Source organism: Martes martes, assembly GCF_963455335.1.
Source record: "Martes martes genome assembly, chromosome: 2".
In the NCBI taxonomy this organism is placed as follows: domain Eukaryota; kingdom Metazoa; phylum Chordata; class Mammalia; order Carnivora; family Mustelidae; genus Martes; species Martes martes.
In genome coordinates, this window is record NC_137889.1 from 62,580,135 (window position 1) to 62,724,313 (window position 144,179).

At 40.2% G+C, this 144,179-nt stretch overlaps 2 protein-coding genes across 2 annotated transcripts in view; both read left to right on the plus strand.

Annotated features, from left to right (window-relative positions):
• Nucleotides 1-16,583: 16,583 nt before the first annotated feature.
• SMAD1 (SMAD family member 1) lies at nt 16,584-90,327 on the plus strand. Its single transcript, XM_080797734.1, has 7 exons — nt 16,584-16,883; nt 46,827-47,409; nt 73,971-74,228; nt 76,674-76,790; nt 79,798-80,019; nt 85,292-85,548; nt 88,972-90,327. Exons 2-7 carry the CDS (start codon nt 47,010-47,012, stop codon nt 89,113-89,115), a joined length of 1,398 nt encoding a protein of 465 aa, XP_080653860.1. The 5' UTR covers nt 16,584-16,883; nt 46,827-47,009; the 3' UTR covers nt 89,116-90,327.
• Nucleotides 90,328-139,614: 49,287 nt separating this feature from the next.
• Nucleotides 139,615-144,179, plus strand: part of MMAA (metabolism of cobalamin associated A) — a 23,581-nt gene continuing 19,016 nt past the window's right edge. The window contains exon 1 of the mRNA XM_080797188.1: nt 139,615-139,641. The gene's annotated coding sequence lies outside the window, so the exon portion shown is untranslated. The remainder of the gene's footprint in view (nt 139,642-144,179) is intronic.

Genomic DNA, 144,179 nt, shown 5'->3' on the forward strand with positions numbered 1-144,179 from the left:
ACACCTTAAGACCTATCCCAAACTGTGTATTTCCCTCCCTCTGAGGGTTAGCCAGCGTTGAATCATGTGTGTCCGGGAAGTAATAGAGGATGTGGGGAAAGAAGTTTCTTTCTCTATAATTTGAGGAGCCACAGGGTCAGGGAGGCTTGAGGTCTAAGGCTGACGGCAGTGCCCAGACTCAGTGAGAAGAACTGAGAAGACGATAAGACATACCTTACCCAAGAATTCTTGTGGCTGAGCAAGTACTCATAATAGTTGATTTCCCCGAGCAGTCATGGAAAGGGTCAGGGTAGCCTCTACTTCCCAGGAAAGAAGAATGTGTTATCTTTGATGAAAATCTGGTTACACTGTCAGAAAACTCCATTGCTGCTTTTTTCTGGGACTTCGTACAATATTTTTTTCCTTTAGGCTAATATTGAGAATGACCTAGAAAATCAACCGTATCTTGCTGCTTTTGGTTTGGGAAGAGTTTCACGAGGTAGAATATTGCAAAGGCACAGGATCTCTCTGGCCTGAAAAGCTTATACCTATTCAGATCTGCAGAATTGGAATGGCAAAGCATAGGACTTGGAAAGACCGGAAGAACAACGGGCTTCAGAAAACTTGAGCAGAGAAAACAAACACATTTCGGGCTTATGCAGGCTGGATTCTCACTACTGTGAAAGTAGGGGTAAAACTCAGCAGCCAATAACCTTTTATCATTTATACATATTTCCTTGTTGGGAAAAGGACCATTTAAATGTGTGAAAGCAATTTTGTCAAAAGAATAACATGGTAGTGAGATTGTTCCACACAATTACCATTACTGACGTTTAAAAAACCTATGTGGAGTAAAGTCAAGTAAATTATAAGACGTATTTGTCATACTTTTCAGATTTGATTCAGTGTACTGCTCTATTAATAAATGTTTCACCATAAACAATATAATGTTCACTTAACAACAGAGACTGAAACAGAACCCACTCATTGAGTCTTCTATCTGAATTGAAATGAACATCTGGGAAATTAACTCATTTACAAATATGAGTTGAGCACCTGTTTTGTGGCAGAGCCTAAGCTAGGTGTTTTGAACACATTGCTGAATAACACCCAGGCACTTGCCCTCAAGAGTTCATAAACTAGTGAGGAGATGCACACACAAAGATAATTCATGGGGCGCCTGGGGTGGCTCAGTTGGTTAAGCGACTGATTCTTGATTTTGCTCAGGTCATGATCTCAGGGTCGTGGGATCGAGCCCCACATAGGGCTCCACACTCAACACAAGTCTCCTTGGGAGTCTCTCTCTCCTTCGCCCTCTGCCCCTCCCCCCACTTGCCTATGCTGCCTCTCTGTCAAAATAAATAAATAAAATCTTTAAATCTTTAAAAAAAAAAAAGAATTTAAAGGTAATTTATAAAAATAGGTAGCACAGAGCTCTTACCGAGTGCCAGTCAGCATACACATAATTCTCACAATCTTAAGATTTAGGGCCTATTAATCCGTTTTGTAGATGAAGAAGTGAAGACCATGAGTTTCTTGCCCAAACTCACACTACTTATCTGGTTCCAGAATCCTGGACACATTCTTCTGCTTATATGTGCTATATACAATGATGGCCAAAGATGCAGGATTATAAACACAGACAAGAAGGGCTTTTGACTGGGTGGGAGATAACAACGAGGGAAATCTTAGAGGAAGTCAGGCCAGAATTAAGCCCAAAAAGAAGAGGGTGTGTTTAGTTGATGGTTGTTGAGATGGGGCAGGCTGGAGCCAATCATGAAGAGCCCTGTGTACCTTTCCACGGAGTTTGGGCTCTTTCCTGCATTCAGCACAATTCTTCTGCAAGGTTTTAAATGGGAGACAGCATGGCCAGACTTGCATTCTAGACAAATCTCTCTGATGGTTTTGTAGGGCAGTGGATTTCAAATGTTAGCATGTGCGTCAGGATCACCCTAAGGGCCTTTAAAACAGATTTCTGGGCCCCACTCCCTGAGTTTCTCACTCAGGAGGACTGGTATGAGACCAGAGGATTTGCATTCCTAGCAAGTTCCAGGAGCTCTTCTGTGGCTGCAGGAACCACATTTTGAGAACCACTATTGTGTAGGATGTTCCTGAAAGAGCCTAGGCTGGACACTACTTAGGAGGCTGTATCACTAATTTAGGAAAGAGAAAAGGAACATCTAAAGTCAAATCTAGAACTAAAATATAAACTCTGTGAGAGCAGGGATTTTGTCTGTTTTATTTAATTTTATATTTCCAACACCTAGACTAGTACCTGGCACGTGATAGGGCTCAATAAACCCTCACTGAATAAACAAATGAGTAATAGACTCAGGAAATACGCAGGAGAGAAAATCAACAGTGCCTGATGATATGGGAGATAAGATAGAAAGCACAAGACCGACGCCCAGGTTTCTAGTTTGGGTGACTCTGAGTGGTGCCATTGACAGTGGCAGATACTCTAGAGTCAAGGGCACATTTGGGGTGAGGACGGTGATCAGTTTGAGATATGTCGTATGTAAAAGATATGCGAGATTTCCAGGAGAGTATAAGCATTAGATGGATGGATGTGAGAATTGGAAAATCAGAGAGAGCTCTGGGCCAGAGATACCGGTCTGGAACCCCTCTGGTAACTAGATAGGTAGTAGTCAAAGCCATGAGATTCCTGAATGAAATCGCTCAAGGGGAGTAGATAGGGAGGGTCAGAAGAGCAACGAGCTGAAAATGAAACCCCAAATTTTATGGGACGGGCAAAGAAGGAGCATGCAAAAGAGGGAAAAGGAAATGGTCAGAGAGGTAGAAGAGAACTGGTGAGTTCAGTGCTTCGGGAGCCAAGGGTTTTTATTCACTTGTTTTGCTTTTTATTATATAAAACTTAAAACACAAGGAGTAGAAAGAATAGTACAATGATTTCCCATAGAGCCATCGGCAATGGTCAACTCATGACCAGTCATTTTACTTATTTTTTTCAATATTATTATACTTATATCTCTGCCCACTCCCTCCTGCCAACTAAACTGTATTATTTTTGAAACAAAGTAGGTGTCATACTGATTCATTAGCAAATATTTCAGTAGACGTCTCTAGAAGATAAGAGCTCTTTTGAAAAAATATCATTAACGATATCACTATCTCAGCAAAAAAAGGTAACAATTCATAATATCATTAAAATTTTAGTTAGTATCCAAATTTTCCTAATTGTCTCATAATTTTTGGGGTTTTACAATTTTTTTTTTTTTGGTTGAAGAAGGAGCTGGAGAAGATCTGCACAATGCAGTTAGTTAATGTATCTCTTAGATCTCTTTTAACTGACAGCCCCCCATCCCACCCCAACCTTCTGCTTTTCTTGGCTAGTTATTTATTGAAGAAACTGGGTCCTGTAGAATTTCCCACATTCTGGGCTTTGCTGAACATCTCCATGTGTCACTGAATATATTCTTGTATCTACTGCACTTCCTGTGTATTGGTAATTTAGATCTAGAGGCAGGGCTTGACCAATTTACGTTCCATTTTTTGGCAAGAATACCTTCACAGGAGGTACCGTGCACTTCCGGTATCTTTGCTTGGTGATAGAGCGGCCGCTGAACGGTTATCATCTGGATCCATTATTTGATTGGAAATTACAATATAGTAGTATTAGGATTCCATCATTCTTTTTCATGCATCCCTTTTTCACTTGTTAATGGGATTACTTTTTTTTTTTTTAAGATTTTATTTATTTGACAGAGATCACAAGTAGGCAGAGAGGCAGGCAGAGAGAGAGAGAGAGGAAGGGAAACAGGCTCCCCGCTGAGCAGAGAGCCCGATGCGGGGCTCGATCCCAGGACCCTGAGACCATGACCTGAGCCAAAGGCAGAGGCTTTAACCCACTGAGCCACCCAGGCGCCCCGTTAATGAGATTACTTTTATAAAAGAAACTTTCCCATATCATCTATTTGGTTGCTTGAAGGAATAGTCATATAAGAAAGGCAGGATAAATGCATCACTCTTTCTTTTTATTTAGCGGGTTTCAACATAAGTTGGTTCCCTAGTATCTAATGTGATCAAATAAGAGGTGATTTCAAAGTATTGTCATAAAGTCATTGATTTAAGTATTTTTGTGTATTTCAATGTATTGCAAATATTTTATTGATGTACAAATCATCCCATCTTTGGCTCATAGGAACTTCTTTAAATCCATCCTCGAGCTTTCTGAAATAACTGCAGGAGCAATTGCTAGCTTCCTTGCTTTCTGGTATGACAAGATGACTCCCCGTCTATCTTACACCTTTCTTACTCCAGATCTGGAATCAGTTATTTCTCAAAAAAGTTTGAGTTTCTTTAATGGGACATGGTAACCAGAGACTACAGTTTGGGAGCCAAAGGTGCTCATTGCTATTACAGTGCTAATTATTTCTAGAATTTTTTCCTCCAAAGAGCCAAGCAATATGTATTGTTAGATAAAATATTTCATAAGTTCATACCAATGTTCCCAATTCAAAAATAAGATCAAAGCACTTGTAGTTAAGTTGTTTGAATATGTATTTGTATCGATTTTGTCTTATGCTGAAAGTCTTGGTTTGCAACAGTGTTAAAATAATTATTTTTATTATATATTTTTATTATAATTTCAAAATAAAAATGCCAAATATCATCACTAACAATTATGACTTCTGAAAATATTTCTGTTTTTTTCTTTAGTTCTTTTTGTCTTTAGATTATATCTCGCTAAGTATTTACACCAGATTACTGTATTTGTTGTCATTTGAAATATTCCTTCTCTTTATGCCACTGGCTTGATTCACAGTTAGGCTCATTTGTTCATTTTGATTTTAGGTTTTTTTTAACTGTTTCTTTTTAAAAATTATCTTTGCTTTATAATTAGGCAAAACACTTCCATGGTTCCAAAGTCAAATCTAAAAACATGGTGTATTCAGTGAAACTAGTTTCTCTCCCCAATGTATAAACTTTTTTTGAAGTTTTGGTTTGTCTTTTCATTTTTGTTTTGTTATTAGCAAATATATAGAGATATACATTCATATCCCTCCATTTTCTTTTTTTTTTTACTTTTTTTTAAAAAAATTAACATATAATGTATTTTTAGCCCAAAGGGTTCAGGTCTGTGAATCACCAGGTTTACACACTTCACAGCACTCATCATAGCACATACCTTCCCCAATGTCCGTAACCCAGCCACCCTCTCCCTAAACCCCCCTCCATTTTCTTAAAACAGATGATAACATACTACGTAGATGAAAACTGTACATACTTTACTCCCCCTTACTTTGGTCACTTAAAATACACCCTGCAGATACATTCATGGAGCATATAGAAAACAATCCTAATTCCTTATTATAGTTCCAAAGGACTCCAGTATGTTAATTCAACTAGTTCTCTAGGAATGGATATCAGCATGGTGGCCAGCTTTCACAAAGCCAGAGCTTTTGAGAGGGAACAAACAAATGATGTGTCCAGTGAATCTGAAGCATCCAGCAGAAGACAGACGAACAGTCATTGCATTTGGCAGTATGAAGGTCAAGGAATTCTTAACCAGGGCTAGGTTGTATGTACACAACTTACCAGCAGTATGCAGCGGCTCTAGTTTAGCAAGAACAGTTTCAATGCCCTGGTGCAACCTGAAATCAGGTTATAGCGAGTCAAAGGGTGAATGGGATCTAAGAAAACAGAGATGCCAGGAAGTATAAACCGCTCTCTCAGAAAGTTTGGATGAGAAGGGACACAGAATAGATAGAGAAATAAATAGAAAAATATTTGGCGACAAGAGGGGTTTTATTTTAGTAGCTCTTTTTTATACGTTTGTGAATGTTTGTTTAGATGTGTTTCTAGGAAGGAAGATATTAGAGCACATTTATTGTTTGGGGGAAGGGCCCATAAAGAGGAAAAGTTAACACAAGAGGGGAATAAAAAGGAGTTGCTGGTGGAGAAATTCTATAATTCTTTATTTTTGAAGAGAAGACGTGAGGTTGTTTAGAGTATGGTTGGAAAATAAAAATGTGTGACAAGCAATATCTATATCTATCTATATCTATATATTTATATGTATGTATCTCTAGCTAGCAGCTAGCTAGCTATATATCCTGAAATTTACAGGAACTCAAGTCATCATGAAAGGATAACTCTCCCTGACCCAATCTTTGGTCTCTTGAAGTTTATAGTAAAATAAGTGTTTATCTTCACTTAAGCATTCTCCCCTCTTTGGTCCATCACCATCATTAATCCCTAGTCCAACCTACCATTTTCTCTTGTGACTACTGCAGCAGCTTCCTTCCTGGTCTACCTGATTTCACTTTTGATTTTTCTGTTGTTTGCACTTTTCTATAGAGAAGTCGGGAAAACATAACACAAATCCTGTGTCTCTCCTGCTTAAAACTATTCAACAACTTCCCGTTGCACTTTGAATAAAACCCAGAGTCCTTATGAGGGGCTCCAAAGGACCTGTACTTCTTCAGAGGACCTATAACTTCTTCAGCTTCCTTCTCGTTGTCCACACCTCAGCTCAAAGTTCTCCCCTCAGGTAGCCCCTCTCTGGCCACCCCATCTAAAGCAGAACCCTGGGACGCTTAGGTGACTCAGTCAGTTAAGCGTCTGCCTTCGTCTCAGGTCATGATGCCAAAGCCCTGGGATCTAGTCCCGGAACAGGGTCCTTGATCAGCGGGGAGCCTGCTTCTCCCTCTGCCTGCCCTGTTTTAGGTCCTCACAGCTTAAATGGCCACATCTTAATTTACCTAGTCTTCCCCTGTTCATCATGTGTCTCCCCAATTAAAATAAGTGCCAAACAAGAATAAAAGCTGCTGTTCTCCAGAGTAACTCTAATGTCTGAAACTGTACTGAACAAACATTGCCCGACTGAATTAATATTATTCTTTGGCTTTGGCCAGGACCCTCTAAAGTCATCTTCCCGTGTTTTACCTATTATTTTCTCTCCCTAGATTGTGCACAAGGCATTTTAACTCAGCAGTTATAGCTTTGGAGGTCCATCCAACTGCGAAAACTTTGAAATGAATAAAATCTGAGTTCGAACTCCTTAAAAATAAAATGTAAACTTTAGGGGACTTTGGGCTAAGTGGAGTGTTTCTGTTAACTGGAAAAAAAAAAAAAAACAAAGAAGCAAACAAAAAACCCCCAAAAACCTGATCACCTTGTCTCAGGTGGAAAAGGGCAACATTTGGCTTTCTTTGAAGGATGAGCTATCTGGGTAAAAAGAATCCTCTAAGAGTCTAGAAGAAGAGCATTCTGTGAGGGAATGACCTTTCTGATCCACAGCTGTGCAAGTAAATTGCAGCCCGTGGGCTGTTCCACTCTGCGAATGCCTGAGGCTTTCCAATTTGGAGGTAAAATATTAGCAAGCCAATTTGGCCACAGATCCCTGGCTAAATGTTGCAATACACTTTATAATTAATAAAGATCATATTTCGAGTTCCATCTGTCTGACTTCTGGGTTTGGTTCTGGTTTGTCTCCATACTCAGGACAGGAAGCAGGTGTTATTTATTGAGCGACCTCCAAAAGATCCTGGACAGAGCTCAAATGTGGTTGGTTCAGTTGGCTACCCGAGCCTTCTAGATTGATCATTATTAATCAGTGTTTTTATTTTCCAATAAGGATCTTCCTCGCAACTGCGGCAGTTGGATAACATTAGCTCCGACAAATCCTACAAAGCAAGATTTTTAAGGAAAAACCTTTTAAACAACAACAACAACAACAACAACAACAAAAAATAACCCTTACTACCTTCAATTATATAAGAGACTTTAAAGGTGACAAAACAACATTAAAATTTTTTGGCCTAAAATATAGTATCCAAAGAAATAAAAACTTAAGGGAAACTTCAATGCAAAATCTCAAAGGCTTCTTCTCGTCCATTTATCACAGTAATAGAAAAAGAAAAATCTAAGGTACATTTTGCAACTCTAATTCATATGTGACTTTGTTACTGGTGCTTATTTCTAAATAACCTAAATTCTATTTTAGAGACAAGACCCCAAGGGTAAGGTCATGTTCACAAACCCTTGCCTTGAGATTCTCCGCTCCTTTTTGGCTCCGCTCCGGAAACCATTCTTCTTATTGCCTTCTTCAAGCCGAAGGGAAGGCAGTCTTTGTCCCTATCAGTGCTGTGTTTTTAAGTGCCTGTTTGTGTTCAAAAGAAAAGCAAAAAAGACCTACCTGGGGATTTTCCTCCTTAAGAGTGAGAAACTACTGATTCCTCCTCATAACCAGCAGGAGAAAATGTTCCACTTTACTCTTTTCTCAAGAACACATTGTAGAAGAAGAAATTATTTTAAAGGATTTTTTAATACCTCAGTGAAGTTATATCTTAGCTTAGCAAGGTATAACTGTCTTAGGCAGGCCCTAATAGAAAAATTGCTTCAAATCCAGAAAGGCTGTTTCAGTTACCAGAACATGCTATTTTTTTAAAAAGATTTTTATTTATTTATTTGATATAGAGAGAGACAGCAAGAGAGGGAACACAAGCAGGGGAAGTGGGAGAAACAGGCTTTCCAGCAGAGCAGGGAGCCCTATGTGGGGCTCGATCCCAAGATCCTGGGATCATGACCTGAGCCGAAAGCAGATGCTTAACAACTGTGCCACCCAGGTGCCCCAAGAACAGACTATTTTTAACGCAAAACCTTTTCGAGTTCCTGAATAGACATTTACAATATTTTCATGACATCCCTGACTGACTACCAAAGAATAACTTGTATGTTCTCTGAGGAAATACCAAGACACAATGTCAGTGCCTATGCCTAACATTTCTATGGAATAAAGAGAGGGCGATTATTAATATACCAAGAACTTCAAAAGATTGCCTGCCTAAGTGTTCACGAGTCTTAGCCATTCTAGTTGGAAATAAATGACAAATATAATAAAGCAAAATAAAAAACTTTCTGGGACTCCTAGTCACCTATCCAATATTTAGAGGTGTGCTGGTAAATGTTTGACAACTGGCTTTTTTTTTTTTTTTGAAGGCCTTAATTTGTGGTGTTCACCAATTTTTGTGGTGTGAAGACTCCCACTGTGACCAATTTCAGGCTACTGAGGTGTTTAACAACCGGTTGTAAAAAAACCTGAAAATTTAACCATTGGCTCTCATAAGCCAGTATGAACCATGTGGAGCACATCACTGCATTCATCCTTCTCCTTCTTCATCACTAGCAGAAATACCATCTGTTGTGGCAATTTTCTAGGATTAAACAAAAAATGACATTTTCCAGTCATCTTTGCAAGTAGGGGAGGCCGTATGACAATATTTACTAATGAGAAGTAGGCAGATGTCATGGTAGTAGTGATGGCTTACCCCAGGTGGTGGTGATAGCATGTGTTCCTTAAACAGGCTCCAGACTCAGTTTACCCCTTTTGTCCTTGTCCTTTTTTTTTTTTTCTCCAGCCTGGAATGCAGACATGATGACTAGAGCTACAGCAGCCGTTTAATAATCAACAACGAGGGCGGGGACAAGGAAATCACAGAGATCTCAGCCCTGACATCTTTGAGTTGCCTCACCACCCCCGGAATTCCTATTTCTGATCTCTTTTTTGGAAGAGATAACGTAAATGTCTTTATTGCTTAAGCTACAGTCATTTAGTTTTTGTGTTAAAGGCAGCCAAAACTCGTCTTTGAACTTGGGCAAACTTGCCAGCGGTTGCAGGTTTAGAGAAGAGAAATTGCTACCAGAGGCAAAGTTATTCAGATTTTTTTTTTTTTTTTTAACATCAGGTAGTCGTTAAAACTTAAAAAACTAACCAGTCTACTAAATATTTTGCTGGTACGAGTCTACCTAAAACACTTGACTTCAGAGGCAGAGATGTGTCCAGCACATGGTAGGGGCTAAGAACATTCAGTGAAAAGAGAACTGACTACTTTAATTGAACAGGTACAATATATGAGATACCATGCCCATTAAATGCTGTGTGACCTTAGGCAAGTTGCTTCACATCCCGGTGCTTCGTTTTCTTCATCTGTAAAATGGAGATGATGCAATAACTATATCATCAGGTTGTTTTGAAGGATAAAGGACTTAATAACATATATGTAAGGTGCTTGAAACAATGCCTAGAAAATTGTAAACACAAAATCCGTATTAGCTATTACCGTTATCACTAGTGTTCCCCACACACCGTCTTCAGTAGGCGCTGAGACTACCAGAGAATGAGGAGGGTGGGGTCTATCTCATAGGGAGGTTCTCAGACTGTAAGATGATGCCTCTCAGGTGTTTACATTGTTCCAGGTAAATGCCCAGTAAACTCTAGCTATTACGAATTTGATATATAACAGCAATGGAATGTGACCCTTTTCATGAGATTTGTGTCAAAATATTGTGTCAGTGAAGAAAAAAAAACCTAGCTCTTTGTGGGAGAAAAGGCTAGTCATTATTCATCCATCTCTACAATGTACCTGTGGGGCCTCATGATACGTAGTTAATGAGTCAAAGGATGAGTGATATATGACATGTGACACACAGTGACAGAGAACATGGGGCACAGCACGAGGAAGGGAGCAGAAGAGGCCTTAGGGATGAAGCTTTGGTAAGGAGAAGAGATGACTCTGGATTAGGAGGCTCAGAATTGGATTCTGCCGTTTACTAGTTTTTTGACCTTGGGCAAATTATAGAACTTCATTAGACTTCATCTCCTTCATTGGTTAAAATTAGGATTTTGATTTTGAGCTCAATAAACCCATCCATCCCAGGTTTAGGAAGTATTTTTGTTCGTTTCTTTAATGGCTAGGAGATGATGTTGGACCTTAAAGAACAGGTAGAATTTTGAAAACTGGAGATGCTGGGATCATGTGGAAGTATGAACAAAAATATCATATTTAAGTGCTTTGGAGTGCACTGTCAATATGCCCATTTTGTGTGGGAGGATGAAGGAGATTAGGCAGGAAAATGTGGGTCCAGGTCATACTTCAAGGGACTTTGGGTACCAGGCCTCACAGTTAGAAGTCTAATGGGAGGCACTGCTGACCCATTGAACTTTTGGGTCAGGGGAATGACTTGGACAAACAACTCCTTGTGGGAGATTATTCAGCAATTAGAATGATACAAGGGTCACTGGAAGCAAGGAGGACAGCCCAAGGGCCACCACAGAGGTCTAGGCACGAGATCCATGCACTGGGGGCAATGGGAAAGGAAGAACGTGAGAGCGTTTGGAGAAAGACATGAACATCTTAGGAAAGGAATGAACCCATGGAAACTTCTCCCGTGTGATTTAACTGGCAGGGAGTAGATGTGACAAGTCAGCAGTTTAGTGTGGGGGCACGGACTTAGGTTTGAACATTTGTTAGAAACAACAGTTTGAACAACAGGTAGTAAATTCATAAAATTAGGGTAAGTCTTTGTTAATAATGGTCAAATTAATAGAGGACAGATAAGCAGAAATGCTGTCGCTGTATTATATTTTAGGAGTTCAGTAGCATTAACATTCACCGGGAGGCTTTGGGGAATAACAACATTCAAGTTCTGTGTGGCAGGCAAATGGAGGAAGAAATAGTCTTCCAAGGCCTGTGTCTAGACGCTGTAAACACTCTCCTGCCTGACCCCTGCCTGGAAATGAGGTCCCAGAGAACAATTCTGCTAGGCAAAGATTATAGAGTGCCCCACAAACTTCAGAAACTGGGGGGAATTCCGATAAAATTCTGTCATGATGATAATTACCGTAAAATGTTCACACAGAACTTGTAGTGTTACAGACTGTTAAGAAATCCCTAGAAAAGGGGCTAACAACTTTTTGGGTAAATTCCTAGCATTTATAATTAGAAATTTTAAATCAGAAGTTTAAATACATTTCAATAAATGATAAATTAGAAATTCAGACTTCAGAGTGAAAGAAATCACGAGAAAGAATGCTTTCTGTGAAGTATGCCCCACTTTAAGAAAGACACCGATTGGAAATTTCACCACGGTTCAATTAGCTATTTATTCGTTCAGCAAATATTTGAGTGTTTCCTGTGATGGGTCCGTGTAAACGTTGGGCATGCAGCAGGGAAACAACCAGATACGGTTCTCACCCTCATATTCCTTAGAAGGCCGGTAGGGTCTTCCCATGGAGATACAAAACAGCATGCCTAAACACATTCCTGATCACAAGCAGCCAAAAACTCTCTGGAGAAAAAGGTGCGATGAGAGAACAGAGGTATTTCAACATCAAAAATTCATAATTTGCTCTTTTCCCCCAACTTTAGTTATCACGGGAACATTCCTGTTTAATGTGTGGAGTACCACACCAGTGATCCTTGGTGGGCTCATTCCAGGGTAATTGATTCATTTAAATTCAGTTAAGGAGCTGCTGGGGCTCCTGGGTGGCTCAGTGGGTTAAAGCCTCTGCCTTCAGCCCGGGTCATGATCCCAGGGTCCTGGGATCGAGCCCCACATCGGGCTCTCTGCCCAGCGGTGAGCCTGCTTCCTCCTCTCTCTCTCTGCCTGCCTCTCTGCCTGCTTGTGATCTCTGTCTGTCAAATAAATAAATTAAAAAAAAAATTCAGTTAAGGAGCTGCTACACAAATCCTACATTACATATATTTTTCTGTTGAGTAGAGCCATCTCTTAAAGAAATGTCTGGGTTCATATTTTGCATACTTAATATTTGCAGCCTCTTTTAAGGGCTCACCTTATTATACATTAGTGGTTATGTTTTGTTGTTTTTTTTTTTTTTTTAAAGCAAGCTAGCTCAATAACATAATTAGTTTGCCTTCAGTTCCTTGATACCTCCTCCTCTTTGAGGAGCTTGCCCTTCTCCCTGCCTTAGCCACCCACTTTCTCTGGTCACACCGCTAGATTTTGGCATTTCCCCCACCTGCCCCAGCTCCACAATTCCAAGCATCCCATTCTCAGACTGTTCCCAGCATTTGGGAGTGGGTCCCAACTCAAGCAATTATTAGACTCCACTAGGACCTTCAATCCACTGATCCTACACCTTTCCTTTGTCCTCTACTCCTTTATGTCCTCCCTTCCCTCCTTCCCATAGCCCGCCACAGTTACTCTGCTGCCCACACCCTCTGCTCTCTGACCCTCTTTCCCTCCATCACACCCACCTGCAAAACCCTAGCACCATCCCCTTAGGCCCACAGGGCTGGAGAAAACTCCATAGCCCTGCTGACTGGTCTTGCTTTAAATTCATGACCACTAACCTCAAATGGGCACTTAGCAGCACTGCCCGGCAATCCTACCACATTTGCGTAGTTCATTTGCTCTCAAACTCTCCCAGAAGATAACTCTTTCATCTCTGCTTCTCTCCTTCCCAACCTCCATAGTCTCTCCCACCCTCACCACTCTTAAGAAGTAGGGTCTGTGGCTATTTCACTAAGAGAAGAGAAGCAGTAGAAGAGAACTTCCCTATGTTCCCGCCCTGCAGCCACCAGCCGGGTGCATCTGGGCCCACACACTGTCTTCCCTCCTGTGTCTAGCTTCTCCGTGCATCAGTGCTCTGGCCTCCCAGCTCTTCCCCGAATGGGTGAAGTAGACGCAGGTTCAGGGGCTTTGCACTTGCTCTTTACTCTGCTTGGGAGTTTGGAGACCCTCCCCCTAGATCAATGGCATGCCCCTCTCTTCCTCCAAGACTTCTTATTAGGAAGCTTTACCCTAACCCTATAGAAATAGCAACCTCCCCCATTCCCAGTCCCTTCTAACTGGCCTCTTCCATCCCATGTACCACCCACCACCTAGCATATTTGTGTATTTATTCTTCTTTGATGAGAGCAGGGATTTTTATCGGTGAAGTTTGCCGTTATATGCCGCCCAGTAATTAGAACAGTACTCCACTCATTCATTCATTCATTCATTCATTCAACAGGTGTTTAATAAGCTCCCACAGAGTGCTAGATACTACTCTAGGCTCTGAGGGAATAGCAATGAACAGAACAGAACCAAAGTCCTGCTCTTCTGGCCAAGTAAGTAGTTAGGTAGTGATAGGCAAAGAGGATTACAAGATACGTGTGTTTGGGAGGGGTGGGTAGAATTTTAGATAGAGTGGCCACGGTGGGCCTCACTGAGAGCGGAACACTTGGATGAAGACCTGAGTGCGGAGAAGGGGAAGACACAGCTAGTGTGAAGGCCCTGAGGTGGGACTGTGCCCAGGCTGCTCCGGGACTTGTTGAAAGGCCAGGATGACTTGAGGAAGTAGGCTAGGAAGAGAGTAGGAGACCAGGTGAGAATGGGAAAGGAAGAGTCAGGAGGGCATGTAAGTGAGAGTTTTGTGCATTGTAAGAACTCTTATTTTGAATATGAAATGGGGAGACAAGGGAAGATTTTTTTCATACAATGATATTAATACACATGCCACATTCAAGCTTTGACAATTATCCCAATACTGTCCTTTAAAAGAAAGTATCCAAGGTTGTTTTTTTTTTTTTTTTTTAAGATTCTATTTATTTGACAGAGAGAGAGAGAGAGAGAGAGAGACCGAGAGAGGAAATACAAGCAGTTGAAGTGGGAGAGGGAAAAGCCAGCTTTCAGCCAAGCAGGAAGCCTGATGCGGGGCTTGATCCCAGGACCCTGAGATCATGACCTGAGCCAAAGGCAGACACTTAATGACTGAGCCACCCAGGCACCCCAAAAAGTATCCAAGTTTTTATTACCATTTAAAGAAATAACTTGCACAAAGGGCAAAATAAAATTGCAAAGCATGTGTAGTGTTCATAATTATCATTTGTGGCTACTAGGATTGCACTCTGAAAGGTCATGTGTAGGTTAAAATGTAATAATTTTGTAATTTTTATAACATAAAAAGTAAGGGCTATCATGTCATTTTATAGCTTCCCGGGCAATCCTGGATCCAATCAAGGATCACACACTGGGTTTAGCTGTCATGTCTTTTTTAAACAGCTTTATTGAAACAAAATTCACAGACTATATAATTTACCATTTAAAGCATACGATTCAATGGCTTTTAGGATATCCACAGAGTTATGTAAGTACCATCACAGACTAATTTTAGAACAATTTTTTTAACCCCCCCCAAAAGAAACTCTGTAACCCTTAGCTACCACTCCTCCCCAATTTCCCTACTCCCCCAAACATAGATAACCACCATTCTACTTTCTGGCTCCAGAGACAGGCCTATTCTGGAAATTCATAGAAATGGAAGCATCCAATACATGGTCTTTGTTCAAGGTTCATTCATGCAGCCTGTGCCAGTATTTCATTCTTTTTAATGACTGAATAATGTTCCATTGTGCATATAGCACATTCTAGTTACCAGGGAAGGGTTTTGAGCAGAGGAGTGACCTGATCTAAGTGGCATTTCACAAGGCTCACTCCAGCTGTTATTCCAAGGAGCAGAGAATGAAGAACTATGTCAAATGCTGCTTTAGGGAAAATAAGATGAGGTCCAGGATTTGACCAGGAAGTGCTCAAATAGTTTAACAGAGAAATTAACTGAAATATTCCAACCTATAATTTACGAATGGTATTTTATCTGTTTTATGGGATTTGTTGTATTTCCTTTGAATCATTTAATATGGAATGCAGAAATATTAAGAAATAAGAATTGGGGCACCTGGGTGGCTCAGTGGGTTAAAGCCTCTACCTTTGGCTCAGGCAATGAACCGGGGGGTCATGATCCCAGGCTCCTGGGATCCAGCCCCATATCTGGCTCTCTGCTCAATGGAGAGCCTGCTTCCTCCTCTCTCTCTCTGCCTGCCTCTCTGCCTACTTGTGATCTCTGTCTGTCAAATAAATAAACAAAATCTTAAAAAAAAAAAAAGGAAATAAGAATTTAAAATAGAATGTGGACATGTAAAGGTCCATGAACAATTGGAGAGTGCTATTAACTTACCTCAGTGTTCGATATTTTCTTTATACGGATGGTAATGATTCTTTGGGTTCATGAGAAATTTATTCCTCAGAGTAATTATTCCTCTCTAAACATAACTCAACATTATGGTAATTATCCAAGATTTCATGCCAGCTTCCAGATAGCTAGCCAAGGGAAAAATTAATTCTTACCAAAAGATATGTTCAATGTCTATGCAGATTAGGTTAGATGAGAGCCAGTTTGTTTTTATTTTCGGGGGTTGGTGTCATATAAAAGATTGTAGAAATGGGATAAAAAATTGAGTTCTGTTGTGGCATCTGTCATTATTTGGAAGAACTAGGTTACCTACTTGAATCATTAGATACTTAACTGACACAAAACATATAATATTGATTCGGGTTTTGGTATAAGCACATGCAATAGTACTAAACTCTCCAATTCTGGGTCCGTGCAACTTCTGGGGCTCGCAAAACATCAGAAAGTTAGTGAAGGGCAACGGAAACTACGCATAGAAAGGAGAACCTCGAAAGATAATTGTCAAAAACGCACTCCGCGTTTAACGATCCGGTTCGGAGGGCGCGGTAGACGGGTGATGAGCAGTTCGGAACATAGATACTGCACCCCGAACTTCATTTGAGGATAATGCACCAAGCCCGCTCCAGCGGGACTAAAGGAAGCAGGGGAGGAAAGCTGTTTTTTTCTCCCCGGAATAAATGGGGCGTGGGGCCGAGGCGGGGGGGAGGTGGCTGGCCCGGGCCCCGCGCTCGCTCGCGCAAGCCGGCCGGGAATTTGGAGAGGATCCCTGGTCGCGCGGCGGCGGCGGCGGCGGCGGCGGCGGCGGCGGCGGCGGCGGCGGCGGCGCGCGGGTGCGCGTGTGAGCGAGCTAGTGAGCGTGCGGGCGGGCGAGTGCGCCGGGTATTGGCAGCCGAGGAGTGGAGGCTGGGCGGCTCCGACTCCCTGACGCCAGCGCGACCAGATCAATCCAGGCTCCGGGAGCGAGCGGGCGGGCGGGAGGAGGAAGGAGAGGCCGAGCGGCTCAGCTCGGGCCGAGGCGCGGGGAGGCACTCTGCGAGCGCAGCGCCCCGCCGGCCGGACCGGGGCCGCGGGACCCCGCTCGTCCGGCCACTCGTGCGCCCGCGCGGACGGGCGCGCCGCCAACCCGGTAAAACGAAACGGACCCGAACCCAACTTTCTCCTTTGCCGCGTCCCCGCCCTCCCTCGGCGCCCAGGGCTTCCCAGCGCCGCCGCCGCCTCTTGTGGGGCAAGCGCGGGCCCGCGGGGCTGCCGCGGTTGTGCGGGGCCGGTGACGCGGGCCTCGGTGGGGAGGGAGCTTTTCCCCGCGTGGGGCGGACCGGGGGACCCCCCCCATGATGGCGCCTCCCTGCCGCTCCGAGGAGCGAACCTGCCACCTCGTCCTGCTCTGGCGCCCAGCCGGCCCGGCAGGTTTCGGCCGGGGTTCCCCTCGCGTCTTTGTTGGGTCTGCGGCGGGGAAGCCGCGCTCCTCGGCCCCGAGCCTCGCCCCCGGCCCTGGCTGCGGCGGGACCTCCCCTCCCTCCGTCCCTCCCCCTCCGCCCGTTCCCCGTTTCTCTTTCCCTTTCCGCAGCCGGGCCGAGGCCCGTCCGCGCTGCCCGCCCGCCCATTGTGTCCCGCGCCGGCCCGGGCGACCCTTGCGAGAGTTGGAGGACAGCGGCGGGCGCTGCCCTCTACGCGGTCGGCGCCTCGCGGAGCGGGTCTGGCACGAGGGGGACACCGGTGCCCTGCGCCCCTCCGCATCCCAGACGGGGTCCTTTCTCGGCCCCCCACGAGCCTCTTGGGGGTCGAGGTCAAGGAAAGTTCGGCACCGAAATTCCCTCTAATTTATTCAAAGGCTTGGCGGCGGCGGCGCGTAATTTTTTTTTCTCTCTTCCGCCTACACCCCGTGCGTCTCTCAAGTGTCGTCTCATTCCTTTCCCTTTACCGGATTCGATTGCCTCACTGCATGTGTATTTGTGAGTTCGCTGTTGAACAACTGTTCATTTACTCCGCTGTCTTTGTTAGTGCTTCTCGGGCTGGTTGCCGCAGGAAGGTGGGGGGAGTGGGTGTGAGAGACAGACGTGGGCTTGTTTTTCTAGTTGCTTAATATACATGTAGGCTGGAAGGGAGGACGTTTCCTTGATGTGCTTGGGAAGGGAGGAGGAACGAATGCCTGCCGGATCTCACAACTACAGTAGCTGCGGCTTTTGTTTATTCCGAGGCGCTTACGATTTTTCAGTCTGCGGTGCAAGGTAGTGAGACGCTTCCCTTCTGGACATCGAAGTGCGTCTCAGCACCATCTCCTTGAGAAAGCATCGGTTTCGTGAGTGCTGGGGCAACCGGCCTTTTCCTTTTTCCTCCTGTTCTCTTCTTTCCAGTGCATCTCAAGTTCCAAAGTATGTACAGTGGTACAGAAGTTGCATGATTTCGGTATGTCATCCTGTTGCTGGAACTCTTGGCACCTAAATCACAGAATGCCTTCATTTCAGAACATTTCTTGCTCTAATAGCCTGTGGTGGGTAACATGCCTACTTTCAGTAACACAATGAGAAAACTGTTCTCTGCCCATGTTGACTTTTCATCTTGTTTATAATTACCACTTTACGTTTTATGGGAGGTAGCTGAGCTGTATTGGAACCACTATTTCAAAAAAAAAAAAAAAAATCAAGGCAGGACCCATGTCCAGGGCCCTAGCATTTTCAAGTAGTAGAAATATTTTACATCATTGTTATTCTGATGTAGGTGCCAGGCCTAAGTACGCTGGACTGCTTAAGGTGTTTGTGCTCCTCCCTCCCTCCCTTTCCCATTTGCAGTTATTTGATATTTCCCTGCAGGTGGTGTACATTTGTGTGATACTGCAATTCTTAAGAAATTGTAACCAGGGTCATGAGAGATGATTTTCTAGAGGTGGGTGATGCGCGAGCCTCTAGAGAACACAGGCAGGATCGGGTTTCTTCTGAGGGTAGGGATTTGTCCTTGATTTAGTTCTGACCCCTCCAACCATAGGTGTGTAACTAAATACATTTTTCCTTTTTGCAGCGTCCATTGGTTTTATACCCTTGAAGAACTGATGACCTTTGCATTTTAGAGAAATGACCATTTTTTAGGCAATTAAAAATGTTAACCTCTTACTTAACCAATTTAAGTAATTTTTTCCTACTAAGTTCATTAAAGATTAAGTTAATCATTTAACAATAAATGTTAAAAACTAAATTTCACTTTGTGATTTTGATTTATAGTAATTCTGGGTTAGAGATAAAATTTAATGTCTCGGTTAGATAGGAAAAAGAAGAAACTGAGGTGTAATTAGATGACTATATTTAAGCTGTAGTCGCCTACATAATCAAGGCCAAGTTGTGTGTGTATAAAAGATCTCATTTGTGTAGTCTTACAAGGCTAATGGAGGCATCATTGAGGCTTTATAAATAATGTAAGTTGTGTATAATGTAGAGTCTCCAGAGACAGCAGAGAAAGCATCATTACCAGCCTTTTCAACCTGCTTGAGATCTTAAATTGATTTACAGCACTGAACTGGTGCAAAATGATACATCAGGATGACATGGGGTCAGCCTGTAAAAGTCTATGATGTCAGCCTATTAGTTCAGTCATCATAATTAAACCATATTACAGGGGCAGCTAAGCAGGAGTCTGGCGTTATACTTCAGATATGGGTGGTACATGGATTTTGTTTATAGTGGAAAGGCAGAGCTGCCCAGGAACGCTAGTGTTTCTGAAAGAGGGAAAGGCTTACAGAACTCTGAATTTCTGAAGAAACTGAAGATAAATGAAAGTGTTCAATCTGCATTGTCTAAGGAACTTTCTATTTGGCAGTGGAGAGACAGATGCATTGGGGGTCTGATAAGGACCTTTACAGCTCTGATCCCATGTACTGAATCAGGCTGCATGTGAGCTTGAATTTAACGTGGCCTTAGGGACCTTCTAGAATATCAGAGGACCACATGCTTCTTATCTCTGATCCTTTCATTAGCACTGAGTTGCACTGTATTGATGGATCAGCTGGCATTTTATTTCTTTAACTAGTCCCAGTTACTAGGTCTCCACTGAAAGCAAAGAAATTTGAATTGAATGTATGATCAGCTTTGGAAAAGAAGACTCTTGTTTTTTGCTGAAATTTCTGCAATCTTTATTCAGTTTATGGGTCGTCTCGGGAGGTACTGTCCAATAAGGTAGCTATAGATACATAGGGGGATTTTAATGTGAGTGAAACTGACATTCATCTTCTCAGTAGCGCTAGCCACATGGGGCTTGGGGCTACCATGTTGGACAGTGTATATTTCCATTATCACAGAAGGATGTGCTAGGCAGTGCTACTCTAGGACCTTTACTTCTGCTTTTCCTTTCTACTCTTTCAGCTACTTCTCTGCTTACCACTTCTTTTTTTTTTTTTTTTAAGATTTTATTTATTTATTTGACAGATCACAAGTAGGCAGAGAGGCAGGCAGAGAGAGAAGGGAGGAAGCAGGCTCCCTGCTGAGCAGAGAGCCCGATGTGGGGCTTGGTCGCTGGGATCGTGACCCGAGGTAGAGGCTTTAACCCACTGAGCCACCCAGGCGCCCCTCTGCTTACCACTTCTAATGACTTTGTGGGGTCAGGAAAAGAAAGGGATGTTTCATTTTTTTTTTTTTTCCACCTACAGGTTGCTCTTGATAAAATAAAAAACAGTTTGGAAGTGATAATTGGAAGTACTAGATCAAATGAGATTGATTCTTCTCTGGATCATATTTATCATAGACCCTAATTTGATTTAGAATGTAGTTAATATTTTTCTGGATTTTGTTTATATGCTTATTTTTAATACTCATATCTTATTTAAGCCCCAAAACTTACCTAAGTACTGTTGTTATCACATTTTACAGGCAAAGAAACTTGAGTTCAGAGTGATTCAGTGTCTTGCCTCAGGCTACATAACTAGTAAGTGATTATGATTTATAATCTCAGCTGGGATATGAACAGGCAATCTGACTCTAGCACCTTTTAACTATATATATATAAAAATATATATGTATGTAAACATACATAACTATGTATATATAGGTTAATTTATATGTAAACTTTTTCTGTGGAGAATATTCAAATAAGCATTGTTCTGCTGGGTTTTACTATTCCAGTATGGACACGACGACTTACTTTTTAGGCTTTTAGACAGATTTGCCCTCTGTTGTGCTTTTTTGGGCTGTCTTCTGGTGCTGTCTTCTTTTGAGTGCTTTAGAAGAAACATAATGTTTACATTATACATATTTAAGCAGAATATGATTGAGAGAGTAAATCTGACAAAAAAATAATGCATTTCAGTGCTGAATGATTTTCATCTCTGCTTTTCTGGATAATCCCTGCTACTTTCGCCTTGTGTTTTTCTTGTACTATCACAGGCTGATGGTAGCAAAGAGAAAAGTTCTAGCAGTTCAGTTTATCTTGTCAATATTAGTCTTCGCTTAGTTGTTAGATACTATGCTTTGAGACAAAAATAGTTCAGGGCAAATCTTGGAAATTTTTTTCCACATTTAATGTCTACTTTTGTGTAGTCTTGCAGTTATCCTAAACCCCTTTTTAAAAATTAATTTATTTATTTATTGGGTCAGGCCGTTTAAGAATCTGAAGGAACCATGGATCCAATATCAGCTCATTCCCATCCTCCAATCCAAACATCCTCCAATCCAAAAATGTTTATATGCCCTGGTGAGCTTGTATACGCAAGTACCCAAATTGCATGATATTTCAGGTAAAGGACATCCATGGGACAGCCTTGCCAAGTGCGTTCATAAACATTAAGATGTGTAATTTCCTTTGTAGAGAATAGAGATATTTAGTGTTAAAAGCTGTTTTGAAGATTTTCTGATCCCATTGGTTCATATCAAACTATGTGGTCTGAGGCCAGAGATAGTCAACTTGCCTAGAGTCACCCACCAAAGTGACTAGAAGAGGGAAAGCCAGAACCTGGAGCACTCTTAGAGTTGTTGAGTTCTCATTTGTTTATCCTTTCCTGCTATGTTCATTGTGTTCCTAAGGTTTTGCTCTGAGCATATCCAGTGTAATTTGGGGAGGGGAGGAAAGGATAATTTTTGGCATGGCCTCAACTTTTTTGTACCTAACATTGAGCTGAATAGGAATCAAGTCTGATAACCTCAGAGAGATGTTTTTTACAGATTGAAATTGATTTTTTTTTTTTTTTAAGTCTTAGAGATGGAAAAGAAAAGCTCTGTGTCTCATTTAATCAATGGGACCTTGGTAGAAAATGGAAGATCCAAGACTGTATCAAGATCAAATTAAATCAGGCAATTCTGCTATACAAATTTTCTCTCCTGACTCAAAAGCAAATCATATTCTTTTTTTTTTTTTTTAAAGGATTTTATTTATTTGGCAGATAGAGGTCACAAGTAGGCGGAGAGGCAGGCAGAGAGAGAGAGTGCTCGATCCCAGGACCCTGAGATCATGACCCAAGCCGAAGGCAGAGGCTTAACCCACTGAGCCACCCAGGTGCCCCAAAGCAAATCATATTCTTAACCGAAAGCTAAAGTTTGGAGTATTTAAGGAAGGAGCTAGGGGGTATTAGGGAGAGAATTGGAAAGGTCTGAGGACAAGAAGGATAATTTACCTACAAAGAGGTAGAGGAATTTGATATTAAGTCACAAAATGAGGCTGATGAGGTACTCTCTGTAATGCTACTTCTGTATGTGGTTTTACTGTTCATTCTTTCTTTCTCTCCTCCTCTCTTTCTATACCAGACTGCCAGTTTCTTATAAAGGATTCAGCTCAGGAATAGCAGAAAGCAGAAGTGCATGGGGGAAGGAGTGCCGAGCTTCCACTTCCTTTCCAGGTTTGCCACTCTCCTAGCACATCGATGTGTTCTAACAACTTGGAAGCTCTGGTTTTACTTTTTCTGCCAAGATTAGCAGGGGATACTTTGATAACAAATAAGGGTATTGCCTTTTTCTTCCAAACTGAAATTTCTTGGCTCTTTATATTCCTTTTTTGCTATTACCTGGTAGTGCAGATAGTGGTGATCTGTCCTCTGATTTGCAGCAAAAATACCTGAAGAATTTTAGCACTTACTCTGGAGTAACTTCCAAAAAAAAAAAGGCAGAGCTATTAGCATGAATGTAATTACTTAAAATCTAAATTAAAATCTTTATTTTGGGATGCATTATTAAGATGGAGTCAATTTTAGAGATGTACAACAAGTCCTATCACGTAAAAAAGTAACATTTTACAACTACTGCTGCCTGATTTGCAGAAAGGAAAAGGCTCTGTAGAACATTCATTTATGTAAGAGAGGCTGTTTTTCAGAAAAAATCCAAGACTTTCATAAATAGTTCAACTCCAGTGATCACATCAGAGTTTTGGGAAGATACTAGGAACTGCAGTGTTTGAGTGGTTTTACGTCTTTATAGTTTTTGTTATAAGCTCCATTCAGAACTCAAATCAAGACTCCCTCTTGAAAATAAAACATCCAGCTTTTGAAGGTTTGAGGGAATCCATACCTGGCCATTTCCCCCAAATCTCTGCTCAGTTCTAATATTCAGATAAGGAGCCTTGTTCCTTCATTAAGAACCCAGATCTAAGGTGTGGTGGATTGGTTTCTTAACTAATTTTCTTGAGACATACCCTTGAATTAAAGAAAGAATACATACACACATGGCAGTTAGTTATGCATCTAGATGCTGTTGAGCTCAGAATATAAATAAATATTTATTATGTCACATTTGCAAAGAGGAGGATAGAGGGGTCTAGCTATTGATTCAAAAATATATTTATATACATAATTTTTAAATGCTCTATTTGTAGTTTCTCCTTAATTTTAGGGTAGCCGTACTATAGATATTTTTTGCTATAATCTCAGATGGTTAGGGTATGGTTACTCAAACTGTTCATTCATTTTCCTTTCCTTGTCTATCTTTTGTGGTTTCTTTGCGGTGTGCTTATGCAAAGTGGAAGTATTTCAGACCTTTAAGGTTTTTTTTCTTTCAGTTACAAACACCACAAGAAAAAAAAGGGAACTAATTATCTTTCAAGTATTATAATTAGGCATTAAATTAAGTCGTTTAGTTAGGTAAATACGTGATCTTCTGTTTGTTTAGATTGAAAGAAAACGTGTCTTTTTAAAGGAAGAGGGATATTACGTATACCGTTAATTTGATAATTTTGATGCAGTATTATAGTGAGTATACGCTTCATTTATTACCTTGAATACTTATTAGTTCCAAGTGGTCCAATAATTAGAAGACACATAAAAATGAAAAATTAAATAGAACAACATTGCAAGAATTGTTACAAGATCATATAGGAGGAAGTTGCACAGACAGCTCACATGAGGACGGCTGTGGCATGGAAGGATGTGTGGATTTGCATAGGGAGAAGGGAGAAACATGCTAGGCACAGTAGTGGTATGGAAGACCAGGGAGCTTAAGCATGGTATTGAGGATCTCTACAGCAGCACTATCCCAACAGAACTTTCTGCGGTGATGGAGATGTCTGATATCTACACTGTCCCATATAATAGCCACTAGCCCTAGTGACACTTAAAATGTGGCCAGCGCAACAGAAGGGAGTTGCATTTTTTAATTTTAATTATGTTATATTTAAACATAACTGTGTTTATCCTGTGGCTCTCATATTGGATATGATCCAATATGATCCAGATTTAGAGGCTAAGTGAGAAGCCCTGCCTCACCACAGTGGGTATTCCCAGTGGGGCTCAGTGTGGTAAGGGGGAGGACATGCTCAGAAAGGTTAAGTTGGGGTGAGAGTTTGAGTACCTTACAGTGCCAGAATAAGGAAGCATTGGGAAGTCACTGAAGGTGAATATGCAGTGTAGATTGGAGAAGGTAAAGCCTGGATGCAAAGACATAAACAGGAAAGCTATTTGAGTTACCTATGTGACTATGGGATGGGTTTTGTGAGCAAATAAACAGTTGGTGGTTGTTTGGCTGTAGAGTAATGGGAGAGAGGAGTCAGGGAGTATTCTTGTTTCCAACCTGAGTGGCTGGAAAATTAATCAAGTCTTAAGAATAGGGAAGAACTGGTTGTAGAAGGAATAAAGATTGAATTGACATGTTGAATTAAGGTGGAGTATCTAAGTAGAAGTATCCTACTGGCAAGTTGGAGATACATAACTAAAGCCTAGGGAATGGCTCCGAGCTTCACAAACAGATTCTTAGGAGTCATCTCCAGGAAATGATGGTTGAACTTCCAAGAGTGGATAGGTTTTCTGAGAGGACCACGGAGAGGAAAGAGCTGGTGGGCTGAGTCTTCCATTGAAGTCCACAACTGGAAATTAGTAGAAGGAAGAGGCATATTTAAAGTGGATGGAAGAAGAAATTGGAAGAAAGATGTGGGGTCAGGGGAGAAGTGAAACCAGAAATCATGGGGAAGAGAGATTCCAGAAGTAGGTTCAGAGTGGGAAAATGTTGGATGATGAAGGAGAAAAGATTGGGGTAATCAGGTGAATACAGATGTGAAGAGACACAGAGCATATTAAGAAATAAGAACTAGATTCTCAGGTGTCCTTGAGTGGCTTATATTTCAAAGGTAGGTGCGAGCTCTTTGATTCCAAAGGTTGAAGGAAAGAAGTTAATGGACAGAGAGCAATTAAAGATAATGGAGTTAGTGACCTAGAGCACAGGTGACAAAATATTAACCTTGAAAAAGAGGGAGAGTTGTCCAAGAGAGAAGCAGAATGGGGTCCAAGTTAGAAGAAAGGAGATGGCAGAACTTGTGCCAGCTTGCGCTGCCTTTCCCATTAGTGTGGGAGACGAGTCCCTTACTGGGATAGTGACGTGGGTGACTCGGCAAATGGTAGGAAGTTTAAGAACAGTGAAGAAGTTTTGAAAGAACCATTGTTGGTAGTGACAATATGGAGAATTCAGAGTCTAACCAGCAAGGGCAAAGCCTGGTGGGAAGTTTGATGTGGCTGTGGATTAGGTAATTGTTACTTTCTGGGATAGCTTCATGGCCTGATAGTAAGATTGGAGAGAAATGTTGTTGGTAAAGATGATTCTGGCCTAGGCATAGAAATCAGTTAAGAGATGAGGCTCTAGAGTCAGATTGCCTGGGTTGAAGTCTAAGCCCCATCTCTTACTTGCTTTTTATAACTTTGGGGGAAGCTACCCTTCACTTTGGTATCTCACTTTTCCTTGTCTGAAAAATAGAGATAATAGTATTAGCCTCAGGACTGATAGTAAGATGAAATGAGTTTTCTTTCATATTTCATCTAATTAAGATGCTGCTGATTATTTCCGTGCACTATTTCATGTGCTACTTGAGGGAAAAAAAAAACATCAATTAGATAGGACTTACCACCGATTGTAAAGTTCCTGGTTTCAGAGGTGTTAAAGTCCGGGAGAGGCGAGATGCATTTTATTGCATTTTATGCTCAGTATAGGATTTGGTGCATAGTAAACATGCAGAAAACGCTAGCTGTTTATAAAAATCAATGTGATTGTAGAGTCTAGAATGTTAATGAGAGCAGTATTGAATCTAATCTAGATAAGGGGTCATAGGTTATAAGAAGTCTAATGGACTTAAATGAATTGAGAACAGTTAAGCAATGGGAATCCTGGTAATGAAATTGTGAAATATCAAGTTTGGGAATTTGTAGATGGAGCATTTCTCTGACAATTGTAGATAAAGGTTTTTGAGAAAAATATAGTAATTGAACTAAGAAGGATGCCCTTTAGTGATTTAAAGAAGTTACTTAAATTGTCCAGAGCTTTTAAAGATAAGTATTCAAATTTATCTGTGGCTTTTTTTATAGCATTCATTAGTGTTACTTTTTTTTTTTTTTCCAGTGGAGTAATACACACTCAGTGTAGAAAGATTCTGGCATGGATTCTTGTCATAGTGTCAGAAGGAAAGGGGAAGATTGATTTGTGCCATTTCATCAAGAGATAGGAGGGGGTAATTAATAGTCAGCTGTAGAGCTCTTTTAAGTGTGGAAGGCAGAAACCATAAAGGAAAATTTTATAGATTTGACAGCATTTATGTGGCCAAATGCACACAAATAGCTAAACATGGACTTGCAAGTAAAGACCTTTTTGGTAACATCTTTGCAGCAAGTTATTTTTCTATGTGAGAAACTTCTAAAATCAATAGGAAAATAGCACCCCTGAAAAACAAGATTGGTAAAGGACGTGAACAGACAATTAAAAAATACATGAAATGCTAGCTACTAATAAAAAATGTTCTCCTGTGTCCTGGTCAGATTCCTCACTGGAATAGGGATGATGTCTTTTACTTTATTGTGTTAAGCTAGGTTTTTGTCACTGAAGCTAGAATTTCCCAGCTGTGCCTAAGCAAAGCCAGAGTTATTGGGAGGTACATGGTATATATAAGCCAGAGTCACAAGAGATAGGGCTTCTCCATCTTATTTCCTTGATCATACTCTGCTCCTCTCCATGACATGATTTTGGGGTCAGAGTCTGGGAAGAAGGTGAGGTGTTCCCAGCCCGTTAGGGGTTATCATTTATATGCAGTTTCTCAGTCAACTGACATGATTGATGAACCTGAGAGGCACCAGTACTTCATAGAGTATGACGAAATGGGCCTCTTTCTCTCCTGCCTGGGTTGCAGCATTCGATTCTGTTTACAGTGGCATTTTCTTATTCATAGGAGACACGGTGGTGGTCTTGGAATATGGTTTTGATTATTGAAATGGAATAGTTTGTAAGGTATCAAAGTGAGAAAAGTCCTCTCGTGTAGTAGAAATTCTTAGAAAATGAAAATAATTTAAAAAGGCATTAGCATTTACTTTCCCAGATTTTCTCTTAAGGATAACAATGATCATGGGTGTAAAAAAAGCCTTCTCATGTGCTGTCCATAAGGGAGGCATCTGCTGCTTGTGGCTGAGGTCCATACCTGACTGAAGCATACTCAGTCTTACCTCGGCATTAAGGGAGTTCTTACTGAGCTGCTAGACAGAGTAAAATTATTTGTCACCATTTTCTGCTTCACCATCTCCTTTCTTTTAGGTTTTTTATTCTTTTAAGTCATCTCTACATCCAGTGTGGGGCTCGAACTCACAATCCCAATATTAAGAATCTCATGCTCTACGACTGAGCTGGCCAGGCCCACCCTTTAGATGATCTGTGAACATTTCAGAGTCGGTGGGGGAAGACTTTGAAATGTCACTTACAGATACCACTTGGCCCGGTACCCATTCCCTCGTTTTTCTGAGTGAGTGACTGTGAGTAGGAACCCTGAGCTGATGTGTCTTGGTCAGCCTCAGATTCTCTAAAAGCTGAGTGGGAGAGGGAAGGTGACTGCTCCCTGCTGGAAAATGGGTCTTAATTTTATCGGAGACTGTAGATTTTCGTGAAGGGGAATAATAAGGCAGCACATGTTGCGTTAGCATTTAGCCCCTGCTGGAACCCAGGATGGCAGATTGTATATGGCCTGCCGTCTCATCTGTTACAGCTTCCTGTTTTGCTGCTTGTCCGTTGCTGGCTTTGCAGTCTGGCATGATTAATAACACTGTCTTTATTTTCCTTGTGTTCTTGTTTGTGTGCTCAGGATTTCCATTTAGTCTGTTCGAGCTTGAGGGAATGTTTGATCGGTTTTAAATGTTTTCCTGTTAACTGTGAACAAAATTAACTTGATTAACATTCAAATGATTGGCACACATACTGTATTTGTAGCATTTATTTGCATCTAAACACTGAAGAGTTTTGTCAAATTGTGCAGGCTGAGATGTTGATTTGTATTTTGGGAAGGGCTCCTTTAAGAAGGTACATCCTCACTGTGGGGTTCTGCCTTGTGTTAAGCCCGAATGAATCATTTCAGCTAGTGACTTGTACACCCCTGCTGGGTGTCTGCTGTATCTGGGGGAGGGACAGAGAAATGTATACTTCAGTTTCTGCCTCAAAGAAGCAATCTTATCAGTAAGAGGAGAACACAGTAAGAAAAGTTAAATAACAAGCCAGCATTACTAATGTTACGTATTCCTAGTTTGAAGGTGTTTCTCTTATAACTGGGATAGCCTTTAAAATTGAGGGATTGAGAAAGAAAGCTGATGCAGTTGGTAGAGCTCTTGCTTCCTGCCCTTCTGTGGTTTTGAAGTGTGTTTACTTCATAAGGCATGTCGCGTACAGTTGACAAGATTGAACCAGTGGCCGTAAATGTTAGACTTGCACTAAAAATCTTGTTAACTTTGATGATCAGTACAAATCAGCTTGTCTAGTCTAGCTTTTGTTTTAATAGCCTTTATTATGGTTATCTTATTACCCCTTTAGACCAAGTTATTTGGGGTTAAGGGGCAGCGTCTTTATGATTGCACGATTGTCCTCCCCGGCCTGTCCATCAAAATCCCTTGAACAACCACTGCAGAAATCAATGGGCCTGCAGCTAGGGGATTCTATTCAAGGGTTATGGTGGACAGCTTTTATACAATTATTACAGGCAAGTTTAACGTCCACCAGCATTAAGAACTTCTGGCCTGACACACAGTAGGTACTTGAGTGAATTTTTTCATTTTGATTAAAGTTCGTTGTGGGTATGAACTATGTCTTTTATGCCTAGCAGCACTTGGCCCTGTATGATACCTGTCGTAGGTGCTCAAGCCATACTGGTTAATTCTGATAATTGATTGTTTTGTTCCTGCCCTTTTTTTTTTTTTTAAGATATATTTATTTATATTAGAGTGTGCGTGCACAAGTGGGGACAGGGGCAGAGGGAGAGAGAGAATCTCAAGGAGACTCCCTGCTGAACACGGCCATGGCTCAATCCCAGGACCCTGAGATTACAACCCAAGCTGAAATCAAGGGTCAGACACTCCACCAGTTGAGCCACCCAGGCTCTCCTGTTTCTGCTTTTTTTTGTTTGAGGAGAAGAGGAGAGGAAAAAAGGATATGTGTGCTTGACTTCTTTTCTTGTCCGTCTTTGAAGAGATCAGCAATTCCTTGTGTCCTAGTGTCTAGAAGTAGAGCTAAAAAGAGGTGTTGAGGCCTGAAGCACTTAGACTACAAGGAGAAAAGGGGAGGAAAGTGTAGAGGAGTAGAGCAGCAGTTCATCTGCCAAGGTCTGGAGAAATTCTGGGTTGTCACAAGAAGGGGAGGCAGGACAAGAGTGATTCAACCAGCATCCAGTAGGTAGAGGGCATCGATCCTGTTGACAGTCCATGATGCTAAGACTGAGAGAGCCTGCCGAAGAGCATGAAGAGGGAGGTTAGAAGGCAGGTGAAGTTTGAAGCCGTGGTACCCCCAGCCGATGTTTCTGCCATACCAGTACACGGTTTGCTTTATCTTCCTCCTGCTGCTCATTCCCTCACCCACTGAACCCAAAGTTCAGACTATTACTTTTTGTCGTTATGTGTAGATAACATTGTGACTGTCAGCTGTGTGTTAACCATTAAAAGGAATATTTTAATGTTTTACAGATACTTAAAATTTTCTCCATCTCTACATTTGCTTGAGTGGAAAAGTATTACCTTAAAAAAATAAGCCAGTAATTTTGTTTTGACCTGTTTATGTTTTTGGTGAAGAACCCTAAGAATAATCAGTGGGAATATAAAGAAAAGGCATTTCTTAAAAGGAGCTTAATTTTAGTGTTCCACAGACTTAAAAGAAAAGAATATTAAGAGTTGAACACATACATGGTCTGTTGGTGTGAAGCCGTGGTGCAATTTCCTTATGTCTTGTTATAGCTTATGACTTCTTGTCCTTATTTTGGCCTCTTTGAACTTAATTTTGTCATTGCTGCCCTGATAAAATTCTTGGTTTTTCCCATATTCTAGGAAAGTGGGAAGTTATCAAGAAGGAAAGAACAACGAAAATAAAAATAAGTTGGGAAGGGAAGGATTGGAGGGATTAAAATAAAATTATGAACAAATCCCTGCTTACCTGTCCTTCTGCTTTATGCATGAGACCCAGGAGGAGGTTATTTAGGAGGGGCAGGGTGGTGGACTGGTTGCCTTGGCAAACTCCTTAGCCTTTCTATACCTCTGCTTCATCATCTCTGAAATAGTCCTTTCAGGATTCTTGTAAGGATTACAGGAGTTAATAGGTATAAGGTGTCAGAACAGCAGTTGGTGTTTCACTGCGAGTGGTGGTGGTGATGGTGGTGGTGGTATATCATGAGGATGATTTTTTATTCTTTTTGAATACCTGAGCTCTGCTGAAAATTGGTGGAGACCATAGATGTGCTTCTGTGATGGCACCCATTGAACCACGTGTGTGACAACTCCCTGTCTTTGAAGTTGGTCGTGATGGTGATGAGAGTTTGTTGAGTCTTCAAATTGGTGTGTTTCAGATGTTCAATGAAGGCTGTTTCTTGTCTACAGTAAGAATTTCAAGAGGAGGAGAGATTTATATGATAAAATTTGTTTGCTTTTGTAAGTGTTTATAATATAACAAAACCATTCTAGTTAACTGACTGCATCATCCACTTAGAGATTTTCCACAGCAGTATTTGAATCTTGAACAGGCATGTGTTGAGAATTTGCTGTGTTCTCAGGGTATAAAATACTAGTGTAAACAATATCAGTATTTAATATTGTAAACAAACTGATACGGACATAAAATCTTTCTTTGAAAGAGCATCATACATTCCAAAAACAGGTTAATTTTTTAAAAATTCATTGCGATATAATTGATGTACAATATTATGTTAGCTTCAGGTATACAACATAGTGATTTGACATTTGTATACATTGTGAATGATCACCACAATAAGCCTGGTTACCATCTGTCACCTTACAAAGTTAATACTATATTATTGACTGTATCTGTCATGCTGTATATTACATCCTCATGATTTATTTGTTTTGTAAGTGGAAGTCTGGACTTCTTAGAGCCTTTTACCCATTTTGCCCCCTTCCCCCAACCTTTCTCCCTTTTGGCAACTACCAGTCTATTCTGTATGTCTGAGAGTCTGGGTTTTGTTTGCTTGTTTTTTTTTAGAATTCTGCACATAAGTGACATCTTGCGGTATTTGTCTTTCTCCAGCTGGCTTATTTCACTTGGGATGATGCCCTGAAGGGCTATCTGTGTTGTCACAAATGGCAAGATTTCATTCTTTTCTAATGGCTGTGTAGTATTTCTGTGTGTGTTTGCATGTGCGTGTGCATGTGTGTATGTGTGTACCACATCCTCTTTCCATTCATCTGTAATTGGACACAGGTTGCTTCCATATCTCGGCTATTGTAAATTATGCTTCAGTGTATGTAGGGATGCATATATCTTTTTGAATTAGTGTCTTCATTTTCTTCGCGTAGGTACTCTGTAATAGAATTGCTGGAACACATGGTATTTTTATTTTTAATTTTTTGAGGAAACTCCATGCTCTTTTCCATAGGGGCTACACCAATTTACATTCCCATCAACAGTGCACAAGCATTCCTTTTTCTCCATATCCTCACCAAAATCTTGCCGTCTTGACAATTTTTTGATAAAAGCCATTCTAACTGGTGTTAGGTGATATCTCATTGTGGTTTGATTTGCATTTCCCTGATGCTTAGTGATGTTGAGCATCTTTTCATGTGCCCGTTGGCCATCTGTATGTCTTCTTTGGAAAACTGTCTACAGAGGTTAGTTTCTATTAAGGCTGCTTTGAATTATCCATTTTATTGTTCCTACTGATGTGACTGCTTGACAGTCAGTTGAACTCAATTTGTATTTTTATTGCATAGTAGGTAACAAAGCCCAGGATGCGTGCGAGATGTAGTCGTGGCAAGGAAAACAGCATACATTTGTTGGCCATTCTCCCTGTATGTATATTGCCCCTTAGATAAATGTTGTGTGGCTCTTATCACAGTCATCCTTGTAGGATGTTTCTCCCTTCTCTCACTGACATACTTCCTAACTCTAAGCTTGGTGGTGGTGGGAAGTGTACCATACTCATTTTCTTTCTACTGCAGGTTTATGTTGGTGGTAAGCGCTTAAAGAATTTATTCAATTAAGTTGTGAATTAGTGAAAACTAAAGTTCTCTTAGTAGTTGAATGTCTAAATGAGGAGAATTTGGGTTCTGAAGCCTTCTGAGAACTTCACTAGGTGTTTCCATTCTGACTAGTAACTAAGTCCCTGTGGAAAAGTTCACGGATAGGACCAGACTGAACATGGGACTGAGGCAGAGAAAGCTGCACGTACGGTACAGCGCTCATCTATTTCTGTAGGTTATGCTTGCTTATATCTAAAGCATTTTCCCTCTAACCCAGTGGGAGATGTTGCATTTGCTTCTTTTAGCTCTTAGCAGGAGGGAGCTTGTCCTATTCTGGAAGAGGGCTGCTACTGTTTTGTTCGTTTTTTTCTCCAAGGTGACCAAGCCGACTTTCTAAGTCCAGTCTAGTTTTTGGCAGATCAAAAACAGGCTGTCACTGATTGTCATGTGGAGGAGAGTGAAATCTGGCTAATGTCAATGTTTGTTTCAGTGATTGTGTAAACTTTGATTTTTATAAATTATTTCATTCTTATGTACTGGAAAGCTGACAGGACCAAATTGCTTTTGAAGATATTTGAGTAATACAAAATTTGGGGGGGGGGAATTCATGCATTGAAAAGTTTGAAGGATATTTGAATTATTAATGGAAAGGGGACTTAAGGGACTAGAATGGGAAGAAAAATTATTTTTTGTTATAATATGCATTTTGTAAAATTGAATTTTTTGATCATATGGCTGAATTGCTTAATAAAAATGTGCATTCCCATCCATATCCTATTTACCTGGACTTAAGTCATATATTCCAACTCTGTATACAGGAATAGATTTCTCTTAAAAATCCCAGTGCAATGATATTTCCACTCTGTGCAGAAACACTTTCAATTATGTTTTCCTTTATTAAAAGATATATCTTGCCACCTCTTGGTCATAATACTGTCTTACAGAGCAATGTAGAATAATGTTACCCTCTTTAGTTTTTATTTATTTTTATTATTGGGGTTTTAAAATTGAAAACATTATAATTAGTTATAAGTAAAAATGTTCTGCACTCCGCTCCTTCCAGCTCAGTCCTAGAGGGAACCACTTACTTGGTTTTATGCATTTCCTTCCAGCCTTTAAAAATATACCCATGTTATACCTGTACAGTTTTTGTTTCTATTTGTGTTTTTGAAATGGAACCATACTGTATATATTGGTCTGCAACTTTTTTCTAACTGAACAGTTAACGGTATGGTTTTTCTTTCTGGAACTGTTAGACATGGAAGTCTGTCTTTTTCTTTTTTAACAGTTAACGTCATTGTCAGATGTATCATAATTTATTTAATTATTCCATTATTGTTAGACATCTGGGTTTTTTAGAACAGGAATATGTTTGTGTATGTTCATCTGAGGATGTTGCTTCCCTTGCAGCTGTCTCAAGGCGTGGCTGTTCTCTCTCCCAGCCTTCGTACCATGGTGCCTGGAAGGGGGGCCCTGTTCATTGCCACCACCACACTGTTCTTCCGTCCTCCATAGAAACACCCAGCTTTGGGGCGCCTGGATGGCTCAGTGGGTTGGGCCTCTGCCTTCGGCTCGGGTCATGATCTCAGGGTCCTGGGATTGAGCCCCGCATTGGGCTCTTTGCTCAGCAGGAGCCTGCTTCCCCCTCTGTCTCTGCCTGCTGCTCTGTCTACTTGTGACCTCTCTCTCTGTGTCAAATGAATAAATAAAATCTTAAAAAAAAAAAAAAAGAAAAAAGAAATAAACGCCCAGCTTTGAATATCATGTCAGATTGCACCTCTTACTTTCCTTCCTTATTAATGCTTTACTGCCCCGGTCCCCATCATTTACCTTCATTCCCTAGAGATTTTAATTTCCAGTCGTTACTCCCTCCCTACTGTTCCTGTGATAGTTCTTGGACTGTTTCTCCAGTGACCTTTGACCCCACCTCAGACACTCCTCCTTCCATAATATGGGATTTTGCATGTCTAAAAATTAAACCGATTTCTACAATTTTATGGTTGTTTTCTTTGTTTACTTTAGCAATAAACTGTATTTGTTCATGGCCATACCTTCAGAATATATCCAGGATCTGTTCTGCCACACTGATCCAAACCTTTGACCCTCTCAAACCACAATTGCCGTAGCTTCCTAATTGGCCCCCCTCGTTCTTGCTGGTGCCACTACTACAACCATCACCACTCCTGCTACTTCCAGGTTCCATTCTTTCAGGGGGCGACCCATGGTCATCCTGTCAAGCTCTGCTCACATCTCCCCCGTGGTCCCCAGCTCTGTTCACAGTGCAGGCTGGGACGTCCCTGGATTGGCTCCCCGTGTGGGCTCCATGTGTGTCTGCTCCCGTTACCTGGTCCACTTCCGCTCTCACGCTTGCCCCTTGCCTCCGTCCCCTTGCACAGTGAGCTGCCTCACTTGTCCCCGTGACTCAGCCCATCACCTTTCTAGGCCTCTCTTCAGATGTCACCCTCTTCGTGTGGCCTTCCCTGACCACTGGAGGTGGGTCTCATGAAGGTACAGACTTTTAAAAATATGTCTTTTGTCTCTTTTGTTCAGTGCCATGTCCCTAGTGCTTTTCTCTCCCTGCTCCCTCCCTCCCTCTCTCTCTCTTTCTTATAAAGTTAGAACTTGATGGAACAGACAAAACTAGGGCAGAAACTTCGGGGTTTTTTGTATGTACAGAGTATTCAAATTAAGTTCCTTATTTGTGAAACTGTTGTATTAATAAAATATATTACATTTTTCAGCATGTTGTAATTTTCAAATCAGTTTTGCATGTTCATATTTGCGCCTCATAACACCCCAGCAGAATAGGTGGTGGAATCAGAATTTTGTGGAAAAGCACACTGAAGCTTAGAGAGGTGTTTTTTTCAGAGTACAGCTTCTAAGTGTGAGCTGCCGTTCCAGCCTACCTCTTTTCGCTCCAAGTGAAAGGCTCTTGTTTTCTCATTTAGAAACCTCTTATGGTGACAGAAAAATTGTAGGGGTTTTATTTAAAAGTGTGGGACATGTGCCCTGATTTCTTATTTTGGACTTAGTCTGCCTTTTGTTTCTATTTTGAAAGTACATAGAATAAATAGTTAACTTTAAAATTCCTGACAATGACAGATCAACAAGTTTTATTTCTCTCACCTGTGGAGGAAGTGGCCTCCACCCAGTTTTACTGAATTAGGAGGGAAGTGATTTTTTCAAGTGATAAAAAGAAATAAAATTCCATGCTCTTCCCAGAGGAGGAGTTCAACAATTGGGAGAATGGCGTGAGACCATATGTTGGTTTGTAAAAGGATATAACTTGTAAAGATGTTTCCTTTGATGCCTGTGATGAATATGGATGTTTCCCTTCTAGAGGGTCCTGATTAAATTATTCAATTAAGAGCTGAGCAGAAGGATCTAAATATAGGGAGAGGGTTCAGGCTGTCCTTCTTGTGTATGTCAGCTCACCCCTACAGATGTGTGTGTTGTCATAAACAGCACCTGTGAGATCAGTGGGGAAGGAGAAATATGTTCCAAAAAATGAAATACAGCAGGATTTTTTTTTTTTAAACAGGGCAGTTTTTTCCTCTCTAGCCTTCTCCATTTTTATCTGTGAAGTTGGCACTTGAATTACTTTTTTTTAAAACCTGAATTAATGGACTCTAGCACCTGTTCTGCGTAGTTATCTGTTTAAAATGTAGATCTGCCACTTACTAGAATATGGTGTTGAGAAAGTTACTTCTGATTCTCAGGCTTATTAGTAAAGTTGAGGTAATGCTATATAGCTTAAAGGATTGCTGTAGAAATCAAGATTTTTATAAAAAAAAAACTCAGTATAATGTTTCCATAAGGTAATAATGCAATTAGAATAATTTTGTTCATTTGTTAGTGATGAATCATGCATAACTGACCACTTGTGGGAATTTACCACATTTAGCATTTTTTGCAAGCCGTGAAATTGCTGTTCTATGTTAACCGTGACTCAAAGAGAGTATTTTTCTTTTTTCCAAGAGACAACTATGGTAGAGTTTTTCTTCTTGTACTCAACAAAATTAAAGTTTAAAATGCCTCTGGTCTTTAATCTCCTGTGTTTAAGGGGTGAGCACTTGCAGGCCAAGTGACTGTCCAGTCTTTGAGCTGAGGTGATGCAGATGAAATTTATTAGGGTGTGGGTAATTAGGATCTGGGTATCTTGAAAGACAACCATGAACCGAAGAACAGTCTTCCGTTACAAGCATGAATTTGAGAACAGGGATTCCGTGGGATTAAAGAAGTGACAAGGAGATGTACAAATAAGCCAAATTTGTTTGTTGAAGTTGAGGACAGTCAGAAAACTTCTACATGCCTTCAGCCTACTTAACAAGTAATCATCTGATGAAACAAAACAGAGCCAACACTTGTTATCCTCTGGAGAGTCTCTGTTACTGAGGAAAATTGACCAGTTGTCCCATAAGCAGCCCAGGTTTGTTAGGAGGGAAGGACTTGTGTATGCAGAACAGAACCAGAGAGCATTCTTACCTTCAAGAATTTTCTAACACACTGGAGATGTACTGAATAGTATACTTGGCACACCTAAGTATGTAAACTAGAGTCCTGTCCTCTTCAGAGTCTCATGTCATTGTGACATCCATAAATACCTTGCTTCATTTTCATCAAGGGGATGCTACTTTTGAAATTACCTGGCCAAAATCACAGCTTGCAATGAACTTACAAGTGGGAAGTGGGAAGCTGCTATTCAAAGTCTATGTGTTACTACTTTCCTTTTTGATTCCAGAGTTTCTACTCAGTTAACACTGTGGAGAGACCACATGGCAGCTCTTGCTGGCAGGTCTGTTAAGTCACACCTGAGAGACAGGGAAACTGGCTATTAGCGCATGTGTTTTTAAGGTGGTGTAGTACCTGCATAATTACATTACTACTAAAAATAGGCTTTCAAGTGCTTATCCTCCCTCCCATCTTTACTCCTCCTCCAGATCTGGAAATTAATCTCTGAAAAAATGGCAAACTGGTCCATGTCATTAATTACACGTTTAGAGAGTCGGGAAATGTTTGCAAGTAACCAAAGCAAGGCTTAATAATAAGAGACTGAGGAACGTGAAATTTGACTTCTGGGTGTTTGTAATGGCGGGACTTTGCTGCTGCTTTGATCTAAGACCGGCAGATTTCTTCTGTGATCTGTGGTGGATCTTCATATCACTTTCTTGTGCAAGAATTTGTTTAAGTACATTTTCATTTTCTGAGGACCCCGTTGCAGGAGAGTTCCTTTTAGCCGGACTTCCCGGCAGTGAAATAGGTGGCTTAAAAAGTGCTTTTGAATCTGTGAGAGTTGGAGAGAGTTATTCAACCTCATTTTCTTCTTCTAGGATTTTTTCCCCCTTGTTTTGGTTAGTGGTGAGTTTTATTTAGCTACATTTGACTGTTTGAAATTGAAAGTCGAGGGCTAACTGCTATTTTAAAACAGGAAAAAGAAATGCAGAGGCGCTTCACCTGTTTTCTCCTACAGTTCAAATATCTCAAAATGAAGTTAGTTCCTAGTTGGAGAAGCTGGAGAAATGAAACATTTGAACAGACTATTTGTTGAAACCAGATCACAGAGCATTATAACTTTGGGGTATTTGTCTGAGACCAAAATTGCTAGAGAAAACCCATCTCTCTTCTGATACTCACTGTAATGGCATTATACTTGTATGGCAAATTTAAACTTTTTTTTTTTCCTGTCTGCTTAAAGAGTGGATAAAGATGTATCATTTTCCTTAAGGAACTGTCTGATAGTCTTTCATGCTTTTGTTAGGAACTGTTTAGAGTTGATACCCCTTATGGCTGTGCTTTGCTTGTTCCAGAATACTATCTTCACCTGTATTCATTACTGTTTCTCATAGGTACTGTTCATAGGATTGTGTTCCATCTGGAAATATGAGTGTATTTCAGCGCTCCTAAGCCAGTATGTGGATTGTCTGCTGTTCCACTTTGAAGTAATTTAGTTTTTTCAAAAGTTGAGAAGATCCCTATTCTTCAGGACTTTTGACCCCATAGCCTAATTTTACTAGGTCTAATGAATATGGTTATGATCTCCCGCTTTCCTCTCCCTTTCTCCTGCCATTTTGTGAATTCTCCAACTTGCTCTTAACCAACAAAGCTCATTGTAATTCTTGGCTTAATGATGGATTGCTCTTTATGTTTGAAAATATTTATTGGCTTTGAATCTCTGGAATATTTTTCTTTGCAGCCTTCATCTTTTTAAGCATTTTTAACCTTAATCTCTAGTGTCTGCTCTTCTTTTGATTCTGTGGTTTCTCTGAGTGTCAGGAATTTTTAGATTATCTTTGTTTTATTCTTCTTGAGAATCATGATCTGTTTTGGCAGTTTGGCCTTTGGTAAAAGAGTACAGTTAACTTGGGTACCCAGATGAAATCAAGTAGGCTAAAAAACAAAATGGAGTAATGCAAAGTTACATTACAGATCCACTGTCACGTTCACTTTTTGGCCCTTTTTGATGTTTTAATTTAGCCAGGCATCTCAGTGGAGGCAAGAGTTCTTACCAGGCATTGAATCCTATTTAAAATGGAATAGATGACAGATACCTTTACATAGTACTAATATTGCCACCAGTTATTCATACAACACATCTCTGTGGTATTTTACATCTCCATGGTATATGTTGGTATATGTTGAAACATTTTAGATACAAAAACGATTGCACTGCAAAAATCATATAGTTGGCTTACGATTTCTCCGAAGCCCCAGTATAGCTCTACTTTGGGAGCTCAAGTCTTAACTTTTCCTGCTTATTCACAAAGATCATCTGTTGAAGAAGAAAGCTAGTGGCATACGTCACGAAATATGTATAGTTTATTTTGTTACATTGGAAATACTTATTTCCTAAAAAATGGTTCAAACATTTTTATGGGAAGATTAATTTTTGTAGAATTGTCTTTTTTCTTAACTTATCCAACTGTTAAACAGTTCCAAAGTGAAGTTAATCAATACCCTGTGCTTTTAGTTCCTTAAGTCTTTTGATCTTTATGCCATGCTGTTTTACTGTTAGAGTTAAGACAGAGTAATGAACCAAAGAACAAGTGAAAAAAAAAGCGACTTGCTTGCTTCATTGAGAATAGACCATTTATCTTCTGTCAGTTACTTTTTTAAGGTACCAGGAGTCTTTGATTTTTTTTTTCCCCAGTCACTTTTTGGAGCCTATATTTTATATTTATTTTATTGAATAATTTAATTATTCCCTCAGTATTTAATGGAGTCATTTATTTTGTCTACTTCATCGAATTTCATGCCAGTGCAACAATTATAAACCTTACTGGTCTGAAGCTACAGAGGGCATTTAATTTGGTCTTGATCTGTCTCCTTTCTCTTTCATGCATTTATAAAGGTACTTAGTTTGTACCACTTGGCAGCTACCCTCTCTCTGCCCTTTTATAAAATGTATTTTCAGATACAAATTAGAATAATTCTTTTATAAAATTCTCTGTGGGAATCTGGGATCTAAAAGGTATTGAACACCAGATAGTGTATTTTGTTTTTATCCACACAGTTGGATAATTACAGGTTTCTTTACTAGATGAGCCCAGGATGAAGAAAATGTCCATTGTTGTGCAATTGGCTAATTAGGTTTCCTTTAAATATAAAGCAAGTTACACAGCAGTTAAAGGTATTTTAAATTTTTTTGCCTTTTTCCTTTTAACATTAAGGAATAGCACATAGGTTGCAAAATTAAATAGCCCAGTCAAATGGAATATTATAAGGGTATTTTTCTCACTTGGCCTCTGGCAATGCTAATGGAAATCCTTCCCATAGGGAAGGATTTTCCCATAGGAAAAAGTTTTGAATGTCCAACCCTGCTTTAAACTGTATTTTTATTACTTCCAAATCAGATCATGCTCTAAGTCTTTAGAAGTAGAGATTGTATAGCTTGACCTCATGAAATTGATTTTTGTTTTTTGTAATTTGCAAATATTTGCATATAGAGGCTTTTTTAAAATTCAGAAGTTAAAGTTTTTCCATTATGTTTGAAAAGTTTAGAAGAGTTGGGGGCTGGGGAGAGACATTACTAACCTTCCAGACCCAGCCACTGTTGGTATTTGGGTATATTTACATCGTTGTTCATGCTGTGTATACCATTTTGTGTTGTGCTTAAGGTTTTTTTTTACGAGTTATTACATAGATTTTATGAACATAATTTTGTAAGGGCTACATAATAAATCTATTGAGTGGATGGTATCATGGCTTCCCTATTTTCCAGTTACTGGATATTACTCTCTTCCCCCTAAAATAGATAACGCTTTGATGAAAATCTTTGTGCAAAAACCTTTTACCATTCTAGTTCAGAATCTTTCCTTAGAATAAGTTTATAAAAGTGAAGTTGTTGGAAAAAGATAGTATTTTTAAGGCTTCTGTAGGGTTCTTTACTAGATGAATGCTCTGTGTGTGTGTGTGTGTGAAATGTTTGTATTTGGAGAAGAGGGAAGGAAATCTCTGTTTGCTGACTCATGTTTTTATTTTGCACTTTAAACTGATAAGGCCACTTAGCTTTTGACATAAACTAAAGCAGGAAGTACAAAAACGGGCAGCAGAAAATGAGTTGTCTTGCCAAGCCATAGTATCATGGACTCATTTGAGTTCCTGATGGGGAGGTAGGTGGCTTGTTTGACTTGTATATAAAAAAAATTGTTTAACTCAAGTAGGCAGAAATTAGTCATCGGTCCTCATTTTGTTTCATCTACGCACATTTATACGTAAAGGTTTGTGATCTTGCCACTGATTTTTGTGAGTGGCATCAGGACATGCATCCTCCAGCTGGCTCGTACAGTGTTTAGGGTTTTTGTTCTCTTTTTGGAGAAGGTTTCCTGTATTGAGGCTATCACCATAACTGTTTCTGAATCATAGAGCTAACTGCAGCAGTGCACTGATGCTGAACCTTCCGCTTGTCTGCAGGATAAGATGTGTCACAGGCCCTCACGTCTTGCCCCTGCCCTTCTTAGCAGCATTGTGTGATGACAGCCACCTCGAACCCCTGCATTTTTGTCTTTTGTCTGGGAGAACTAACAATTGAAACAAGTGGTTGAAAAATTGAGGCTCTAGAGCCAGACAGTGTGGGTTCCAGCCCTGACTCTGACACATGGCTGTGTATGTCAGCTTTGGACAGATGATTGAACTTTTCCATATTTCACTTTCCTGACCTGTAGAGTGGGGGAAATGATAGTGTTTATTCAGAGAGTTCGTTGCAAAGGTTAAACTAGTTAGGAGACAGAAGGCGCTTGGAGCAGTGTCTGTCATGTGGTGATACTCCAAAATGTTAGGTCCATTGTTTCATACAGTTCTGCTCATCCTGTAAGACCTGTCCAGTATTACCTTTTTGGGAAAACTTCCTGAAATCTGTGGAATTCATTGTTCTCTTTTCCTCTGCTTGTATATATTATTGTTTATACTTGCTTTAGGGCTTTTATCATACAGTGTGGTAGTTAGTTCATGGTAGTTAGTTCATGCAAATGCACAGTACATGGGCCTCCTCTTCTATTCCTGTGCTTGTGGTTGACCTTGGTACAGTCACACATTCCTTCTGGACAAGGCCCTGGAGATGGCCTAACACTTCTCAGCCCGCCCTAGCCTTTAGCGGTAGCATGCAGGAACACCAGCTTGCCCCAGTGAGAGTTAGTTGTTTGCTCACTGGCTCTTCCCTTAGCTTGTCCTTCAGGATATAGACATTTTGCCCTTGTCCGCTGTGTACAGCAACTAAGCACTTAGCAGGCACTCACTACAGCTTTGTTGAGTGAATGTCAATTTGAACAGTGAAAATGAGGGTCTGAAATGGTGGTTCTTAATCTCCCCCCACTGCCACCCTCCTCCCCCCAGCATATTTGCCTTGTACAACTAACCCATCTCTGACAGAGATTGAAATAGCCCCAGGTGATCTTGATAGACACTCATTCCCTTCTATTTGAAAATCATTGGCTAAAATATAAAAAAGTAGTTAATTAGAGTAGAAGAAAAGGCCATATAGAATACAAAGACATGGATTCCCTTTGTAATTTGTTACTAGAGGACTAGAAAGAAGTCATTGTCTTGTTCTTTTGCAAAGCTAACCTTAAAGTAAATGATTACTTCAGAAGGTACACTCTGACCAAGTGTGACTTTTATAGTGGCATGGATTTGTTTTCTCTTTCCTTTTCTGTTAAATGAAAGTAATGCCAGCTTTGAAAGGACTGGTAAATTTGGGAAAAACTCTGTACATTAAGAAAGGAAACAATGGACTCCTTACAGCCCATTGAATTATATGTATATTCAGTAATTTTTTTATTCATATTTTATTGAATAAAGTTGAAGTTCCACCCTTGGCCTTCTGATTTCTTCAGGGAGCTAAATTATACAAACATTTATTGAGAATCTGCTGTGTGCCAGGTACAGTGCTGGGCTCTAAAGATAGGAAGAGAAGTAAGATGGAATTCCTCAGTCACTTTCCTGTAGTGGGAAACACAGACATGCAGACTTAGCACAGAATCACTGCGGAGATGCACAGTTTGCTGTCACAGTTGTTCATAATCCTTTCCTTTATAACTTCTGAGGATCAGTGATGATTTTCCCCTTTTATTCCTGTTGTTGGTAATTTGTGCCTTCTCCTTTATTGACCAGTTTTGCTAGAGGGTTAGCCAATTTTATTAGTATTTTCAGAGAAGCAAATTTGATTTTTTAGGTTTTCTCTGTTATGTTTCCCCCCCAACCCTGGCCCCCCAGTTTCTGCTCTCATTTCTTCCCACTTTCTTCGGCTTTAATTTACTGGTTTTTTTTTTTTGGTTCGTTCGTTCATTCGTTTGTTTGTGAAACAGAGAACATTAGTTTTCATCTCTTTCTTTCTTTCCTAATACATGCATTTAAGACTATAACTTTTCCTCTAAGCGTGGCTTAAGCCACATCCTGCAAGTTTTGATGTGTCGTATTTTTATAATCATCAAGCTAAAAGTGTTTTTTAATTTTCACTGTAGTTTCTTCTTTGACCCATGAGTTATTTAAGTACAGTTATTTTCAAGGACAATATTTTTGTTATTGATTTCTATACTGTAATCAAAAGACATTCTGTATGGTTTTGATATATGTAGAGATTTGCTTTATGGATCTTTATATGATCAATTTGGGTAAGTCTTCTGCATGTACTTGAAAGTATTGTGTATTCTGTAGTCATTGGGTACAGTGATCTATGTACCTGAATTGGATCAGATTTCTTTAGAATATGTTGTTAATCTTCTATATCTCTTGATTCTTGTTGACTTGTACCAGTTACTATTTTAATCTCCCACTAAGATTGTGGGTTTATCTGTTTGCCATTTTACTTGTCAGTTTCTGCTTTATATATTTTGACACTGTTACCTGAAAATTTGGGATTATGCTGTATTCATGGTGGATCAACTCTTAACATTATGAAATGTCCCTTTTTTAATCTCTGGTGATACTTCTTATTTCGAAGTCTGTTTTGTTTGATTAGATAGTTACGGCAGCTTTTTTGGTTAGAGTACGCGTAGTATCTCTTTTTCTTTCAGACTTTCTCTGACCTCTGTATTTAATATGTGTCTCTTGTAAGTACAATACAGTTAAGTGGTACTCTGCATCCATCCCTACCCATCTTTTACTTGCATATTTAATGTTTATATTTAAATAATTAATGATACTTTGGGGATTAGATCTAAATCTTAACTGTATTCTATTTGTCCCAGCTATTTGCTCTTTTTTTCTCTCTTCTTACATTCTTTGAATTAATCATATTCAAAAAAATAATTCCATGTTTTTTAGCTTCTCTGTTGCCTTCTTCTTATTTTTTTTTTAAAGATTTATTTATTTTAGAGTGCACACATATGAGTGGGGGGAGGGGCAGAGGGAAAAAGAGAGAGAGAGAAGCAGATTTCCTGCTGAGCTCAGAGCCTGACTGATGCAGGGCTCGATCTCATCACCTTAAGATCATGACCTAAGCCAAATCAAGAGTAAGAAGCTTAACCAACTGAACCACCCAGGCACCCCTCTTTTAGTAGTTTTTTATTATGATAAGACTTTATTAATAATCCAGTGCTTTATCACAGCCTGGGTAATACAGGGACCTTAGAACACTAATTTCATTTGCCTCTTTCTGCCTTTTTTTTTTTTTTTGTCATGCATTTTAATTCTTCTTTTTAAAATAACCACAAGAGATTCCTGTTATTATTTTGTAAAATCAGCATTCATTTAGATTTACCTTTATTTACCCTTCTAGGGCTCTTCATTCTTTTCTGCCATTCGTTGCTTCTTTCTGGGATCTTTTTCTTTCAGCCTTACAAATTCCTACTGAATCAGTTCTCTCAGATTCCATATGTTGGAAAACACATTTATTTTACGATCAGTTTTGCATAATTTTTCCACTTATTCTGAGTTACCAGTTATTTGTTTTCATTTTGTACACTGAGGATTGTCTTCTTGTTTCCATTGTTTCTGTTGGAATGTCAGCTGTCAGCCTTATTGTACTTATTTGAGAATATTATGTCTCTCTAAAGATTTTTCTCATAGGTTTTCAGCAGTTTTAGTGAGGGGGGACACATTAAACCTTGTGGATTTCTTTGTATTTTTCCTTCTTGGGATTTGTAGAGCTTCCTGGATCTGTGTCTAGATGTTTGTTGTCAGTTTTGGAAAATCCTTGACCAGTATCTACAAATATTGCCTCTGCAACAGTTTTATTCTCTCCTCTTCTCCCATCACCTTGATCCAGTCTAGTATTAAGATTTAAAAAAAAAAAAAAAAAAAAAAAAGATTTCAGGCTGTTTCAGTATAAAAAACTGGTTCATTTCATTTTTGCCCTTAAACTAGAGCATACCCCTTCAGGGTCCCAACTGAAAGCCTAGTGTATTCACCAGGGCCTCCTTCTTTGTGGGCCCTCCACTACAGTTTGTTTTGTCTTCACCCCATGAGGCCACTGGAATCTCTGCTGTCTTCCTGAGCTTCCTTCAGCTTGGCTGCCAATCTTCTTGCTACTTATAGCACAAGCTTTGGTAAGTGCCTTGAGAAGAAGAGCAGGAATGAATGTTCAGCTCACTTCATTGCTTTTCTGTTGTCAGCATCTTTGCCTCTCCAGTCCTGAGGACCTTGGTTGCTCTTTGATGTCTTTAAAATTAAAGTGGGGCTTTTTGGTTTGTTTTTATTTCATTAGCTTTTATAGTGATTTTGTGGAAGAGGTTGATGTGATACATGCTCTACTGCATCTTAGCTGGAGTTTGTGCAGTTATCCCCTCTTAAAGGTCTCTCATCGCCCCTGTTTTTGTCAGGTGAGGAGTAAGTGGAAGGTTGAAAGGAGACAACCGGACTAAAGAATTTAGTGCAGTATGTGTTCATGTGCTTCATTCCTTTCATATCAATAAAAACCGATAAATTTCCTATCTTACTTGTCCTCTATCCCACAGGCACAGGCTTGTTTACTGAATAAATACTCTAAAATGTTGTAATGTTTACATGGTAGAACTATAACTACTTTTCTTTTAGCATAAGAGATACTTGAGGAACAAACCAAAAACAGATGTTAAGACTACTATATATTTTTTTCCTGTTGTTTTCAGTTTTTGTTGACTGAGGTGTGTTTTGAAATACATTTTTAGAGCCTGTAAATAATCTGTTAAGAACTTGGACTTGTGTGCACTGAGGTGTCTACGGGTTCTATCTCAGAACAGTTAACATACTACTTTTTAAACTGTGCCTGTTTGTTCTTCTGTAAAAGGGGAATAATTGTATTACTTCACAGAAAAGACTATTTAAGTAGACTAAATGCTACATGTTAGCTTGGGCTATCACAACAAAATACCTCAGACTGGGTGGCTTAAACAGGAGAAATCTATTCTCACAGTTCTGAAGGCTGGAAGTCCAAGATCGGGGTTCCCGCTGGTTTGGTTTCTGGTGAGAGCTCTGTCCCAGGCTTGTAGGCTGCCTTCTCTCTGTGTCCTCACCTAGCCCTTCCTCAGTATGTGTGCATGGTGGGGGCCCTTCCTCTTATAGCACCACCAGTCTTACCAGATTATGGCCCCACTCACATAACCTCATCTCCAAATACAGTCACATGGGCAGTTATGGCTTCAACATGAATTTTAGGGTAGACATAATTCAGTCCATAGAATATCATCATACAGAAAATTACTTAAAATAGTAACTGGGGCATAGAAGTTGTTTAATGAATGGTAGTTCTGCTGTAGGGATTATTTTAAACATTTTTTCCCCTTTTTTCTTTTCTAGGTGCTGACTTTGGATTACTTCTGAAACACTAGGAATGGTAATTTCTACTTTTTGGGACCTCAGAACCAAGAAGCTAAAGAGAATCCCTATGTAAATAAAGTGAAATCTCTTCTATTGTCCTTTTGCATTTGGAGACTTCTTTATTTCACCATACACAAGGAGTCTATAACTGGTGCAGTCATTATGAATGTGACAAGTTTATTTTCCTTCACAAGTCCAGCTGTGAAGAGACTCCTTGGGTGGAAACAGGGTGATGAAGAAGAAAAATGGGCAGAGAAAGCTGTTGACGCTTTGGTGAAAAAACTGAAAAAAAAGAAAGGTGCCATGGAGGAACTGGAAAAGGCCTTGAGCTGTCCGGGGCAGCCAAGTAACTGTGTCACCATTCCCCGATCTCTGGATGGCAGGCTGCAAGTTTCCCACCGGAAGGGACTGCCTCATGTCATTTATTGCCGCGTGTGGCGCTGGCCCGATCTTCAGAGCCACCATGAACTAAAACCACTGGAATGCTGTGAGTTTCCTTTTGGTTCCAAGCAGAAGGAGGTGTGCATCAATCCCTACCACTATAAGCGAGTAGAAAGCCCTGGTAAGTGTGGTTTGTTTGCTTAAGTTCAGTTAGCCAACATATAGTACAGCATTATTTTTTAATGTAGTGTTCAGTGATTCATAAATTGCGTGTAACACCCAGTACGCATCACCACACGTGCCCTCCTTCACACCCATCACCTGGTTATCCCAACACCCCCCTCCCCCCCACCCCCCCCACCCCGTAACCCTCAGTTTGTTTCCCGGAGTCCAGAGTCTCTCATGGTTTGTCTCCCTCTCTGATTTCTTCCCATTCAGTTTTCCCTCCCTTCCCCTGTGGTCCTCTTTGCTATTGCTTATGGTCCACATATGCATGAGCCCTTTTATATTGATGTGCTTAGCAGATTTGTGTTGTTTAAAATATAAAAATCATCTCTTTCTGTATTTTTAGTTGTGATTTTTAAGTATCAGGGGAAAATATGTCAGCCCTTGAAGCTTTTATACTTTCTAATAACTCAGTCCTCTGTAGTTAATTTTATTTCTTAGGAGCAGGGCAAAATTGTCATAGCAGTACTAACACCTCTAACTACAAACAAACAGCTTTCTTTCTAAATTTATTTTTTGTTCCTCATTGGTTCTGTGCATTTCTCTAGATAAACTTAGCTGTGATTTTATTACAATGGAAGAAAATTCAGAAAAGAAACAAACATGGGGTTGCCATCTACATACTTGAGGGAAATACATCTTTAGTGCAATTGCCAGTGACTTGTACCACTTTATTTTTAAGGGGAGCATCTTTTTATCACCTCTGGTGGAATTTTGCTCTCTGCCGAGGGTATGAAGGAATTTTGTTCTGCTGTGGACTCATTGATGCTATTATTATATTATTATTATTGTGGACTCAGTGGATGCTATTACCTCATAGAATATTCATAGTTTTTACCTGTATGACCTTTTGGTCATATATAGTAAAGGATGTACATTAAAATTTGTATGGTTCTGCCCTCAAATTAGAGTCCACATTCTAGACCATTGCATCAAGTGGAAAGTAATTAGGCAATCTTAAGCACTGAAATATCTCATTGTCAGATTGGAACCCATTTTGTTGATGAATTAATTATTAATAGATTGTGGTTACCAAAGGTTCCCAAATGAGGCTGTGCATTAGAATCACATGGCTCCCCTCCCAGAAATTTTGATTCTGGCACAGGCTGATGGTCTGTGTTTTTAACAAATACTTCAGATGGTGTCTAGTAGCTGTTGGGCTGGTGTTAGGAAACTGCTGTGCCAGATCATGTGCTAATGTGGTTCTCAAATAAAAGGCATTCTGTTTTTTTTTTCTTTTATGGAATATTTAAGACCTACAAAAAATTTAAAGACGAGGGAATAATATAATAAACATCTATGTATAAAGTCAATTTAAGACATAAACGATTACAAATAAAACTGAAACTCTAGTTTATGCCTCTCTGGTTCTGTTTTTTCCCTTCAGTAACTATTCGGAATTTTTTGGGTAGAATTTGATGTCATTCCCATGCATGTTTTTATACTGCTATTTTGTATGTATACATACATACTTGCTTGTATGAATCCATGACAACATGTAATAATATGTTTAGAAGTATTGATACTGGAACATCCTTCTACACTTGTATTCATTCAGCATTATTTTTTTGTGATTTCTGTATTCTTTTTTTTTAAATGAACATATAATGTATTATTTGTTTCAGGGGTACAGGTCTGTGATTCATCAGTCTTACACAATTCACAGCACTCACCGTAGCACATTCTGTATTTTATTCTTTAAGATTACCTTGTCAAATTCTGTGAAATATCCTCCAATATTTTTTGGAATTTCATTGGTTTCTTCTGGGAAGGATTGACTTAATTGTGTTTTTTCTGAATTTATTTAGGACTTTTTCTTTAAGTTTCCTCCATAAAGTTCTTATAGACCTTTACTTAGATAGCAGTCTGAATTTCTTCATAATGTTCTTCACATTTGCAATTATCTGTTAGTCTTCCTGGTAAGATGTAATAAAGCTCCATGAGGGCAAGGACCATATGTATTATTAGCATTTTTACTTCAGCAACTAGCACAATTCAATCAATTTTGCTGTTAAATGAGAATACTTGTTTTTATTTCTCTGTATGGTCATTTGTCCATTTTTTGGAGAGGAGGTTTCATTTGCCTGTACCCTTTGAACATCATCTTCCCTTATTCATTTATTTCATTGCTAATGGGCAAATAAGACCTAACATTACTACTGAAGTCTCTTGACACACAATGAAAAGTTGGGTTTTTTTTAAGTTACAAGTTAATACTGAGATGATTTTGTTACTCTTAATAGCTTATATGCAAACGGTTTGATGGGGGGGAGGGGAGAAAACCAGATAAAATAAGACATTTGAGACTCCACAAATGCCAGTCATCCCCACCAGCACACGCCTCATAGCCAAGAATCTTGTGAGGCATACATAGAACAGTTTTAGAAAACTTTGAGGCTGAGGCCAGGATGTGTTGAATTTAAACATATTGGGATTTTTCATGTTGTAAAGTGGCTGATGTGGGAATAAGAACAAGTGGATTTTTTCCCAGAGACCACTATGAAGCAGCCCCTACACGTCTCAGGGAGAAGCCCCACCAGAAGTATAAGGGAGCCTAAGCCCTTTACTCTCCCAGAGTTTAGTAGGCATTTTGGAGTACACCTGGTTATTGTTTCTGTGAACTAGGGAAAAAGGAGTCTGGAATTCTAAGCTGCAGACACACAGCTCAGTAATGAATTTCTTTGGATTATGTAACTACTTACTTGAGATGAATTCTTTCGAAGAGCGATTTAGCAGTTGAGCATAAGATAGCTGGATCTCCCAACCTTGGTGTTTTCTCCAGAGACCCCTGTTAAGACCTCTACAGCAAAATTCTACAAAAATTGGATGTCTCTAGCTTTAGAGCAGTGGTTTTCAAAATGTGTGCTCCCCAGACCAGCAGCATTGGCATCACTTGGAATCTTTTGAGAAATACAAAATTTTGGACCCTTCCACAGACCTATTGAATTGAACTCTGGGGATGGAGCCAGCAGTTGGTGTTTTGGCAAGCTCTTTGGGTGATTCTAATGCAGGCTACACTTTGAGAGCCACTGGTTTAAAGTATCCAGGCAAGTCATCAAGTTCAATTGATGAGATGAAGTTGTCTCTCTTATCAAAGAGCGATGCTGATGGGTTTGTCTTTGAAGTCACTCATCATTTTGAACTTTGCATGTTTTGTTACAGATATAAAATTGACCTGCTCCTTCCAGAATTTTCATTCTCTTTGACAGTCCTAAGATCAGCACTCTGATATAATAACGGAAGGTGTCTCTAAGGTGATGGAGGAGACAGGGAGAGAGGAATGCTTTGTGATTTGGCCCAGCGCAGGTTTTATTATTGTTCTTTTGGCTATCTGATACTGTTTGTTTGAGCAAAAATATTTTAATGGGTTTAAGGAATTGTGGTTTTTCTTTAAGCTGTGTCATTTATTTTGTTAAGATAAAAAAGTCTGAAAATTGTAGTGGTGGGGGGGAACCCGAATTTACAGAAGCACTTTGCGGCAACTTGCATCCATCATAGTTAACAGTGGTAAAGAGGGTGAAAGGGGAACTACCTTCCTTTTGGTGAGAGGTGCTACCTTAACCATTACTGAAAATGTATCTGTGGGAAAGTAAAAAGTGTTCAGGATTTCTTTTTCTAAAAACGCATGGACAGTTACAGGAAAGAAAGTTCGTGCAGCTTCTGACTGTGACCCTGTTGATGATGTAACAGGTTACTGTTTACCCGGACTTTTAGTAGCCTTTAGAATCAAGGCTGCTTATTAGTGGTTGTGTTAAATATAGGTTTTCTTTTTCTTTACCAAAGTAAATGCTGACAGTGGTAAAGTAAGTCATCTAACTGTGGTGTTAAGAAGACCATTCAGTTGCTAGCTGTTGATATTAACGTGCCTTTATGGAGACTTCCTGTTATTTGGCCTTATGTATTTTTTATGTTTTTCACATGGCTCTTGAAAACTATCTTCTGTACTTTAAACTTAAACTTAATCAACTTGAAAGGCTGTATCAAACCTGAGCTTGAAATTCTGAGATTTCAATTTTAATCTTTTTTTTTAAAGATTTTATTTATTTATTGATAGAGATCACAAGCAGGCAGAGGCAGGCAGAGAGAGGGAGGGGGAAGCAGGCTCCCCGCTGAGCAGAGAGCCCGATGCGGGGCTCGATCTCAGGACCCTGAGATCACGACCTGAGCGGAAGACAGGCTTAACCCACTGAGACACCAGGTGCCCCTCAATTTTAATCTTTAAAGTAACACCCTGGAGTTAGTTTCCTGTGCTTTTATTTTCAGCATAATGGCTCCCAGCTGTTAAAATTCAAATATACTTAAAATCCTCTTCACCTGTTGGCCGAGAGTTTTGACTCTTTGGCTGCCTCAGTCACCATGTAATTCATGGCTTGCAAAATGTTACCTTAGAAAGTCTTAAAGTTCTAGACATGGAGAACAAATATAGGGCTTTTGAGAAGCTGAGGAGGGATGGACAGGTGGGATGGGTGTCACTATAAAAGGGCGAAAACATGAGAGATCCTTGGGTTGATGGATATCAACATTTTTTGTGTCTTGACTATATCAATGTTGCTACTCTGATTGTGATGTCCTATAGTTTTGCAGGCTGTCACCATTCGAGGAAACTAGGTAAAGGGTCAACAGGATTTCTCTATTATTTCTTACAGCTGCATGTGAATGAATCTACAGTTACGTTAATTTAAAAAATAGGGATCTGCGCAAAAGCCCCTTATTCAGCTCATGACTCAAATCATGCTAGTGGTATTCCTTAAGAAAACCATTGTATTTCAGTGAATGCAGGAAAGGTGCTCTATGCACATGGGTTATTTTCCACACAGGTTATTAAAAAGACATATACTTGGGGATTGAGATTTAATAAAATTGATATTTTAAAAAACCAGAATGAAAGTCTTTTTTAAAAAATGTTTCTTCGTACTGCAAATGTGTTTTCACTTGAGCCAATGATAACAAAAATTTATTTCCAAGTAAAGTTTTTTTTTTTAGGCTGTGTTAGTATACTCATTTGGAGGATAGGAATGGAGGAGAAGTACTGACTTTTCCTCCAGGTTTATCTGAGTGGTGATTCATAGGAGTCTGATAACTGAAGTTGTAAGCCACATAAGCACATCTTATAAGTGTTCTGAAGATTTGGAATTAATTAGTTAACAATATTATCTATAAAAATTAAAGCATTTTGACTTGTGTATTAGGGTTCTCCAGAGAAACAGAACAAATTGGAGATATATACATATAGAAGAGATTTATTATAGGAATTGACTAACAAGTATAGAGACCAGAAAGTCACATGATCTGCTGTTGAAAGCTGGAGAATCAAGAAGCTGGTGGCCTAAGTCCCAGTTCTAGTCCAAAGGCCTGAGAACCGGGAGCACTGATCTCTGAGGGCAGATGGGTGTCCTGGCTCAAGCTAACAAAAAAAAAGCACATTTGCCCCTCCCCTACCTCTTTGTTCTTCAGGTATTGAACAGATTGGATGATGCCCACCTTGCTTTAATGAGAGTAATCATCTTTACTCTGTCTGCTGATTGAATTGCTAATCTCCCCTGGGGACACCCTCACAGACACAGCGGTAAAAAAGATGTCTTACCAGCTATCTGGGCATCCTGTAGCCCAGGCAAGTTGACATATAAAATTAAACATCACACCTTATAATTTCTACATCTAAATTTCTCTTCATTTAAACATTTATGACGCATATACACCTCCTCAAGAACCGTGTTTGCCCAAGAAGCGCTGGTGTATGATTACAGCATAGTTTGCTAAATCCAACAGTAGAAGTCTGGACAGGGGTTGCAGCTGACTCTTAGAAGCCTGAGAGTGGCCACAAAAAAGCTCAGTGGACTCTAACACATCTGGACATAGTGTTCCAGTCAATGTGGTGGTGCGGATATATATGTATATTTCATTGTACACAGGATTTAAATCCATTTGTAAGGACATGCACAGAAGGTAGAAAGTATTCCAAATAAAGTAGACCAGGGAAAACAAATTGAAATGGAAGGTGAAGACTAAGAGGAAAATCAGCACATAATGCATTCATTCCATGAGGGTCACTATGATAGATACACAGCTATACATAGTTACTGTATGTTCCTGTCATAGTCTGGGTGGTTCTCTTAATTCTTCTGGTGGGAGAGAGATGTGAACAATATTTAGATGGAGGAAGAATGCTTCGAAAGCTGTAAGAGGTACGTTTCTAAGCATTTGTACCTGTGAAGGGTGGGTGGTGGGGAGAGACCTTGAGGCCTTTTGCAGAGGTCAGCTGCAGCTGGGATATCCTGGGGCAAGAATGTCCCTGCCATTGTGGTTGCTCTTCCAGAGTCTGCCCAGCGCTCCATTCTGTTTGATCACTGATCCTCCTTCTCTACAAACTCAACACACAACCAAGTGGACATGGAGTTTAGATGGTGAATTTTTCTCCAGCCAACTGTCATTGGCCTCTTTGGCTTGTGTTTGATAATTTCATCATTGTCATCTACCATATTACTAGAAATAGAATAAGTAATAGAATTGTGAGTAGGATTTCATACTCAAATCATTTAGCAGATTCCATATTCTTAAAGTTAAAATGTGAAGTCAATTCTGATTTTTTTTCCCTGAACAACTGTTTTTAGTGCATTATTTGGGGCATTGGTTTTGTGCTATTTATTATTTGATGAACATATGATGAAAAGTTATAACAGTTATAACAGTTATAACAGTTACTATATGTTGCTTTTACAGAAGTTGTAAAAGTACATAAATTGAGGCACATATCTGGACAATTATGTGATTTGTTTCTGGATGGGATTTTTCTGTTGGTAGATATACTCCATTTGAAATATTAAGAATATACAGAATATACAAAGTATTTTTTTCATCATTTTGCTTCCGTGACCATTATCTTCCATTTCATTCTTTTCCTACCTCTGCAACATTAGGTGGGCAAGAGAAGTTATTTTCAGGTCTTTCTGATTCATTCAAAATCCGACACTCTTCCCTCCACCACTGCTAGTTTATTAGGGCCGAAGGAACACTTGCCAGCTAGCAGTTGTCATAAACAAAACACAAACAACCATGGCTGATGAAGAAAAAGTTTCAAAAACCATAAAAAAGTTCATCATAATAAATGAAAGAAGTATATAATGATTGCAATTGTATAAAAGTAATATAAAGGAAAAACTTGGCTTCCAAGACTAGAGTTGGATGAAATAATGAGACCTGTGAGTTGTGCTTTTTGGCTTATTGTACCCGCATGTGGAACATCCCCATACAGGATTTTTTTTTTTTTTTTTTGGTAGGTTTGGGAATGTTTTATGTGGTTGGGGGAGGGCAGTGACCTGTGATTGCCCACATGTTGAAGTGCCCTGTGCTCTTAATGGATACTTGCAAAAGTGAGAGAAACAGAAGGGAAGGTTGGCTTATGTAATGCTCTTAGGCTGAGTAAATATCTCAGTGTTAACTTCCAGCCTCCTTGGTACTAGATATCAAAAGGCTTAAAGAAGACTGGAGATTTCTTTCCCAAAATGTATATCTCATTCCTTTGTCTTTTTCTACTTCAAAATACAAATGTTCTGAAAAACTCAGCACCATGCCTAATAATCTTGAATTAGCCAAATGATCAGATCTCTGTCCTGATAGTTGGAAAAATATTTCTTTGGGGAAGAGATGAGGAAGGAAAGAGAGGATGTTTATTTTAAAGAGCAGAGCTTGGGTACTTTGAGCAGCCGTAGGGTGCCACGAGCACTACGTTAAAAATCTCAGAGGCCCTGAAAAATAGGAGAGCTAAGAAAAAAACCAAAAACAAACCCAATTTTGTTAATTTGCCAGCATGGCTGGGGATTAGTGTCGTTTTTAGATATTGGGGTTAGGACCGGTTTGAAAGGCTGCAGACTTCTGTTTCCCCCTGAGTTTAGTCTGGCCTGGGTTTCCACTGTGTCAACAGCGATTCTTCCCCATGTGTGGGAGGTGGGCAGATAAACACTTAGCGTGCTGCTTACCCTCTCCACTTTCCTCATTATCAGTGCCCTCAACAGGATTTCTCCATTCCTGTGCCCTTAGCACCAAAGCCCTTGATACTCTCTTGTGGGTCTGCTCTTCATAAATCTGCTGTGAGTGACAGGGGCTATATAACTGGAAGTAATTGTAAATTCCCTGAAAAAAGATCTAGAGTCTAGAAACATGGGCCATGTTTAAATAAAAAGATTTAGGGCAACCAAGGACTGTTGGGCAGATTTTCCTCCAGTTCTTTGTTATCATCAGCTTTATGCTCTGGAATCTCAGCAGACCTTACCAGGGAAGATTGGGTTTACATCCTACATCACTACCTCAGTTCTAGCACCGCTCCCCAAGATACACTGCGGTTCTTAGTTCTGAACCTTTTTGCGCGAAGGAAGCAATTCTTATCCAAGTAGTGGTCTGACTTCTAGAGTCACATCACCTTCCCCCGACCACCTGCCTGCTTTCCTTTATGGGATCTTCAGTCACAGTAAGGCAAAAGGAGAGCCTGTGATTTCTGTAAGTGGTTTTGGGGCAGCTTTTTGTAAAGTAAAAGGAAACATATGTAAGACAACAGGGTGGAATTGTCTTGGGTGTTTTTTCCTTCATGTTTCCCTGTCGTTTCCCTTACAGTTATGTCTAGCTAGCTCTGTAACATATTTAGCAATATTTTTTTCTGTGACAGTATCTTTCCTTGAGTATGGAAAAAGTTTAGCACATGGTAGTGTGCCAGACAGAGTGTGGTGGTCAAGGTAGGAAACAGTTTGGGGTAAATGCTTTTGAAATAATACAGCCTATAGCTTTTAAATAGGAAAAGGAAACACTAATTTTAAAATGAGCTATGTAGAAAAAAAAAATTGATGGGAGCGTGTCACAAGGACACAGGAGTCAGCCTGAAGGGGGCTGCCCGTGGCTTCATCAGAGAAAATTTGATCAACAAAATAATTACGGACAGAAAATAATTATAAACCGTTTAGGGATAAAAACAGGAATCCTGATGATAAATAAATGGAGAGAAAGGGGAAGGGCTCTTCTTCACAGCAGGTGCCAGTCATTGACTGGTGAGTGTGGAGTGGAGTTCTTTAGCATATTCATGACAAATGAGACAATTTAAAGCAGATATTTGTATCTCTTTGGGTGTCAGGTTAGAACATGGTTAAGAGGAGCCTTGGATCTGAAGTCTGGACTAAAATTTGAGCACTTGGTATCTTCAAACTTGGGCCACTTACTCGTCCTCTTTGAATCTGTGTTTACTCACCTGTGAGACAGGGTGCGATTATATCTACTTTCCAGGGTAGTGGCAAGGATTGAATCAAGTAATGCATGTGAAAAGGCTCTATATACCTTCTTGAAACATAACATGACTGAAGTAAGGAACATAACTTCTGTATACAGCTGCAGAGTAAAATGAAATTCATACTGTAAGTAAACTTCCACTAAAGAAATTTTTGGAAAACTAATGACAATAGTTGCAATGATAATAATAGTAACAGTGAAGATTAAAATAATTATTTTTTATGCTTGCTGCGTGCCAGGCACTGTGCTTGTCACATCCCATGTATTCTCATTTAATACTGACCACAACTGCAAGTGGTAGAGGGACCAAGTGGGCCACCGAGATGCACTTTAAGTTGTCACACAACTTGTAACAGGCCAGCTGGGATTCAAATTGAAGTCTAACTCCAGAATTCATGCTGCTAACCACCACACTGTACTGCTTGCCAAAAGAGGTAGCTTCCCCCCACCCTTTAATTAGTTTTCTCTCTTTGATGAAGGAGAAGAGCATCACCTGTTTTTTGTAGCAGAGCATGTGGTCTGAACTGTATGCCGGCTGCCTGAAGTCAGGGTCCGGAGCAGTAGAGTGAGGCCACTCCTGTGCTTCAGGTGCTTATGGAGGCTTTGTTTGTGTTTATTTCCCGTCGGTCAGTAATCATCATTAGATAACAAGTATCTGTTTCATGGAATATACGTAATGGGATCAAATTTGAACTCGGAAGGAGAACTAATTACATTCAGCGGCAATTACAAATTAAGCCACACTGCCTGGTGCGAGCCCTGGGAATGGTCATTTACATATCAATAGGGTCTAATAGATGATTAGGCACACTAGGCGGCCAGCCACTGCCTGCGCAGTGGTAACTGCCCCTCACAGAGTGCCATCCTGGCCCAGGAACCTGCCCATGCAACACACGGTGGTTAGGAGCCGAGATTCTGGAGCCAGAGGCCTAGGTTTGAATCCTGTCTCCACGGGCTGCGGGTTACATTCGTATAGGCAAGTTAACCTCTGTACCTCATATCCATTTTTATAAAGGAGAGGTAATGACAATGAAAGGAGTTCTTTGTACAGTACTTGTCATAGAGAAGCACTGTGTAAATGTTAAACATGAAAATCTGGGAGAAGAGCTGTTATTCCCATTTTACTTTAAGGAAGTGAGGTTCTGATAATGGGCTAGTAAAGCATTGAGCAGGAATTCCAATTTCGGAAGCCGAAAACTAAAACTGGCCTCTAATTGTTGTTCTGTTTCATCTACACCTTCTGAAGGATTTTTTTTCCTCCTGGTATTTTTAGCTTACACTCTGAAGTTCTTCTTCCTCTCACAAATTCTGAAGCTCTAATAACATAGCACCTTCCTTCTGTGGTAGTTAAGCAAATAAACATTCGGCAAAGGAAAGGAACCTGGGCTGAGTAGGAAGAGAGGAATCAGGGAGGGAGGCAGCATTTGAGAGTGCGCCCTGTGCCGCAGCACTGGGGCTGCACGGAGCTGTTGGTGGCTTGGGTCGTTCTCCCTACAGAAACGGGGGAGAACTTATACTGCCCAGTTCAGACAGCTGGCACTCGTGGCAGTCTTGATCCAAAGCTAATGCATGATACCATGCCACCTGACCAAAAATGTGGACACTTGATACATTTTCTTGTCAGCTTCGTGTAAGGCCCTGCTGGTCTCTTCTGTATCCTTCTCATTTTAGTCTGTGTACCTGAGAATTAGAACTGGTACTGTATAAGAGTTTTAGGGGTCGGAGGAATGATGTGTAGAAATTTGATGTAAGGTGATCAAATTGAAGTTCCAGGTTTCATAGCCACTAGAGACATAGGGTGAGAAAGCTAGTCCTGCATTGCCAGTGCCCACAGTCACCCCTCATCGCCCTGCATCCCAACTCCCAGGCAGTCTGACTTAATGTCTCTGGGATGAGGCACAAGAATCTGCCTTTTTTATTTTTATAAGATTTTATTTATCTACTTGAGAGATCACAAGTAGGCAGAGAGGCAGGCAGAGAGAGATGGGGAAGCAGGCTCCCTGCGGGGCTCAATCCCAGGACTCTGAGATCATGACCTGAGCCGAAGGCAGAGTCTCAACCCACTGAGCCACCCAGGCACCCTAGAGTCTGCCTTTTTAAACAAGTATCTTGCTAATCCAAATGCAGATAGTGTGAGGACTTCGAGAAAGATTGGTCTATATTAATTGCCTTATAATAAAGAGTTCAGGAATAGTAATATAATTCACAAACACACATTAATTGAAAAAAATAATAAAAATCTATTACATGCTGTACACTGATACAGAAGGGAAAAAAAACCTCACATCTATCCTCCTGGGGCTTAGGGTCTGGGTGAGGTAAAGTCAAATTAGCAATAAAATGTAACAGATGCTATGGTGGAGGTCTCTTTAGGCAACAGTGGGGCACAAAGAGGAATTCATTTTTACTGGGGGTGAGTAGAAAAAAACAAGAAAGGCACCATAAAGCAGATGACATTTAGAACTGAGACTTGGAAATAGGGTCAAGTGAGCAAAGGTACAGAAGTATGAAACTAGCAGAAAAACTCCAAGAAGCCTGAAATGGCTGGGTGGAGAGAGGGCGGGAGGACACTTACCCCCAAAGATAGGTTGGCATGGGAATCTGAGCTGGGTCATGAAGTCACAGAAGATGTACCACGGGTGCATAATCTCACAGATAAGATGTCTTTCAAGGAAATCAGCTGTAGTATACCAAAAAGAACCCTGGCTTGGAATTATCTACGAAGTTGAGTTCTCAAAGTTGAGTTAGATATAGGCTACTTTTAAGTAAATTTAAGATTTTTTTTTCTTTTTAAGCTTGAAGATACTGTTACTGACTATAATTCATTTCTCTGCCTGTAGTCAAACTGTGTTCACATATTTGTTTTCCATTAAGGTATTTGTACTGAAGAGTAATTGATACGTTCCTAGAAAATAGGTACTGTGAAGTTACTCACTTTAGGCAAAACTGTCTTAACTTTTAAAAAGATGTTCTCCCAAAAAACTAAACAGAGGACCAGAAAGAGAATTTTAACAATGACTTCCAGAATCTCCTTCCAGTTTTACAGGCTGAGCAGTGCAGTGTGGTGGTGATGAGCAGGCCTTGATTCAAAGCCTGGCCCTCACCGCAGCAGCTGTGGTGACCTTGGATGTATTACTGACCCAGGCCGAGCCCGCTTCCTTGTCAGTTGGGAAGATTCACTGGTCTGTCATGAACTCCGTGTAGGCAGGGATAGTGGCTGTCCCGCTGACTTCCGCACTGGCCGTGCCCTGCACAAGGCCTTGCCTGTAGTCGGTATTTGATGGGCGTGTGTGTACTGCTCAGTGAACATTCATACTATTTCACCTTATTGTCTTATTGTTGCCTCACCACCACTAAGCAAACAAAGAGAGAAAATGGCAGCACTCAGGGATTTGGGGCTATATGTTTTACTAAAATTTAATCTTGATTAAAGGTTCTGAGAATCTTCAGTACGAAGTTTCCTTGACACCATCTGAAGTGAGGAATTTCATTTTGTAAATGCATACGCTGTGAACTTTTCAATGGTCTTCCCCTCTCCACTACTCTACTTGAAATGTTTCTGTTTAGGTCACCGAGCCACTGAGCACACACCGTATCTAGCGACATCTGTCTAGTACAGATATTGTACCGGGCACAGCTTCTCCGGCAGCATCACCGTCCCTTGTTTTCATGGGGGAAGGGCAGCCACTGGCCTGCTCCTTGGGCCATTCTTCGATTAGCCCTGGGTCACCTTCCTGCTCTTTAGGTGACCTCCCTGAGGCATCCTGAAACCCAACTGAGATGGGGTCTGGTGCTGAATTTTATACATGGGAAGCCCCAGATACACATAGAGCAGCTCTATCATCAGTCAGAAGACCTGTGGAATTTAGGGCAAGAAGGTCCCTTAGAATTCAAGTCCCTTGCTTTTTTGAGTGAAGAAATTGAGACTCTGAAAAATTAAGTGATTTGCCCAAAGTCAGAAAAGTAGTTATTATCCTGGCCAGGGCTGAACTCAGATGTCCTGTTGCCTAAATGTCTTTTCCAAGTCTTCAGAACTCAAAAGCCTTTATGTATCACTGAGTAGCATCTAGCTTGTTAGTCATCGTGTGCATGTGGGCAAATGTAGGAAAGGGTCTGGCCACTTTGTTATCAGAACTCTCATGCGTGTTTAAAAAACAAAACAAAACTTGTTCACCAGCATCTGATGGGTCACAGTTTAGGTAGAGATTTGTCAGCCTTCGTCTCATTACTAGGCTACCACTGACTTGGGGATAGAATTTCAATCCGGGCTTCAAAATCTTGAAAAAGCTCACAAACCTAGGGGGTGTGCATGAATGCTTTCCAGAGCTCAGCTCCTCTGTCCAATTTTAGCTGTTTCTTCTTCATGCCTTTTCCTTGTGCCTTGGCAACACAGGAAAGCAGAGTCCAGTAGCAGAATCACAAATGTCTCCCAAAACTCACTTCCTGAAACTTTCTTAGTTTGGTTTCCCTGTAGACTGAGAAAGGGATTTTATTTTTTTTAACTGAAAGAGACGTCTAAAAACTTTGAAAAGCAGAGGTCCATCTCTGGGAAGAGGCAGCCATCTGACTTTTCTCCCCCCTTGCTTAGTCGGGAAGAGAAGGGAAGAGAGCGTCCTCCTTTCAAAGACATACAGCAATTAGAGATTTTCACGTGGGTGGAAGGAGGCATTGTGAAATTGCCTAGGAGTCCTCCTCCTCCCCCCAAATACAGCTCAGGAGGTGGTGTGAAGCCAGTCAGGGTTCTTACCAGGGTTGGGACTCTTAGAATATAGGAATGACCCAACACAGTCTGATTTTTAAATGATTGAAATAAAAAAGAAGTTTGTGTGTATAAAGAAATGTGTTTTACCATTGGGCTTCTCTTTCCAAAGAGATTCTTGCAGTTCAAATTAACCAGGAGCAGCCCTGGAAAGAGAAGCCACAAACTTGAGTCATTGTTTGAAATTGCCAAGTAGGAGTAAGCTTTTCAGTGCACCAAAGAAAACTTGGTTCCCCAGAAGAGGCTGTGCTTCCATTATCTGTTTTCCATAAAATAGAAGTAGCCTGAAAAACGTGGAAAGAAATATTAGAAGAAAGACGTTTCTCATTCTCTCTGCCTTCGTGTTCTTGACCTGAGTCAGGCCTAGAGTTTGCAAATCCTGTTTCTTTCAGCTAGTTCATCCACCTCTCACCTAGGAAATAAGAATTGTACGTAGAAGATGCATTTAAACATGGATTATTCGTCTGGATGTTCATTTTTTCCTTTTCCCCCAGTACAAAACAGCTCTCTTAATCATTCCTTAACTGAAATATTATTGAATGAAGGAAACAGGGTCTAGGGGTGGCGAGGTGAAGAGACATCTGGGAGGGAGCGGCACCTTTAGGGCCCACACGGGCCAGAGGGGCCTGGGCCGGTCATCTCAGAGCAGCTGTGCTTGTAGGTGCAGCCCTGCCTCACTAAGCCCCATGTCTGTCTTCCACACTAACACTTCTCTCTAGGGCTAGCAGCTGTTCCACATCCCAGACCCAGATATTTCCTCTCCTGAATTTAAATAGTTACTGTTTATAGTTTGGATGCCATATAATTTGTTGTCGACACAAGGACACTTTTGAGAGTAGCATGGATCACCTACTAATAATCCCACCGGACGACACCTACAAATTGGGGCTGTCCCAGGCAAGCCAGAACATACAGATACCCTACTTCTAAGTCTTCAAACAACGCAAATCAGATTTGATAATCATGTATTATGTATCATCAGGGAGTTAGAAGGATCGCATAACTGAAGTTGCTAAATTGGACTAGAGTTTTTTCCTTTAAATTGGCTGGCCATAACTTTATTTTTGTCTAGAAACACTTCTGAAATTTTTTCTACGTATCCATCCCTTAAACTGTTTAGGATATAATTTAACATTCTTAGAGACTTAGAGTCACTGAAGCAGTAGAACTTCGTGGTTGAGAGTGCTCCATGCCTTCCTAATTCTTGACACTTCTCGTGTGACCTTAGGTCAGTCACCCTGTAAGTGCTCTTCTTTCCAAAGTGATACAACATGCTCACCGTGGGTCTGGGCTTAGAGCAAACATCTGCGGTGACTGTGGTGTGTTACTATAAATTTTGTGGAATATTGATGATCACCTAAAATCGACTTGATGAGTGTCTCCTTCTACATAAATACTCTTAGAGTCTGTTCTGTATATTATTTGTCTCCCTTCTTACCGTTCCTGGTCACTTTTATGCTGTAGTTTTCTGAGATACTAATAACTGGTTAAGAACTGTGACACTGAGTCAGTAGGAAATCCATGCATTCAGACTCTGGGGTACTACCACCCACCCCAGCACAGTGCCATTCCGGGTACTCAGAGCCGTAGGTAACGTGGCGTGTCTCCTTGGAGTATCAATTTTACTTGATTCCAAGTTATTTAAAATATCACCTTTGTGTTTGGTAAGTAATAAGGTGTAGGACATTAAATGTGTATGAATTTGGTAAGGTGAAGAAAAATTTCAGTGTAATTTCACAATTCCAGTGGAGCTGCTGGGATCCCAGAAGAGTTCACTTTCTGTCACTGGTGTTTACTGTGGTGAAAAATGTTGAAAAACACCGCAGAAACATCTTTCAGATTTTAAGGCTAATGTGAGAAGGTCTAAAACACTGGTGGCAGCCATTTTATTATTTTTATTTTTTTTAGAAAAGTCCTCTTTCAAGTGGAAGGGCACGTAGGTGGCTGTCAGTTAAGCATCCGACTCTTGATCTCAACTCAGGTCCTGATCTCAGGGTTTTGAGTTCAAGGTCCGTGTTGGGCTCCACACTGAGCGTGGATCCTGCTTGAAAAAAAAAGGTGCATAGAATATCCATTTACTTTTTACCTTGCAGTTCTGCTTACTAACTTTAAGCAGCCCATATGAGACATTGCATGTTTTAAATGTTATTGCTGCTTTAACATGGAGCTTCCTTGCATCTCTTTACTTCTGATATTCTCAGTTGGTTTTCACCCTAGGAGCTGGTATGTCTGATAACCAACTGGAATTCTTTTCCTGGTTGGGGATTCTGCATGGGGAGCTATGCATTATATAGTGCCAGAAGTAGACATAGTAGGATAAAGCTGTTTTAGTTGGGTATTAATATACTATTGAAGAGCTCAGAGTAATGGTTCCAAAACTTTGAAGATGGGATTCAAAAAAGGAATCAATAATAAAACATTTTAGCCATGTTTAAAAATTGATAGAAGACAGTTTTAAATTGCCTCTTCACATTTGCTTTTTGAACAGTTTTGTTAAGGAATAGCTGACATAGAATAAACTGTATGTGTTTAAAATGTACAGTGTGATTAGTTTTGACATAGTCCTGTGAAAGTATCACCACAGTGAAGACAGGTAACATACACATTACCTCCAAAATTTACTCACGCACCTTTGCACTCTCTCTCTCCAGCCCTTACTATCATCCCCAGGCAACTACTGCTCTGAGTTCTGTCACCGTACGTTGGTTTGCATATTCTAGATTTTATATGCATGGGATTAACAGTATACTCTCTTTTTCTTTTTAAAAGATTTTATTTATTTGAGAGAGAGCAAGAGCGAGCATGAGCCAGGGGAAGGACAGAGGGAGAGGGAGAAGCAGGCTCCCTGAGCCTGACATGGGGCTCAATCCCAGGACCCTGGGATCATAACATGAGCCAAAGACAGACGCTCAACCCACTGAGCCACCCAGGTGTCCCTATACTCTTTTTCTGTCTGACTTCTCTCAGCATATTTTGAGATTCATCCATGTTGTCTATTTCATACCTTTTTATTGCTGAGTAGTAGTTTACTGTAGTGATTACCATAATTTACTCATTTGGTTGTCAGTGGACATTTGTTTCCAGTTTTTGGCTATCACAGATAAGACACACACATCTGTGTGGATATGTTTTCATTTGCATGGGAGGATTTGCATTTCCTCGAAGGAAAATGGCTGGGACATGTGGTAGATACGTTTAACTTTATAAAAAAACTGCCAAAATTTTATCCAAAGTTGTTGTGCCACTTTACATTACAGCCAGCAATATATGAGAATCCCTATTGCCAATACTCGGTATGGTCGATCCTAATAATTAAAAATTTATTGTGGTAAAATACATATAACATAGTACTTATTACTTTGACCATTCATAAATGTACAATTCCATGGCATTAAATAAATTCAGTGTTGTATAACTATTATCACTATCCATACCCAAAACTTTCTCATCACCCCAACAAAAATTCTGTACTCATTAAACAATAACTACTTTTTTCTTCTTTCTTCCAGCCCCTGATAACTAACCTCTGTTCTACTTTTTGTAGCTATGAATTTGTCTATTCTAAGTCCTTCATATAAATAGAATCAAAATCTTTGTTCATTTGTGTCTGACCTATTTCACTGAATACAATGATTTTAAAGTCCATCTTCTTTGGTGTAGAGTCTGCTCACATCTTTTGCCTAATTTTTAATTGTTTTGCTTAGTTTTTATTAATGAGTTTTGAGGTTCTTTATTCAGGATACAATCCTTTATCATCTATGTGATTTGCAAGTATTTTCTTTGAGTCTGTGGCTTGAATGTGTCAGTGTAAGACAACACTTCAAAATAAATATCCTCAAACAAGCATTTGGGAGAAAAATCAGAAATTCAGAAACTAAGTACAGAAATGGACAGAAATTGGAAGAAAATCAGTGAGAGTGATAGAACTCAGAAAATGAATGTTAAGACGAAGCCACTTCATAAATAAAGAATAAATTACAGTGTGCCAACAGGAGAATAGATTCTTAATAAGATGTCAGAAGATTTACTGAGGAAGGCAAAAAAACAACTAACAAATGAGTGGGAGACTTGGAAAGAGGTAAAAAGGGGTCTGAGAGAAAGCAGTTGGAATGGACAACAAAGAAGATCTAACATATATAATTGGAGCTCCTAAATTCTTAGAAATCATGGAACAGAAGTTAGAGAAAGCCTAAATCTACATATTGCAAGGACCCACCAACTACTTGGGAAGATTCACCTACAGGGATAAACTTTGAGACAAACCTAGCAAAGCTATATTAGACTTGCAAGACAGAAGTCAGAGGTCCTGAAGGCCTCCAGGCAAGAAGAACACACATAGTTTGTACAGGCAAGAACATGCTGAAATCAGACTTTTTTAAAGCATCATACAGAAATTGGCAGCAGTGAAAAAGCATTTCAGGAAGCTTAAGGAAATCAAAGGCAAGGCAAGCTCTCTTACAGTATCAAGACTACAGAACATTTTAAATATGTAAGTGTGAATACTGTTACACTGAGCTCTTCTTGAGAAATATGGTGGTGTACCTTTATTCTTTATTCATTTAAGAGGTGACTGGGGAAAATTTGGTGGTGAAGTTTTAGAGATAAGGCAAAAATAAGAATGGTAATATGGGTGGAAAATAAAATGTAAACCCTAGATGTTCTGACAGAGTAGAAAGAATGCACATTTGAAAATGGAATAGAAGAACAGAAAAAGAGGAAAGCAGAGTAAGATAATTGGTTGTTTAGATAATAGATGAGAGTCAGATGCTACCATTTAAAACTTAGCAACTGGGAAATACAGTTAAGTAAGGAACAAACAAAGAAGATGCTAAAAGTACAAATACAAAATAATCATGCAACAGAAATACAAAGCTATCTTCAGAACTTCCTCTAAAAATATAGAAAATAAAGAATCACATCGCATAGAGAAATATAATAAATATGTGACAATAACTATACAGTAACATGACAGGAGTTGAGACCAAGCCCATCATTCATATCAATAAATTAAATAGGCTTAACTCAACAATTAAAGAGATTTTCAAGTTCATAAAGCAAAACTCAGTGCTATAGTCAAGAGACCCATCCCTTCAAGAAAAAAATAAAAAAGCAAAGTGACTTAAAAAGGTTAAAAATAAAGGAATTAGCAAAGGTCTATCTGGCAAATAGAAACAAGAAGTATCACAGGCCTGTACCCCTGGGGCAAGTAATACATTATATGTTAATAAAAATAATTTAAAAAATAATAATTAAAAAAAAACAAGAAGTAGGGGTTGTGGGTCTGATATCAGACAAAATAGAATTCAGACCAAAAGTATTGACACAAAGGACACTTTATAGTGAACATAGATGTACTAAATATCACAGCAACCTCCTGTATAAAGCAGAAACTATAGGGTATGGCAGCAGAGACAAGTAACGGCACCTGGGTGGCTCAGTTGGTTAAGCATCTGCCTTTGGCTCCGGTCATGACGTCAGGATCCTGGGATTGAATCCATATCAGGCTCCCTGCTCAGCGGCAAGTCTGCTTCTTTCTGCCCCACCCTCTGCTTGTGCTTCTCTTGCTCTCCCTCTTGCTCTCTCTCAAGTAAAATCTTTAAAAAATAATAATAACAAAGCACACTAATAGGAACTTTAACATACTGCTCTAAATAGGAGACTGGTTGTATGGAAAAAACAAGTAATGCTGTCAAAAGAGGTTTGCAGATTATGCCCACAGGCAAATCTGTTCTGTTACCTGTTCCTATAAGTGAAGTTTCCTAACTCAGACACATCCAATTTTTTACATATTATCTTTGCCTTTCTTGCTAAGACAGGGGAGTTGAATAGTTGTGTCAGAGGCCATATGGCCCACCAAACCGAAAATACTTACTCTCTGATCCTTTCCAATAAAAGGTTGCCTACCCCGATACAGGAGACCTAAGTAATATTATTAATAAGGTAGCTCTTACAGTTCCCTATTAACACCGCACATTGATAACAGGAAATATATGTTCTTTCAGTGTGCAAAGAACACTCACAAAAATGTGTTGCAAAGAAAATAGCAAGTTCCACAAACTAGGAATAATACAATCAGCATTCTTATCATAATACCATAAACCTAGAAATTTAAGGCAAGTGACCCATAGGTGAATGGACATATATAAACAAAAATTACATGGTATTTGGAAAATAATGACCACCAAGGAGTCTGTGGGATACACTTAAACCATTGATCAGAGGAAAATTCATAGCCTTGAATACCTTTATCAGTAAAAATGAAATAACAAAAATAGATTATTTTTAAAGCTCCAGTCAAAAAAGCTAGGAAAAGAACAAAGTAAGTCAAAGAAAGGATGAGGGAAGAGAGAATAAAGATGAAAAAGAGGGTGCCTGAGTGGCTCAGTGGGTTAAGCCTCTGCTTTCGGCTCAAGTCATGATCTCAGGGTCTTGGGATCAAGCCCCGCATTGGGCTCTCTGCTCAGCAGAGAGCCTGCTTCTTCCTCTCTCTCTGCCTGCCTCTCTGCCTATTTGTGATCTCTCTATGTGTCAAATAAATAAATAAAATCTTTAAAAAAAAATGAAAGAGAATAAAGATGAAATAATAAGAGAATTTACAAAAAAAAGAAAAGATCAAATTAACAAATCCAAATTCTGGTTTCAAAAAAAGACCAAGGATCAGGTAATTAAGAGGAGAGGATCAGGTGAGGAGAAAGCACAAAGATAGAAGAGAGAAACAGTTATTGATACAGAGGGTATAAAATTAACTGTAAGATGACTTTGCACACCTTTATGCAAGTAAATTTGAAAACCTAGATAGAATGGATAATTTTCCAGGAAAAGTATAAATAACCAGAATTAGCCTCAATAATCATAGAAAGTTTAAATTTATTTCTGTGGAATGAATGAAGAAAATTATTAAGCACCAAGCCCAGATAATTTAACAGGGAAAGTCTACCTAACATTTAGAGTCTAGTCAGCAACATGAACTGTTCCTGAGCACAGAAATATTTATGAAGCAAGTACAACATTGATATCAAAACCTGATAAAGATCACACACACAAAGAAAATTGGATCAGTATCATGTATGAATATTGGTCTAAAATTCCTAAATATCAGTTATTAGACTCTAACTACATCACCACCCAAGCAGGTTTTATGCTGGGAATGTAAGAACAATTAATCATATTAATTAGATCTAAGAAGAAACATCATAAGTATCTTCAGAAATGCTGAAAAATTCTCTGACAAAAATTTAACACCTGGGGGCACCTGGGTGGCTCAGTTGGTTAAGCATCTGACTCTTGGTTTTGGCTCAGATCATGAGATCAAGCCTGGAGTCAGGCTCCCAGCTCAGTGAGAGTCTGCTGGAAATTCTCCCTCTCCCTATGTCCCTCTCCCCACTCACATGCACAGTCTCTAAATAAATTAATCTTAAAAAAAAAAAAATTGACACCTGTTCCTAATAACAACACTGAACTATAGGAATGGATGGATTATTTCCTTAATGTAATATATATACCAAAGGCCTAAAGTCAGCATCTTAAGGGGAAATACTAGAGGCATTCCCACCAAGGTCAAGAATAAGTCAAGGAAGTTCACTGTCTCCTGTGCTTTTATTGGCACTATTAGCCAGTGCACCTAGATAAGAGAAAACAATTGGAAAGGAAAGGAAATCTGTATCCATTGTCAGTGACATGATCATTTATCTGGAGAATTCTGTAAGAAATCAATGATAAACAGACAACTAAAGAATTCAGCCAGGTAGCAGTATATAAAAGCAAGGAAATATCAATAACCTTCATATATAAAAATAACCATTTAGGAGATATAATGGAAGAGAAAACTACATTTAATGTAGCAACAGAAAAGATAAAATACTTCGGAGTAAATGTAAATGTGATAAGAAATTGATGAAACCTAATGCAGTGTTCTAGATTGAATTGTTCACCCCCCTCCATGTCTAAACCCTAATCATATCCCTCAGAATATGAATATTTGGAAATAGAACTTTTAAAAAGTTTAAGTAGTCTCTATGAAACTAATGATGTAATATAAGTTGACTAATTGAATTTAAATTAAAAAAAAAAAAAGTTAAAGTGAGTCCACTGGGATGGGCCCTAATCCAATCTGACTGGTATCCTTTTAGGACACCCTGAGAGGCTCCAGGGAAATAAGCTATGTGAGGACTTATAGGAAGAAAATAGCCATCTGTAAGTCAAGAAGAGAGGCTTCAGGAGAAACCATCCTGCCAACACCTTGAGCTTGGACTTCCAGCCACCAGAACGTTGAATAAATAAAGGTCCGGTGTGTAAGCCACCCATTTTGTGGTGTTCTGTTATGGCAGCCCAAGCAGAAGAACATGGATAGGAACTGCAGAACATTCCTAAAAGGTGCTAAAGTAGACCTGAAGTAACCTTCCTAGGTTTTGAATAGGACATCTGAACACCATCAAGATATTCTTAAGTTAATTTATAAATACATTGTGACCCTAGTTCAATGACCAAAATCTCTTTTTTTCTGGAGGTAGACAAGGTGATAACTAAGGTTGATACTGGAGGAGTAAGCATGCAAGCAGGACATTGAATGAGAAGAACTGTGAGGGGGTGGACTAGCCCTATCATCTATTAAAACATATAATAAAGCCTCTATAATTAACACAGTGGTTGTGGGGCACCAACTAAAATAGAATGGAATGGAATGTCTAAACATAGACCCTAACATATATGGAACTTTATGAAAAAGGTGGTATATCACTGAGGCAGAGATGGGCTTTTTCATAAATGGTGTTGGAGCAACTGGCCAACCATTTGGGAAAATATAAAATTAGACCATTCTTCATGGTATAAATAAAACTGAGCTACAAATGGATCAGAGATCTAAGTAAAATAGGAAACTTTATATGCACTAGAAGAATGCATGGGTGAATTCCTTCTTATAATCTGGGTGTAAGAGAAGCCTTTCTGTGACTCAAGATCCATATGCAATAAAAGAAAATATTGATAAATTCGATTCTCAAAAAAAGCTTTTTCACATAAAGTCAAAGGACAAATGACAGATTGTAATAAAATATTTGTAGCATATAAAATAGCACAGGCTAAGATCTCTAATATATATTTATATTTTTTAATGAAAAATAAAAGTAGCAAAAAATGGGCAAAAGGCACAAGCAGATCATTTGCAAAAGAATATACTAAAATGCCCTCTGAAATACATGAAAAAGTGATCAACTTTTGCCGTGAGAGAAATGTTAAATTAAAATTACACTAAAATACCATTTCTCACCCATCAGATCATCCAAAAAAAATCAAAATCTTGGGGCACCTTGGCTGGCTCAGTCAGTTCAGCGTCCAACTCTTGGTTCAGCTCAGGTCAGGATCTCAGGGTCATGGCCCGCATTGGGCTCTGTGCTCAGCACAAGTCTGCTGGAGGCTCTCTCTCTGTGTCCTTGCCCATTGCCCTCTCCCCTACCCACTGCTCTTTCTAAAATAAATAAAATCTTAAAAAAAAAAAATTCCTCCAAAAAAAAAAAAATCTTGACAAAATAGTCTGTCCTACGGGCTGTGGGGGTAAAGTCACTTTCATACGTGGCAGGTAGCAATGTGAAATGGCACAACCCCCGTGAAGGGGCACTTGAGGCTAATGAAGTTATATCTTCATTTTCACCCAGTGTGGCCATTTGCAGGGATTTACCCGGAAGGTACTCCTTTAACAAACAGCAGTATATACGCATAGGGTTATTCATTACAGCGTTACGTGTAGTGGTGAAATATTGTCAACTGCCCAGACATGGGAGATTGGTCAAAGAAACTATGGTGCTGAATTACCTGTAAAAGCAAATGAGGAACATCTCTCTAAACTACTAAGTTAATTGTCAGGTATAGGTGAATAAAGCAAAGTGCAAAAGAGTATATAGAGTAGGCTGCTTTCCTGTTTAGTAGTCAAGACAAAATAAGGAACCACAAAAGTTAAGCACATCAGTTTGACTTTTTCACAAAGAAATACAGGAAGGATAAACCAGGGGATAGAAAGAAATTGATCATCCTCTGAGGAAGTTAGGTGGGGGAACTGAGTAAACAAATCATGATATACAAAGTAAGACGCTACACACAGCATTGGATGAATCCTAAAGACATACTGTTGAACCGAAGAACCCAGACACGAGTATATATTACTCCATTTGTATGAACACTTGTTCATTTTACTATAGATGTGTGATACCTCAGTACATTTTTTTTTAAAGTTTATTAAATCTACTTGTACTGGGGCACCTGGCTGGCTCAGCCTGTAGGGTGTGGGACTCTTGATCTCAGGGTCCTGAGTTCAAGCCCCATGTTGGGCGTGGAGCCTACTTAAAAAAATAAAAGATACTTGTTCCTATGTCAGCAGTGCCAAAATTCATCTTATCTTACTAATCAGAGGTGAGAAAAAGTTATTTTTCTCCTCAAGTTCATCTGTAGGGTGGTGCTTTGCTGTAGTTGGTGGCACACTCCCCAGGTCATCTGCAGAAGCTGGTGATGTCATCTGCGCTGTGCACTCAGGGCGGCCTGCGCCCTGGGCCAGACCGGCACAGCACACAGCAGAGTTACTGCAGGAACACACATGCTAAACATGAACTCAAGGTGTACATTGCCTCCTGCTGCCACCGTCACGTGTGAGGAAGGAGAAGCGGCAAATTCCCAGTTCTAAGATTATAGGCAATACGAGTTGCTGAAACAGGGGCTCTAGTAAGTAGAATGTTTTATGTGGGGGGCGGGGGTTCCTTTGAAGGGTCAAGAAGGAGGATGGATTCAGGGAGCTGTCTGGTGCTGCATTTGGGGGGCAGGGTTTAAAGCCCAGTGTTTACCCCCTTTTAAAGGCACTAATCAGACTTGAGACTGGCTAAATGACCATGAAATGCAAGTTGGAGAGTGGTAACTCATGCTGCAGCAGCTAAAAGAAAAAGAATGGTTGACTGGATAGGTAATTCAAAGGTATTGTGCTATTTTGAAGCCTTTGTTTATTTGGAATATAGATTTCTGTTGACATTGGGAGAGGCTTTAAGACAATTAGGGATTTTTTCTTCAGCAAAATAATTTATATTTCAGGTGACTCTTGAAAGGTAGAAGGAGGAATTACGCTTTTGATGACTTAATTTGGGTAGATTCCATCACTGTGCAGTAAAGGAAACACATTTATGATACTAAAAAGATTTGTTTTTAAGGGATCAGTTAGTGGGGAATTTATTTCTACAGATCAGCAATTTAAGATATAGCTCATGAGACCATTTAAGACCTTCAAAGACCTATTTTTACGTAAAAGAAAAAACAATCTTCAGCTCATGAATAAGCAATAATCTAAGTGTTCAGGGCACACTTTCCTGCAGAAATGGTATAAGTTATAGATAGATTCCCTGGAAAGCCCTCAGAAATCTACTTAATTCCTAATGCCACTAAATATTGTTTCTTTGGGAGAATATATTCTGAGTTCTGCCTGCCAACAACAGTATCAGATTTTAAATTCTCTCTCCTCTGTGCAGATTTCCAAATGAGTGGTTTTTCTAGCCAAGGCCACGAGAGTTGTAGTAGGGGTTCTGAGGAGCCCCTACTATGTTCCCAGGAAGGAGCTATCTGAAGACTGTGGTGGGAAGTTAAGGATCTAACCCAGTTAGGGCTTGCTATCTTCCATTAACATCTTATTTATAGTGGCTTTGCCTCTAGAGGTTTCTGGAGGTTACAGACCATGCTAATTATTAACGCCTTAGCTTCCTGACATACAGAGCTTTTAGGAATGGCTTGAGCTGTTTTCTTTCCTTCTCTAATGGTGTGTGCATTTTTGGCCTTTATACTTTGAGTATCCAATTAGCAAAGTGTGGATTGTATAACCTGTTTCTTCCTTTGCCTGTCAGGTAGTGCTGAGGAGTACTGAGAAGTGGGTTAAATGCATTAATATCCTCAGAGAAAAAATGTTTTTGTGAAGTAGGACTACTTGGACACAGTGTAAAGTCTGTCCCACAAAACATATCTTGTCTAACTAACAACCTTCGTTGGCATTTGGATTTTATGCTGCTCACTGTATTTATCCTCTCAGTGTTATTTACCGTGCCTCCTTTTGTTTTAAAATGAGTTGATATGTCAGTATAAAATATTTATAGTGATTAATTCATACCATTCAATAAGTATTAACTCTTTCAGTGGAACAGCTTATCAACCAGAGGTGTGACCGTGGAACTCTCAATGATGGTATATGTTCTTAATTGTGCTTTGGGTTTTAGTGAACAAAAACAAGAATGGGGGAACCCTAACCTTTTTAACACAAAAGGTGTTTTGCAGACTTTCATTGGGCAGTTTGTCCGTGCTGCACGTCTTGGACATAAGTCACAGCCATTCTAAACAGACTGTTAGCGCATTTATTCCTGAGTGAAAAATGGCTTTGCTCAAGTTGGCAGGCGGGCAGGGCTTATCGTGACGTTATTACAGATTTTCATCATTTTCATGTTTGTCTCTCGCTTTTCTTTCCCTTTTTCCAGTTCTTCCTCCAGTGCTGGTTCCAAGACACAGCGAATATAATCCTCAGCACAGCCTGTTAGCTCAGTTCCGTAACTTAGGACAAAATGAGCCTCACATGCCACTCAACGCCACTTTTCCGGATTCTTTCCAGCAACCCAACAGCCATCCGTTCCCTCACTCCCCCAGTAGCAGCTACCCCAACTCTCCTGGAAGCAGCAGTGGCACCTACCCGCACTCGCCCACCAGCTCAGACCCAGGAAGCCCTTTCCAAATGCCAGGTGGGTTGGAACATTCCGTGATGTTCGGGTCAGGTGCAAGAGTCGGGGGTAAGCCAGGTGCACCTGCACTCTGAGAGCTCTTCCCCTCTGCTCCATGACGCTCTGCTCTCAGACGCTGGGTGCTGCTGTGGCTGGAGGGAGACCTCGTGGTCAAGGAAGCAAATGTCCTATTTGATTTGTCAGGCACGGAAGCTTGAATAAGTTTTATTTTGGATTTTGAAGGGTTTTGAAACAGTTGCATCCTTCTGGGCGGGGCATAATTGTACAATTGTCTTTGCTCCTGAAAAAAGAGAAAAATAATGTGTTGCACACATTTGTTGTACATGGGGGGTGGGACCCTGTTGTAAGTGCAACCTCAGAAAAGCTATTTCCTGAGGGATCACACCTCCCTACTTAATTAAATTCATTTTGGTGGTGATGTAATCCCAAGAAACATATACTTTAGCAACAAAGGAAATGCAGCAGAAGTAGTGGAGACCATCTGCTTGTTTAACTTAGCAAAGACAAAAACAATTATCCTTTGTTAGATTGAACTGATGGTGTAATGTTTATCAAAATAAATGATTAATTAGGACATATTTTTCAAATTATAGATTATTAAGCAAGCATCTCACAAAAAATGATTAGTGCCAAATTTCTTGCCAGTAGACTTGAAGAAGGATGCTCTATACAAAGACGTACTGAACATTGATTAGCACTTCAAGGGGGGAACATGGGCGGGCGGGCCTATTTATTAGGCCACTTGAAATGTTTTTCAGTAAATGCGAATTTGACAGTAGTGCTGGTAGGTCCTCAGAAATTGAAAGTGGTCCATGCTTGATGGTGCTGTCTTTTAGTTCTATATTTATTACTTCTTTTGGTCCTAAACCTTTCATTTTGCATGGTTTTTGTTTCTCAATCCAAAACTGTACAGGATGAGGCAGGGCAGCAGGGATATAGAGGAGTTCAAAAATCAAACTAAGCATCATCGGGTGATTTCCTGTTCACCCCACTTTCTCCCAGACCCGCTGGGTTTGATGAATAGGTAAGTGGTGAGGAGATAGTCTCAGAAGCTCTTGGCAAAGTCGGGGCGGGCCCAGAGGTGAGAAACTGGAAGATTATTGCTCGAGTTTACACTGTGTCCCTGGCTGTGAGGGCTTAAGACTACAGGTCAAGTGAAGGAAATGTGGACAAGAGAGAGCTGCCAGGGTTGGGAGTGGGCACTCAGGGAGCTAGTAGAGTTTCACCTATTGCTGTCTGGTGGTCTGTCCCAGTGGTGCTGATGCCATTGGTGAAATTTTCACCAGCTCATTGGCAGAAATTTACTGGATGTGGTCTGAGAGGACGCTCTGTCTTCATTCCTGCCTGGCAGGAAAGCAGAGTCAGTGTTACAGCTGCAGGGAAGAAGCTGAATTAAAAGAAGCTGGAGAAAGGGTGACAGAGGCATCCAGATAAGGTCCCCATAGTCCTGTCCTTGTGCTGTGAGTCCTTGCTTGTTGGCAGCTGGACGGTGGGAGTTGCCGGGTTGAGAGTCAGCTGGAAGGTCCATCTTGGAAGTCTCTGACAAGCTGTAAAGGAGCAGCAGTGGGGGCCATCTGTCTTCCACAGTTGCCCTGGGTGATGTCGGCACCTCCTCCAGGTTATTCATGGTGCCTGAAGTGAAAGCTTTGTTCCCTGCTCTGTCAGTGCTAGCTGGGCTCCCGATAGCCAGTGAGGAGCTTGCTTCTTGATCACACAGGATTATGTGTGGGCAACCTGTAACCCCTTACTTTATTTAAGAAAACACAAGACCCCTGTTAGTGTTCTTCGTTTCAAAATCATGTTCTTTGCCTCTTATTGCCAGCTGGCCTTGAGCTTTCTAGAAGAACATATATAAATTCTGAAATAGAAGATAGCTGTGATAAACAGATTATTATTCTGCTACTCGGGGTTTAAAACAGTGACTGTTAAAGCAGGCAGGAAGAAGGTACTCCTAACGAGTGCTGAAGTCAGGAGAAATGAACAGTTGAAGTCAGTGACTTGGCTGTGATGACGAAGTTGGTAAATTCCTAAGAGCCTGTGGGTTTAATGAAATGTGGGTTTAATGAAAGAGACCCTGAAGCTCTTCTTAAGAAATCCTGTGTAGTTTTTCCATCCACCAGTGAAACTATGAAATGCAGACGTCCTCTCAAAGTGGATTGTATGAAAGTGTGTTTAAGTACTTTCTGCTCGTTTCCAGAGAGTGTGAACCTGGGTAGGCTGACAGCTCCTGGAACAGGCAGGTAGTGCTTTTCCTCCCTCTGGACCTCCGCTATGGTTGTACCAGATCACGAGGTGTCAGTCACTTTCAGAAAGTTCAGTGTAGCAGCCATTTTCCGATGGGGAAGTTGAAATGGGCAATTCAATCTCAAGAATTTCACAGAATATATGTTTTAAGTGTGTGTGTTTATTTAAGGAGAAAGAAATCATTTTCTTTACGCTTTGTAGCTGATACACCCCCGCCCGCTTACCTGCCTCCCGAAGACCCCATGACCCAGGATGGCTCTCAGCCAATGGACACAAATATGATGGCACCTTCCCTGCCCTCAGAAATCAACAGAGGAGGTAAAATGCATTGCTGTTTATTCCCTTTTTCGTGTCTAAAGTTTGTCTGTCCATTGTTACTTTCTCTCACAAATGTTTATTAGTCTGTAGAAAGATAGCTATTAGAGAAAGAGCCCAGTAAGAGAAGCTAGATAGAATTTTTTGGATTACAGATGAGTCTTTCATATGAGGAACAAACATATTGAGTTAACTAATGAAGGCCTAAGTATAATTGTGCAGGCGTCTGTTGAGAGCACAAGACTTAATAATTTTGAATTGGCGATAAAGGAGTATTTTTAACTGAAGGACAGAGGGGTAGTAGTAAAAAACAATGAGCATAACATTACCGAAGTGGAGTTGTCACTGGCGATTTCCAGAATTAGAAGTTCGTAGAACAAGGCTTCCCAAAGGTTCTTCTGTTGTAAGGATAGATATTCATAAATGTCATTATTTTCCAGCTCTCATCCATATACAGCTGCAGCTGGAACAAACTAATAACATTTGTTTCTTTCTTGCTATATTTTTTTTGTTTCTAACCTTGTTACGAAAAGGGGCCAAGGCACATGTTTTTCCTGTTCTCACCTGAAGAGCATAAGCAGAACCTATTAGCAGGATAGAGCATTTCTTTCCCTTCCTGGGAGAGGGTGGGTGCGTTTCCAGCCCTGTCCTGCCGCCGGCAGTGACTGAGGGGAGAATGCCATTGTGCTGCACTGGCGAGTGGAGTGGGCCTAGCCGAGCAGAGAGCTCGCATCAGTGAGTGTTGGGAGAATCCCTGAGCACTTTAGGAAGGCCTGTTGTCGAAGAACACTGTTCCCAAACAACTTCTCATGGAAGAAAGTGCTTCCCTGATGCCCCATGGCATAGACCATTTCAATATGTATGCATTTTATGCAAATTGAATTTACAGTGCAATCTGATTACTAGGTGTATGTCTCATTCATTCTTACTACTTTTCTATGAAAATGGGAGATATCTCAGACATTGTCAGAGTTGCTGACATTTTTTAAGTTCTTAAAATCTGATGGTAAACTCAAAGAACATTTCTGAGATGCGCAGTGTAATAAATTGGAATGTACACCTTTTTTAATCTGTAAAATGTTTTTACATCTGTTTTATTATTGGCTCTGTATTTTATGGTTCCTCATAATCTCTCAAACAACCTCCCAAACATAATTATCAACCAAAAACTAAAAATGCTGGTTTAGGATAAAACAAAACAAAACAAAACTCCTCTGTCTCACACATCTTTGGCGTTTGTGTTCCGGGAACACAACAGCACGAGAGAATGGGCATAGCACCCCTGCCGGAGAGGAGCGTGGGCCCCTGCAGCTCTTGCGGTTAAGCCGAAAATGTCTGATTTCAGGAAGCAGGCCTTTAAATTGCTATGAAATTTTTCCTTTAAATAGCTTTTGGGAAATTTCCCCACTAGAATAAGTTTACAGTTAATATCTTCATGAGGCAGGAACGTTGGCCTTTCTGCTAGTGTTTTACCTTTGGTGGTTTTCCTAAAGTGGGAGTTCGCACACTACGACCAGTTCAGCCTGCTGCTGCCTGTTTTTGTAAATAAATTTTTATGGGAGCACAGCTCCGTCCATTACATATTATCTGTGGCAGCTTTAGCACTGCTGGGGCACAGCTGAGTAGTTACGGTAGAGACCAGATGGCCCACAAAATCTTTCTGGTCTTCTACAGAAAAAAGTGCATCATCCTCTGACCTAAATGAATGGCATCTTGAACAATCCCGATAGCTTATAAAAGCCTTCTTTAGTGATGTCGCAGCCTTCTTTAAGCTTTAGCACTAGGTGAATCCTGAAGATTTTGCTCTTTGAAATACAGCACACTGACCGGTGGTAGTTGCTCAGCAGAGAAGACAGACTATGCCTGTATTCGGCTCCCTTGCTTAAGGGTATAGAGCAGCTAACATATGCGTGGAGTTTTTTTAATGATCGTGTTCTTTGTTTTTCTAAAATTAAGGGCATTGTGATGTCTGAGGAGGTTGATGTTAAGAACACAGAAGTACTTCTTCCCGAGCAGTTATAGCTTACGCTTCTAATGTGGGTGTTCTTTCTCTTTTTACGACTGTACACTCAGGACCTCGTAAACCTCAGATCATTACGTATTGGCATACTGGGCATGCATGGTTTGTGTTCCTGGAATCTCTGAAGCAGTGGCATAAGAGGTTTTACTACAGAAGGAACTTATCTTTAGAACCTTTTAGTTGCAAATGTTTAGAAGCATGTTCTGTTTGGAGATTTGTTAGTCTTAAGAGATTTGACTTAACAAGCTGCATCCTGTCAGTAAAGTTGGGTAATTTCCATTGTTGGCCCATTCTGGGAATGGAGAGACAAAACACACCTGCTCTGCATGACTTAAAGCAAATATAAGGAAGTTAGCATGAAATCTGGATGAGAGAGATATGATTCATTCTGTAAAAATGGCCAGCTGGCAAGATTTCTTCCTGCGTTTGAGGACTGGAGCCGAGCTGTGGCCGTGATAGTTATTGGCAGCTGAATGTGAAGTAAGGGAACTTCTTATCAATAATTAGAAACTGATTTTCATTGCTTTGAAAAAGCCTAGGCCTACGAAGGCCTTGTTGAAAGTCACCCTTTTTCTGCCAGCACCTTTGGCACATTTCCTGTCCTCTATTGTGCTCTTCCCATTTGTTTTTCACTTGCCACTTGCATTTCTTTAGATGGGGAGCCAGCATCCATGGTGGGGGTGACTTCCATTCTGGCATATGGCGAGCAAGTAGCATATTGTGAGTGGTCAGCAAATGCCGTTTGGTGTGCTTGCTTAGCTGGCGTTCAGTGATCTGATAGTAGTTGGAGATTATTTTCCAATTAAAGGGGAATGTCACACGTAGCAAGGAGGACCTGTGTTAGATGTCATAGAGAAACTGTACACATTACAATGGCGCTTACTTTTCCGCATCTTCATTCCATGATTCTGAGCCAGTTTCACAACAGTTTCAGGTTTTGAGAGCCCAAGGCACTAACCGAGGTTGACTCTGAGCTCTTCTTTCTTACAGATGTTCAGGCGGTTGCTTATGAGGAACCCAAACACTGGTGCTCTATTGTCTACTATGAGCTCAACAACCGTGTGGGTGAAGCGTTCCACGCCTCCTCCACAAGTGTGTTGGTGGATGGTTTCACCGATCCTTCCAACAATAAGAACCGTTTCTGCCTCGGGCTGCTGTCCAACGTTAACCGGAATTCCACTATCGAAAACACCAGGCGGCACATTGGAAAAGGTGAGTGTGCGCTGGAACCTTGTTCAGATGTTTGTCTGTCGTGTCCCTGTTCCCCCAGAACTGACTTAGTCGTTCCTGGGGCAGACTCAGAGAGCAAACACCAGGTAGGAAACACTGGCTCCAGTTTGCAAATATTTTTTCAGTTTCTGTTACCAAGACATTACTTTCCAATCCGCAGTTTTTGTGTCTGCCACCTCATGGGAGTTGATATTAATTAGCTAAAATAGTGATTTGGGGAGCACGATTCTATCTTACTTTTGCTGCAGAATAAAAGCAGCTGTTAGAAAGTGACTTACAAGCTCAAACTAAACACAGGTTAAAACAAGTAAACCTAATGTGTTTCGAATGAGTACCGTAACTCACAGGAAAAAGAAAGAAAGAACCAATCCAGAATAACTTACTAACATGGTGTTTGGCCATGTATCTTCATTCCGGGCCAAGTAGGGTAGAGTGCTTGCAAACGAATCCTGAACCTCTCTTAGTAGACTTGATTATCTAGTAGCAGTGTGGGTGAAACAGTCCCAGAACTTTGAGACAGAAAGTGAAGCAAATGACTGAGTGCAGTGTTGCTGAGAGAAAGTCTGGCTTTTCACTGTGGAATGAGAAACAGACTGGTATGGAGAAGGGCAACAGATAAACCCTGTGGTGGTATCAGGGTGAAATGATTTAATAATATGTGTGCGTATCTGTGTCTGCATGGTTATGTTCTCGTGGATGTGTGTGTGTGCGCGTGTGCATGTGTAGGTGCACTCAAACATGCATATAATCTCTGATCCGTCTGCTGGAAGGGCCAACAGGCAAAGACGCCTAGGAGCAGGGAGCACATCTGGTGCTCAGGCCGTCATCTCTAACACTATTTCCCATTGAGTGAGGATCTAGGGCTTCTCAGGGAAAGGGCTGACTCCGGGTAGACAGCGATGAGCCCGGAACGTTTTGTTATACCAGACAGTGAAGAAGCGCTTATGGAAATGATGGGGGCCTGTCACAGGAGCCAACTTGGAGGGGCTTCCCCTGGCCAATTCTGGGACAGTTTAAGCACCAAAATAATTAAGTACAGCTACGGATTTTAAACCACTGAAAGACAACAGTAATTTGTAAGTCCCTGCCAATAATAAATCGCTACAGGAATGAATGAATGGGGAAGGCTGGTTGGGAAATGCAGAGTGAGTGCTAGAGCTAGAAAGTCATCATTTTGCAGCCATCAGTCAGGAATCCTCAGTGGATGCTAAACAGAGAACTTTTGGCAAGAATTAGGGTATTTGCATGGTCTTGCAGTGTCTCTTCACAGCCTGCCTGTTAGTTACAAGGGAGAATAAAAATCACTAGTTATACAGTAGAGACACTGGAGAGCGTCTTGCCTGGGAGATCAAAATTATCATCACCAGCGAGAGAAGATGGATTTCATATGCCACCAGATGTGATGCCCTGAGTAGGAGGCAGCATTACCTATGCAGAATTCCAGTCGAGAATGCAAATCTTAATCAATGGGGAATGTTCACACAAACTCAAAATTCTACTCAAAAGGGAGAGGAGGAACTGTATTCTTCCAAAATAATCAACGTCAGAAGGCAAAGGTGTGGAAATGTTCCACATTAAAAGAGATTAAAGAACTGTGACAGCTGTGTAATAAGCTGACCCTGAACACGATCTGTCCCAGTGAGGGGGGAAAATACCACAGAGGACCTTATTGGGGTCAGCAGGCAGAGTTAGAACATGAGTGATAGATTAGATAAGACTGACTGTTGTACCAATGTTCTATGCACTGGCTTTGCTAACTCTACTGTGGCCATAGAAGAGAATACCCCTGGTCTTGGGAAAAACACACACACGTGTATACATAAAGATATCTATCCATCCAGAACTAATCCTGTGTCAGAGTATAGGCAGGCAGGTGCATATATATGTATATATCTGTAGACGTGTATATATGAATGTATCTGAGGGTATGTATGAAAGCATAGAAGGGAAGGAGGTACAAATGATCAAACACCTGGAATAAATTGTCACAATAGTGGCTAGATGAGTGCTCTTTGTTCGTTATTCTTGGCTGTTCTATTTCTGTACATTTGAAACTATTTCCATAGTAAACATTTTTTTAAATGACCTACTATAAAATTTAGAACAGTGGACCAAATCAAGTGGTTATTTAATAAATGTTTAAAAGGCATTTGAGATAAAAGTTCAACACTTGATCCAAAAAAACCCACCTCCTAAAACAGGAATTAGTAGGTAGTTCCTTAATACTATTAAGGGGGGAAAAAAACAAACCCTAAACTCCACATGTGATGAAGAAATGCTAGAACCTAGGTTCATGACATATAGATATCTATGATCTATAAGCCCTGGAAATTGTGCATAAACACAATATTGCATGCATTTGGGATAGAGAAATGTATTTTTCAGTAAGTTCTAAAGTTGACCATTACCCCAAAGTACTAAAAAGTCATTGTACTCCGAAACATTTCTATTAAAAATTAGGAAGAGGGGCATTTGGGTGGCTCAGTTGGTTAAAATGTCTGACTCTTGATCTTGATATAGGGTCCTGAGTTCAAGCCCCATATTGGGCTCCATGCCATGCATAGAGCCTACTTAAAGAAAAAAAAGAAAGATTTTAGGAAGAAAATAAGGATTCTGGGAATGCTGTTAATTAAAATTGTTCCAGATACCTTGACTAGTGTATTCAAATGTAGAATTACCAATAATGGAAATAAGCCAAAATAATCATTATTGCAGATGATATGATTAACTAATTGACAGTATTCTTGGGGTAGATTCTTGAAGTGAAATTAGTAGGTCAAAAGTAGGTCTTGATATATTATGCCAAATTACTTTCCAGGAAGCTTTTATTGGTTTCCACTTGTACCATAAGTCTGTTTTGTGAGTGCCTTTCCTCCTTAACCCACGTTGGTATTACTGACATAAGTAATACTGACCATGGTAATATTTATAGCCACTGTGTGTATTCAAAAGTTATGGTTGTTTATCTAGAAACTTCTTAAGAATTTATTTTTAGAAACCGTATGCCAGTTTTCTTCAATCTGGGAATAACCAGTTAGAAAATATAGCGGAGGAGGAAATGAAATTTTCAATAGCAACAGAAAATGTAGTTTTTTTAGAAATGATCTGAATAAGTGATAACTAAGAATTATGTAAAGAAAACCAAATTTTATTGAGAGAAAGAAAATTTAGATATATAAATAAGCAGTCGGTGTTCCTTAAAGAGAAGGCTTAGTATTATGAGAATATTTTAGGGACATCTATTCTTCCTAATTTCAGTTTGTGGTTTAAAACAATCCATGCTAGAATCACAATGTGTTATTTTTTTGAAAATTGGAAAATGTGTTCTGCTATTGTCTGGCAGGATAAACAAGTGAAAATAAATTTTTTAATGGAAGAGTAAAGAAAAAATTCTTGATGTTAGGTTAATTAAATATTATGAAACTACAGTTAAATCAGGTTTAGACAAAATGGGTAGAATAAACTAAACTCAGACTATATTGTATTTAAAACTTAATGTATGTTAAGTGAAGCATAACAAATCAATAGTCTTCTAGTGGTCCTGCAGTAACAAAGTTAGCTTTTAGGTGAGGCTGTAGAGAGAAACCCTGACCTCATTTCATATATGCAAATAGATTAATGAATTGAGTTTTCTTTGATGGCAAGCTGTTAAGAAGCTAGAAGAAAATACATTTGATCAGAGAGGTAGAAATTTTCTAAGCATAAAAAGCAAGAGAAAAGATCACAAGAGATTTGATTGCTCAAAGCTTTCAAACTTCTGTGGATTAAAGAAAAATACAAAGACTAATGGGGAAACAAATAGGAAATAAATTATTTATATCTTACACATAGCTCATAAAAAAACAATAAAAATACTAGAACCCCAGTGGGATAAATAGGTAAAAAATAGGAACAGTAAGTTCGTAAGAGAAACACAGATGGCTAATAAACAAACGAGAGCATATCCAGTCTCACATGTAAATTAAAACAATACTGTTTTTTGGCTGTGATTTATTTTAATTTATTTGTTTTTGTCTTAAGCTCACTCCATCCTGGCACTGGCAAAACGAGAAGGGCCCTCCTACACTGCTGGTGGGGTGTAAATTGATACAAGCATTCTGGAAAGTCGTTTGGCAAAGCGAATCAAGAGCCTTTGATCTGGCGATTTAACTTCCAGGAATCTCTCCTAAGGATATTATCAGAAATTATCCAGAGACATTTATCCTGGCGTTGTTATAACAGAAAATTAATATCAGTGCTGTGGTCCCATATTGGGAGAATCGCTAAAGTAAATTGTTGTGTCCGTATAATCATGTAGATTATGTTTAAATGTTTGCAGAGAAAGTTTAGTAATACTCAAAACCTAGAATCCAGTGTATCCAAATATTAACAGTTACTGCCTCTGTGTCACGAAACAAGTGATACTTTCTGCTTCTTTATATTTGGTTTTACTTTCTAAGTGTTCAAAAACGAATACTGCTCAGTTTTATAATCAGTAAAAAAAAGTAAACACACACACACACTCTTAAATTGTTTTCTCTACACCACGCAGGAAAATGGGCTTCTGTTCCAGCAGCTATTTAATTGTTACAGAAGTCTTAGCCATTGTGTGTACATGTAAGCACAACACACAGTTTTTTGGATTGGATTGGAGACAATAGTTTAAGGATTGGCTGAGACCTGCCAGAGTTCCCTGCAAGGTAGAGTGTTTAAAGCCACATGGGATGTGACTCTGTTCACTGCGTGGCCTATAATAAAGTAATGTCCCTTAATGGCATAGGGCTTTGTCAGAAAGCGCCCCCCCCCCCACTACACACACTTTCCTTTTTTTAAAGGCTGGGTAGGATCAATTTCCTACACTCTAAGATGTCACAGGAAGAAGTTTGGAGCAGATGGTAGTTCGGGGAGATCAGATTGCACACAGTATGAATTATTTTTGTAATTATTTTCCCCCGGACCTTATATCTGACAGCTCTCAGCAGTACTGCCTCCACCTCTGGTTTTCTAGTTCTTTCACTCATCTTGGCCCTCCTTTCTCTCCTGCCTTTGTTAGGTTATTTCCTAGAAACCTCTTAGACATACATGTTAACAAAAGTACATTCATTGTGTGAACTAATAGGGTTAAATGAGATTTTATCAGTTTCTAAGATTTGGAGAGTATCTCTCTAATTAGCTAAAGTTTAAATCCATGCAAATTCGTATACTGAAGATACACAGAAGCTTTACGGCTGTGAAAAGTGATGATGAAGACATTGCACACGTTGTCTTCCTGCAGGAGTACATCTTTACTACGTGGGAGGGGAAGTGTATGCTGAATGCCTCAGCGACAGCAGCATCTTTGTGCAGAGTCGGAACTGCAACTACCATCATGGATTTCACCCCACTACTGTCTGCAAGATCCCTAGTGGGTGTAGTTTGAAAATCTTCAATAACCAAGAATTCGCTCAGTTATTGGCACAGTCTGTGAACCATGGCTTCGAGACAGTCTATGAGCTCACTAAAATGTGCACTATCCGCATGAGCTTTGTAAAGGTAAGTGAGCTCCGTTGCTCTGGTTAGGGTTTGACTCGCTGCACTTCGTCTCAGTGTATAAATCTATGTCTTCTTGCTATGTGTCCATAGAAGCCCACTTTTTACCTAGGCGTTTTTGAACTTGAGTAAGGATGTCAGTTATTAGGAAGATATAATTAGAATTACAGGAGTGTTTGTATTAAATGTGAAGAGTGTAGGAGCCTCGAATAACTTTTTCCTATTCAAATAGGCACGATTTTAACTATTGTAGTACCATAAGAAAATGTTATGCTATATATTTAACACGTATAATTTAATCGCATGGTTTTCTTAAGAGATCAGTTCAGTTAAACACACGTCCCTTCTGTTTTAGTACTTAGATGGTGGTAAACACTTGTTGCTTTTGTCTCAGCAATAAACAAGTGATCTTTTTGTAAATATTCATCACACTGGGGTTTACTTTTGACTGGTCAGGGTTTTTTAAAAATGTTTTCAGTAAAACCTCATCATTTTCTTATAATTCAAAAATTAATAAGACCCTTGCCCACAGATCAGTAGATGCCTTAGTTCTAAGATTATTGTTAGGGTTGAGGATGGAGAAGGCTAAAGACATTGTTCACAACAATTGATCTCTTTTCTGCCTTCTCTTCTGCCTCTGAGAAATAAAAAATTTTAAGATGTCATTGCAATGTAAAAAAATTAAGTATCTGATTAGATTTCATGAGTTGTAACTTACTGTAGTGATTAGCTTGTCTCTGAGTTCCCAAAGATAAATTTTCATCCTCTGTTACCTTGAGAAACAGAACTAATTATATATTTGGGTGAAGCAATCACCTTTTATGTCCTCTCTTCAGAAGCTCACCTAACTTGTCGTTAAACCTGTTCTGTAATGTGTGTGTTACAGAGGGTAATTTTGGAATCTTACTTTGTTAATCATCCCTTTAGATCAAAGATACCTTTCCCTGACTATCTTTTTTTCTTACATCTTTGAGTCACATTAGCAGATTTTGACAGTGTTCTTTTAATATTTTCTTGAAACATTATTCAGCAGTTCTTTGTGTCTGAGTCTGGTGCCTTTTTAGTATTAAGGAGGTTTTTTTACCCTTTAGAGAGGTTGACCAATATGCTGTGTACCCGTGAGACTACAAAGATCTTTCTCATCCACAACTAACATTCACTGTTTAATTTTCGACTTTGCATTTTGGCTAAAGTGAATTTTAAAATGGGGACAGTAACTTGCCACCAGTGCTTTTTGTTTGTCGTTTTATGGTATGGAGGAAAGAGTACCTGTTAAGAGTCAAAAGACCCGGACTCTAGTTTTATCTGCCATTTTAACTGTGCGATTAAAGCACAGGGATCCTTTGCTGGTCCTCGTGATCAGCATCTTTAAAATGGGTGGATGGAGTTGGGAACTGTGGTAATCATTACCAGGGTTCCTTGGACAGTCTACTATTATTGAAGTAGAATTTATGACTCTACTGCTCCAGCTGGCTTTCTCCTCAAGCTCATTTCATATTGATTACCCCTTTTTAATGGTTTTACTTTTATACATTTCGAATTACTTACTTTTACAGAAGTAAGAACAAACTTTACACTAATAAAAAGTGTTTATTTTATAAGGATATGCATTAAAAATGTATTAGATTTCATTCATTCAGCAAATATTTTTAGCACTATTCCAGAGAATTAATGCAAAGATGAAAAAGCACCTGGTGTCTCTAGGTTCACAATGCTAATGGCCTATTATATGTTTAATTATAAAATAATGTGGTGTATACTGGAATGGAGGGTAATAGAATAATATATTACATATATGATATATTAATATATAATAATAATATAATGAACATAGCTGGGAAGCTGGATTTGGAGTTGAGGATAAACAAATTCTGTTTTAAAACTCCTGCTGACATGATAAAGGGCAGCTGCTTATCATACATTTGCAACAAAAAATTGCATTGTGTTTCTACAGTCTTGTTTTTTATTATCATAAGGATTGCATACCTTGCCCTTCTCACACTTAGCATCTTAGAGAAATGATACAGAACATTTTACTAATATTAATAGTCAATCTTGTGTTATTTTGAAGACTGTCATTTTGGACTTTAAAGCACACATTTTATAAATTATTTGCACAGTAAACTCCCCATATTTCTGAAAAATCCAAGTCATTTCAGCTGAACAAGTATTGCTAGGGCTCTGCTTTGTGCCACTCACCTTGCTAGGTGTTTGCAATCAAAGTTAAATAAGATCTGGGGCGCCTGGGTGGCTCAGTCGTTACACGTCTGCCTTTAGCTCAGGTCATGACCCCAGGGTCCTGGGTTTGAGTCCCACATCTGGCTCCCTGCTCAGTGGGAAGCCTGCTTCTCCCACTCCCCCTGCTTCTGTTCCCTCTCTGTCAAATAAATAAATAAATAAATAATCTTAAAAAAAAAAAAGATAAATAAGATCTGGTCCCTGCCTTCAAAGAACTTACTATCTAATGGAAGAAACATGCACACAAACCTTTAAATTAAGATTAGCAATGTACTGATAGATGTAGAAATGCATGGATGTATATATGTATGCAGTTCATGTATCACAACTTTTTCCTGAAAGTTCTGATATTTATATGTATTTCTTGAATGTCCTGGAGTAAGTAGGTGTCAGAGATAAATGGTACCCAACCTTCTCTGACATCCCTCAGGAAACAAGGTGTTTATCAGAGCTTTTCCATTGCCCACCACACCAGTGAGTTTTTTTGATCTTCATAATTGCAAGATTACCTTTCTCTTTTTCAACTTTAGTGTCCCAATTCCGGAATACTGACGATGTCAGGCAAGCTACCTTCTTGTACAAATGTGTAATGGAATCTGTTGATTTAAAGCAATGATTAGGTGTCAGTAATAGCTTTTTTTCTGCCAGTTTGCTTTGAGATTGAAAGATCAAGAGCTCTTGTGTTGCTAGGAGGACCGTCAGTGACTGAGTGGGCAAGAAGCAGAATGTCAGTTTGTCTAACATAACTTTTGCTTATTTTCTTGGTGATAAATGAGTATTTAATATCTGTTATAATACTATCAGTAACACAGTGGGCAATGAAAATGAAAGGTAAAAAGTGCCTTTGTTAAAACAGCCTTATAAGGTATTTTGAAACTTCCATTCCCCAAGAGCAGTACTTCCTAACCTGGAATGTGTGGAGGGACTTTAGGGAGGCTTGAACACACCCATCCCCTGAAATTGCCTTCCAAATTGCGTGTGTATGTGTGTGTGTGCGCGCGCGCACACACACACACACACACACACACACACAACATCTGTCTTACGGAAAGCATCCGTGTCTTTAATCAGCGTGTCTGGTTATGGGAACTCTTCTTTTTTTTTTTTTTTTTGGTTATGGGAACTCTTCTTACTTAAAAGTTTAACCACAGTGTTAAGCAGGTTAATGACCTCCAATGTGTCTTCTAGGGTTGGGGAGCAGAATACCACCGCCAGGATGTTACTAGCACCCCCTGCTGGATTGAGATCCACCTGCACGGCCCCCTCCAGTGGCTGGATAAAGTTCTTACTCAGATGGGTTCACCTCACAATCCTATTTCATCTGTGTCTTAAACGGCCTCAGGCTTCTGCCTCTTGAAAACTATTGAGCCTTGCATGTACTTGAAGGATGGATGAGTGAGTCAGATGCGATCAAGAACTGACAAAGGAGCCTTGATAATACTTGACCTCTGTGACCAACTGTTGGATTCAGAAATTTAAAAAACCTTGGTAACATACTGTCGATATCAAGAACCCGTTTAGTTTACATTGTAACATTCTATGGTAAAATCAACTAAAATGCATACTTTTAGCAGGACTTCATGTATAGTTAAAGGAGAGATGGCCAAGCCAGGGACAAATTATCTATCGGAGAAACGGTCCTAAGAGATTCTTTTGTGTTTGGCACTTTAAGGTCATCGTTTGGCAAAAGTTTAGCATTAATAGTCTCTCTGAAGTGTGTTTTTATCAGGTTTAGAACCCATGTTGAGTCTTCTCTTCATGGGTTTTCATAATATTTTAAAACTATTTGTTTAGTAACGGTTTTTGTTTTTTAAGTAAAGTTTAGTCTTGATGATATACATGGTAATCTTTCTAAAATTGTATGCTGACCATACTGCTGTCAGAATAATGTTAGGCATATGCTCTTTGCTAAATATATATGTACAGAATATTTGGAAGTTAAGAATTGATTAGACTAGTGGATTTAGGAGTATTTGAGGGGGGTGGGGGAGAGGGAAATGACAACTGCAAATGTAGAATATACTGTAAAGAGTCAGTTTGTTGCTTTCAAGAAACAAACTGATGTCTGAATTTTGTTGTGTTTCAATTTTTTAGAGATTTTATCCTACTTTTTTTTTCGTGTCTTCTATCCCTTCCTCTCCAAAAAGCAGTTATGCAGCTGGTTCATTCATATAACTGTGAGAGCAAATGAGTAATTCCTGCTACTCTGAAACCGACTGCCTGTATGTTTCGATACCAATTGTATGGAGTGCTTGAATGTAATAAGCAGTTTTTATGGAGTTTACAGAAATGGGCTTTAATTTTCAAGTGAATTGTTTGCCAAACCTAGTAACTGTTAAATATTTGGAGGATTTGAAGAACATCCCTGTTTAAATCCATTTCAAACTTTTTAAATTTTTTTGTACTATGTTTGGTTTTATTTTTCTTCTGCTAATCTTTTATATTCACTTATGCTGTCGTACATTGAGTACTTTTATTCCAAAACTAGAGGGTTTTCTCTACTGGAAATTTTAAATAAACCTGCCATTATTGCTTACTTTGATTAAAACTTTGTTGTTTCCTTCCTGAGTTCACACACTAGATTTTAGGACTAGTAAGATTTACTACTCTTCTGAGAGATTTTTCTCAAATATTCCTTGCCAAACGTAACAGACTAAATTACTAACACAGAGACAGGGAAACTGAATCGTGAAGAGAGCAGAGTCCCTTTAAATCAGAAAAGAAAGGACATGTGGAACTTTGGAAATTAAGAAAAAAGAAATAGCAAAATTTGGAATCTTAGACATAGTTGTATGAGCTTGTTTGTGTGAGGAATTCCAGCACCAGCAATTATTGATGGACAACACTCTGTCAGCCAAAAGAATGCAAGTGTAATATTGGGAAGGCATGAGAACTGAAACCACCACAAAACAGGGGTTCACTTGCCCATGTGCTTGCCATGGGAATGATGCAGCCCCTCTCCCATCCCCTGCCCTGGCCCCAACAGTCTGCCCAGGAAGGACACAGACTTGAGGACACTTAGAGTCTTCCCCGGCCAAAATGATGCGACCCTTTCTCCTTTGTGTTATTATTTTATTTTAAATATTTAATTTATTTATTTGACAGAGAGAGACAGCAAGAGAGAGCACAACCAGAGGGGGAAGCAGACTCCCCGCTGAGCAGGGAGCTGGACATGGGGCTCTATCCTGTCTTACCCACAGTTGTTTACCAGCCCCATTGATTGCCCAAACAATGACCACGCAGAAATTTCTACTGCATCTTGCTGGCTCCAAAAAACATCATTTGCAAGTGGAGAAAGCCCTGGAGAGAATACCTATATGGTAACACACGTTTATATGTGTCTGCTGGGTTACTTAACTTTCAGGAACCTCTATTTCCTTACCTGTAAAAAGGAGATAATGCTGCTGTTGTTTCCTTATCACAAAGTCCAGGTGAAGCTCTGTTGGAAGAAAGAAGTGTGAAAATACCTTGGGAACATAATTGCCACATAAGAACAGGTCACTCTTTACTTAAACCCTCCTTTGTACTGTTTCCCCATTTCTCTGCTAAATCATTCCTTGCACAGGTGACCTGGATTGATGATGGTGATTTGCACAATATCATAAGAGAAGATGACTAAAAGCTGTTGAGCTTCAACAATGAAGTATCACTGAAAATTATCTAACAATAAAGAGGACAGATCAGAATTTCTTTTTTTTTTTTTTCCTTCCAATTTTTTATTTATTTTCAGCGTAACAGTATTCATAGTTTTTTCACCACACCCAGTGCTCCATGCAATCTGTGCCCTCCCTAATACCCACCACCTGGTTCCCCCACCCTCCCACCCCGCCCCTTCAAAACCCTCAGGTTGTTTTTCAGAGTCCATAGTCTCTCATGGTTCACCTCCCCTTCCAATTTCCCTCAACTCCCTTCTCCTCTCCATCTACCCTTGTCCTCTGTATTATTTGTTATGCTCCACCAATAAGTGAAACCATATGATACTTGACTTTCTCTGTTTGACTTATTTCACTCAGCATAATCTCTTCCAGTCCTGTCCATGTTGCTACAAAGGTTGGGTATTCGTCCTTTCTGATGTAGGCATAATACTCCATAGTGTATATGGACCACATCTTCCTTATCCATTCATCCGTTGAAGGGCATCTTGGTTCTTTCCACAGTTTGGCGACCGTGGCCATTGCTGCTATAAACATTGGGGTACAGATGGCCCTTCTTTTCACTACATCTGTATCTTTGGGGTAAATACCCAGCAGTGCAATTGCAGGGTCATAGGGAAGCTCTATTTTTAATTTCCTGAGGAATCTCCACACTGTTCTCCAAAGTGGCTGCACCAGTTTGCATTCCCACCAACAGTGTAAGAGGGTTCCCCTTTCTCCACATCCTCTCCAACACACGTTGTTTCCTGTCTTGCTAATTTTGGCCATTCTCACCCTTCTAGCGGACAGCTATTTCCCACTTTCCCCAACTTCCCGCAGCCCCCTGCTGGTACAGTCATGCAAATCTCCTTAACTGAGTGTAGCACACTGCAGGCGGTGTGGAGACTGACTAGGTCATACTCCAAAATAATCCAGGAATAGGATTGAAACCTATTGGAATTGGAGGCCCTGGGAGTTTGCAGCATGGTGCATAAATCAGCCCTTCACGCTCAAGTGCAGTTATTTGTATTGTTGGTAAAATCTTGGTGAAGATCATTGTCATGAGCCGTAGGAGCCTGACGAGTCCCCTGGAAGTTTCTAAATAAAGGAATGAAAACATCACAGCAACTGTTTGTTTGGATTACTCTAACCTAGTTCAAACAAGAAGAAAGCAATGGGAACTGTTTCATACTAGACCTGTTTCTGCCTCTAAGAAACCACTAATGGTGGTGGTGGTAGGCAGGGGGGTCATTAGAAGTGGAGGCCCTATAGCTACCGCCTCACTCCATCACTTCATGGTTTTTGAGCTCCAGCAAGTTTCCTAACTTTCCTGCACCCACTTCATCGTCTGTAAAGTAGAGGCTCCAAAGCCCATCTCATGGAGTTACCATGGAAATTAAGCCAGTGCACGCAAAGCATTTAGAACTTCTCTAGAGAGATTAATATGACCAATTAACTCTGGCTGGCAAGCTAATCAGAAGGGAGTTTAACAAACATTGGATGAAGACTCCTTACCTTTATAATATTTAATAAGCCCAGTGGGAAATCCTGACTGACCTCAAGGAGCTGGTAATCCAGTGAGAGAAACCCAAAGGAAGAACACTTGCCACCTGTGTGTCCCTTCTCGGGCTGCCAGGCACCGTGCAGGGGGTTCCACGTACTGTATCCTCAGAAGAACGTAAGAAATGATACTCTAGCCTCAACCCAACATCATTTTTCTTATAGATGAGGAAACTAGCTCAGAAGCTAAGTTACTTGTCCAAAGTCAGCTAGCTAGTTAGCATTCAGGTCTGACTTTAAAATGTAGAGTTAATTCCTTAACAACAACAACAAAAAAGTCAAGTATGTCCATACTGTATTGCTTAAACCACAAAGACTCAAACTCCATGAAGCCAAAGAGGGGATCGCCAAAGATGGTCACGTTCCATCCCTTTCTCTTGTTAATTTGCAGACATGTAAACTTACCATAAAATAAGGCAAAATGAAAAGCACAGAGGAGCACAAAGGAAAGAAGATATAGTTCAAACTTGAGTGAGTAGAGATCAATAAAGGTTTTATGGAGGAAGTGGTATTTAAGGTTGAGCTTGGAAGGAGGGGAAGCATTTTGGTAACTGGAGAAGCTTCTGGGCAAGAGAACCGTCTAAGTAGAAGTGTGACAGATTCCTGTTACTTGGAACACCAGCATCTGCCCACCGGTTTCTAAAGACATGCCTCCAACCCACGGGGTTTCTGTGGGATTTACCATACAATCCCTCTGGCCACCGTTTGATGGTCTAGGTAGGGACATCTCCTTTGGGAATTCTGGGACTGGAAGTAAGGAAGGGTTTTCCTGTGCCTATGGTAAAGCTTGGGATTGGCCCTATATTGGCTGTAGGTATGGACTGGAGAGAGAAGGTAATGGCATCCAGGTTGTGGGGTGTAGGACTTACCAAGCACTCCCACATTCCTGCTCTTGGTTTTCCTAGGTCCCCAGAATCTTTGTAGATAATCCTCTCTTTGGCTTCATGTAGTCTGAGTTTTTGTCAGCCTGCAAGAGTGTGCGGTTTAAGCAATACAGGATGAACATACTTGACTTTCTGGGGTGCCTGGGTAGGTCATTCGATTAAGAGAACATACTTGACTTGCTGGGGTGCCTGGGTAGGTCATTCGATTAAGAGTCTGCCTTTGGCTCAGGTCATGATCCCAGGGTCCTGGGATCAAGCCCCATATCGGGCTCCGTGCTCCTCGAGGAGCCGCCTTCTCCCTCTGCCTGCCACTCTCCCTGCTTGTGCTCTCTCTCTCTCCCTCTAGTGCCCTCTCTCTCAAACAAATAAATGAAATCTTTTTTTTTTAAAGATCATTTTTGTAAATAATTTTCTTTTAGCCAAACAATACTTGTTCACTAAAGATTTTAGAAGTATAAAAGAAACAGAAGAAACAAAGTCACCTGCACTAACCGTTGGTAATTAGTTTATCCTTGAGCCAGGTGGCGATGACAGGCTGGCACAGAGGTACTCAGCATGCTGTAGGGAATTCAGGTCTAAAGGCTAGTCCGATTAGCACAGAGATGATGATCGGCCCCATTTGTTAAGCAGTTAACTGGCACCAACCCTGTGCCAACCATTGTGCTGAGGGATAAAAGAGAACAAATCCTCAGCCCTGCCTAAGGAGCCTGCACTCTGAAGAGGAAGGGAGACAAACGGCCAGACGGTAACCCTGTGCTGTGTCAGCCAAGGATGCAGAAGGGAACATAAACTGCACCAGAAGAGTCAGGGAGGACTCCTCAGAGGGGATGGTGCCAAATGCCTCGCAAAGTATCGTACCAGATTTAGATCTCCTAACTCAGGTTTCACCCAGCATGGGGGATGAGCTGCCGGCTTCAGTGTTCATTGATTTCTTTGTTACAAATACATTGCTTATTTTTCTGGGAGAATCAGGATGGTAGGCAGTTTACTGAAAATCCCATTTTTTTATTGAGTCTGTTGACTGTGTAATTTTATAATTCTGATAATTCTTTTTTTTTTTTTAAGATTTTATTTATTTGACAGGCAGAGAGGCGGGCAGAGAGAGAAGAGGAAGCAGGCTCCCTGTTGAGCAGAGAGCCCTATGTGGGGCTCGATCCCAGTACCCTGAGATCATGACCCGAGCCGAAGGCAGAGGCTTTAACCCACTGAGCCATTCAAGCGCCCCTATAATTCTGATAATTCTTGAGTGGTTTTTAAGGCAGTGGTCCCCAAGGGTGGTGCTGTAGGGAATTCTCAGACCTGCAGTTTCCGAGCACTGGAACAGAAAACCTCTTCACAGCAGATCTGGAAGCTCAGCGCTAGCAACTGAAAAGCCATCATACATTCTTGCTGAGATACAATATGCTATTTAAAAGGCAGGGCCCTGTTGTATTTAAAAGCTTGGAAATGACTTCTTTAAGGCAGACTTTGTGGAAAGCTGATAATTTCTAAATCCAACCCACCTTTATCTGTAAAACAAGTAAATCAAAGTAACACAGCCTTCTTTGTCCCTAAACACAGAGTAAGTTCGAAAAAGAAAAAAGAAAAGAAAGGAAGGGGCGTCTGGGTGGCTCTGTTGATTAGGCGTCTGACTCTGGATTTCATCTCAGATCATGATCACAGGGTCCTGCGATGGAGCCCAAGTCAGGCTCTGTGCTCAGTGGGGGGTCTGCTGGAGGTTCCTCCTCCTCTCCTTCTGCCTCTCCCCACCAACTCTCTCTCTTAAAAAAAAAACTGAAATTGAGCTGCCACTATTCTTTAGGACTAGGTACCTTGTGAGAACATGAGAGAAATGTTTTTTTCTTCCCTTGGGCTTGGGTCAGATGGAGACTAAGAAACAGATTCACCGCCACTCTATTTCCACCCTGTGGATTTACAGTTCTCATGGAGATGCGACAGTTAAAGAGTCTGGGCTCCTAAATTATTATAGACTTATTTTTTTAACTCTGACTTCGCCACTTTCCAGCTGTGTCATCTCAGGCAAGTGAATGAATGCACGAGCTTCAGTCTCATTATCCGTAAATGGAAAAATAATAGTCATACTCTTGTAGGTTGTGTGATGATGCAATGTGCACTAAGGACTTGGCACAGAGCCAGGCACACGGTAAGCACTTAATAGTGGCTTGGGTGCAGTGGCGATGATGGCCTAGAGGGCTTCATAAATACAGGCCTAATGAACACTTGAGTGTTCTCAGTATCTTTCAGATATGGTAGATGCTTTGAAACCCAGCAAGAATTTCTTAAATCCCCACAACAATAATGAGCATTAGGATAAAGGAAGGGGGAAAAAATGCAAAAAAAAAAAAAAACAAAAAACTAAAAACAAAAAACAAAAAAACCAGTGCCCAGCATACAGCACAGCTGATGTTACTAAAACATAAATCTTGTCCATTTTTCCCTGCTGCTTCCAACGAGAATCCCGCCTATGGATTCTTGACTTTAGAATCTTGATGTGACGATGTTGCCAGTTTTATTCTATTTACTAAAGGACTGTGTTTTCAGAGTGCTTACAAATACTGATTTACATTACTCCGGACGCCACCCCTGATTTATAAACTAGCTGCTCGTTAGGCTACCCCTTACCCTTGTGTTTTCCAATATTAGAATAATTTCTTTATTCCTGGTTCCATCCCGGTGATTTCTACCTTGAATGTTTGCCAAACGTGATCACAGAAACCGTAACTCCCCCCACCCACCCATCCTAGAGTGCACTAACCCCCAAAGAAAGATTCACACTACTCTTTAGTTCTTACCCAGAGTCCGCTCCGCCTGCTGAAAGGCCAGCCCACTGGAAATTCACATCCAGCGGATGCCTTTCCCACAGCCTTAGCCATTCTTTTTCCTGTGTGGTTCCAACATTCCAGATTCTTGTTTATCCCTTTGTAGGCAAGGACTTATTTTGGTAGTGTAATTCTGGCTCCTCTGGTCAGGACATGGAGGCCCCTATTCTCCTTCTGCAAGCGCACGATTCCTAACTGGGTGAATTGGCCGCCACTGAGCCCTGGGTGTCTGCCTAAGTACACAGCAGATTCTACCGGTAACCAGTCATCACATATTCATAACTCACTGGCATCTAGTAAAATCCATTAACTCACGTCCCTACCAATTTTCCTACTCCTCCCCCTCACTCGCCTAAATATATTTAGAAATTGGAATTAGCATAGGGCCTCTTGGGAGGAAGGAGACAGATAAACCAATTTAACCTTTATAGGATATGTAATTCTACTTAAGTATAAGGCATTAACTGTAACACACTAGGAAAGGTCTCTAAAGTTAATCCCTCTGTGACAGTAAAATGCTTTAAAATTTGAATCACTGAGAGGCCAGTCTCAATGGGTTGTGACACTGATCTACCCTTAGAATGGGTGGAGGTTCCTATATATATTCGAGACTGGAGCTTTTGTCTTCCAGGAGACTGGGCACGGGAGGAAGTAAGGGAGAGAGAAAGAGTCCGAGTCAGAGACCTGCATCCAAACCGTGGCCCTGGTGACCTCTGGTGATCTCTGTGAAGTCCTCCAGCTCACTGGGCCTGGATTTCTCTCTGTAAAATGGGAGGCATACCCATCAGGAATGTTGTGAAGAAGAGGGATGGTGACGTGGAGTCTGCTTGTCCTCCTGCTACCTGAGGTGGTGCCCAGGAAACAAGAGATGCTGTTGTTATGTTTGGTAAGGCTTCCAGGGTGGCTCATTTATTAACTTACATATGTCTATTTGAAAGTTCACCGTAACAGCCTTCAAATTTCAAAAACATTGAAGTTGTATGGTATGGGGCCGCCGGGGCCGCTCAGTTGGTTAAGCATCTGCCTTCAGCTCAGGTCATGATCTCAGGGTGATGAGATCGAGCCCCATATCGGACTTCCTCTGTCATCAGTGGGGAGTCTGCTTCTCTCTCTCTCTCCCCAAAATCAATCAATCAATAAATCTTTAAAAAAAAAAGTTGTATGGTATGAAAGTTATAGCTTAATAAAGCTCTGAAAAAGATTTTTTATTTATTTTTTTAAAGATTTTATTTATTTATTTGACACAGAGAGAGAGATCACAAGTAGGCAGAGAGGCAGGCAGAGAGAGAGGGAGAAGCAGGCTCCCTGCTGAGCAGAGAGCCCAATGCGGGGCTCGATCCTAGGACCCTAAGACCATGACCTGAGCTGAAGGCAGAGGCTTAACCCTCTGAGCGACCCAGGTGCCCCAAGGAAAGATTTTTTAAACTTATAAAATAGAATCTGTCAAAATCCCTTAGAAAATATAAAAGTGATTTTTCGGCTGAAAAATCTCAGTGCCTATTCTGTAGGGGACTGATAAATATTGATTAATAGACTTCATCTATAGTTTTTCATGAGAACACAAGCCCAAGTTTTCCCTTGATTCAAACATTAATTACTACCTTTGTATCATAAGATTGTTAGGATAATCATACTCTATGCATTGGGAAATAATTTGAAATTCATGAAGAAGCACATCTTCGTGCTTTGATAAATGAGTATAATTAGTTCCAAAATTTTTGTTCATAAGCCAAAGCTGGTATCATTAATCATTAAATATTCCCATTAAGACTGACGTAAAAACGTCGGTGTTTCTCTTAATGGAATAATTAATAGAGGTCCCATTTAATGGTGTTGGAGGACCCCAAGGCTCTGTCCTGGCTGTTCTTCTCTCCATACACCCACTCTCCCAAGGTGACCTCCTCTACTCTCCAATCCCATGGCTTGGGTTGCCTTCTGTATACCATTGACTCCCAGATGTGTCTCCTGCCAGAGCATCCCCCGGGAACTCAGACATCTAACTGCCTGCTTGACATCTGCACATGGTGTCATCTCAGACTTCACATGGCCAAAACTGAGCTCCTGATCCCATGCCGCTCCCCTACGTGCTCTTCCCTTTCTTGGTAAAGACCACCATCATTCCTCCAGTTGCTAAAGCCAAAAATCTTTTATCTCAATCCATTCCATCAGTAGACCCTCAAAACACATCTCTATCCATTTCTTTCCACTTCTACTCCTTCCATCCTAGCCTAAGGCACTATCATTTCTTGTCTGGACTCCAACCATCACTTTCTGGCTCATCTCCTTATCACCAGTCTTGCTCTTGCTACGATTGATTCTCCACATGGCACCCAGGGAAATCCTTTAAAAACGCGAATCATTTTATGTTACTTCCTAGCACAAAACCTTTCATTGAGTTCCCATAGGTGCTTGGAGTCAAATTCACACTCCTTCCTATGGCTCATGAGGCCCTACCTCGGTGGTTCTCATGGCTGGGGAGGACTAGAGTTTGATGGGAGCATTGGAATTGTCACACTGTTTGAGAGCTGGTGCTGCAACTGGCCTTTAGTGGGCAGGGTGAGGAATGCTAGATGTCCTACAGTGGCAGGGATTCTGCCTGTTGCCTGTTGATCATTATCGGAGCCTGGGTCCGGACTCAATACTGTCTACTAAATGCAAAGTAGAAAAGGATGTGCTGTGTTTTGTTTCAAATTTTCTCCAGAACTGTCCCCCATTTCAGAAAATCACCTCACTGCTGAAGAAGCCACTGACTGTGTTTGAGTCACTATTGCAACCTCCCTTCACATGCACGTCGGTTCCACCCAACTGCGCTGTTATGCGCTCACATGTGTCTTCTAGCAGAGTCGTGCCTAAGCATTTACATGTTGAAATACAAAGTACTTTATTATAAATTGCTTTTTTAAATTTACTCCTTCAACAAGAAGTAATGGCTGATTGATGATACCAGTTTGGGCTCATGAGCAAAAATTTTGGACTAATTCTATTCATCCGTTGAGAGATGAGATGATATGGGAAACATAAATTATTTCCCAATGCATAGACTATGGTTGTCATAACAATCTTATAACAAAATAAACAATAATCAACACGGGCCATGTTGGACATGTCTTACTCCTTTCACGGGAAAAATTGCAGATGAGGTCTGTCAATTTCTTGGCCACCTACAAAGAGGGGCAGGAATTTATGGTTTAATACCATTCTTATCTTTCCTAGGGGAATTAGATAGCTTTTGTCTTCTTGATACGTGGTTCAATTTTAAGACAGTGAAGGTGAAATTAACACATATAGGAATTTTATTTTGAGCAGTAGGAGCAGCACTGCAATTCTTTTTTTTTAAATCATTTTTTTAAAGAATTATGTGGGGTTTTTTTCTAAGATTTTATTCATTTATCTGACAGAGATCACAAGTAGGCAGAGAGGCGGGCAGAGAGAGAGAGAGAGGGAAGCAGGCTCCCTGCTGAGCAGAGAGCCCGATGCCGGGCTCCATCCCAGGGCCCTGAGATCATGACCCGAGCCGAAGGCAGCGGCTTAATCCACTAAGCCACCCAGGTACCCCACTGCAATTCTTTATAAAGAGGCAGTGGGTCTCAGGTTTGATATTTAGTGTCTTATGTGCTCTGGTTCTGAAGTACCTTTCCCCCCTGGCTTCATCCCACCCCAATCCAAATTCTCAAACTTATGAGGTTCATTCCCACCTGGGTACCTTTGCACCAGCCACTAATTCCCCCTTCCTCTAAGGCTCTTTCCCTGCTGTTCAGACGATGGCTCCTCCTTGAGTATTACTTCCTTTGGTCCTTGCTGACCTCTCTGGTAGTAGTGGCCCTGAGGGCACCCTCCTTCACATCACCAGTGGTCACCACCTGCTCAGAGATCTTCTCTGCCTTACACAAAAGAACACAGAACATTGCTTGGGAATATGGTAGGGGCCCAGGACATGTTGGTGGGATTTAAGAATGAATAACGTGAGGCGAGGTAAAGCCTCTTGGTGGTAACATACAAATAGCATTTGTCGTTCTGTAACATGCAAAGCTGTAAACACAATACGAAATAAAATGTGAGGACATTTGAAACAATATCGTGGCATCAATGGCACCCATGCTTACCATTTTGGAGATGACAAATTAGAACTAACTGAACGTACATTCACAATCTATTTGCAAGCTCTTTTTTCCAATTAGGTGTGGTATTTCTTTGTTAAAATATATTTGCGGTCACATATACAGGGTATAAAATATCATATAAATTACTTCCTGTTCAAACTGGGATTCAAACCAAAATCACAGCGGATGAATATGAGGTCAAATGTCTCCCAGCAAACCTTGATCACCAATTAAGCAAAGAGAAATATTTCTCAAAAACTGGCATATAAGCATAGAGCTTAGGTGAATAAAACTTTTATCAAGAGAGCATACAAAGAGAGATGTGTGTAAAGAGTGTTAACAGCCTGCCTTCAGGCTCCCCATCTTCAATCCATCCTCTACACACTCTTTCTAAAATACCAGTGTTATCACTCTACTCCTTTGAAAATCCTTCAGTTTAGTCCTTATCACCATATATGACATGTAAAATAATGAGACCAGGAATGGAAGGGCCACCCTCCTGCAGAGCACAGTCTGGCTGTTCCCACCTCTTAGTATGTCCCCACATAGGCCCTAACCTCCAGTGACTCTGGAAAATTTGTTCTCCTCACCCTTGACAACCACTTGCCTTCACACAGCCTCTCTCTGAAAGGTCCTTCTTCTGCCCAGAAAATTCCAACTCATTATCAGGAAGCATTTGGGGCCTCCCTGCAGCTGTCTCGGACAGTGTTGGACCCCCTCTCCATTATGCTATCATAACACCATGGACATAGTCCCACTGTAAGCAACGAACACTCCTAGTGTAATTTTCTCCTCATAGTCCTCTACTCAACTAGCTGCTGTTTGAACACAGGACTGTATCTCATCTATCTTAGGGTCTGGGGTGTTATCCGAGGTTCAGAATACAATAGGCACTCAGTGAATGGTTGTCTGAGTGAAAAAATGAATTTACTGGACACTTATGATCTTTTACTGGAGTAAACTGATATCCTGGAAACTGATTTTCTAAATATGATTTTTGTCCTTTCACCCTTGAATACAATTTGCTTTTTCCATGGGGAAGTCTCACCCTGAGTCTGAATGTGAGATCTGAGCAGCCTTTCCTTGGGATTCTGTTCTACTTCTTCAGAAGAGTGTTGAGTAAAAATACAAAAGATGCGTGAAGGCAGGTGAATATTTGCGAAGGTTTAATTCAACAAGCTTTCATCGAGGGCATTTGTGACTGGAAGGCCATATTGGGGGACCGGGGGGTTCCCAAGAGTGGAGGATGTGGTCCAGCCTGGTGCAGTACTGAGCTGAAGTGGCCCAGCAGTCACAGGAGAGAGCTTGAAGAACCAGGGAGAGCGGGGAGAGCAGGTAGCCCCGCAAGCCCTCAGATATCCGCGTGGGCGGGGGGAAGGGGGCGTTATGATGAGCCCCTGAAACTGCAGGTAAAATGTTTTGTGCACGTGTTGAGATGTATTTTCCCTGCAAGTGAATGGGCCCACAGCTTCCATTAAATTCTCAAAACCATCTGTGACCAATAAAAGGTTAAGATCTCGCCCAACATCGACTTTCCTCCCTCGCGGAAGCAAGCTCCGTCCCGGCTGGCTGCGGCAGCTGTCCCACGGCCACGCCGCACCTCCGCGTGCCGTCTGGGAGCCGGTCTCCAGGGATCTTTCCGCCGCTTGCCCGTGTTGCCTCCCCGTCAGGGAAGCCTGGCGCGTCCGGCAGTTTTCTCAGAAAGGCTTCTTAAACCGATTGACTATAATATCAAAGGGTGCCACTTTAACACTGGGGCGAAGGCACCCGCTTGCTGCACTTGCACTTGATCTCCGTTTGACACCAGATTACGTCACTGTACTAGGACTGAGCGCTATTCGGACTTTCACTTGTTCCCCCCAACCCCCCGCCCCGACTCACACGCGCTTGGGAGATACTTCTAAATTTCGTTTAAATGCGTACAGCAGGTCCGAACGCAAAATCTATAATCAAACTACCGAGCTGTGCTGGAGCTCTTAAAATTGCTGTTTCGTAGGCTCTCCGTTTCTGACGCTATGGTGACTCGCTTTATGTATACATGGGCCAAGCGATTTCACTTCTTTTAAGGGACTATGCGTTTTGTTCCCTCGTTTTCTCTATGGGGAATGACAGTTACAAGTTCCCCTGAGCGTTCTTGTTCCAGCTCCTTTTTCCTGCTTTTAGAAAGAGAAGCCTCACAGCCCTTTGGTCTGGAATGGTCAAAATGAGGTTCTTTTTTCTCTCATGGAACGCACCCCTCTTCAGAATCACAGCCGCGATGCAGTGGCCGTGGAGAGTGGCAAGACGGGTCTGCGACGGTGTAGCCGTTTTCCCAGCTTTGAAACACCACCGAAGGGCGGGAGGTTCTTCCGGGTTCCGCACCAGTTGCCTGTGGGGGTTCTACTTGCAGCTTGGAGCTGTGGCTGAAAAAGTCTCGCTCCGGAGGTGCTCTCGTGGGGGCAGAGAGGGAGGAAAAGCGCCCAAGCCCAACCGCAGAACAACTCCATGAGGTATGTCGCTGTCATGAGACCGTCAGCGGGGGGGCGAGGGGTCTGTGTGTGGCGACCTGTCCTCCCTCTCTCGGAGCACCTAGAAAAGACTAGGTGGCATGGAGGAAGACAGGCCAGGAGGGAAAGGACAGGAACATTCTGTGAACGTGGAGGAGCCAAGCATTAGAATTATGTGCATGGGAGGGACAACTGGTATGCCCATTGCAGATGCGGAGCAGAAGGGAGGGGTGGCTGCGAAGAGGCAGGAGAGCCATGGCCCAGGGCCAAGCGGCAAAAGGCAGGAGAGAAGGAAGAGTTCAGACTGGAGAGCACAAAGAGAGGCCAGCTCTCCACAGTCTGCCCTCCCCCCATGTCCCCCACATCTCTCCTCTGTGCCCACCCTGCTCTCCCACCTGCAAAGATAACAGTGCCCACTTGCCGCCCTGCTTACCTCCAAGCCTGTCTTGGAGGCTTTTTTCCTCTAGCTTCTAATCATTCATTCATGTATGCAAGCATTTATTCAGCAAATGTTTATTGAGAGCGGCTTCTGGTAAGAGTCAAGATTTCATCTAGCCTTGGAACACAGCTGCTGGGAAATGGCGATGAGGAAGTCAAGCCTGGCACTGTTCCAACAAAAGGCTTACTCACCTGCAGCATGTAGGGAGCCTCTAGTAGAACTGGGGTCACTGGCAGAGCATTCTCCTCTCTCCCGGTTCTTTCCCAGGGTGCCCAAGTGGCCGTTTGATCAGAACTGACAGTGCATGTGAGTGGCTGAAAGGCAGATGGCCTGGGAAGCTGGCAGTTGGAGAAATGCCCTGTGATATTGATTAGGGGTCGGATATTTCATTGTTATCACGTGGTACTTCATTTGGCCTCTGGCATTCTTCCCCAAACCCCAGGCCAGCTGTGTGCCTAGTTCTGAATGTTAACCCCCAAAAACCAATCACGGGGGACTTCACTGGGGCCGGGGACAGAGACGGAAGACGGGATTGGATGGTAATGCTGGATTTCCCCCGTAAATACTGTGATTATTACAGTGCTCTCGAACTTTCTTCTTTTCCTTCTCTCACAGAGCCTTCTGTTTGGGTTTGAGATTTTTGTTTACAAACACAAAATGTAAACACATTTTTCATTCAGGTAGCATGCCTGTGATTCAGTACAGAGGGACTCTTGCAAAACGACAGTGCCAGACTCTGCTCTCCCCTTTCTTAATTTTGCTGCCCTGAGGCCACCACTGTCATCTGTTACTGTTTTTCTTTTTTCTTTCCTTTTTTTTTTTTTTAAGATTTTTATTTATTTATTTGACAGACAGAGATCACAAGTAGGCAGAGAGGCAGGCAGAGAGAGAGAGAGAGAGAGAGACAGAGAAGCAGGCTCCCTGCTGAGCAGAGAGCCCAATGCGGGGCTCGATCCCAGGACCCGGAGATCATGACCTGGGCGGAAGGCAGAGGCTTAACCCACTGAGCCACCCAGGCGCCCCTGTCACTGTTTTTCTTTTGCTTGCCATTCCACAGCTCTAAATAAGCTCCTACTTCTATTTCTTGATTTATCGACTCTAGACCTTGTTTATTGATCCCCTCCCCATGACAGACGACTTCGCTAGCCTCTGCGGCTCCCGCCCAGTATAGCAGTTTCATGATTCTTGTTTCCTTCACTTTGCTCTCAGCTTCTCCTCTCAGCCTTGTAACCTGAACCTCTATTTGCACAAAGTCGGGGTTGACGACATTTACACTGTGTTCCCTAAACAGAGTCAAGTCTCCTGAGATTCGCCCACAGGTTGATTCTAAATGTTCCAGGCTAGTAAACATCATTGACATTATATCTATGTCAGTAGCATCCAGCTAGAGGCAAGAGGCTCTACGGTTCTAATAACAGGACAACAGCATCCCTCAGAGGGAAATGTTTCTGGAGGGAACTTCAAATGGTTTCTCCTTTCCCATGTTCTACGATGTACTCGAAATAACATTTGAGTGCAGTTTGCTTTTTATTTGGACCATAACTTTTTAAGATTTTATTTATATATTTGAGACAGAGAGAGAGACAGACAGAGCGCGCACAAGCCGGGGTAGGGAGTCGGGGGAGGGACAGAGGGAGCAGGAGAAGCAGACTCCCCACTGAGCAGGGACCCCCCCCCCCCAATGCAGGGCTCCATCCCGGAACCCTGAGACCATAACCTGAGCAACAGGCAGATGCTTAACCAACTGAGCCACCCAGGTGCCCCTGGACCATAACTTTCTAATGATGGGATTTTTTTGTTTTGTTTTGTTTTTCTTAGAGTTACTGATTTTTTTCTTTTCTTTCACCTGCATGTCATAGGTTTTTGATATTGTCATTCTAACTCCAACCTAGGTGTTGCCATGAAGGGATTTTGAAGATGCAGTTGAAGCCCCCAATCAGTTGATTCTAACTAAGGGAGATTAAAGTGGTAGGCTGAAGTTTCCCTCAGAGAAAAAGAAGAAATTCCTCCTGTGGACACCAGCTTTCACCCTGTACCATGGTTTCAACCTGTTGTCATCTTCCTTCCTGATAATCTGGCCTATGGATTTCAGACTTGTAGAGCCGAGCCCCACAGTTGTGCGAGCCAGTCCCTTGCAATAAATCTCTCTATTGACCCCTCTCTCATTTATCTATCCCTACATCTAATCTATTATCTATCAATCTTCTATTGTCTCTATTTTTTTCTCCTTGAACATTTCTTCAAGTTTTACCAAAGTCTTCATAATGTTATTTAGTTTACCAAATGCCCTCCCCTTTTTTTCCAGAGCCCTTCCTCCTGGAACTGTCTCCCTGGCCCAGAATTCTATGTAAGTCAGCCCAGAGCTGGATGGCTGCTTTCTCAGGACTTCCCTTCATGGTTGTCCGAGGTTGAACTTAAAGTTCCTGGATTCCGTATCATCCTCTTTGTTGGCTTACTTCCTAATTCTGTTGGGAGTTCAGCTAAAAGTTATTTCCTTAAAAAAAAAAAAAAATGAAGGCCAACTTTGAGAAAATGTCTTACATTTCACTCTCTCCCCTTGATGGAAAGTTTGGGTAACAGAATTGCAAGTTGAAAATATTTCCCCCAAAGAACTTTGAAGGCACTGTTGAGAGTTTTTCCTTGCTATCTAGGATTGTTGGTGAGAAGGTGATGCCACCAGACTGCTTATCAGTCTTTTTTAGAGGATCTCTTTTTCCACGGAAAGCTTGGGATCTCTTCTTTCTTTGTCATGTTGAAAGTCACAATGATAGTTCTAGCTTTTATTAAAATTATTTCATCAGTTTGGCTAGGGACAGCCTAATCCCTAGAATCTGTGAACATGTTACCTTGTATGGTAAAAGGAACGTTGTAGATGTGAGTTGAAGATCTTCAGATGGGCCCAGGGAAATCACAGATGTTCTTATTATAAGGGAGGGAGGGAGGCTGGAGAGTCAGAATCAAAGAAGGTACTGGGACTGGGAAAGAGAGATGAGAGAGAGTGGTCAAATGGAAGACACGGTGCTGCTGGCTTTCAAAGCAAGGGAAGGAGCCACAAGTTAAGGAATGCAGACAAGCCTCAAGAAGCTGAAAAACCCAAGGAAACTTCCTTGATCCTCCTTTAGAAACTCCAGATGGAACATAGACCTGCCCACCCCTTGAGTGTAGCCCAAGACGATCCATTTTAAACTTCTGACCTCCAGACCTGTAGGGTAATACATTTGTGTGGTTTTAAGCCACTGAATTTGTGGCAATTTGTTGTAGCAATAATATGAAACCAATAATATGAAACCCGAGAGATTTACTCATCTTTGTCATCCAGCCCTTCAACTGAATGCTTTATTTCAGATATATATTTCATTTCTAAGACCTATTATTCCTGGATTGTTTCTCTTCTACAGGATCCAATTCTTATTTTATGACTATAGTATATATTTCATAGGCATATATCTTCTTTCAGACAGAGTATCTCAAAGTGAATCAGAAATATCCTTTATTTTCTAATTTTTTTTCTGAAAATTTTTGAAATATCTTCTAATTTTTTTTCTTCCTCTGCTACAAATTTTTCTGGGTTTTTGTTGTTGTTGTTGTTGACTTTTAATCTTGGAGTTTCTACATCATGGTGCTTGCTTTTCTCAAATGTCTGTTGAACTGCTATTCTCCATTCATCCTGAAGAAACAAACAATTAAAAGGCCCATTAGAAGCCTAATACCCTCTGAGTGTCAGCAAGGGGCTTGCTGACCAGCAGGGGTCCCTTCATGGCCATTATGTTAGGGGCATCCTAAATGCCAAAAGGAGCAGGGTTTTATTCTTGGAGTCCAAGACCCATGGTGGCTGCCTAGCTCTTCACAGAGAGTTTGCTGGGGGAAGAATCCTCCAATTTCTTGGTCTTGGAGTAATTGCCAGGCTGGAGCAGTTCTGCAAGCAAAAGCTAGAGAGGGAGATGAGAGAACCCTTCTAAATATTAGTCCTTCTGTTCCCTGTGCTGTGCTGTGTTCCTGTGCTGTGTCGTCTGTCATTGCCCGTCCCATCCCATAGCTGTAGCTCTCACCTCATGTTCTAGTCAGCTGCTGCTTCCGGTCTGCCTCACCGTCAACACTCACAAATTCCAAAATTCAAAAACTTCACAAATTCAAAATTCAAAATTCAAAAAATTCAAAAAATTCAAAATTCCAAAAACTTCACAAATTCCAGAAATGTGTTGAGCTCTCTTACCTGCCCAATGGATCCCTTGCATTTTTTTACTTGCTGAGATTTGTGTTTGTTTGGTTTTTTTAACTTTAAGTTACTTAAGTATAATATTATACTAAAGGGATAATGGAGCCCTATGTGTGCACTTTGGTCTGCCATCTTGAATAAGGTCTCCTGTGGAATTCTGAAACAGCAGAAACGTGGGCCAGAATGTGGTCAAAGGAAAATCCGCAAAAGTCCCTCTTGAGGCAGATGGGCTTGATTGTGCCTTGAAGGACAGGAAATACAACCACAGACAAAATAACATGAGGTTATGTATATATATGTATATATATGACAGTTTTAAGTGGTCCATAAATGACAGAGACAGTCAGAAGCACCTCCATTGTTGACATGCATCATTGTGATGATTTATGTGTCACCTTGACTAGGCTGAAGGATGCCCAGAGAGCTGGTAAAATGTTATTTCAGGGTGTGTTTGTGCAGAAGTTTCCAGAAGAGATTAGCATTCAAATCCATAGACTGAGTAAAGAAGGTCATCCTCACCAATGTGGGTGGGCACCATCCAGTATAGTAAGGACCAAAATAGAACAAAAAAGCAGGGGAAGGTGAATTTGCTTGTTTTGCTTGAGCTAGGACCTCCATCTTCTCCTGCCTAACTTGGGTGCTCCTGGTTCTCAGACTTTTGGATTTAGACCCAATTATACCCCTGGCTTTCCTATTCTCCCTCTTTCATCTCTCTTCTCAACCTCCACAATACGTGAGCCAATTCCTACAATAAACTTATATACATATAGATATATGATTGTATGTGTGTTTATATACATTAACTCACATTTTTTTCAGTCATTAGCACTAGTGACCGCCATTCATTCAATAAATGGTTTATTAAGAGCATCTGTTTAGGGAAGCCTTGGTAGCTCGGTCGGTTAAGTGTCCAACTCCTGATTTTGGCTCAGATCATGATCTCAAGGTTGTGAGATGGAGCCCACGAGTCAGAGTCTGTGCTCAGTGGCGAGTCCACTGGAGATTCTCTTTCTCTTTCTTTTTTCCCTCTGCCCCTCCCCCTGTTCACACACATACATTCTCTCTCTCTCAGATAAATAAATCTTAAAAAAAAAAAAATCATCTGTTTAGTGCCAGATGCTGTCCTAGATGCTTTCAATATAATAATGAGCAAAAACAGTTGTGTTTCCTGTCCTCACAGAGTTAACACTCTTGTGATCACACAAGTAAATGTAAAATTGTGCCCGGGATAGTGCTTTGAATGACTGGGACATTAGTCTACAAGAGTGAACGGGGGCCTGCTGACCAAGACTGAGGGATAGGTGAAGGTTTCTGGGAAGAACTGACTCAGGAGTAGCATAACTTTCAAAACATACCAGTGTATATTTTATAAACATGTATGTATATTATATTATTGCATATTTGGATTTCCTCAAACACACACCATGTGAGAAATAGTAGAGTAGGAGTGAAAAGTGTTCAGCCTAAGTGTCAGGAGACCTGAGAGTCCCGGAGTCTTTGAGTTTCAACTTTGCCAACGGATAGCTCTCTGGCCTTGGACAACTAGACTTCACTACCCCGGGGCAGGAGTCCGTTTATCTGTAAAATAAAGGGGTTGGGTCAAAACGATCTGTTGGGTCATTTTCTGATCTAAAAGTCTCTCAAAATATGTACATTTCATTAAGAGTTTTGTCTCCCTTAAGTGTCTTGACTTAAGAAATAATTCTGCCTGGGTCATGTACATATACTTTGCAATACTAAGGATCATTTGTTCAAGAAATACCTTTCTAGTGTTTATTATCTAATTGTGTGAGTGTGTGAAGAGCGACAAGAGAACGACTGAGCACAGGTGAGTAAGATGAGCCATTAAGTGAAAGTAGAAATATATCTCTATGTCAGAAATACTTATATTTTTTAAGGATTTTATTTATTTATTTGACAGACAGAGATCACAAGTAGGCAGAGAGGCAGGCAGAGAGAGAGGGGGAAGCAGACTCCCCACCGAGCAGGGAGCCCGATTCAGGGCTCAATCCCAGGACCCTGAGACCATGACCTGAGCCGAAGGCAGAGGCATAACCCACTGAGCCACCCAGGCACCCCACAAATACATATTTTCTTTCTTGGAGACGTGTTGACTGAACAGAGTTTTAAACAACAATTATTCTTTGAGCATTAATTAAGTATTCCTTTGGGAGTTTTGCTCCTGGCTTCATTTTAAATTGTGAAAGTTTCTAAAATATTAACATACGATAGTATCGACTACTCTTGAAATATTATTCACAAAACTAGATGGAAGCTTGTGTCTGTGTGTATGCGTGCGTTTGTATGGAGTTTATTTATTGGCAACAAAAGCGCTCCTTGGCAGAAACACAAGATCTATTTTCTAAGTCCATAGAAACATCCTTAGAAATGGGCCTAAGCGATTTGGCAAATTGAAAGAGAATACTTCCATGTGATCAATAAACCAAAAGAGATTTTAGAATTAGGCAAGTTCTGTGTTCTTGAAGTGTGTGATCTTTAATCCTCTATTAGTTTGTGCTTATTCTTATACTTGATCAGAAATGTTTATGGTCTGGAAACAATGATATCCCTAAGTGAATAAACTGCCCATATATTTTAAAAAATAAAGATACATACTTCCATCTTTGAAATTAATTTCAAAGTATGCCTGATGGTGTCCCTACTTTTAATTCCTACTTTATTTTTGTTATTGTTGGTTTGTTTTTGTTAAGATTTTATTTATTTATTTGAGAGAGGGAGACAGATAGTGACAGAGACAGCGAGAGAGAGCACAAGTGGGAAGGAGAGGAGGAAGAAGACTGCTCCTGAGCAGGGAGCTCAATGTGGGGCTCCATCCGAGGACCCTGGGATCCTGACCCGAGCCGAAGGCAGATGCTTAATGCTTAACCAACTGAGCCACCCAAGGGCCCCTTGATTCCTACTTTGGAGTAAATCCTCTAGCCTTCGGGAGCTTCGAGCTGGTGACCCACAGGGTCCTCAAATTTAAGAGAATTTGTTATTTAACCAGAGGAGTGGTCCCTCTACTCACAGAATGAGAACTCAGCTGCAGTGCAGCTAAACTCACAGAAGTACCTTGTTGTACCAAGACTTCTATGTGGGATATTAAGGTGGTGAGAAAGGAGGAGACATGATGACAAGGGCGGGGGAGGGCCCACACTGGAGTTCTTAAAAAAGACTCTGGTTTCACCAACACAGCCTTTCCTTCCTGAAAACAGTGGTTCCCCCAGCAGCAGGCAGTCTTCAATCTCTTTTGATCTCCAAGGGACTTCGAAATAGGAACATAATTACACATAAGGTTTTGGGTGGCACATGGAAATACTTAGGGAGCATCATCTTTGGAAAAGATGATGATTTCTACAGATTTCAATTCAAAAGTCAAATTTCTTTGCTGGAAGATGGTTTTCATTTTTCCCATTTTCTCCCTTGAACTTGGCGTTTCTGTTGCTAACCACCATCGGTCGTCCAGAGTATGCAAGAGAGGACAACCAACGCACAGATAAATATACGTGAATTGCTAACAGGTGTCTCTCGACATTATGGTCACTTTTCAGGATCCATCTAAGAACTAGGTTATAGGCAATTATGTTAGAGACACACATCACATTGATCAGCTGTGGCTCTACCTAACTAGTCAAATGCAGCTGTGGAAAGATCAGGAAAAGCTGACCAAATCTGTCCTTAAAAATGGCGTTAAAATGCAACCCAGAAGAGATCAAATGAATGAAGGTGTTTATGTATTTCCTGAACCTACGAAGTCCGTGCCAACGGTTCAGACCTACATTTTAATATTATACTTATGTATTTACAAATGCGGAATTTTTTAGCCACTTAAAAATGATACTGTGGACAGTAAGACCATTCTGTACACACTTCTGGAAACTGGTGTTTAAATTAAGTGTGTACAGAATGGTCTTCTTGTAGTATATAAATGTGTATATTTATAATAAGAAGAGGCCTGAACTGATACCTAGAAATTGTTAATAGGGATGACCCCCAAATAGTGGGATCATGGGTGTTTTACTCCTTTTGCTGATCTGTGTTTTCTAAGTTTTCTTCCATAAGATCGCATTGCTTTTCTAATAAGAAAAAAAGATTAATGTCATTTAAACATACTGTGTAACAGAAAGTGTTAAGATCATTATATGCGGCTAAGCCACAGATAATCTGCAGTGATCACATAAAACAGGGGTGAAAAGCAAAGAAGTGGCAATATAAATGATTCTGATAAGGGAAAAACTGTACTCTAAGCTGGCTGACCAAACCAGCAGGGGAATTCCAGCCCCTGTCTCAAAGCCCTTCTGGGTTCATGTCCCATGTCCCGCATGTGCCAAAAGTACCAAGTGTGCGATAGAAGGGTATAAAGTACCTTCCCTGATTGTGCTCGGGACTCAGACCTTTGGAGAGCACTCTCCACTGAGCCCGCTGGTGTTAAATAAACCTCCCATCCTCCGAAGTCTCTGAGAGCCGCTTGGTTCTTCCACCAGGATCCAGTCCAGGTTCCGTAACAAGTCCTTTCATTCTGACACCAATTCCAATGTGTGGGTTTTTTCCCTACCACCAAGCAATTCTCCAACACTACCTGGGTGTCCTACAATTCAGTTCATTTCAATTCTGACACTATCTACAAGATCACCTCAGATCCCATGGGGTCAGTGTTCAATCCTATGACATCCCTCCCCAGCCCCCCACACACACTTTCAGATGCCAGATGCAAGTCAGGCTGTCACCTGGGCTTCCAACCCACCAGCTGCAGGAGGTTCCCATGACCCCCTCCTTGGGCTCGGTTAATTTGCTAGAGCAGCTCACAGCACTCAGAGAACCATTTTACTTAATAGATCACTGATTTATTACAAAACGATATAACTCAAGGACCAGATGGAAAGATGCATAGGGCAAGGTATGGGGGAAAGGGCCGAACTTGCATCCTCTGTGAACACGCCTTTCTCGCAGCACCTGCAAATGTTCAGCAACCCAGAAACTCCAAACCCCATCTTTTGGTGGTTTTTATGGAGGTTTCATTATACAGACACGATTGGTTTAAATCATGGGCCATTCGCAACTGATTCAACAACCTCCAGTTCCTCACCCATCTCCAAGGTCAGTGGGGTTGAACAGGAAGTTTCAACCCTCTTATCAACCCTCTTATCAACTGGTTGATTCCCCTGGCAGCCAGGCAGCTTTAGATACTTTCTGGAAGTTGCCATATTAACATAAATTCAGGTGAGGTTGAAAGGGGTTTGCTATGCATATCAACATACTTTTATTGTTCTTATCACTTAGGAAATTCCAAGGGTTTTGGGAACTCTGTGCCAGAAATGGGGATGAAGACCACATACGTGTTTCTTATTATAGATCACAATATCACAATTCTGTAGTGTGGCCTTTCCCGAAGTGTGCTTCCCAGACCACAGGTCCCACAAAATGCTATGTGAAAAATTAAAAAAGGAGGCCCATACCTAATACTTGGAATGTTTGATTTCAACCTTGGAGATGATGGTAAATGGAATCCTACTCCACTTTGATTTCAACCTTGGAGATGATGGTAAATGGAATCCTACTTTACTTTGATTTCCTTTGGCTCTAAAAAGCATTCTTCTGGTTTGGGAAAAGAGTTTGGATTGCTTTCTTTTATTATCTTATTTTTAGAGAAGATGACACATAAGGATGTTGCATACTGTCCTGGATTTCCCCAATGAATGAAAAAAATCAAGGGTTAAAATCAAACTTGCTGATTAAAAGGTTTACACCATAGTTTGGTCTTCTTAGGAAATCCTGATAGTAACAACATTTAAAAATGAGAAAATTTACATTTTGCCATGATAGCCTGAGACTATTAAAAAACCCCAGAATATAGCATTGAAATGTACCAGTTGAAAAAACTACTTTTTTAAAAAAATTGCCATTACTAGTGTCATGAGGAAATGCTTTTATCTCAACCCCAATTTCAAAAGCTTGTCTAAACACTTTTACCTTGATAAACAGTTTACTTCTGTGTGGAAAAGTAGGCTTGTACTGACTGCCAGTTTCTTCACAAAGCAGGCTCCAAAGGTAAACACTCAGCAACCACAGTTTGAACACATTAACTATGTTCACCAACCATGTTCTGAGATGAAGCAATAGGTAAAGGGACAATTTCTCCAATGGGCAAGTACTTCCTTGTTGAAAACATGACTGGTGCTGTGGGTCTCTTTCCAGCCTGCATCATGGCTCACGAACTAATTGCCAACTACTTGAGATGATCTCCTCCAGCACGAGTGTGGAGTGCTAAACTCACCAGTGAGCCCCTGAGCACCTCCTTTCTCTACATTTCTGCCCATTTCTGCCAAGTGTTGATTGATACTCTGCACATCTGTGATTCTTCCCAAATGTAAGCCAAATGTCTGCTAGCAGGCCCTCACGATAGACATTGCCCTTCTGTGCTCTATAGCATGAATATTAGATGATATACAATGGCCCTCTTTGATTATGAAATTCCCAGTAGCTCATTTAAGTTTCTTCCTGGGCATGGTTATTATCATTAGCCTTACAGCTGGATTTATAAACTTTTTAGCAACAATGTGACTTCCTATTTGTTATTGCTGTTGTTGGTTTTGGTCTTCGTGTACAATTTCAAATAATGTTTCTTTAGGTTGGGTCTCTTCACCTTTAAATGACAAAATTTATCAATTTCATATTAGAAAGCATTATTTTGTGCTTGTTCAGGAAAAACTCAATTGGTTTATCAGAAAGGTCACGGTACTTTGAAAGCAATGCAAAAGCTTCTGTGGCTTCTTGCCATTCCTTAACAAAGTTTTGTAACAGACAATGCAATAGAAACTAGAGGCAAATTGATTGCTAGTCTGGTAAAATCCAATTTTCACATATTCATCAAGATTTCCTTGTTCTAGCACACACGGTTTCACGTTCAATATTTGCATTGGACTCCTGTTCACTGTTTACAGTGGCTCTGTTATGTTGATATTGTCATTGCAATATGACTCTTAGACTTAACTACCTTTAAGCACTTGGACATCATAACATGCAATAAAACATGTAAAATTAACAGATGTAAATAGGGCTTCAATATATAAAATTCAATGGTCAAGGCAAAGGGCACCATGAACAGAATAGTAGCTGGAATGAACAACTTCTAGGAACATAATGATTAGGTATGCAACTAGATTTCTAGAAAATATAATAAATTAATCTTAATCTTCAAATTTACAAAATGAACATGAAATTGTTTTCTTGCTCTTTCCTTCTGTACACAGCTGGGAGAACACCAGTGATCCATGGTTTGCCTGTGAGTAGTACTTCCTGCCAAAGTAGCTCATCATCCAACTAGCCTGATATCCAAAACCCCAAGTCATTTGTTATTCCTCCTATGACTTCAAGATAGATCAAGTAGGTTTTTTAAAAATATTTTATTTATTTATTTTTGAGAGAGAGAGAGAGTGAGCGTGGGAGGAGCGTGGGCAGAGGGAGAACAGACTCCCTGCTGAGCAGGGAGCCCAATGTAGGACTCAGTCCCAGGACCCTGAGATCATGACCTGAGCCAAAGGCAGACGCTTAACCAACTGAGCCACCCAGGCACCCAAATCAAGGGATTTTTATTAAATATCATGAAGCCCATAGCATAAAGGTAGGCTACAGACATTGACTATATATATCAAACAAACTGTCTTCACTTTCCAGAACTTATGATTCAGATCTTAAATAAATAAGCACAAATAAACTAAAAGATACTAACTGTGGTAAGTGCTGAAGGAAAAAAAAGATAAGAGAGAATAAGAAAGTGGTGGGTAAGGATGGGAAGGTCTAATTTAAATTGTTGGGTCAAAGGCGAGTACTGTGGGAGCTATTTCCTTTGAAATCCTCAAAGATGAATAATCCACGGGTACTTAGGACATGTTCTTTTTTTCTAATAACATTTGTGTAATTAAAAATAACTAAATACAGTGTTTATTCCTTCGTTCTATTACTATTATTATTAGTGTTTATGTTATGGGCACTGTTCTAGACTCTGGAAGTATATTGGTGAATGAGACAGACATGAGTTCTGTTCTCATGCAGCTTCTGTTCGGTGTTGAGATGCTTCTGAGAATATGAAAAGAGAAAAATATGACTAAACTCTGGAGAAAGCCACTAAAAAACTTATGAAGCATCATTTCATCAAGAACACAAGCTCACCATGGGGATAAAGAAAAGTACTGTTGCCCAACAACAACATTCCGCTGTCATCAGACTGCAGGTTTGGATATATGTAAAAAGAAAAAAAAATGTATGTATCTGTCAAAACTAGTGACCAGCAATGTAGGAGATAAAACCCTAAAACGGAGCTGGTGTATCAGGTGATATAGATCAATGAAACCACCTTGCTCCTCTTCTGATTGAAATCTGGCCTCAACTGGAAATAGGCCTCTAGAGAGAATGATTGACAAGTACATGTTATATTTTGATAACCAATCAATAGGTTGGCATTCCGGTCACACGCATTAGTGTCCATGAGTGTGCTTAAAATGAGTCCTTACCTGAGAGATCATAAATCAAGTGTGATTTATGACTGCTGGGCTGAAGTTTGGTCCTGGATGGAGCAGAACAGTCGACCACGGGTGGCACACCCCAGCAGCCATGTCGGGGCGACCAGCAGGCTTTCCCCATGAGACTCCTGGCTTTAGATTAACTTCTCTTTCCAATCAGCAATTTGCTTTAATCAATAATCAGGAAATATTTTGGATGCATTCCATCAATTATCCCTAGGGAGGAAATAATGATTTAAAATGTAAGGTAGGAAATGGTTATTTCAAGGCTCAGAAGAAACCATTTTCAAAACAACTGACACTCCTAGGAACTGCCAGAATAGACTAGAAAATGTTGGAGAAATTGAACCCACAACTTTTGATCCTTTCCTTTTATAATTATAGTTCCCTTCACTATCAGTAGGAAGACGGGCTAACACAGCCAGTGGAGTTCTTTTAATTAAATAAAGGGACATTTCTTATTTATTCTAACAAGCTGAAATAGTGTACAAGATTAAAAAAAAAACATTCAGTTGGGTCTTGTCTCCCTTTTCTGTGAAATTGAAAAGAAACAAAATAAGCACATTTGAATTTGGTGTAAAGGGGACTAAGGATATTTATCACAGACAGTTTAATATTGGTCTTCTGAGACCAAAGCTACTCCTTCCAAGTTCAGCAGAAATACGCAAACAAATTGATAAATATTGAATTATGCTTCAAGGCAATTCTCATTCTTTAATATAATCTATTTTTTAAAAATTTATTTCCTTCTACTTTGAAATAAAAGTGCATCACCAAATACAATTTAAAAAATACATTGAATTGCTTTTCATCCCTGTTTAGGGTAGAGCCCTTGTTTGCTTTTATGCCATCACCTTTAACAATTTTTCTCCTAAATGAGAGGAAAGGAAGCTTGAATGTTTCCAGAGAAATGTCATAAAAACCAGGCTGCCTGTAAAGTGATGTTGTGATCATGTCAGATACAGTGCATGTACTCCTGTCAAGTTAAGACAATGTATTTTTAAGACATTAAATTAGATTATGGCAACTATTTTGGAAATCTGAGTTTTCATTTTATGAAATTTTGTGTAGACCGGAGAATATTTAAACATTTGAAAACATTGATCCAGTTTTTCTACACTTGGCACATTAGGACCATCTGGCTGGAGATGGGTAGAGGGTGGGGAGAGTTGATTGCAAAAATATTGATGCCCGGTTCCCACTTCTGAGATCCTGGCTCCCTGTTTGATTATAATCTGTCATCAAAGTTAAGAACCATTGTCCTAAGTTGATTGTGGTACTGTAACCACTGAACTTCTACAAGTCCAAAATGCATTTAGGTTTACGTTAGGTTGCCAGATAAGATGCTTAGTTAAGTTTGAATTTCAGATAAACAATAAAAACATTTTTAGCATTTGGAATATTGCATTAGACCCTGTCTTCATTTGCTAAATCTGGTAACCCTAAGTTTCCTTTGCTTGAAACTTCCTCGGAACAAAGCTGTTTATCTACTACCGGATTCTAGAAAGACTACTCTGGGTCAGATGACAGCAACAACAAAACTGGCTAAACATGTTAGATGTTCTCCTGTCCTGGGGTCCTAAATCAGTTCATCTCCTCTCTATACTTTCAGAGTTTTCCTTCCATTGTGTCCTGCCTCTAAAGATACCCATTCTTTTTGGGTTGCCCAGACCCAATTCCAACGTGGGTTAGGGGGAACCCCAGACAAAACAATCAGTTCTGACCCTATCTCCCTGGAGACAGCATCAGATCCCACAGGTTAAGGGTTTAGTTCTACCGGACTGTGTCCCACACATGCCGCACTCTGGATGCCGGTGGCAAGTATGTCCCAGGCTGGAAACGTGCTGGTGTCCCACCAGCCCCAGACTGGAGATTCTGGAGACCAATCCTCCTTAGGGCCTTTTAATATGCTAAGGTGGCTGACAGAACTCAAGGAAAAGCTTAGCACACCAGTGTACTAAAAGATAGGATAGGGCGCCTGGGTGGCTCAGTTGTTAACCATCTGCCTTGGGCTTAGGTCATGATCCCACGGTCCTGGGAGCGAGCCCCGCATCAGGCTTCCTGCTCAGAGGGAAACCTGCTTCTCCCTGTCCCACTCCTGCTTGTGTTCCCTCTCTCACTATGTCTCTGTCAAATAAATAAATAAAATCTTAAAAAAAAAAAAAGACAGAATAAAGGATACAAATCAGCAGCCAGATGAGGAGATGCATAGAGCAGAGTATATGGGGAAGGGGCACAGATCTTCCAAGCCTTCTCTTAGCTTCCTCATTCCTCTCCCCAAACCCAATCTCGTCCAACTCCTAAAGGTAACCATAATAGTGACTTTTAAAAGAATCACTTTTCTATTTTTTTCCCCCTCAGTTTCCCCACCCAGGTATGTATCCATAAATGTTATAATTTGCTTACTTTTAAACTTCAAATTGGAATCATGTAGCATAAAGATTTTGTGTCTAGATTCTTTCCCTGAGTATTTTGTTGTTGTGACTCATTAGTGTTCATCCTTGTAGCAGTTTATTTATTTGAAAAATCACTATTCTACCGTTAATGGACATTTGTTTCTATTTTAGGGCATAATGCTTCTGTGAACGCTTTTTTTAAAAAAGATTTATTTGTTTATCTTAGAGTGAGAGCACAAGCAGAAAGGGCAAAGGGAAAGGGAGAGAGAATCTCAAGCAGACTCTATGCGGGATGCAGAGGCCAATGCGGGGCTCGATCTCGTGAGCCTGAGATCACGACCTGAGTCAAAACCAAGAGTTGGATACTTAACTATGCCACCCAGATGCCCCTGAACATTCCTATACATGTCTCCTGGGACATGACTGCAAACATTTCATTGTGCTATATACCTGTGAGTGGCATTATTGCATCATAAGACTTGCATATGTACTTCATTTTGAAATAATTGTAAACTGTTAGAAAAGTTCCAAAAACGGGGCACCTAGGTGGCTCAGTTGGTTAAGCATTCAACTCCTGATTTCGGTTCAGATCATGATCACAGGTTTGTGAGATTGAGCCCTGAGTCAGGCTCCTGCTTAAGATTCTCTCTCCTGCTCCCTCTGCTCCTCCCCTGTCTCTTCCCCATCCTCAAAAAAAAAAAAAAAAGAGAGAGAAAAAAAAGTTGCAAAAATAGTACAAAGGGTTCCCATATAAGATTCACTAAGATTTCCCAAATTATAACATTTTACATAATCATAGCATTATTAACAAAACCCAGAAATTAATATTGATATAATACTATACACTAATCACACACCTTATTTGAATTTTGCAAATTTTCCAACTTTCGACACTTTTTTCTTCTTTTTTTTTATGAATTATTTTTACTAACATATAATGTATTATTTGCCCCAGGAGTACAGGTCTGTGAATCATCAGGCTTACACACTTCACAACACTCACCATATCTCATACCCTCTCCAATGTCTATAACCCAACCACCCTCTCCCTACCCTCTCCCCGCAGAAACCCTCAGATTGTTTTGTGAGATTAAGAGTCTCTTATGGTTTGTCTCCCTCCCAATCCCATCTTGTTTCATTTTTTCCTTCCCTACTCCCAAACCCCCCAAGTTGCCTCTCAAATTCCTCATATCAGGGAGATCATATGATAATTGTCTTTCTCTGAGTGACTTATTTCACTCAGCATGATACCCTCTAGTTCCAACCACGTCATTGCAAATGGTAAGATTTCATTTCTTTTGATGACTGCATAGTATTCCATTATATATATATACCTCATCTTCTTTATCCATTCATCTGTTGATGGACATCTAGGTTCTTTCCATAGTTTGGCGTATTGTGGACATTGCTGCTATAAACATTCGGGTACATGTGCCCCTTTGGATCATTACATTTGTATCTTTAGGGTAAATACCCAGTGGTGTGATTGCTGCTTCATAGGATAGCTCTATTTTCAACTTTTTGAGGAACTTCCATGCTGTTTTCCAGAGTGGCTGCACCAGCTTGCACTCCCACCAGCAGTGTAGGAGGGTTCCCCTTTCTCTGCATCCTCTCCAACATCTATCGTTTCCTGACTTGTGAATTTTGGCCATTCTGACTGATATGAGGTGGTATCTAATTGTGGTTTTGATTTGTATTTCCCTATTGCCAAGTGATGAGCATTTTTTCATGTGTCTGTTTGCCATCTGGATGTCTTCTTTGCAGAAATGTCTGTTCATGTCCTCTGCCCATTTCTTGATTGGATTATTTGTTCTTTGGGTGTTGAGTTTGAGAAGTTCTTTATAGATTTTGGATAATAGCCCTTTAGCTGATATGTCATTTGCAAATATCTTCTCCCATTCTGTCAGTTGTCTGTGGTTTTGTTGAGTGTTTCCTTTGCTGTGCAAAAGCTTTTGATCTTGATGAAATCCCAATAGCTCGTTTTTGCCCTTGCTTCCCTTGCCTTTGGTGATGTTTCTAGGAAGAAGTTGCTGCAGCTGAGGTGGAAGAGCTTGCTGCCTGTGTTCTCCTCAAGAATTTGATGGATTCCTTTCTCACATTGAAGTATTTCATCCATTTTGAGTCCATTTGTGTGTGTGGTGTAAGGAAATGGTCTAGTTTCATTTTTCTGCATGTGGCTGTCCAATTTTCCCAACACCATTTGTTGAAGAGACTGTCTTTTTTCCATTGGACAGACATTCTTTCCTGCTTTGTCAAAGATTAGTTGACCATACAGTTGAGGGTCTATTTCTGGGATCTCTATTCTGTTCCATGGATCTGTGTGTCTGTTTTTCTGCCAGTACCATACTGTGTTAATGATTACAACTTTGTAATAGAGCTTGAAGTCTGGAATTGTGATGCCACCAAATTTGGCTTTCTTTTTCAAAATTCCTCTGGCTATTTGGGGTCTTTTCTGGTTCCATATAAATTTTAGAATTATTTTCATTTCTTTAAAAAAAATGATGGGAGTGCCTGGGTGGTTCAGTGGGTTAAAGCCTCTGCCTTCGGCTCAGGTCATGATCCTGGGGTCCTGGGATCGAGCCCCGCATTGGGCTCTCTGCTCGGCAGAGAGCCTGCCTCCCTTCCTCTCTCTCTGGGTGCCTCTCTGCCTACTTGTGATCTCTGTCAAATAGATAAATAAAATCTTTTTTAAAAAAATGATGGTATTTTGATAGGGATTGCATTAAATGCATAGATTGCTTTAGGTAGCATAGACATTTTCACAATATTTGTTCTTCCAATCCAGGAGCATGGGACACTTTTCCATTTCTTTGTGTCTTCTTCAATTTATTTCATGAGTACTTTATAGTTTTCTGAATATGGATTCTTTATCTCTTTGGTTAGGTTTATTCCTAGGTATCTTATGGTTTTGGGCACAACTGTAAATGGGATCGACTCCTTTCTTCTGTCTTGTTGTTGGTGTATAGAAATGCAACTGATTTCTGTGCATTGATTTTATATCCTGACACCTTACAGAATTCCTGTAAAAGTTCTAGCAGTTTTGGAGTGGAGTCTTTTGGCTTTTCCACATAAAGTATCATATCATCTGCAAAGAGTGATAGTTTGACTTCTTCTTTGCCAATTCGGATGCCTTTAATTTCTTTTTGTTGTCTGATTGCTGAGGCTAGGACTTCTAGTACTATGTTGAATAGCAGTGGTGATAGTGTACATCCCTGCCGTGTTCCTGACCTTAGAGGAAAAGCTCTCTGTTTTTCCCCATTGAGAATGATATTCACTGTGGGTTTTTCATAGATGGCTTTGATGATATTGAGGTATGTACCCTCTATCCCTACACTTTGAAGAGTTTTGATCAAGAAAGGATGCTGTACTTTGTCAAATGCTTTTTCTGCATCTATTGAGAATATCATATGGTTCTTGTTCTTTCTTTTATTAATGTATTGTATCACTTTGATTGATTTGTGGATGTTGAACCAACCTTGAAGCCCAGGAATAAATCCCACTTGGTCGTGGTGAGTAATCTTTTTAATGTATTGCTGGATCCTATTGGCTAATATTTTGGTGAGAATTTTCGCATCTGTGTTCATCAAGGATATTGGTCTGTAATTCTTTTTTTGATGGGGTCCTTGTCTGGTTTTGGGATCAAGGTGATGTTGGCCTCATAAAATGAGTTTGGAAGTTTTCCTTCCATTTCTATTTTTTGGAACAGTTTCAGGAGAATAGGAATTAATTCTTCTTTAAATGCTTGGTAGAATTCCTCTGGGAAGGGGCACCTGGGTGGCTCGGTGGGTTAAGGCCTCTGCCTTCGGCTCAGGTCATAATGATCCCAGGGTCCTGGGATCGAGCCCCGCATCGGGCTCTCTGCTCAGTGGGGAGCCTGCCTCCCTTCCTCTCTCTCTGCCTCTCTGCCTACCTGTGATCTCTGTCAAATAAATAAATTAAAATCTTAAAAAAAAAAAAAAAAAAGAATTCCTCTGGGAAGCCATCTGGGCTCTTGTTTGTTTGGAGATTTTTGATGACTGCTTCAATCTCCTTACTGATTATGGGTCTGCTCAGGTTTTCTATTTCTTCCTGGTTCAGTTTTGGTAGTTTATACATCTCTAGGAATGCATCCATTTCTTCCAGATTGTCAAATTTCCTGAATTTCCTGGCGTACAGTTGCCCATAATTTGTTCTTATAATTGTATTTCTTTGGTGTTGGTTGTGATCTCTCCTCTTTCATTCATGATTTTATTTATTTGGGTCCTTCTCTTTTCTTTTTGAGAAGTCTGGCCAGGGGTTTATCAATCTTATTAATTCTTTTGAAGAACCAGCTCCTAGTTTCATTAATTTGTTCTACTGTCCTTTTGGTTTCTATTTCATTAATTTCTGCTTTGATCTTTATTATTTCTCTCTTCTGCTGGGTTTAGGCTTTCTTTGCTGTTCTTTCTCCAGCTCCTTTAGGTGTAGGGTTAGGTTGTGTATTTGAGACCTTTCTTGTTTCTTGAGAAAGGCTTGTATCGCTATATATTTTCCTCTTAGAACTGCCTTTGCTGTGTCTCACAGATTTTGAACAGTTGTGTTTTCATTATCATTTGTTTCCATGAATTTTTTCAATTCTTCTTTAATTTCCTGGTTGACTCATTCATTCTTTAGAAGGATGCTCTTTAGCCTCCATGTATTTGGGTTCTTTCCAACTTTCCTCTTGTGATTGAGTTCTAGCTTCAGAGCATTGTGGTCTGAAAATATGCAGGGAATGATCCCAAACTTTTGGTACCAGTTGAGACCTGATTTGTGACCCCCAGGATTTCGATTCTGGAGATTCTGGAGAATGTTCCATGTGCACTAGAGAAGAATGTGTATTCTGTTGCTTTGGGATGGAATGTTCTGAATATATCTGTGATGTCCATCTGGTCCAGTGTGTCATTTAAGGCCTTTATTTCCTTGTTGATCTTTTGCATGGATGATCTGTCCATTTCAGTGAGGGGGGTGTTAAAGTCCCCTACTATTATTGCATTATTGTCGATGTGTTTCTTTGATTTTGTTCTTAATTGGTTTATATAGTTGGCTGCTCCCAGGTTAGGGGCATAGATATTTAAAATTGTTAGGTCTTCTTGTTGGATAGACCCTTTGAGTATGATATAGTGTCCTTCCTCATCTCTTATTATAGCCTTTGGCTTAAAATCTAATTGATCTAAGGATTGCCACCCCAGCCTTCTTTTGATGTCCATTAGCATTGTAAATTGTTTTCCACCCCCTCACTTTAAATCTGGAGGTGTCTTTGGGTCTAAAATGAGTTTCTTGTAGACAGCATATTGATGGGTTTTGTTTTTTTATGCATTCTGATACCCTGTGTCTTTTGATTGGGGCATTTAGCCCATTTATATTCAGGGTAACTATTGAAAGATATGAATTTAGTGCCATTGTATTGCCTGTAAGGTGATTTTTTTTTAAGGATTTTATTTATTTATTTGACAGACAGAGATCACAAGTAGGCAGAGAGGCAGGCAGAGAGAGAGGAGGAAGCAGGCTCCCTGCCGAGCAGAGAACCTGATGCGGGGCTCGATCCCAGAACCCTGGGACCATGACCTGAGCTGAAGGCAGAGGCTTTAACCCACTGAGCCACCCAGGCGCCCCCTGTAAGGTGAAGGAAAAAAAAAGAGGAGAGAATGTGCACAGGCTGGAGACTAGAACAAAGCCCTATGCTAGATTTAGGGTATATTTTGGTCTATTAAAAGAAATTGTATCCCAAAATGTTTTAGAAAAAAAAAAAAAAAAACAACCCTAGATGTATAAAAAAAAATAAGGTTAAATACAATGAAGGGTAAAATATGACAATAATAATGAAGGTTTAAAAAGATTTTTTTTAGAAAGGTATTGTTAAAATAAACTAGTTAAAAATCGTTAAAAGACAAAAGAGGAAAAGTTAAAATAAGAAAACTTAAAATAAGAAAAAAAAACTAAAAAAATTTAACTTTGCAAGACTAGAGGATCATGGGGGAAAAGCCATGAATTGCATGCATTGCTTTCCCCCAGCTCTGGAGTTCTGCTGTTCTCCTTGTTTGGGGAGGTTGGTCTTGGCTGCATGTTCTTGCCAGTCTTCTGGGGGAGGGGCCTGTTGTAGTGATTCTCAAATGTCTTTGCCTGAATTGTGCTGCCCTTGCCAGGGGCCAGTCTAAGAAATCTGCTCAGGTTCGACCTTGGGAGCTTTTGTTCCCTGAACACTTTCCATAGAGCTCTGGAGGACAGGAATGAAAATGGCAGCCTCCCAATCTCTAGCCCAGAGGACCCGAGTGCTCAGGGCTCCACTCCTCAGTGCACCCTCAGAGAAAAGACCATCTCCCTGGTCTCTGGCCACACTGTGGACTCACCCGGCCCGTGGCCAAGCATTTCTGTCTCTGGCACGCAGCCCTGTTTGTAGTCTCCAAAACCAGGAAATTCCTGCCACACTGCTCCTCTGGAGGAGGAAGGTGGGACTCCCCAGATCTGCCATTTGTGGGGTCTCTGCTCAAAAAGCAGTGGTCTGACTGTGCCTTGGATCATGGTTTAAGGTAACCCTGAGCTGTGAGCTCACTCCTCAGCTCTGTCTCTGTAGTTGGCTTCCCTGCTCTGATATCTGGGAGCTCTGCCACACGCAGATATCCCCAATCTTTCAGTGACTCTGCAGGTCCTGAGACCACACTGTCCCTGTGAGGGCTCCACCCACTCTTAGCCTCTGGAGCGATGTCCCTCAGTGGAGCTGACTTCTAAAAGTTCTGATTTTGTGCTCCACTGCTTCCTCACTTGCCAGGAGCCAGCCCCACCCCTGTGTTCCATCTTCCTGTCACTTTGGATTCACTTCTCCACATGTCCTACCTTACAGAAAGTGGTTGATGTTCTGTTCCTAGAATTGCTGCTCTTTTTCTCTTCGATCTCCTGTTGAGTTTGTAGGTGTTTGGAATGGTTTGATAACTATCTAGCTGAACTCCTGCTACCTGATATCATTTCAGTCCACTATTCCTCCGCCATCTTGTCTCTCTCTCCAACTTTCAACACTTTTGTATCCTCACGTTTTAGATTTGCCCCTTGTAAAAAGCATATGGTTTGATTTTTAAAAGTCCAGTCTCACAATCTATCTTTTAACTTGAGTATTAATACATTTACATTAAATATGATTCCTAATAGATAAGGGGCTTATCTGTGTAAGTCATTATAAACTACCATTTTATTTTGTGCTTTGAATTTATTTCTTCTGTTTCTTTTTCTCTACATTTGGATATTTTGGGTTGATTAGGTCATTTTTATCACTTCAGTTTCCCCCATTTCTTTTACATAGAAATTACAATACAAATATTTAACTTATTGAAACCCAAATTTAATCAATATATTTATCTACAAGGACCTACAACAATTTTTTTAAAGATTCTTTATTTATTTATTTGACAGAGAGATCACAAGTAGGCAGAGAGGCAGGAGGAGAGAGAGGAAAGCAGGCTCCCCGCTGAGCAGAAAGCCCAATGCAGGACTTGATCCCAGAACCCTGAGCTGAAGGCAAAGGCTTAACCCACTGAGCCACCCAGGCACTGGACCTGCAACAATTTTAAGTCCATTTACTTCTTGTGCCCAAGTAAGATTTCATTATTTTAATAGATTTTAAGTCTAAATTGTTTTTCATTCCACTAAACATTATCATTTTTGTTTGAAACACACAATACTTGTTCACATTTACTCATACCATTTGGCCCTTCCTCTGCCCTTTATTTCCCTTTGCCTAGCTGACTCTTCCTTTCAAATCACTTTCCTTCGGTCCAAATTATATCTTTTGCAATTTCTTTTTTGGGATTTTGCAGTGGTGGTAAACTCTCTCTGTTTTTTGTTTAAAAATGTTTACTGGATGTAGGATTTTAGATTAGTAGTGATTTTCTTTCAACATATTAAAGATATTTCACTATGTATTGGTTTTCATCACTTGCTGTCAATCTAATTGAAGATCCTTTGAATATGTCCTTCCCACCCCACCCCCCTTTCTGGCTTCTTTGAAAATCTTAAGTTTTAAGTTTTTCTGCAGTGACACAGTGTTTCTCAGTGGAGATTTACTTTGAGTGTTTTGAGTACTTCTGGAAAATTCTCAGCCATTATCTATGCCACATCTCTTTTTTTCTCCTCTTTAATTGGAACTAATATTAGATGTGTGATAGACGTTATTACTCTAAGCTCCATGTTACATAAACTCTCGTTTATGCTTAATACCTATTTGTATCTCTGCATTCAGAATAATTTCTTATCTTTGAATGCACTAATTCTTTTTTTCTTTTCCTGTCTATCTTCAAATGCACTAATTCTTTTTTCAAATGCACTAATTCTTAATATGTTATTAAATCTCCAGTTGAGTGTTTTAATTGTTTTTTATTTCTACAAGTTCTGTTTAGTTCTCTTGCATATATATTAGCTTGTATTTTATAGTTTTCTATTCTCTGAAGATATTTTAACTTGTTTTTCCTTTTTTAAAACATAGTGAGCATAGTAATTGTATGATCTGTCCCTGAAAATTTTGAATAGCTAAATTCAACATGTGTTTTTTGTTTCTGCAGTTTGTTGTTTCTGCTGGGTTTTGTTCTTCGTGATTTCCCTGTGGCACTCCGTTACTTTTGACTGTGAACTGCTTTTTGTTTTCCCTTGGAAAATTATTTTTAAGGATTCCTATGGGAATCCTTTGTCTCTGCCTGGTACACTGGAGTACTATCAGTTCAGAAACAGCTTAAGTTCATGGCGTAAGGGTTTTGGAACCACTCTGGTGATGTAACTATGGTATGCATTCATCTGGTTAAAACTTCTCAGGGATGGTTTTATTTCCCATCCCTGCTCTGTGCAGAGCTAAGACAACCTTCCTTGCAGACGTGGAGTAGGTTAACTTTTGGCTCATCCTTGGACCGAGGGAATATCCCTTGAGTATCTTAGCTTTATTCAGGAGTATCTTGGCTTTATCTAGATCTTCACCGTGGGTAAACCCTGGGCTTTGATTTCTATTATCCACATTCTGCAAGGCCACTAAAGTGAAAGTTTGCCTAGGTAAGCAAATGCTCTTAGGGCAAAGCAACTGAAGTGCTCTGCTAACATTTCTGGGGGTCCCTCTCTGTTTAGATTTTGGCCTGGAAATGCCTTACTGTCTCCTAGGAGGTCTGTGTTACTTTTAAGAACTGTTTTTTTCTGCTATTCATTATTTTAAGTTGTTCTTCCCTCCAGCTGGGAGGGTTGGCCTGAATAAGGTAGCCTGCCATATGATTGGAAAGATAGGTCTTATTTTATAATTTAAAAAACTGTATTCAACCTGTGTTTTTATTCCCTTCCTCATTCTTAATGTGTGTGTGTGTGTGTTTTAATTAGAATTTTCCAGAGCATTTCTGTAGTACTTTTCTCCATTTATGCCTCCAATGGTTTTTATTTCTTTAATTACTGATTTCACCTTTATTTGCTTTCTTATGATTTTTTTAAAAAAATTCTTTTGAAAAAAAATCTAACAAAAAAATTCTTTCTAACTTATTGAGTTGAATACTTCATTTACCTTTAAGTTTTATTTTTTAGGTAATGAAAATATTTAAATAATAAATCTGTTTCTGACTTCAACTTTGGACGCATCCCATTAGTTCTATTATTTCACATGTGCCTTCTCTGAAATTTTGATTTCCTTTTTACCCTAAGACTTATTTGGAGTCATTTCCCTCCTCTGTTTTCAAACGATTCCTTTTTCCCCTCTTGTTTTTTTGTTTATTATTGATTTTGATTGTATTTTTTATTTTTAGAAAGTGTGGCCTGTTAATTTCAGATTTTAAAAAAATTTACTGAGTTTTTGTGGCCTACTCTATTTACCAGTTTTAACATATATTTCACAGGCATTTGTCAAGAAAAGAATCATATGTAGGGTGCAATATTCAAGATATTCATAAATATAGATATCGATCTTTAAAACTGTAGTCAAATGAGGGATTTTTTCCCCTACTTGATTTGTCAGGCCATTAATTCAAATGGCATAGGGACAAAATAAGAAGCTTTCTCAGGGGTTAAGTGTTTAAGCCTATTGTCTTTTAAATTTGAAGACATTTTCCTTTACATTAGAATGCTTAGTATTTTCACTAATGATACTTGAAAGAATAAAGCACATGGTTAGTGTATGTAAAAAGATAATTTTCTCTTCCTCTCAAATTTTTACTTCCTGTACCAATTTCAACACTGATACATCAACTCTACGGTCTTTCTGTGCTTTGTCTCTCCACTAAGCAACATAATGACTGCCTTTCTTCTTTATGCCTTGGACTGTCACTGTGTCCATTTCTTCCTAATTAACCACATATAGAGAAAAAAATAGGCAAGAATATAGTCTGTAAATAGTATTTTGACTTCAGAAAGTGTCTCTTTTTACTTTTTTTTTTTTAAAGATTTTATTTATTGGGACGCCTGGGTGGCTCAGTTGGTTAAGCAGCTGCCTTCGGCTCAGGTCATGATCCCAGCGTCCTGGGATCGAGTCCCACATCGGGCTCCTTGCTCGGCAGGGAGCCTGCTTCTCCCTCTGCCTCTGCCTGCCACTCTGTCTACTTGTGCTCACTCTCGCTCCTCTCTCTCTCTGACAAATAAAAAAAAAAAAAAAAACCTTAAAAAAAAGATTTTATTTATTTATTTGACAAGGAGAGAGAGAGCACAAATAGGGGGAGCGGCAGGCAGAGGGAGAAGGAGAAGCAGGCTCCCTGCAGAGCAGGGGGAGCCTGATGCAGACTCGAACCCAGGACCCCAGGATCATGACCTGAGCCCAAGACAGTTACTTAACCAACTGAGCCACCCAGGCACCCCTTTTTTCACTTTTTAAAAAAATTATTCATAAGATTTATTTTTTTTTGTAAAATGGCTCCTCATAGAAATTTTGAAAATAGCACCTGCAATATAAAGAAGCAGAAAAGAAAGGTGTATATAATCCCATCACTCCAAGGCAGTCACTGTTAACTGGTCTTGCTTGTTTCCTTCTACTTTTTCCAGAACTGTTTCTACATAATTGAGATCAATGTTGTAATCTGAATTCTCCACAAGGATATATATTTTCCATGATTAAAAACTATCCATCGGACTTGTTTAAATACCCTGATGACATTTCATGATTTACCTAATATTCCTTTAATATTATAATTTTCAATATCTCTATATTAATAATGTTTTGATGGATTTCTTTTCTTCTTTTGTTTTCCTTAAGTGATGCAGTTGGACTCGGATCTTTCAGCTGCATCGGAAGCACCTGAAGGGCCCCACGCCCAGAGTTTGATTCAGTCTGGGATGGGGCCAAAGAATTTGCATTTATAACAACTTCAAGTGATGCGGATTGGCCAGGGCTCACATTTTGAGTCACTGGAATAGCTTTAATGAGCAGAATGCATTCAGACTTGCTTTGGTAAATTTCTGAAAAACAGTGCTTCTTCCTTCCACAGTAAGTTATATCTTTGATATTGCAAGGGAAGAAATAGTAATACATATCTTGGTTAGGAAAAGAAACAGTGATGTCTATTAAAAGGTTCTCTAAAATCCTTACTCTCTGGCTTTTGCTACCGCATTTGCACTTACTGTGGAATCTTACTGGAACACTTATCCATTTGACCCTGGAGCTACATCACTATACAGCTGGTCTCTTTTTTCCCTTTTCTTTCTTCTTCTTCTTCTTCTTTTTTTTTTTTTTTGGTAAGTCACCTGCTCTCATTTAGTTCATTTCCTTTCGTGTTTTCCTTCCTGTGGGAAGTCTCTGACATCTGTCCCACATACTTCTTTATGAGTACAAAGGCTCATCTTTTATCTTTTTATTTTTAACTTTTATGAGTCAGTTACTCTTACCCTTTTTATAGCTATGATCTTTTCATTCCTTATGTTTTGAAAAGATATTCTAGACTGTAATTCTTTGTGGCCAATCTTTTTTAATCTTTTTTTTAAACACCTTTAATTATTTTCTGTTGACATTTATATTTAGGTCTGAGCCTAATGTCAAATACCAGCAGCACGAGGCTTCTCACTTCCTTGGCACCATCATGTGGTGAAACTGAGTATCACACTGGAAAACCTGCTACATAGAGGAAGACAAGGTACCATTACAGTACATTTTAGAGAGAGCCAGCCCTGTAATTACAGTTATAATAAGTTGGGGGATCTGAAACAGTAGTTCTACTACTTTATTTAAAGCACAGAAAAATGAGAGCTAGTAAACACCAATGATGGATTATGTGAACACTGTAGTCACTTAAGAGCTCAAACCCTGGCTTTCCTACTCAATATGATATGACCTTGGGCACTTTGGTTACTCTCCTTGAGTCTCAGCTTCCTCATATGTATAGGGATACCAGTAGTATCTATCTCATAGGAACGTCGAGTGGAAAAATTACTATTATGATAATAGTACAATGGCTATCAAATAACTCAATATCAGTTATGATTTACTGTTAACAAACCATCATATTTGGTTTTTTCTTTATGTTCACATCTAGAATGGAATGAGTATCAGAGAAGACTTCTTCTGAGATTTTAGAAAATTATGCCAAAATGGTATAACATTATACCAAAATGGTATAATTATCTTTAGAATGATCAGAAGTAACATGAAGTTAAAAACTACAAAAGGTGGATACTGAAAGAACATTTAAATAATAATGCCTTTTTAGAAAAAGAAGGAAACTTCTGGCAAGAAAAGTCTTCTAAACTATTCTTACAAAGTGAAATTTGAAAATTATCTGGTTAAATTAACCACAATTGATAGTCAAAATAAATAATAGGGGGGGAGGTAACCTAAAATTCTTTTCAAGGGTGGAAAAAACGTTTTAAAATTAAACATGACTGGGGAGCCTGGGAGGCTCAGTGGGTTAAGCCTCTGCCTTCGGCTCAGGTCATGATCCCAGCGTCCATATCCATATCGGGCTCCCTGCTCGGCGGGAAGCCTGCTTCTTCCTCTCCCACTCCCCCTGCTTGTATTCCCTCTCTCGCTGTGTCTGTCTCTGTCAAATAAATAAATAAAACCTTAAAAAAAAAATTAAACATGACTTATAGTCCCAAATCCTTGTCAAGGTCTATTAAAGAGAACTGTATGCTTTTATAAATCCTGGAAAGAGATACATTTGGATGACTCTGGATGCTTGAAATTTTTTCTCTCGGAAAATGAATTTTAATTATTTCCAGAAAAATAGAATGAAGGATATTTAAGATCAGTGAGAATAAAGCATGTAGAGTATCCGCCCCCCCTTTAAAACCATGTGCATTCTTAGATAGAATGGATAGTCTTGCCAGGAGCAGAGTCTTACATTCAATTTCCAAAGTATAGTTTCCCCAGAGAGCTTGCTTCGTTCAATGAATTTTTGTTATGCCATTATGCAAATGTAGTCTATGTTCATTATCTTTCCACTTATTAAATTCATAAAAATCTGTCCAGGAACACCTTTTCTGTTTTGTCAACTACACCCACAGTCTTGTTCCCAGATTTTTCATCAGTATTTTCAGGCTGTGAGGGAAAGAAAGCACAGAATGGGAATGATCTCATGAATCTTAAATATGCTGTAACTCTGTTCCAGTGCAAGATTTAAGTATATAACAGCCGTCTACAGTTGCTCGCAGCCTACCCCAATCTCAGGGCAGTGCCAGCTTAGCGCAGTTGGTCAGAATGTGGTACTAATGTGTCCACACTCAATTGCTATGTGATTCAACTGGCTGTGGAGAGAAGAAACATGTCTTCAGTGTCAGCTGAACTTCTGTGGCCAGCAATTTAGAAAATCTATGCCTTTGATTACTGAGATTTGGGGATTTTCCAGAAACTTATTATTAACATCTATTTTAATTTTATTGTGGTCTGGAAACATATTTTGCATGGTTTCAATCCTTACAAATCAATTACTGGGTTTTATAGCCCAGAATATAGTCATATAGTCTTTCTTGGTATATGTTCTGGTGCACAGGTGTGTGTTTGGGGCGGTGCGGGGGGGAGGAGAGAGAGAGAGAGAGAGATCCCCACACTATCCATTCATTTAGGTCTTTCATTTCAGCAATGTTTCAGAGTAGTACAGTTCTTGCCTGTCTTTCATTACATTTATTCCTAGGTATTTAAATGCCATTTTAAATGTTATATTTAAAAATTCATATTCTAATTGCTGCTTGCTAATATACAGAAATACTGATTCCTGCATACTGATCTGTTATCCTGGGCTCACTAATTTCAGTTATTCATTCTAGTAGATTTGAAAGATTTTCTACATGGACAGTTATTAATCTAAAGACAAGTACTTAATAGTTTTTAAAAATAAATTTCTGGGCGCCTGGGTGGCTCAGTGGGTTAAGCGTCTGCCTTCGGCTCAGGTCATGATTCCAGGGTCCTGGGATCGAGCTCCACAGCAGGCTCCCTGATCCAGCAGGGTGTCTGCTTCTCCCTCTCCCGCTTCCTTCCACTCTGCTTACTTGTGTGCACTTTCTCTGTCAAATAATTAAAAGCCTTAAAAAAATAAAAAGTAAAAATAAAGAAAAATAATTTTCTATGAAGACCCTTGTGAATAGTTTTATTTTTCCTTTCCAATCTTTTCACCTTGTATAATTTTATTTTTGCCTATTGCGGTATCTAAGACCATTGACACAAAGTTGAATAGAAGTGAGGAGAGCCGACATTTCCAACTTTTTCCTAACCGTTGGGTTGAGTATTTCACCACCAAGCATGATAGTAGCTATTGGTCTTTCATAGATGCTCTTTATAAAATGAAGCCAGTTCTCTTTTATTTCTAGTTTTATGGATGTTTTCCAAATGAATTGGCAATAAATTGTGTCAAATGCTTTTTCTGAGTTTCTTGAAATGATCATAACATTTTTTCTCTTTTGTTAATATGGTAAGCTACATTGTTTAATTTATTAAATGTTGAGCAAATATTGCATTCTAGGAAAAAACCCAGTTGGCTATTGTCTTTTATCCTTTATTGCTAGGGTCAACCTGCTAGTATTTTTTTTTTAAGATTTTATTTATTTATTTGACAGACAGAGATCACAAGTAGGCAGAGAGGCAGGCAGAGAGAGAGAGAGGGAAGCAGGCTCCCTGCTGAGCAGAAAGCCCGATGTGGGACTCGATCCCAGGACCCTGAGATCATGACCTGAGCCAAAGGCAGCAGCTTAACCCACTGAGCCACCCAGGCACCCTGTTAGTATTTTATATAGTATTTTTGCATTTATATTCATGAGTGATTATTGGTCTGTGATCTTTTTCTTTTAATGTTTTCGTCAGGTACATTTCTATCATGGTTATGCTATTATTATAAAATTGGAATAGTATTCTCGCCTCCTCTGTTTTCTCCAAGAGTTTATATAACATTGACAGTATGTATTTTCTAAATGTCAATAAAATTCACCAGCAATAGCATCTGGGTCTGGAATTTTCTTTGCAAAGTGGTCTTTAGTTATGAATTCAAGTTCTGTAATAGATGTAGAACTACTAAGATTTTCTACTTCTTCAGTCAATTTGGTTAAGTTTTGTTTTTCAAAGAATTTATTCATTTCTTCTAAGTTATCAAATTTTATTAACCTAAATTTGTAATATTTTCCCTCTATGGTTTTAATTAGAATTTTTCTGCCTCAGTACTATTGATATTTGGGGCTAGAAAATTGCAGTGGAAACTCTCTTGTGCAAAGCAGCATGCCTGGTTTCTACACACCAGACGCTGGTAGCTGCCTCTCCAGGTGTGATAACCAAGAATGTCTCTAGACATTGTCAAATGTTCCTTGGGGGGCAAAACACCTCCAGTTGAGAACTAGTATTTTAATGTCTGTGGAATCTTTAGTGATCTTTCATTCCAGATACTGGTAATTTGTCTCTATTTTAAAATTAGCTCTGTTAAGAGTTTCATCATAGGGTGTACAAAAGCAGGCTCTGGCCCAAACTTGACCCATGGATCATTTTGCTGACCTAGACTTAGATCATTAAATAGCTATTCTTTTTTTTAAAAAGGAATAAAAGAGCTATACATATCTCCTCTAAGAACACTTTATCTGTATCCCATCAATGAATGCTGTGTTGTGTTGATGAATATTAGCTAAATAATGGCTATGGAGAGTTATTGTTGATCTATGGAGAGAACATACAAGCATTATTGTTATTCCAACAAAACTGCTTAAAATGGACTTTGGGTTCTGTGAGAGACAATGAATATTAATATAACTACATAATAAAATTTAGTCACATAAATTAATACATTCTCCCAAGTAGTTGATACATTGCTATAAATTCTTATAATCTGGTAACAACAGTCTTTTTACTCTTCTAGCTAGTAATAGCCACAGTCTGCAATACCCAGAACGTTTATCAGGACAGGAAAATTATAGTAATTTTACTGTACCTTATTGAATATTGATTTGCTGCCACCTGCTGGGAGGCAGAAGTGAGTTTCCAGTGTCCTTAAAGGGCAAGAGTGATGACCTTAGAAGTTGTAAAACTTTGCCTATCCCATAAAATGAAGCATAACATAGGTACCCTTGGGCCTGAAAGAAATCGATATTTTTTTTAAGAAATCAATAATTTTAGAATAAATTAACTGCACATAAAGAAAATATGACCTGTATATAAGATTGGGAGTACATTCTTTTTCATCTAAGAGAAATTGGATGGGATATTTGCATTTATCATGAAATGATGTACAATAAAGTTCCTTAAAGTGGGGTGAACTCCTCAAGTACTGATTTTGTATTTGTGTAAAGGTAATTAACCTCTTGACTGGGGCTAATGGAGAAACTTAAGAGCTGAGGAACGGCTAATGAAGGTTAGTAAAAAAAAAAAAAATACTAAATCTAACAACGGTGCTTGTGATGGGCACAATAATAACCACACAAAGATGTCCATGCTGTGATTCCCAGTGCCCAGAGTGGAGCCGTGAGTCCAGAGAGCAGAACCAAGAACCACAGATTATTCCCTGGCCTTGAAACTTAATGGAGACTGCCTGATTAGATTTTGACATTGTTTGGGACTGGTGACTACCTTTTTTCCTTCATTTTTCTCCCTTTCTGAATGGGAATGGCTGCAATTGCTTCTCCGTGCCTCCTCTTCCCTTGCATTTTGGGAGCAGACATCTTGTTTTCTCGTTTCCCAGGTCTATAAATGGAAAGGGATTTTGCCCCAGGATGGATTATACTCAGAGCCGCGCACCTATAAATACTTGGTAATCTTGAAATTTAGATGAAATGCTGTAATATGTTGACAGCTGGAGGGACTGAGAGGGGGTGAGTAGATTTTGTATGTGAACAGACATGACTCTTTGGGGGTCAGAGGATGGATTGTGGTAAGAAGAATGCCCCTCCCATAGATGTTCGCACCCTAATTGCCAAATCTGTGAATGTTATCTTATAAGGGTAAAGGGATTCTGCAGATGGGATTAAGGTTAAGAACTGTGGTATGGACAGATTAACCTGGATTATCCCGGTGTGCCCAATTTAATCACAGGAATCCTTAACAGTGGAGAATCTTTGACCAATGTTACTGGCTTTGAAGATAGAAAGGGGCCACAGGCTAAGGAAGTAAGTGGCCTCTAAAAGCAGGAAAAGGCAAAGCAACAGAGCCTTCCCTAGAGAGGATTCTGTCCAGAAAGGAATGCAGTCAGCCTATATCTTGATTTTACCCCAGTGAGACCCGTGTTGCGCTTCAGACTCACAGAATTATAAGATAATAAATCTGTCTTCTTTTAAATCACTAAGTTTGTGAAATAGAAAATGAATACAAAAACAGCTAGCAGTTACTATGTTCTACACATATTAGCACTACAGCAAGGGCTTCCCAGAAGGTCTATTCAAAAAGGAGCTAAAACTCATCTGAAAATATATTACATAATTTGGCCTGGTCTACCTCTCTGACCCCATCGCCTACAACTCTCCCTCTTACTTAACATCATTCATTTTGGTCTCCTTGCTATTCTTGAAACTTGCCAAGCATGCTGTCCCCTTCTGAGTCTGCACTTTACCCATCCTTCACTTCCTTCAGATCTCTGCTCAAATGTCACCTTCTCTGTTAGGTCTTCTTTGTTCACCCTATATAAAGTAGTATTAGCCCACCCTTACTGGGGTCGCCTAATCTCTAAACTCTAGTTTGTTATTCTACGTAGCACTTATCATTTGATAGGTATTTCCTTTTACTCTGTGTTCTTTCTTGTTCCCCAAATGTAAACTGTGTGTGGGCAGGAACTTTATCTGTACATTTACTGATGGTAGTTTTATCTTTAGAACCTAGTACAGTGCCTGGGCACACAGCAGCAAAGAAATATTTGTAGGAATAAATGAGCAATTTTAAAAACTATTAACAGATTATAAGAATTCATTAATATTGTTAAAATTCTAATGCAACATACGCAGCATAGAGCAGGGATGACTGATGTACCCGAACCTTACTCTAGTGAATAGGCCTCAGTGTAGATTCAATATCATGCCTTAAAGAATGAGGTCATTTCTCAATTTCCTATAGTTCTTAGACATAGCACGCCATTTCTCAAGGTCAGAGTATAAGAAAACTAGTATATAAATGAATTCTGTATTTTCCTATAAATAAATGTTACCAGTATATTTTTTTTAAGTAATTGCTAGTTAGAAAAAAAAAGAAAAAAGGAAAAGCTAGTATCTGCTAGCTATAATTTATTCCCCAACTTTCAATTTTTAAAAATTTCAAGTCTATAGAAGGGTGGAAAGAACATTCATATACTCTTCACCTAGAACCATAATTAACACAGGGCTGTTTTCTCTTCACATACATACTTTTTTGGGGGGGAGGGGCAGGGACTATTTTGATGAAGTTCCCAGACAGATATCATGATCTTTCCTCTAAAGACTTGAACATGTACCTCCTAAGAATAAAAGCATTCTAGTAATAAACACAATTTATCATACCTGAGAAATTTAAGCCAACAATATATTTAATTTTGTTTCCATGTTCAAAATTCCTCAATTGTCCACAAAATTCTTGTGAAACTTAAAAAAAATCCACAATCCTACCCAGTTCAGTTGCCCTAACTTCAGATCGTCCTTTTTTTATTTCTTCTGAGCTTTGACCTTACACTGAAAAGTCCAAATAGATCACAGATCACATTGTGAATTTATCTGAGTGTTCCTCACAGATTCAGGCTCAGTGTTTTCGGCAAGAATGCTACACAAATGTACCTGCAAAAACCTAACGGCAGCAGGTGTGTGTTTTCCCAGTACTGATGCCAGAAATTTTTTCCACAAAGCATCCATTAACATTTGCAAAGGACTAATGTTCCATAGCACAGTTTAGGAAACACCTGGATTTAAAAAAAAAAAAAAAGTGAAATGAACTAAAGTGTTTAACAGTTTGTAGACTAAAAACCAGGTAAGGACTGAAAGTCATTTTTAAATTAATAAACTTCCTCATCTCCTTAGGTAATGCAGTTTTCATAAAATTTAACACCAAAAACTAAAAAACAAAACACAAACCATTGTACAGATCATTAATCCCCAACTTAAAGAAATGAAGTAACATCTACCAAGTTTTTATCTTTACTCTATTTACTGTATTCAGGAGCTGAGATCTGAAACCCAGATCTGCTTCCATGTTCTCCACTAGGCCCTCTACTTCACTTTGACTTATGTTCCATTTTCCGTAGTTGACTATACTTGGGCCAATTACAATTGGGGTAAAAGTGGTGGTCCTTTAGTCCGAACAATAATACAGTAATGAAAACCAAGAGTTCATTTTTTTTTTTAAATTGGTCTACGTCTAACAAGAATGAACCCATACCAAGGGTTGAGGAAGGCCTAACCCCTCACCAATGCATGCAAGTATGACTATCAAATGCAGGAGTGCGTATTACGGCCTTGACTCCAAATACTAATTATAATATAGCCCCCAGTTATGACCACTTCTATTTGCCATAATTTGATCCTTGCTATTTATTGCCTATTGGTGTTGTCTTTATTACATTACAGCATACATTTGGGAGACTTCAGTTTTTCCCCAAAATCCTAGAAGTCATGTAAAACTCAGGTTTTATTACTTATTACACAAAGCCAACAGGTTTTCAAAAAATTAGTCACCATTCCGTTCCGGCAGTGAGATAGCAAATATTAAGCATGTTCGTTTTCATCTCCATTTCAACCGGGAAACCTTCCCACTCGGCGACTTTCCGAGGGCAATTGCGGGTCCTTACTTTTGGTACAAGTTAAAACGTTAATACGAATGGTAACTTTTAAGAGGAAAAAACTATGCCACGGCTTAAACACTCGAGCCCTGTTGCGGTGGAGCGTTTATTCCAACAGGCTGGAAACTGCTTTGCAGAGTTTTGAGTCTTCGTGATGTTACAGGTTTGTCAAGCATCCCACGTCCCGCCCTCGACCCTACACTTGAAGCTTCTGGCATTGGAAGATCGGGGTCTGCGCTAGCGGATCCCGACGCCGCGGGGCCCCGGGGCTGCACTTTGGCTCCTTCCCGCAGACTTCGCAGAGCGCCAAGGCCGAGAAGGTAGGAAGGCCACCCTCGGGATCTGGAGGCGGACCACCGAATGCGGACCCAGAGAAAAGCAACCCGAAAGCCGTAAACCACCTCCCCTCCCGACAGCTTCCCAGCGCCCCGCCGACTTCCACCCCCGACGCAGGCCCGCACCCTTCACGCACACGCGGCCCCCACACACGCCGGAATTCCGCGGCCACGTCCGCTGGGACCCTAGCCCCGCCCCACGCCTCCGACCGGCCCCCGAGCGCCCCAGGGTTTCTCGCATCCGGCAGTGCGCCCCGCGCCTGCGCGCCGCGGCCAGCGCGGGGCGGGGCGAACCCCGTCCGGCGGAAGGGGCGGGGCGGGGCCGCACTTCCGTGGACTCGGGCGGGTGAGTGTGGGGCGGGTGTTGCGCGCGGCGTCCGGAGTCGGCGCTGGGCTCCCACCTCGGGCCGCTGGTGGGGCCCACCCTGGTGTCGGGGGCGCCCCCTGGAGGATTTGGGGTGGGGGAAGGAAAGGAGAATATTACTGAATTGGGTGGTGCTGGGAATGCGGGTTCTGTGCTGACAGGCAGGCTGGGTAAAATGGGTTCAGAGGGAAGTTTCGTTGTTTTTTTTTCCCTTAAAAAGGAAAGGCTCTGTAAGCAGTGTTTTAAGTTTTACATCATTTTAGGCAGGGCTGAGAGCTTACCGTTGTGCCACAGTAAGGAGGTTTTGGTAAGGTTGCTGGTCCCTTGCCGCTGCCAAACCTGGAAAGGTTAACCAGAGAATGGATTCGGAAAGTCAGGATTGTCCAGTGTAGCTACTCCCCAAGAGTGAAATTAAAACAGTTCTTCTGTGGAATAAAACCCAGGGTATAAAATTAGGGTTCAAACTGAAAGTCACAAGGCGTATCTAGGCTTTGTCAAATACTCTAGAGGGCTAAGTCCTTTCTGGCAGATGTGCTGCATTCAAATAATTTATATTTCTCATTAGCAAATGAAAGACCACCTAAGCCAAAATGGCATAAATTTTCTTATTGTATTACCTTTCTTAAGAGCTGTGCCCCGGTAAATATACTCTGGAAAACAGATTATTATAGTTTTTCCAAGTTGGTAGAAGTTTCCCAAGGGCCTGTGCAGGTTCTTAATCATTTGGGGGTCATCTGCAGTGTTCAAAATACTCTTTTATTGGTAAACACTTAATATTGCTTTGTGTTCAAGGTAATAAGAATTTTAAAAAGGGAACAACTCTTATTTTAAGGGCTGTATTCTATTAGAGGCAAAACAGACTTGAAACATTATATAATAGGAAATGTAAATCTCAATTTGAGATAATTTGGTGATGTCTAAAGAAAGTCTGTATTTGGCATGGAAAGGGCTGGTGAGTGCTTGAAACATTTGCCCCTTGGGTGCCTGTTGCCATGTGGGCAGGCGGGTCCCTCAGATGTAGGGACCTCTAAGTCCCTAAGCCATAATAGGGCTCCCTAAGACCAGTTTGGACTTGAACTTCAGTGGTAGCAATGGGAATGAATGAAAATGTTTAACGGGTGACGAACTTTAAAAAAATAGAGATTTCCCAAGCAGATTTAGAAACCTAAAAGTAAAAATTGGGAAATCAGAGTCTTAACTGAAAAAGTGATAAAAGATAAAGTGGATAGAGAACCTTAGAATATTCCCTGCATGAGTTGGGTATGTATTCAGTGTTACTCTAATAAAGCAATGACTTATTTGAAGGTTGCTTGTTTAAAAGGTCATTCTGAGGGCGCCTGGGTGGCTCAGTGGGTTAAGCCTCTGCCTTCGGCTCAGGTCATGATCCCAGGGTCCTGGGATCGCCCCGCATGGAACTCTCCGCTCAGCGGGGAGCCTGCTTCCTCCTCTCTCTCTGCCTACCTCTCTGCCTACTTGTGATCTCTGTCTGTCAAATATATAAATTTAAAAAAATCTTAAAAAAAAGATTCTCTTTAAAAAGTCATTCTGCTCTACCAAAATTTCCTGAGATTATTGGAAAAGGACAATGTAAAACCCTCTATGGGGTATGGTGGGAGATGGTAAACAGATTAATGGCATCTGACAGTTTATCTTCAAATTAAAAAGGATTAGCATTGAGAAATGGAAACACATGGTGTAACACTGCATTGCCTGTATGAACTGTGCCGTGCTATAGACACTGACCTAATGTATTGATTTTGGAAATCCTATATGCTTTCTCTTACCAGAGTAGTTATTGAAATTGAGAATATTCATTGGATCAATTTCAAGACAAATATCCCAAGTCAGGCTGGCTGCTGCTGAGCAAATTTTTAATGAAGGGAAATATCCATATTGAAATAAGACTTTAAAAAGAAAATCCTTAAAATAAATATATATTTACTGTAAAAATCTAGAAAAAGGTATGTTTTCAAACATCAATTGAGTAATCAGCATAATGGAGCTATTGATCCATACACAATTATAGTATATGTTAATATATTCTGTGAGCAATGAACTATGCTGTGGGTACAAAAATAACTCACAGCCTAGGCAAGACTAACAACTCAAAACAATGTGACCAGCATTATAATAGAGGGATGTGACCTGTACATGACAAGAGAGGTAGTGACAATGGAAAGGGCATGGAAAGGGGGAGTAGAGAACTGTTTCTAGAGGAGAGACTTGAGTTGATTCTTGAAGGCTGAAGAGGAATTTGTGAGATGATTAAAGAAGGGCATTCTAAACAGAAGGAACATCATGGACAATGGCCAGCGTGTGTGGTTTTTCTGGGACCTGTGTGCAAATCAGAATTGTTACAGCAGTGTGGCAAAAGTGAAGGGGGGAATGAATTAAGTTGGAGAGCTGGATAAGAGCACTCCTAAAGAGTGTGTAATATTTTCGTAATAACTGGCTTAGCTGAATTGTAGACTTGACAATATTAGGACCTATGTTGGACCCATATACCAAAGTATAGCACAGTACCTAGCATACAGTAGGTTCTCAGTAAATAATTGCTGAGTACATGAATGGCTTAATTAAAGAAAAATTATTTAATTGATTAATTTATGTATGTATTTTCCAGATTAAAGCAGAGGGAACTTTTTAGGTATTTTAAGCAGATGAGTAAAATAGATTTATATTTTATGATAAGTGGTAATATGGAAGATGAGTTAATAATGGTCATAGAGGTATCTAGAGTAGATCAGCATTTTTCAAACCTAAGGTTTTTCCTGTGGTAGTTTGCAATTTGCATTTAAAAAAAACAATAGAAAAGATAAATTAGAGTGTATCCCATGTACTAGAGTGTATCACATGTACTAGCAGTAAGAAATGTTTTGTTAAACTTTTGTTTCAGTTATATTCCTATGTGTTAACTAATATAAGTGCATTTCTTCCTATGGACATTGATCAAAGCTTGAAAGCCATTATAGTAGAGAAATGTGGGAAGAAAGGTGGGGAAGAGGGGATGGATATAAAGGTGATATTGGAGGGACACCTGGGTGTCTCAGTGGGTTAAGCCTTCAACTTTTGATGTCAGCTCAGGTCATGATCTCAGGGTGGTGAGAGAGAATCCCACTTCAGGCACCATGCTGGGCATAGGGCCTGTTTAAGATTCTCTCCCTCTCCCTCTGCACTGCCCGCCCCCCGCCCCAACTTGGGCCCGTGCTCTCTCTAAAAAAAATAATAAATAAATAATAAATAAAAAGAGACTGGAGGAAAACAAATGTGAATCTTAAAATGCTGCTGTCCATATAAACCTTTTTGCCTGGGGCGGGGGTTCACTTACCTACTCATTTTAGTATTTTTGCCCACTCGACATTTTTCATTGTATATTAATAAATTTTTTCATTGTATATTTTTCATTGTTTATTGTATATTAATTTTTCATTGTATATTAATAAATTAACATTCTGGTTTATTAAGAATGACAGTGCTTTGAGGGATCTTAATGTTGTAAATGCTGTGAGATTTCTCTTGTGTTTTGGTAGTACTCAAAATTGTAGGATGAGACCTCCCTGATTCTCAGGAATCATGAAAATTCACTGAAACAGTTTGATTTGATTATTGGCTAAGTTTTAAAACTTTTTTCCATAAGAAAGCAGGAATAGATGCTTAGTTACACAAGCAGATGGGAAGTCTCTACCTCCATGATTTTGCCACTCTAGTAGACTTAGTCTGTTCTGCCAGTGACATATTAAAAGGGTAGAGAGTTGTTCATACAAGGATGGGTTACATGGTTTAAAAGAAAATATGGACTTCTTTAAAATCTGGTTGGGGTTAAATTAATGAGTTTAGGTTATGCACTTAATTATCAGGTGTGAATTATTCTCTGTGGAGTGAAAAACATTTAAAAATTGTAGAAGTTTGGTCTGTTCTGTCACCTTATACTTTATTGGGATGTCCTGATAAGGTTTGCACAGAAAACATAAACCAATTTCTCATTTTGCCTGAAGGAAAAAAGAAAAAGAAAAACAAAATGAACATAAACAGCTTGCCATAATCATTCCATTTTTAAACATAGAGGGTTATTTGGTATTCCCTCGGTGTGACATGACACCACCTTTCTTAATGTACATTTGGATTTTTAAAATCCTTAGTTTTCTCCAAGTTCTGCCACTAGTCATGAGGCCTTGGTCAATCAATATATCTTTACTGAACCTCATCTGTAAAATAGAATCTTGTGTACTGTTGTGAGGCTTAGCTGAAGAAGTGTATGCAGAAATGTCTCACACATAATAAATGGTCAATGAAAGGTAGCAGCTGCTGTTCAGCCATTCACATGGTCCAGAAGGTTTGGGGACAACAAGAGAATCAGCCCCTGTGGAGAGATTTAAAGGTGTAAAAACCTTGAATTATGTACATCTGGATAGTTTTTGGTTTTGGCAAAGAATGGGAGAAAATGATATCATCCTTTTCCTGGCTCTTTCTTTTTCACTTAAAGGTTTTTTAAGATTAGTATTGGCATCAAAGGACAGAGA

Coding starts and splice junctions, on each gene's coding strand:
- SMAD1 (XM_080797734.1), top strand. CDS start 47,010: ATGAATGTGACAAGTTTATTTTCCTTCACAAGTCCAGCTGTGAAGAGA. Junction 76,791..79,797: donor CTCAGAAATCAACAGAGGAG/GTAAAATGCATT, acceptor TCTTTCTTACAG/ATGTTCAGGCGGTTGCTTAT. Junction 80,020..85,291: donor CAGGCGGCACATTGGAAAAG/GTGAGTGTGCGC, acceptor GTCTTCCTGCAG/GAGTACATCTTTACTACGTG.